This window comes from Tinamus guttatus, unplaced genomic scaffold, assembly GCF_059628265.1.
Source record: "Tinamus guttatus ecotype Peru unplaced genomic scaffold, ASM5962826v1 Tinamus_guttatus_pri_ptg000314l, whole genome shotgun sequence".
In the NCBI taxonomy this organism is placed as follows: domain Eukaryota; kingdom Metazoa; phylum Chordata; class Aves; order Tinamiformes; family Tinamidae; genus Tinamus; species Tinamus guttatus.
This window is the reverse complement of record NW_028288848.1, coordinates 8121862-8258351: the sequence shown is the minus strand read 5'-3', so window position 1 is coordinate 8258351 and position 136490 is coordinate 8121862. Positions and strand designations below refer to the sequence as shown.

The following is a 136490-nucleotide window of genomic DNA, read 5'->3' as shown; positions in this document are numbered from 1 at the left end:
CTTATGATTCAGGTGCATCCCAAGTATCTCAAGTATGATTCAGTATGATGAGACTTTTCCCTGTTTTTCTTGCATGCAATGGTGCATTACTGGGCTTTGCAAAATATTAAACAGAGCAGCAGTGGAAATAGAAGATTTCCAGTTTGGTTAAGTGGTAAATGTTTCACTTCTCTAATACCTAGACCATATATATAAAAAAAAAAAAAAAAAAAAAAGCATAAAGCTTTAGACTTTGGCATCTGTAAGTGCTTATTCCATGTTTTTGAAGTTGTCTCTAAAGCAGCCCTACCTTTGAAGTCCGTGCCCATTTCCAAAAATTGAGTGGTTGTATGATGCGAATGAGACTTGGATAATGTTATCTGCAGTCCTGATAAATCAACACTGTCATATTTCAAGTATTTCATGAAAAAAGTGAGAGTTGTTTATGCAAAGCCTTCCTGTTGTCATTCCTTTATCCTTCAAAAAAAGAAAGGAACTTTAATATCAGGGGAAACTTTCCCCAATAAATGTCAGGCTGAAAAAAACCTTAATGCTGACCTTCAGAAGAGTAAGTTTTGGCTTTGATAATCCTTCAAGGTTGTAAGTTACAAATCAGATGAAGCACTAATAGCTTTCGTCCTCTGCAACCTATATGTTCTGCATAACACCCCATGCTTCATTTGCCCTATCTTTTCTGCTACCCTGCTATTTCTCTCTGATTTCATCCCTCTTAATTACTGCTGGACTGCAGCAGGTAATGGATGTTCTAGTGATGCTCACCTTCTGGTGCATGGTGCCCTGGTTTGTAACCAAAGCACTTCATCTCCTGTGCATGTGACCAGCAGACTGGGTGTGTGGCAGCCCTCATCTACCTGTATCAGCAAAGTGGAATGGGCCAGATGACAGTGGATTTACTTTAATTGTCACTATAAAATAATTACTACTTAATTGCCCCTTCCCCATGGGGGCCTCATCTCCTCTTGTCACCATCGCAGTCATCTGGCTTTGGTTTAGTTTTAGAAGCACAGAAATGACTTTGTCAGAGTTAACAGTGAACTGGTGTGTGCTAGAGGTGCAGTCCAGTGTTTCCCCATCATATCTGGCTGGTATTAATGTTACGTGTCTGCTAGTCCTGTTCTTGGATTTTTTCTGACAGTTTTCCAAGAGTTTGTAGATCTCCTGTTTTCTTACATATTTAAGAGCTTTCTTTATAACTATGGGAAACAAGCCTACTATATAGTTGAGATTACAGCCAGAAAGCAATACAATCCCATGCTCACTGGATAATTTCCTTCCTTACTGGGGTTCTCATACATATATACACACAGAGCATTAAACAAATCATATAGCACAAACACCCTGCCTGCAAAGCCTAAGTTGTAGCAATAACCAAGAAGAATACACTTTTACTATTAATTTCAATTATAGAGTTTTCTGGGGATAGAGAAAGAATTCCAGGACTGTGCATCCTGCAAATGTTGAGTGCTTAAATATAAGGGAGCTTAGGAAGGACAAAGTTGAAATGTAGTGTTATGTGTACAACTAATACTTGATAGTTTTGTACCAGTAGAAGAATTGAAAGGTGTTTGGAAAGATGAAATAAGAGAAAAGACCCCATGAGAAAAAATCTCTACTCTATAAAACAGCATTCTTTAAGAAGATCTATTTGTGAATTTTTACTTAATAAAAGAACCTGAATTGCAAGCATGACCTTTTTCAGAAATTGAGGAAGCAAAATCAAGTCAACTTCTTGAACGGAGATGACCCTCTAAATGTCAGAGCAGACCCCAAAGCACTCATTCCTGTGCATCCTTTAATCCATGTGTACAGAGTGTCTTTAGATTTTTCCCTTGTGCCCCCAGAAGAGATTAAAATAATATTAAGCTCTCTTTTTCAAACTGCATGTGGGAATAATCTGTATTGAGACTCAGTTTCTGGTGAGGAGATTTTAGTGAGCTTTTGCAGAGTTCCCCAAAGTAATGTTAATCGTAGGGCTGTTTACATTTTTGGATATCTTACTGTTCTAAATCATTTTTTTTCCTCATTTAAAACACACTGCAGATAACTGTTAAACTGCCTATTTTATTTAGACAAACTGCAAATCCATTGTGGATAAACCCACTCATTTTATAAACTGAGTAAGCAAAGATAAAAGTACTCTCAGAAAGGATACCTTTAGTAAGCTGTTATACTGAAATGACTCCAGAACTACCCAGTTAAAGTTCAAGGGGGTAAAAACTTGATTCAAATGAATGGGTATTTATTTCCAGAGTGGGTGTGTAATCTCTCCTGTGCTTTGCTTGATGCTGTGGAACCTGGGAGATTTTATTGCTTGCCTTTTTTCTGGAGGTACTGGCTGAATTTTGGAGTCTTCTTGAGAGGCCTGAGAACTTTAGACTAATATATCCAAACCACGTTGCTCTTGAATATTTTTTGGTAAAGAGGAATTTCTGAATGTAGAAAGACATTTTATGTTGAAGGCCTTTTAAAGTTCAGCTGTTTTATGAAGGATCTAAAGAGCAAAATTCTAGATATGTGCAGTACAAGGAAGTTGAAAATATGCTCTATGTTTTGAAATTAATATTTTAAAATAGGTTTCTTGAAATAGGATACTGAGATGGGCTTACATATTCAGTGCTTGTATAATTACAGGTTATTCTCATCAGCAAGCTCATTCCTTTATGGAACAGAATAAAAATGTTGCTGACCATATATACATATGGCATGTTTTGCTGCTTTTATAGGAACATTTATTAAGTACTGTTTTAATGACATCTCACTTCACTATGCTAAATTTGTTTCTTACAGATATTAGCAATGCATTTCAAGTAATTAACTTCTATAACAAATCTCCTGTTAACAATGTCTTTCTATAGGTAGAATCTGGAGTAAAATCCAGACAAAGCAGGAGTAGTTGACCAGGCAAGTGTTAATGGATTTTTTCTAGATATTCTATGTATTTGTTACTGAAATTTTATAATGATGATAAATTTCGAAACAAAACAATGAAGGATCATGTACTTTTCAGGTAATTTGCAGTGGCTTATATAATGCCGTGCTGTAGCGGACCATGAGGGGGAGTGCTTAACAACATCAAATTGTCACAGCTTGGAAGTAGAGACATCAAATGCAGGAGTTTAATGCACAGCTCTTGAGGATGGCTAATCTTTAACTCTGTCAAAGAAAATTGATTTACTACAAGATGTTTTCAGATCTTTAGACTCAAAATGAGGTTGTCTCATAGCTTTGAGATTAAGAAAAATTATTGAGCTAGAGCTATTAGTTTTCAAAATTGGAATGGTGAATTTGGGTCACTTGGAAAAGGAGCTTGATAATTTCTTTCTTTGACTGTATTCTTGATTCATTGACTCCATAAATGGAAACTTCACACACACAGAATTACTGTTTCCTTTCTTTTTGCCCTAGATAGATACGTACTTGTTTTAAAAAGGATCTTGTTTACTAAGAGAGCTTTTCTTGTTATCAGTGTAGCCGAGATAGGTATCTAGCCCGCAGCACACTTCTGTGCAGGAGATATTCACAGCTGCCAGGGAGCTGTCAGTTCACTGGCTTGTCTGGAGATCTGGGGATAGAAACCACTGCAGATTGAAGCCAAGATACAGTATAGGGGCGTTTTTTGTTTGCTTTCTAACTGGCACTGGGTATCAAGAGGATTTAAATGCTAGTTTAGTGCTAGTTTATTTTGGCAAATTTTTTGTCGAAGACATGGGTAGAATAATGGTTGCATAATGATTAGCATTGGCATCCCTGTACCAGATGCTTTCTAAAGAGATTTTTACATTTTGTCTCTTGCTTGAGAATCTTCTTAAATATTATTCAGAAAACTTAAACAGGAATTACTGAAGTTATAATTGTGGCTTTTTAATATTCCCCAGTTATCCCTATTGGAAATAGGAGCAGCAAGTAGAAAAGCTTCACTTTGTTGTGGTCTGTGATAGTCTCTCACTGCACCTAGGTAAGCAAAAGACTATGGTAACTCTCTGAAAAAAAAAAAAAAATCAGTGTAAAATATCAAACTCTCTGAAAACAGCCATGAACTTAAAATAAGTTTATGTAGTGGCCAGTGAGTCAAAAACAGTTGTTGCACTTCATGAGCCTTTCATGGGAAGCTAAATCATCTTGAATGAAGTTGCTAGAATGTATTTAAGTGGATTTGTTCCTAACGCACTTCAGAATCCCGGATGTTCTGAGAAGTTTTCTCCTAAAGAATCCAAATAAATTTTAATATCTTGTCCGGAAAAATTGTAGGGGCACTTTTTCCCTTAAAAGTGCTGTTCATTAAAATGTCTGAGCTTAGCAAAATTGTGTTTGTTTTTCTGATATCTTGAAAATGGAAGGAACAACAAAAAATCGTCTTTACTGAACAACACATTCTGTGTTTTTTCCTATTTTCCTTGAAAAATTACTTTGGATTATTTTATCTGTTATACCACGAAATTGGAATTCCAAAGCCAAAGAGGAACTTCTGGGAGCCCAGTTCTTCTGGAGTGAGCTTTCCTGGGGGGCTTTTGGGATGTGGGGATTTCACAAAATTGATTTTTCTCTTACCCATCATTTGAAAGTAGAAGTTGGGCTCCTTAGACACTGAGGGTTTTGGGAAAGGATTACTTTTGCTTGCTGGCAAGTTTACCTTTTGTGGAAATGAGTTCTGAGCCAAAGGTGTCTACCCTTTTCAAATGAACCTTTTGTGAAATTGCCATTTCTTTCTTTTCCCACTAAAGATACAGATCCTGAAAATGTGGGAGTTTAGCTGAGCTATTTTTGACATGGATTTTTTCTTACGTTTCTATTTATCCCTTTTTGTTTAAGCAATTCATCTGAATCATTGAACAATTCTTTATTCCTTTTTGTTTATTTTTCAAGCATTTTCTAGGTGAAATTCTTAAATATAACAGTGAAATATGCCTTAAAATAAATCTTTTCCCTGCTTCTTTCCATTTTATGGACAGAATTAATAGGATTATAAGCCTCAATTAAAAAGTGAGATTAGTTCCAGAAGAATTTATCTAGAGCAAATCCCTTAAAGCAATGAAACATATGAATATCAACATTGCTGTAATGTAAATAATGCTCATATTAGTAATCAGTCTGGAATTTAATCAGACTGGAATTTAATTGTCTTGTCTTAGAAGAGCTTGGAATGTGTTCAGCCATCGTGCAAGAAATTAGGGGATGCTGATCTTGCCTGAGTAGTGTGGTGATAAATCTTTGGCTCGAAAGCGCAATGTGCCTAGATTAACATGCTCTGGCCCTCTCAGGGTCCCTCAGGAAAAGTTACTGAACTGAATCCTCTGCTTTACAGGGCTGCTGTCTCCTATGAAGCAGAACCAGAAGCACCATAAATGTTGGCAGCTTCAAGCAGTCGATCTGCCCCACCAGGCAGGATGATTAACCACATGTTCATAGGAGAAATGCACTCTGCATACTCACCAGTATGTAGATACAAAGCACTTGTTTTCTGCACCAGTTGCAGAGCAGAATGGCAGCACTCTTGACAGTCTCTTATTAAGCTCTTGTTTACTTATTTAGACCCTTACGGAACTTAAATGAACCCCCTATGGAAATATGAGGCGCTTTGTCTATGTATTCAGGACACAGTTGTATCTGCTGAAGCAGAAATAATCCAGGAGCTGCCCCTAAGCCAGGAATGCATTTGGTAACTGCTCAGTGTAGAAATCTCAGCACCCAACTTAGTTTTCTTTTGCCCAAAATGTGGAAATAAGGGTTTTGGAATTCATAGGTTAAGGTTGCCAGTAATTTATAGTGATTATAGTGGGACACCTAATCCCATAATGGGACCTTCTGCATAACAGCTCAAGCTAAGGAAAATTCTGCTTTGTCTTTTAACTGCAATTGGACTAAAGCATATAATTTGGTAAAATATATACTTCTGATTAAAAAAGAATTGTCAGTGTTTGAAAACTTCTTGCAACCCACCTGCACGGAAGCCTCTGAGCTTGTGAGATTGTAATTTTTTTCCTGACAGCTACATGTAACTCCACATTGGTCTAAACCTTCATGGCTCAAATCCAAATATGATATTCTGCTATCTGATCCTATCAATGACCTAGTTAGCTGAGCAGTTGGGTTAGTCATCATGAGAGTCTGTCTTCTTCTTAACCCAAAATGAAATAGTTCATATCACCAAGACATAGTGAATAGCTTGAAAAATGAATATAGGCTGTGTGCAGATGCAGCCACAAACAAAGCCAACCCAGGTGGCTCCTATGGAGTCAGGTCTGTCTCCAGAATGTAAGATAGTGTTAACCCAGACACAACTGTTACCTCCTAACATTTATTTAAAAAAAAAAAAAAGTATTTGCAAAAGTGTAGGCACAAGAATTAGTGCTAAACCCCCTTGGCGATGTGGATCAATGACTACAGCTGTCCTGACACCTCATACTCTTCTTTGCAAGCCCCCAACTGCTCATCCAGTGCTGTTCTGGTTAGACAAATGTGCTAATCTTGAAATGTGCAGAATAGGGACTGAAAATGTTATTGTATCCCTTATACTGGGTATCTGCACAGTGAGACTGCCTGGCTAAGGGATAGGGAGGAAATGTCATGAGTTACTGGTACAGCCATAAGTGAGAAATAAATGGCACAATAATGGTGTCAGTTCTAAACTGGCATAATTTAGTTCTTGTGCATTAATGAGAAGGTACCCATGAAAAATGCTCAGGGAGCTGGGGTGGCAAGAGTGCTGAGGCAGCCCCAGGCCAGTGTACAGGACCAGGGCACTCTGAATGCAGGGGCTGTGTTGCAATAGCTGCAGTGATGAAGTGATGGGGTCTTGGGAAAGAAAGAAGTACATGTCTTCAGTCACTGCTGTAATGAGGAAAGTCTGAAATATTGACAAGACAAGGAACTGAGCAATTAGTCTTTTAATGTATTGCTGAATTTTTTCTTGCCTCCTCCACAGAGGAATGAGGAAACTGGTTAGCTTTTTTAATGAGCAGCTGGCTCTACTACCCTAATGATGGAAGTGCTTTTCAGGTGGTTCTTCTAACCTGAGGTTGCTCAGAGCAAAGTTTCTCAAGTTTTCCTGTGTGGTTTACAGCCAGGTGTGGTGGTTTCCTTTGACTCAGGCATTTTACAGTGAGGCTCAGCTGGATGTTTTCAGAGTGGCACAAACACTGTCAAGTGTGCTGTGGGTGACAAGGCCATAACAAAATGGCTGCTATTGTGTCGGATATACTTTCATATATACTGCATAGTTAGAGTTCTTGAGGAGTTTAATTTTAACAATGTTGTTTAATGTTGCTTTATTATCCTATTTTTTAATATAATGAATCTGCTAAATAGCTGTGTCAAGCCATGAAAAATAGCCTTGCTATTTTGAAGTACTTGTTGTACTGTCAAATCACTCTTTCCTTGTTAGTCCTTTGAACTGAGCATTTTCTCATTTTCTGGCCCTCATGCTTGTCCTGTTGCATTGCACTGCCTTCTGCTCCTGTGGGTTTTTGTGCTGTTGTGTCCCTTTGGCAGCCCTGCAGATATTTTGGAGTAGTTTTGCTACCATTCAATTTCTATTTGACAATGTCTACTGGAGAACAGTTATTTAAGATGATTTGTTAATGGCCTGTTTGAAATATTTGCCCTTGATGCATGCCTGTGTCCTTGCCACTGTCAAATCCTTCCTACTCGGAAACCTTTCTCCTAGGCACCACCGTCTTCTTCACTTTGCTAAAATGAGGAGAAAAATATACATATATGTTCTCCCTTAGCCCATGAACTTATCCCTTCTCAGAAACAAGGCAACTCCTTTAGCTTTCTTCTCTCAGTATCCTTCAAGGAAAAATTATCCTTTCAGGATACTAATCAACATTGTAAAGGCTACTGCAAAGTTGGTCTGAAAACTTCCTTGCACTGCTGAGCTGATACCTATCACCCTTCTCTGTTCCCCCTGCTTGAGCACTCAGCACCTGCACCCAAGTGGAAAGGATCAAGAAGACATTTTAACCCTCATAACCCACATGATAGTGGAAAAAGTCACCAAGAAGCTGTCAAGCCTGCACAAAGGGAAGATATAAAAAATGCATAGTTACTCGTGACAGAAATTTTTGCCTTTACTGATACATGCAGACCTTCCCCTTAGAAGGTGATGCCATATGACATTTTATAGCTTGTTAGACTCCTGCATAATGGACTGATTGACCAAATACTCTGTAGACACAAATCATGTTGCTTCAGCAAATCATAATTTTATTGATGTTAACTGAATGGTTCCGTGATTACACCCTGCCTTGATTAAAGAATTATGCTTTCTATGGTTCCCTACTGTTCTAATTCACTCTCAGCCCAGTTCTTAACACAGCTTTTAACTGTCAAAACTGCCATCTATGAATGTTGTTACTTTGTGAACATTACTACTATGAATGTAGGTTACTTGTAGATGTTTGTGCAATCTGAGCAAAGATTCAGTGAAAACTTGGAGAGAGAAAGGTGTCATCTTTCTCCCCTCAATGTATCACAGTGTATTTCATTTACATAGGCTACCTATGCATTCATCTTCCTGCGTTGGGCAGGAAGCTTTCCTCAAATCCTCCCATTTCTCTTGCTTGTGGTGGTCAAGTGAAAGCTGGGTGAGTGCTGGGTATCACTTCCAGGGTGCTTGTGTCAAGACTATTGAAGAGCAGCCTAGAAAAAAGTGAACCAATTTGGTTTAGAAAATATGTATGTAACAATATTGTCCAAAACACTCTTCTAGGGTGTATATGATGGATGTTGAGTCTAATGGCTCTTCATAACCATTAATGCAGTCTCAGATTTTAGGTCTTTAGTTTAGCATGACTTTTATATCTTTATAATCCCACGTTTTTTGACATAGTTAAGCAATGGAGGCTAAAATTACCTGTATATTGTGCTTGTATTGATCATATGTTGAGTTTCTATGTATTGTAAGCTTTGTAATGATTTGTTTTCTGCAATGAAAAATCATGATATTGAATTACTTGTCTCTAATATCCTGACAACCATGTTGTACAAGTGACTGGATCAAAATATCTTTAAATAGTGTCAAGTATTTTTAGTAAATTTAAGTGAACTACTGTAACAGAACAACATTCACAAATAGATTTACCAGTTTTGTATCCTTTCTGCTGTTACGTTTCATGATAGATAGTAATAATTTAACCATAGGAATCTATAAGCCTGGAGGAGTCTGACGTGTTTGTTGTTGTTGGTTTTAAGCCTTTTGCTTTGTTTTACAATCAACAACAGACCTTTGTAACATTACAATCAGTTGCCAAATTGTAGGTGAGGTTAGTATGAAACAGAAGCTTTTGTGAAAGCTGACAGAAGTGGCTTTGGTTAAAAAAGAAACCCAGCTGGATAAAGCAAGCTTTCCTGCTTAGGAGTTAATCACTCAGCTAGGTTAGTTCTGCTGTAATTAGTTCTGTATTAATGAAGATCAGCACCTCAATAAATCAAAGGAGTGAGAACTGTGTGCTGTTCCGCTGTGCTTTCCGCCTTTCTTCAGCTTATGTTTGCTGAATAAAAAAGGCAACTAATTGATTCTTTATTTCACCTGCAAAATTCACATGTCCCTCAGCTGAACATGTTTTCTCTCCAGAGGTATCTTCTCCACGTCTTGCAGCTCCTTGGGTGCTGCCCTGGATTCTGTTCTGCAGCTTATCCTAGTGAAGGGTGCGGGACCAGCACTGTCAGAACTCACTAGGGTGGGAACCGTTGCCTATTGATTTGGCTTGATAACTAGGAAGTGAGAAACTTCCTTATTTTTGTGATATGTGTAAACGTCTGAGGGAAATCAGGGTGGGCTACTGCCCAGTATTATTCAGAAGTTTTTCTTCCCTTTGCAACAATCTTGTCAATTGTACTTATTTACTGATCTCTTTTCTATTAGCTGATCTGATTATATCCTTAGTTTAATGATATAGGAGCTGTAGCCCAAATAAGCATTGCTATACTACAGAAAACTGAGTATAACTGCAAGCATTTTATGAAACATGGAACTAGTCTCTTTTGTTCCTTCATTATTTTTGTTAAAGTGTATTTATCTTTATTGACAGCCCCCCATGTTACTGTCTGTAGTACAGAGAGCATTAACCTCACAGATACCACAGTGTGTGCTTTGACAGGTAAATTGTTCTAGGCCTGGAAAACTTACAGTGCTACTGTGAGATGCACCGGTGGTACCACTGGCACCTGGTGTGCCAGCCAGCTCAGTGGGGATCAGTGCTGCACCACTAGGGTCAACAGCCCAGGCAGGGTGTGAAATTTTTTGAAAGTGTTTTTCTAGTGTTACCTTTTTATGTAAGAAGTTTCAGAAATGACCCCAGGAGTGCTGTTTGTTTACCACTGAGAGCAATGATCTTTCTGATCGTTGTGTGGGTTGAGTGTAGCCCATGCCACACTGAAGCCTGTCATCTCTGAAGGCTAGCTGTGTGTTTGTAGACTAACAACATGTCCTTAATGTGAGAATCCAAATAAAGTGCTCACCCTCCAGAGTCATTTGCCTTTGCAAACTCTTGGGAAGAGAGGCACCTGCCTGATGCTGTGTGTTGGTGGGGTTAGGCTCCTGCTGGGCCTCAGGAAGCTGCTGTGTTAAAACAAGGCACTGATGCCACGGTGCAGCCGTTAATGGCTAGTGCAGTGCCAACCATGGCAAGAAGCAGCGCTGCTGTTAGAGGAACCATAGGATGCACTTGAAAATCTTCCTGTGTGTGCAGCAGCAGGACTGAAGGCACAGGGAAAACACCTGCTTGCAGGGAACACAAATGTGTTAATGTGGGTGGGCAGTAACTCCTGCTGGCTTTTGTCACTGGCCGTTTTTGTCCATGCTGTAAGCAGGGGTCCTGTTGTGCTCTTCTCTGATACAGCTCTGTTGTATTAATCTTTGCCCATTCCCAGAGAAGGGGCTTAGAGCAGGGGCTTAGTCTTGTGTAGTGTGTAGAACCAGCTAAGAGAGCTTGGATGAGTTCTGCATGGGTAAGAGCTCTGCATTCTGAGAGATGTTGGGAGAAACTTATTCTTCTCATTAGACTTTCATTTCCAATCAAAGCAAAAAAATCAAGCAACAACTCTGACCATATACAGAGATGCTATGCATCTGATGATAGCAGCTACTTGATTTCTTCTTTCTAAGCCAGTTTTATCTTGATGCTGAGTAGCTGGCACAGCCAAGTAAGTGTGTTCAAAGCATGCTAGCAGTGTCGGGTCCTCACTGTCCTTCAGCAGCTCAGTGTTTTATGGAGCTTATTGCTTCTAATGTGAAGAACTCAAGCATGTATGCTTCAAAGATGCCTCCTGAAATTCCTACGAGTAATTCAAGGAATATAAACACTGAAAGGGGTGAAGGAGAATTGTTTTTAATTGTATGTGAAAACTTCCAGAATATCCTTTGTAGTGTAATCTTATCTATGATATTAATGTATTTGTTCTAAAATATTGCAATCAAATGCAACAGCATGATGTTCTGCTTGTTTTTTCTTAAGGCCAGCCGTGTTGATTTACTATGCTTCTTTTGTAAGAATTTAATATAAATTTGGGGAAAAAGGGGGGAAAATTGAAGAAACATGCAATGTATGTTTTAAAAGATTTGATGCAGGTAGCAGTGTCCTGCACCTTGTTGATTTCAATGATAATGTCAACTAATTAACAATCTTTCCACCTCCTGCTGAATTACAGATGAGCTCAAGTCTTTAATGAGTTTCTATAGCTCCTTTGGGAGAAGGGAAGCAGATGAGTGAAATAAGAGATGTAAGAAAACTAAACAAAGCTGGTACTATTTTTTTTTTTTAAGAGATAAAGGTTAACAAAAATGTTTCTGAAATGTTTCATATTTTGGTATATGTATGTCCTCAAGTTTGTGCATTAGGTAAGACAAGGTGGTGCAAGTATAGAAAAGTTCTGTGTAACAAGTTCATTTTAAAATATAATTGAATTCCCCAAAGATTTTAGGAAAAACAGGAAAAATACCCTGACACATTACTCTCAAACTTTGAGAGATGGGAAAGGTTACTTATTGACAGCAGTTGGGATCCTTAGTCCCAAAGGCCAGAATTCAGACAAAGAAGTCACAGCAATATCTAGTCGAAAAGATAATTATCAGGAGACTTGTAAAAGGTTCATAAAAAAATCAGTGTTTTTCAGTGAATATTATCAAAGACTTAAACTAAGAAAAATAAATCTTTACCTAACAGTGCTATCTGAGATGATGTTAGGCCTGTGTTAAACTAAAAAGAAAGAGGAAAGCAAACAATCATTTCTGTTTTTTATTGCAGGTGCTTAAGAGGTGCTTTTGCTGAAGGTTACTTCACTGCAGCTACCTATTAAATCATCTGTCATCTTTCTCCCCAAGAAAGCTATATAAAAATGGGTGAGTAGCATGTTATAAAATATTTAGTGTAGTTCATATGAAAGCAGAACACTAAAAGAATATCTGAAAGCAGGAGGTGCCCTGTTGGTTTTTGCCAGGCCTGGGACGCCGGGAGCTGAGCGGTGCCCTGTCACAGCTGGGTCCTGGGCTCTGCCCCAGGAAGGCCCTTAGAGGTGGCCGAGCCTGGCTTGCTTGGGACTCGCTGCTGTTGGTATAGGCATCATGATTGAGGAAAGATGGATGTGTCAACACTCATGCACATTAAGATGTTTATGTACATCTCAATCCCTACGCTGGGTTGTCTGTGGCATTGCTGTACAGCAGTGAGGGCAAAATTTGCTCTAGGTTTCCCCTGGGAGCCTTTCTGAAGGCCCAGGAGCAGCGACCTGCTTGGCACCTGCCAACCTGGACACCGGTGGTTGAAAGGGCCCTCAAGGTTTCTGTGGCTTCAGGCCACTAAGCGTGATGAAGAGCAAGGCAAGTGCGGTGCCGTGGCTTGGGGAATGAGACTCGTTCTCTTCATTCTGAGCAACAGAGCCTCTTTGCTGCCATGTTTGTGCTCTCCTGTGCATGTTCTGCTTTCTGTGTCAAAGATGTTGTAGTATGATGTTGTAGGAGCATGTTCTTTTTGTTGGGAGGGAGAAATCCAGTTAATTTTAGAAGGCATTTTTAATAAAACTGTGTTGTTGGCAGAGACCTTTTCATGGCACTGTGCTGCCTTTATTGGGCAAAGCAAATCTCTCTGTGTTAGGTTCAAAGTCAGAAGTAGAGCTGGGTGTCTAACTTGCTTAGATAATTTTGAAAATCCTGCTAGGCCTGTGTTTGCGTCTTTTTGGCACTGAAATGCACTTGAAAATCTGGCTCGAGTTATTAGAATAACACAAAGGACTAATAACTTATGTTTTTCATGCCAGAAGGGTTTTACTGGCACCAAGCATCTTGATGTTACACTGGGGGAAATTATATTTGCATGTTTGAGAGCACTGAATTAATTATAACATGAAATAAGGCTTTGTTTAACATATGTAAAGAATCTGTTCTCAAATACATTATTCCTTGTAGGGCTTGAGATAAGTAAAGTGTCCTACCAAGCCCAGGAAGGTGGCAAGCAGGGAGATGGCTGGTGTTCAATGGTTGATTAGTAGTCTGGAAAATGGACACAGAGCAGCCACAACAGGTTGCTCAGTCTTATTGCTATTAATTTTATTTTCTTCTTTGCTGCTATTCTTTTGTTTAAGCCTCTTAAAGTCTGCTTGTCCATTTTCTAGTTCCCTTGAAAATGTCTCATAATAGCCTTGAAATAATTTATTTTGATAAACTCGATGTTACAAATTGGAAGGAGAAATGGATATTTTGGCTTCTAGGCAAGCCTGAGGCAATGGAGGAAACAATTTGAGTTTAGTGTACGTACTGAACTCTGTGTGTGTGTGTATATACTTTTTCACAGCCTCAGGAAGGACCCCAGAGCTGAAAGCTCTATATTAATTTTTGATGGTTAGCCTCTATTTTGGTCAGAGCTATTTCTTTGTACTTCTGAAAGTATACAGCTGAAGAAGCAAGAGCTTGTAGGGCTTGGAAAAATGTCAGTAATACTTTTATGGCTTAATTTTAAATTTATAGCCATTCTGGAGAAATAGTTTTTGAGTCACTTCTCCATAGCTCATGTATTATCTACGTCTATGATGAAATGACTGAAATTAAAAAAGATTAGACAGGATTTTCCAGGTTGTTTCCTCTCAGACATGAGCACTGAGAAGTGCAAATTATAATGTTTTTGAGCCATCCTGGAGCACTGACAAACTCCAAATGTGCTACTAAAAACAATCTAAAAAACCCAATCTGATGGAGGAGTGGGGGATATTCAGCACCAACTCATGTTTTTTCTGCTAAAATAAGCACATGTGCTATAGGCGGGGTTGTTTGCACTCATGCTCTTTCTCTGTATTCTTTATTGCCTTAACAGGTGTTTTATTGTAAAACTCATTTTAAATTTTTATTCTTTTCTTATTCTTTGTTAAATAAAGTATCCGCTTTTAATCAACATGTTATTAAATGACAGAACTAATGGGAAAATTATGAAATATTATGTAAAGGAATACAAGCCTTCAGACTTAGTTACACAGAAGTGCACAGAATAGTCTAAAACAGATATATACAATCAATGCAGCAGTAGAAGAATAATTTTCTTCTCTTTTTAAAATCTACTGAAAATGATTATGCTCCACAATACAGTGAGATCTGAAAACAGAGGGGTCTATGCCATTAAACCAACTAGAGACGTGGCTCGATATGCTGAGTTAATTTTGCTTTCTCAATGTTACTTGGAAAAGCCTTTATAGGCAATGATTGTTTTAAGGAAATAGGTGCAGATATGTTCTCTCTGGAGAAGTTTTCTGCAAGGAGTGCTGCCTGCAAGGGGTGTTAGCTGGCAGACAGTGTTGCATCTGGTTTTGATTTCAGAAGAGAGGCAGAGGAAAATGACTTCAATGGGTGGCGACATTAAGTACAGCTGTTGCCTGGCAGAAGGCATGAGAGCTCCCTTTCACCCAACCTAAAATTCTCCTGCCTTGCATCATGGAGAGGATCAGAGCTCCAGCTGCGGCCTCCCAGAGGAAGAGGCAGAGAGAAATGCAGTCCCCAAATGCTCCCTGCACCTATGAGATCAAGTTCAATAAATTTGTCATTTTTATTATGCAGAGGAAGATGGGGAAGACCAGAAGGGCATTTCTGATGGAGCTGGCAAGAAGAAAAGGTTTCAGAGTCGAAAGTGAGTTAAGGTAGGAAAACCTTCGTATGTGTAAAAGTTAATAGTCACAATGCTTGAAAATTTCCAATTTAACAAATGCAGTTGTACAAGTGATTGCAGTGGAAGCCTTTGTGTCTTTGGATATACATTGCTCTTCCCACTGTAACAATGTTTCACGGTTTTAGCATGTGTTCTTGAAGTGCCGCTCATTCCTGTTATCTTCTGGGAAGAAAGCAGAGAACAGGCAGAACACTCATTAGCAAAAATGCTAACTTTTACCTTTAAAATCTGTGTTTCTAATTTATCTTAATCTGTCAATTTTAATGTGTTTGCACTTCTCCATGTGCTGCTTCTCACATGGAAAATCAAATGTAAGGTCTGACCTTGCGAACGCTTCTCCCACAATTTGTTTCTGCATTAGTGTAGTCTCACTGGCATCAATGAATCATGTCTTCAGCTGATGTAGATCAGTCATTGTTTATTTCCTGCTGAAGTCGGGTTGGAATTGATCCAAATTTAATGACCAATTCCTGAAATGAAAAAAAATATATACTGGCATGGAAAATCCAATGAGCTGACAGGGATATATTTCTCTACAACATTTCTGGCATACTAATACCCTTCCTTTGAATTACGCAATTTGTTGAGTTTCAACATAGTGACTTTTTAAAGAATTGCTGTCATGCTTTGCTCATATAGAAAAGCTCTGTAGAAAAGGCCAAGTAAGTAAATTCCTCAGAAGTTGCATTTCAGGATGAAGGTGTACTCCAGCTGCAGGTTCATATGGTGGTGCTTGGGTAACATCAACCTGGTTGATAGCCAGGTTTCCTCCAATTAGCCCTCTTCATGAACGCAAGTTGTACCATTAAGTAGTGTTTGATAAACTTCCTGAAAAGTTGGAAGAAACACAAATATTGATTATTTCTCTGTATCTGTATGGATACTGGGTCTTCCATGTAAATCCTCATTTTCCACAGATTTTTTCAACCCCAGGAACATTGAAAGGCTGAGGAAGGAAGAAAGTTCTTGGATAGAAATAATTTGTATAACAAGATTCAAGGAGGTGTTGTATAAAGTTAGGCTGTTAGTCTAATACAAAACAAATTGAATTTGAAGAAAAAAATGAATGGTGCTGTACTGAATCCTGCATTAACCATCCACTGAGGACTGAGAATATCTGGGCTGCTTCCGTGGTGGTATTTATTGCTGCTATTTCAGCCCTCCTTTAAGGTTGAATTTCTATAATGTGAAACAGACAGGTGTATGTTTAATCCTAACTGCTACTTGATAAAGCAGACCTATTTAACTGTTAATTTTTTGGTTTTGAGAATTCTGGGGGAAACGTTAAATTTGTTATGTTCTGTGCCAAGAAAAAACACAGCTGTACAGGTACCAGAGGAAACTGGTACACAGCAACTAAACTGCTGCTGTGAGCATAGTGATGGCAGAGTTCCCAGATCTACAGCATACATTAAATATGAATAATTTATATAAAGTAAAATAAACCACAGGAAGCAGAAGTTCTGTTTGTCTGTTTTTTTACCCAAGTGGTGACAGTTTAATTAAAGTAGAGCCTAGTGGAGTTAATTTAAAAAAAAAAAAAAGGAGATTGACCTAACCTAGATTTTTCATCTTTTAGATTATAAAAAAAAAAAGGCCATTTTTTCCAATGGTGTCTCTACAAGTTGAACAAGATAAAAGGACTGTTATACTGTGATATTTTTCTTATTTCTAAAATATAGGACCTAAGATGCCCTTTTTTTCCAGCTCTTCAAAATACAGTAGATTAAATGCTCTTGAGGGCTATGTTGTAACAGTTTTCTATGGATAACCCTGCAGTATTTGTTTTTGTGATTAGGCAATTCAGTGAAATCAGTGACTGTAGGTATGAATCAGGGCCACTGGGGTAGGTCAGGGTTTTGCTGATCTCTTAAAATGTAGCTTGCTTTGAAAGGTTACGTGTGATCCATATTCTCCAACATTTAGCACAGCTCTTCTGAAAGTCCATATTAGCCAGTCATCTTCACCAGAGGGGCCCTGTTAAAAACAGGGTAAAATCACATTAGATGTGTATGCATTTTCTGCAGTAAGTTTAGAAATATAGTGATTTATCTCAGTTAATTTGGTCATAAATTTTGGAGATATTGAGGTCCTACATATTTCATGAAAATTAGTTAGGTAAAGACAGAAATGCAGCACATGACACAGATAAAGGAGAACCAAATAGGTCTGTGAGAACAGCCTTGTGCTTTATTTGCTTATAGAGACCTCACATGGGTGAGAACCTTTATAAATGCTCTTGATGCTGGAGTACCATCAACTGGAGATTGCTTTTGCTTAGATCCCAAAGCCCATCAACCTTGAAACACAGGTCCTTAGCAAATCTGTTTGGGGGATGACTTGATCTACTGTCTATTTGAATGGGGTCCTTAGTTTCCTCTTCGGTCAGTTATTAGCTCTGTAGGTGACTCTATAAAACTGATACTGTGGAGACATGCTAGACAGTTCACACTCAAAATTTCTTACTGTGTTGGTAGTCTTTTAAACTTCCTGAAGAATATCAACAGGCCAGGAAATTTACAGGCTCTGACAAATACGTATGTAGTTTCTTGAAATGTAAATGTTCTCCCTGTCTCCTCTTTACTAGATAAGATGCAAACCAGTCATTCTATTTAGAAATGAAGTCTCAGGTGATTCTTTCTCATGTTATTCTAATATATCAAGCTGACTTTAGCATAGTAAACCTTGTGCTACCATATTTTTCAGCAAAGCAATTTTTCAACGACTGTATTATCTGTTTAACTCTAAGCTATTTTGAGTCAGCTAAACCAGGTTTTCTAAGGCTGGTGACTTACTAGCAAGGAAGGAGGTCTGTAGGAGGAGTGTATAATTCATAAGAGTTGCTCACAAATGTTTGGCAATACTGTAAATAATAAAGAAATGAAAAAAAAAGAGCTTATTTTTGTGTGTTTCTTGACAGTGAGTCTGTCACCCACATTGTAGCAGAGAACAATTCCTACCTGGAGGTATTGGACTGGCTGAGGGGGCAGGCAGTGCAGGACAGCTCCAGGTTTGAGCTACTGGATATTTCCTGGTTCACAGCCTGCATGGAAGCTGGAAGGCCAATTGAGTTGGAAATGAAATATCGGCTCGTGGTAAGTCAGATACTTCAAAGTGAATACAATGTCATGCAAAAGGAACGACTGTGACCTTACCCTCCCAGCCCCAAATATATAAAAATTCTATACAAATATGTTGCAAATAATTTTTTTTCAATTTAATTTTTTTCTGAAGCTTATATTACTAATTCAATCAGTTGCAAGAAATTAAGGATACCTTCCAAACCTTTTCTTATATTGGCAGATACCCATATGATCTGTAAATTATCACACTCTTGCAATTTAGAAACTGAATAATATCTGTTCTTTATGCATGCTTAGTGCCATTAAAGGGGAAACTTCATTCAGTGAAGCATTTGATTTTATTGTGGGATTTGTGATATTTCCACAAACACTTAACAATCATGGTAAAAATACTACTGAGAGGAATGCATTTAAGTGAGCTCTTGGAGGAATACTTGCTCTTCAAGGCAATACATGTTAAAATACTTTTCTTTATAGAAGTGACCAGCTGACTGGAAGACATTGATTTTTGTCAGGATCACTTTACTATAAAGTGCAGGGCACCTCCTGGGCTTGGTGGCCTGGAGCCTTGGGGGTTCTGTATGAACGATGCCACTGCTGCCAAATGGCATGTGGGAAACCCATGAACACTAGGATCACAGCCCTATGCATCTCCCTGGCAGGTAGAGCATGTCTGAAAATTAAACAGCAGGAGGAGAACAGCGTTCTCATTGTAATCTTGATTTTTAGGATACAAGGAATGATTCTGCAATAAAACCTGCTTGTGATTCACTTTTCAGTCATCTTTCACTGCCAGAAACTATTTTCCCAGATTTTACACATAAAAATTGCTGTTTAATAACAATTTAAAAAGCAATGAATACACCAGATGGAGCTGTCGCTCCCAGACTCAGCATAATGCTGTGACAGAATGGGTGTTTATATTTGCAGTGCTCCCAGGAAATATTTCTACAGTATTTTTGCAATATTTCCAGTGAACCTGCTGAAAGGAGAATATGCTAAAATGTAAAAGATAAAGAGAAATAAAAGTAGTCACAAGATTTTTTTACTATTATATAATCTTAAAGACAAACAGGTCATTAAAGTGTGTAAGTCCTGGGATTTTAAAAAAAAGTCCAAACAACAGGAATCACAAACAAGATGAGCAAATCTATAAACCCCAATATACTATGCTGATTTTCACCAGGTTTAAAAGTGAACGAGATTATCCATTGTGCAGCTTCCACTTAATTTCCTCAGTGCTGAAAAGCCTGTGGCTTCAGATGGCTCAGGAAGTATCTTTTCATGCATTGATATTTTTCTTTTCAAAGCGAGAAATACCTTCACTTCTCTCCAATATCTCTAAATAGGCTGAAGCTTGCACTTTATCTGTGAGAAGGCTACTGAAAATTGAGCTGCCTTAGGTTTCTTTTATATAAAATAAGTAGATCTTTTTGGAATAATACTAGGGCAGAAATTTCTGGAAAAAAAATGCTAGCAGCACTGTCGTGGGATCATTACTATATCTCAAGGCTGGCTCTGTAAGCAAGAGTTTCTATATTTATTGAGGCATAGAGGCTTCATGCTAATAACTGTAGAGCACAGCACACAAGCCTGCAACAGCTGTACTATTAGCTTTAAAACTTGTAGTTAAGACCACTCTTAATTGTATTGCAGTCTCCAAGTACTAAGCATTTTTGTGATGCAAGGAAGCAAAAGGATTCTAGAAAGTCAGCAAAATTAAAACAATTTTGTTACTAAATATATCCTTGGAACCTTTTCTTGCCTTGATAAGTGAGGAAGGACTGGATTAAATGGTCATTTTCTCTTTAAATATTGGGTCTTGTAAATAAGGTAGGAGAACTGGTGCTTTACTGAAGACAAATTTGGTCCATTATGTCAGCCTTATGAAATGAAAGTGATTTAACAAACCTTGAACTCAGGCTGTATCTAAGAGTTTTGGGAGTAAAAAATGGATGGCAGTGTGCAAATATTTGTATTAAAAACCCATCTACAGTGGGCTCTGATGACAATCCTAATTTCAGTAGTGCCAAGGTTTCACCTTTTAGGTCCCTCGGTAATCTGGAAGCCTAAGGTTTCTTGAGGGCACTTGTTTTAATGTGTTGTGGAAAGGAAATGTCCTTCATAATGCAAAACAAGGGGAATAAGTTAGAGTTACAGACCGTTAGGCAATGCACTAATTAAAATTGTCATTAAAGTGCAGACTGCTCTGCAAGATGCTCTGGTGTTGGAATGATTTATGTAGTGTAGAAGGTTGGGTGAGCAGGCCCAAGCTCGTCTGAACTTGCAGAGATTCATTCAGTGATAGTTGACTTTTATACTTAACCATGATTTAATTCTACCAAAGCAAGGCAGCTAAGCAGCAAATCTAAAGGGAAATGCAGATGTTTCTGTGCTTTTCCAACCTCCTTTGTCCCACTGCCACCCCCAAGCAGAGGAGCACCCACTTTGCCCCCAGCCTGGGGGTTTGAGGGGTGCTGGTGTTGCACAAATGTGCAAATCCCCTTCCTCTGGAGCCCTGACAGGAGTGTGGCATGTGTCAGGCAGCTCATATTTAACATTTTCCTCAGTGTCTCACTCTATTGCCTCATGAAAGAGGGAGGCTTTAACTAACGGAAGAAATCTTTCACATAGACAGAGTTCCCCAGAAATAAAATGAAACTTAGACTAGCCTTCCTCTGTTCATAAAATGCTGGCTATCAGCAGATGTTATGATTTGATCAGTGCTGTCTGGACTTTGCAAAGCTGCTGGCTGTGAGGGGCTGTGTCAAACCACATTATGTAGTAGCTACCTAGGTTCCTCTTTCACCACTGTGGCTCTCATGCTCTCTTTTTTCCCTATGCTGTGATATCACTTTGCACATTCAAATATAAATGTGACCCAATGAGAAAGGTATTAAACTGAAAGCTCTAGTCACCAAAGTGTTCTCACATGCATACACTAATGCAATACCAATTACAGCCATTTTGCAGGTTTTCTGTAGCAACTCATCAGAATTAAGGTGTGGGTTTTATCAGAAGCAAGCAACCAGCCTGTGCTTTTGGAAATTTGCAGTGCCAAACCCTGTGTAGTCTGCTATAATTTGGTCTGAATGTAGTGGAGATGTCTGCAAAAGAGATTTAAATGCTTATATTTTGCTCATGTTTGTAGCTGTTTCCTCCCAAAACAATAAATTATTCTGAGGTTGTGAGAGTTTTGCAGCATTGCTTGTACTGCACTAATTGCCACTGGACAGGATGTTTTGTCCCATAATCTGTGCAAATTATATTCTTCCATCTGCTCTTCCCACCAAAAAGCAATAGAAATTCTGCTCTTGTCTTTTGCTGATGACAGGAAAAGATAATTTCTGTAGCTCTCATGCAGGCATCATAATATTCCCTACAAATCAGAAGGAAGCAATTAGAGTTGCAAGACACTTTTGCTATTGATTTCTAGCCCAATTTTGTTCTGTTATTTGTACAACTAAGTCAGGCTAATTAAGAGTGTAACCATGTGGATGCTGATTGAGGAAAAATGCTCAAATTTTGCTAAGGCGCAATGGGATTTTTATGTGCCAGTCTATCACCCTTCTAAGCGTGCTGAGGTTCTGCATTAATTTTACCCTCATTAGATGCCAGGTAGGGCTGTGCAGGGGGCTTTTTTCCTATGTGTCAGGTCTATGTTCTAATGTAGCTAATGGCTTACTGTGTTTTCTTCAGTAACACTATTCTTGTTCACAGCTCTCTCATCTGGCACCAGTATTTCAAGCAGTATATTAGCTATAATCAATCATAGTTTGTGATTTGAAATCACTTTTAAAGTATAATTCATGAATGTGCTCAAGAGTGGATGAGTAGAGCTGTTTATCCTGACTGAAGCCCATTTTGGTTATTCCCAAGAGTGGACTTAGGCATGAAATAACTTCCTTCATTGCAGCATATACTATGCAGACTGCCATATAACTCTCTCCTTTCAGCTGTATAAGCAAATGCCTTTTTTTGTGAATACTATTATGTAACTACTCTGAATCAAATACAAAGGCATTTTAGTATGAAATATCTTATATGTGAGCATGTCACACACACACATAGGTTGCCTAGCATAGCTGCTATCTATATACCTTTAATTTGAGAAAGGGACCGTTATTCTGTTATTGGGATGAAAATTTTCGTAGTGTATATGTGTGATCTATTTAATCATTTCCTGTGGCTTTTGGATAGTGGATGTAATTTGTTCTTGACAGATCTGCCAAATGCTTTCAGGAAAAATGATAAATGGGGAAAAAATAACACAAATACTGAGAATCCTGGAAACACCCACAGAGTATTTCAGATTTGGGCACTTTGAGTGAAAGCAGAAGAACTCAAGGGATGGGTGTGTAAAGCAGTAGCAAAGCTGGTGCCAGCTACTCTGTTCCTGCTTGCTCACTGGTAAGGGCACTGATACATGAAGGATACAGACTGGGGACTCCCTTCTGCCATTTTGGGATATGAATTAACATATCCCACCTTGTAGGTGAATTCCCTCCTCACTAGGCTAAAGATACTCCTGAGGTTTGAGGTTGACCTCCGAATTTCTTGTCAGACTGGTCAGTGCCTTTTGCATGACACACAATGAGAAAAAAAAAAAAAGCAGGATCAGCTATGATAGTTTGTAGGTTCTTAGGATGTTCTTGCTTAAGGTTAGGCACCTGGCTCCTTTTCCTTCCTCCAGCGAACATTTAAAAGTAATGTGATGTGAATGAGCATGTCTGTCACCACATTATCAGGTGAGTGCTGTGGCTGCATGAGTGGATAGAGATGATGGTTTTTATGGCTGTTTGTAAATATTCTGCTCACTTCATAATGACCCCAAAATAGAACATTTTCAGCTGCATTCATTCAATTAAAGCTGAGACTGTTTTCTTTCATTTTGCCTAGAAGACAAAAGGAGGCAAGATTGCTGTAGCCATATAGACTTTTTTCTTCAGTACTACATTCAGTTACAAACTCAGTCAGTAATGTGAGTGCTACTATTTTTTCCTTCTCCATTTCACATTCCTGTTCTATTGAATCAGCTAGTGTTTTCTGGGCTGCAAAAAGCTGTCTGTTCTTTAAACTTTATCTGCTTTTAAGGCTTTGTAGTTTTGGAGCCTTTCTGCAATAACAGCAAAAGCAATATTTACCAGGTAAAAACTCCCTGATTTAAAATAACAACACACCTGAAATCTCCAGGCAAGAACTTTATTCACAAAATGAATACTCCTGTTAGTCACCTGGCTTATCAATGGTGCTGAAAGAAAATCAATTGATTTTCCTAGGTAGATAGGAAAGGCACTATTAATCTCTTGTTACATTTAAAGGAAGGTATTTTGGGCTCAAGAAGTAGATTTTTAGTATTTTAAACTAGTTGATATATGCAACACTACTTTATCCCTATCCCCCCTGCTTTTGTTTTTCTAGGAGCAAGATGAGTTTCCAGCTGTGAATACATGTGAACCAGAAGTGCCATCATTTACTGTAAGCAAAGTATCTCAATATTCATGTCAAAGGAAGACAACTTTAAATAACTTGAACAAGAAATTCACGGTAATATATATTCCATTCATGAGCTAGAACAAATAAAATAATACAATACTGGGGTCAGTGCTATCCATGGTACCCTCAGTAAATTGATGAGTTAAACATTCAGCACAACTATAACGATAAAAAAACTGCTATACTTAAAAGAAAACAGTGTACACCTAATTACATCTTTTATGTATTTCTGCTGAAAGCCTATCTTTAAATATGCTAATAGCTTAAAAGCACATGAGTTTTTTGGAAAACAATTGATAGAATGATGCTCTGAATGTCTTTTACTCTTTCATTACAGTCCTATTTGACAAGATGAAGGTGGTAGTAATAACCAGTTTGGTATTGTTCGGTTGAAGACACTGTGTGATTGTGTGTTGTACTCTAGTCTTTTCCCCAGGTGCTCAGATCCTCAAAATGAGGCTGGAAGCTTTGTATTTTCACATTTGCTTAATTATAAAGACAGATTGTGTGATCAAGGTAATCGCTTAACATGATGAACCCTCCTTAAACTGTCCAATTAAATAGGTATCTCAGAAATTGTCACATTCCATTTAAATTCTTAACATTAGACTTCAGTAGACATGAAAAGACCAAGTCATCTGATCTAAATTCTATGTAGTCTTGTGCCTTATGTCCCCTCTTGGCTGGCTCTGGGCAGTTGACATCAACTGGTAATAGGAAACATTTGAAACATGCTCTAATGTAATTTGGTCTGAATTGGTCTGGCCTAGATATGTTCCTACATTTTCAACTATGTGAAACAACTCTGTGTCTTCCTGAAGGTTTTTTGTTTATTTTATTATTATATATTTTATTAGCTTTTACTTTTGGGCTGTGTGTAAGCATCTGTAGTCGCAAATCTTAGAATATTATTGTGAGATCTATATGAAAAGAAAATGCTATTTAGAGTAAGAATAGATACTAGTATTTTGAAAATAAAAAAATACAATAATCTGAATATTAAAAACCCTGGAAGTTCAAAATCAAAGCTAAACCTGACAAACTTTCAAGTGTTTTGGTTTGGAAACAGACAAAACAGTTAAAAGTCAAACACAGCAGGTCTTGCCTTGTAGTAATGCTCTGAATTGAATCATTGGTCACAATGGACAACTATTAGTGTTTATAGTACTCAAGTAGATGAATGTGGCTGTTTAGAAATTTTCCCTTTGTTACATAGCTGAGGAGAATTAAATTTAATCCATAATTTTTTTCTTCACAGCCAAGGCTTGTACTTGGATAGGAATTGAGCAGTGTGTTACTGCTCACATTGGATGGCGGCTGCAGGGCTGCGATGATGAAGGGCTGAGATTGAACTGATGGAGGGCACCTGAGAAACTGGCTTTTAGTATGAAAAAGGGAATGCTTTATTGGTGCTAAACAGAAGATGGACTGGGCAGATGGAGCTGGGCTCTTTGCTGAGGTGCAGGATTAGGGAATGAGAACCAGAGGTCATGAACTGAAGCAGGAATGCTTCAAAGGGGGAGAAAAAAAATTCACTATGAAAATAATTTAGCTTTGGAACAGGTTGTCCAGCGATGTTGTGCGGTCTCCATCCTTAGAGATTTTCAAAATATGATGGCATGAAACCCTCTTTTGAACTTGCTTTGAGCCTGAGGTTTGGTCTTCTGAGCTCCTTTCCCTCCTGAATGATTACATCACTCTAGACTGCTGCTTTCAAAATCTCTAGTGTCCAACTTCCTTCTAGAGAAGCAAAGCTACATACTATGTTTTCATTTAACCTATTAAAAATAATCATTGTTTTTCCTGGTTCTTAAATAACGAATTTAAGTTGCTGTAAATAACATGTCAGACTCAAAACAGTATGACCAAAAGGTTCTGGAAAATATTGACCTTCATGAAGAGGTTTTAAATAAGTATCATAACTTCATATTTGCTGAAAACAAACCAATATTGTAGATATTTTGAAAGTAAAAAGGGAAAAGAAAAGGGAAAGCACAGGAAGTGTAATGGAAAATGGAAAAAATATAATGGCTACTCTTAGAAGGCATGGTGTTGCCATGATTTTTAATTATTGATAAAATAATGAGCATAGAAAGATCCAAAATAAGAGTTTGCTGATTTTAATGATACATTAAAAACTTTAAATTTCTCTTCTATGTAAATTTTCACCTTATTTTTCTATTTTCAAATACTATAGTACATAATACTATAATTCTGGGGAATATATAGTTCCTCTTCAAGTTGTTGAATTGCTGAATTTAGTCAAAATTCAATTCAAACTTTACTGTGGAACTATGTTAGCAGCAACATATTATTTATTGAGTGGTCTCAGTTGTACCTGCTTTTCATAGAGAGGCAGTCCCTAAATTATTTCCAGGTTTTTCACTGCAGTAGCTTTAATGTCAAACTACAACTTGTACTTGATAAATTAGCTGAAAATGTTAGAAGGAATATACTTCAGTGATGGAGTACTGGGGCTATGTTCAGTTATCCCATATATCAAACAATTCTAAGTCTGTGCAGAAATTAGGTTTAGTGGCAACGAAAGGGGCCATTTTTCATCCTTCTGTCTTGAGAGAAACCCTTCCAGGATCATGTTGTATTTTATTTCTGGAGGTGATACAGGACAAATTGATAATGCTTATGAGTCTGTCCAGCATTTGTATCTTGAAATTTATGATGTAGCTCCTCAGGGCTCTTTTTCCTCCTATCCAAAAATCTTCAATGACAATTGAAGACTTAGGTGTTTATGGACTGCAAGTGTTAACCCATTTTCTGGCAGACTGCCAGTCAGTCTGCCCAATGCCACAGGGGCTTGGTTTTAAGTTTTGTTGTTTTGTGGATCTTGTATTAAACCTATAATTCATGTTTGTGAATAAAAGTGTTCCAACAGATTTTTCAGTGCAGGCATTTAGCAAATGTAATGAAGTAGTTATAATTTGTCTGTGTGTGCTGTGGGCAGCCAACCATTAAATGATAGATTTTCCCTAGCTCAATGCTGTGCATCCCAAAATTAGGTCTAAACCATCCTGAATAATGGGCTGATGATAGAATTTTGTTATAACATCTTCATTCTATGAGGCAGAGTTATTCCTTTTTCTTACAGATATTCACCTTTCTTCAATTACCTTGAAAATATTGAGTTTTGGTCTTGCCTGTTACAGAGTCACAGAACTTTTATTTGCTTTTATATTTTGGATGAACTTAGGGGTCTTTGATTTTCCTAATGGATCTAGATGCCTTAATATCCTGTGTCAAATTCCTCCCTGGAATAAATAGAAATTGTATTTGAGAGGGAGTAACATGTATATTTGAGATCTTTTAGTCTGTCCACAATAGCATGAAAACAGTCACTGACAGGGCAGTGATGTGAGTATACCGAGGCTTTGAATCTCCTGCCTCCTAGAGAGAGATGCTGTTGGAGACTTATTGTATGAAGATAACATAACTGTAGTCATCAGTTTTCATGGTGAATTGTTCAGTATATGTTTTACAACTGAAAGACTGTTTATTACAAGTAAAGGGCAGAGAGATTTCATGAGGGATCATGAAGACAATGTGAAGGAGGTCTAGTATGTGCAAGATGCAATTTCTTAGCGCTCATGTTCCCTTTATCGAGGAGGATTCAGGAAATCATTTAGGTACAGCAAATCAGTTTTACATTGTGGGAGATGATTGAGAAGTAAAGTTTTCATGCCTATGTTCAATACGATGCAAATTATTAAAATATCACTTTGTGAGCCATTGAGTAGTAGCAGGACCTGTTGTTTATATGGAGAATAAACTTGGTATTTCCAGTCATGTGCCAAGGGAAAAATAGTGGCAATGTGTGGCAGCTTACATAAGAGAAATAAACCCCTTTAGATCTGTGGGGCTTTCTGCAATCTTTGGGACATGCCACAGGCAATCCTACTGAGCAATTGCAACTGCTCAAATGAGTAAAGATGCAAAACAAAAGGCCAGATGATTACACCAGAGGCTTTGCTTAAACATCTTTCCTTTGTTTGTCTTAAACATTAATGTTATGATAGAATATGCTATTACAGTATTGTTTTCTGATTTATTTGGAAATAGCTAGCCATTCTCCCCCTCCCATCAAAAATAGACACTTGGGGGCTGCTTTGGGTTTTCATGTGGTAAAATAAATGGAGTCATTCTGCTTTGCCCAAGAGGGATTGCTGGATCTGAATATTAATACCAGACCTCAGTAAAATTCAGAGAGACATTCTTGTTTGAGAACAATTTAATTCCTACAGAAGAAACTAATTAAGTCAGTGGCAAATTGTCCTTTGATTCTGAGGCTTACTGCTAATTCTACTGACTGGTACTCTGACTTGGCAGAGTAACTCATGGTCATGAGAATATGAATGTCTAGCCTGGAAAAGATGGCTGATGTTCCTCCCATTCTCTAAGTGGAAAAAAAATTAGTTTGCTTTTTATTTTCTGTTCTTTTTGTACCGAGAAAAATATTCAGCCATTATGTGACTCAAGCAATTTTTATTATTCCAATTCTATTTTATTGTTTTTAAAATTTTATTATTATTTTAGAACCAGATCTCAGGAGTCCCTCACTTTTAATTTTATAATCTTGAAGACTCTATAAAAGAAAATGGCTAGCTGAATACATGTTCTGAGTATATGCATACTGTGTTACTGATATAACTTATTTGAGTAAAATTCTCCAGACAGTACATCAAAATGGCAATGTGAAGTATGTTTCTGCCTGGAATGAACTGGCAGTTTGGTCTTAGGAGAAAATAATTCTTCACATTTTACAGACAACTGACAGGATGTGCCCTGAAACACAGGTACAGCACAGAACACATGCACCCTTCAGCAGCTAAGGTGTTCTCATGTATCCGTCACGGCTGTTTTCTTTAGGCTGTTTTCTTTAGGCTGTTTTCTTTAAGCATATTAATACATGGAGTATCTCTTTAACATTTTATATTTCTCTTTTCCCTGTCCATTTTGATCTGCTCAGGGGCAGCATTACAGAATTGATATTCCTTACTTGTTCTCACAATTGATGTCTCATGTTATGCAGAAAAAAATGGGAACTCTCAAATATTTTACTTTTCTGCTAAGAAAATAATCTGTCACAATTAATATGGGAAGCAGTTTGAGTTAACAAATACCCCTAAAAAATATACATCTGTAAGAGCCTTGAGATGGTGCATATCAAACTACTGCTGTTATTCTCTCAGCTTCTTTGTTTCTCAATCTGTCTTCAGGTGATATGATAAAGCCTTTAGAGTTAGGCAAGGACTGGGCTTTTCAGTTCAGATTAGGAAAAAAAAAAAAACATCAAATTGAATCAAAATGGATATTTTTTCACTTGAAAACCACTTCAGTGAATACTACAAGTTGACTCAACATGCTTAATTATCTTGAATTAAATACTTGGAAGTATATATTTTTATTTGTGTGCATTTGGGGGTGTGTGTGCATATGTAACTATGTATTATGCATATTAAGGTGTATACATGCATGATGTCTCGTTGACTTGTGAAATTACTTGGAATTTACACTGGGAAAGGGAGAAGAAAATTAAGCCTGTTGTATTTGATTCAATTGGTCATTTTGAATCTCTGAATTCCCTTTAGTCAGTTTTGAATGGACACTGAACCTTGGCAACAGCAAAATGATGAGAACTAAGCCCCCTTTAGATGTACATCTTACCAAATAAACTTCAAGTGTAAAAAAGATTGAGAGGAAAAGCAATTTAACTCAAATTGCTATTCTTAGTGAAATAGTCATTCAGAGTCCTTCAACCAGGTATCATGTGGCTTGGTTTCTTTCTCTTTTTTCCCTTTTTCTTTCATTTTACTTGTTTAGCATCCTTCAATATTTAGCTTTTTGACTGATTGGGTTCCTCTTTACAAAGATATAGTATTGTTTTTTGTATTGCCTTAGCATTTGAGGGCCCAAGATAGAGACCTTTTTCCTAATGAGAGATGCTGTACAAACACATCAGAAAAGACAATCCATTCCCTGGAGAGCTCAAAGCCCTGACTGGCAGCAGAGGAACGTGGTGACAGAGCTGAAGTAACTCTCTAAGGTCATAGCAGCAAAAACAACAACAACAAAACCCCAAAACAGTGGATGTGGGCATGGAACTAAGACAAGTGTCCTGTCTGTGAGGATATAATTCTTTTTCTTGTGACACTGTCCTTTGCAAAATAGAATAAGCTTAAAATATTTTCTTAACATGGTATTTGCAATATCTATCCTTATGGAATTTTAAACTAATCTTATTAAAGACTATTTTGCAAGTAGCAGTGGAATTTTGTTGACTATCTTATGAATCATATTCTTCTTGAATCAGATTTTTGTTGAATTCCAGGCTGGAAGCCTCTTTTTCCTGTTCTGAGTGTGAGCAGTATTGCACTCTGGTGTTAGTGTCCCATATCATGGGGTTAGTTCTTCAGCAGGTGTAGACTGACATAGCACCATTGATTTATTCATTTTTTCAAAAATCATTCTGAATACGTATTAGCTGAGGACCTTGTCCTTTGTGTTAACTTCAGTGTTGTGGTTTTTAGCAACTAAAGTCTTCTAATATTTTAGTGTTCGTATCTACACATGGAAAAAATCTTGTTCTAGTGGTTTTGCTTTGATGTTTAATTTCATAAGACTTCATTGCCAAATATTAGATTAGCTTTGAAACTTTTGTCAGGAATTCATGCAATTCCCTGTTCTTAATACATTTCAGTAAAATCTGTGTGCCTCATGTCTAAGAAGATGGGATAGGGAAGCCCTAGAATTTCTCCACAGCCCAGGTCTTGCCAAAGTGCATTCCACAGTTTTGGGTACAGTTAGAAAATAAAAAATGAAAACATTTCAAAAAGCAAACTGAAATGTAGCCCGGCTATCTTTTGCATTTAATTGGAGCATCCTCTGGAGAATACTCTGGTGATTATGAAAATCCTGCATATGGAGGATGGAAACTCTAGAAATTTAGTTCCCTGTTAAATTACTATCTTTTTAACAGGCAACCTGAGTATTGATCTCAATGTTAAAGATGATGGTAAGAAATTTAATGGAAGGAACACCAAGATTTAGAATAAAAGGGAGGTCAGCATTTGTTCTTCTTAGACCACCATAAATAGATTTCACCAGAGATCTACTAGACTGCAGGCTTTTTCTGAGTTAATATTGGAGTTTCATGTGCTTTTCCCCTCTGGAATATTATCCAATAAGGACTGTGATATTGAATAGATAGCAAGTCCACTTGGCGATTAGTTTCTTTCTTTTCTTAAAGCAGAAAGACTTTATCAGAAAGAATGCCAAAAGCAGTTTTATGTAAAGAGACAGATCTGTAATTAATTGCAGCATTTGCAGGCACTGTTTTCTATTGGGAATAATGCATATTCAATACTAGTTTAATTGTTTATTTAAAGTAGCTTAATGAGCTCTGCAGAGGCAGGAAAACACTGAATAATGCAAACTAGAATGATAAAAATGCTTTGATATTATTTTCTCATTGCCTGTCAACAGACTCTGCGTAAAATGCTGCATATGACTGTCTTCAAAAATGGTGGCGATGCAGCTTTTCTGACAACTGTCCACCCGCTAGCAAAAACCGGCTCACGCCTTGCTAAAATAGCACTGGCACTTGTACATACACATACATTTGTCATGAGGGCTGATTCTGCTGTCTAGAATACATTTATTTAAATACCAATGCGAGAGGCCTCCTACTGGGATTGAGAAGAAATCTTAAATTTTTCTGCTGCTTTATCAAAACAAGGATGATTTTCCTGGTATATGTCATTACTACATACTGCCAAGTAGGTACTTGCAAGAACCATTTTCTATATGTCTGTCTTTTAATAAGAGCACTTGCACATTTTTTGTTTGCAACCTCTGATGAATTTTGTTGGTGTTAACCAGCAATGAGTGAGAAATTTCTTACCAAACAACCCTTTCTATGAGAATTGTCTGCATGGATTATAAAGGTGAAACAGAGGGGAAAGGGTGGGTAATCCTAATCTTGTGAGAGGAACTCCAAACTCCATTTGAAACAAGAAATGGCATCTCTTATTTAGTATAAAATAATAAAGAATCGTTGAAGCTGATAATGAGGGTGAAGAGGAAGGTCTTGGCAGAACAAGCTTTGCATCTTATCCACCCTGTGCTCCTTAGGCACTGTGTCTATCCAGGAACGAGGGCTATCATAGTCCCAGACCTGCCAGGGCACTGCTGAATCAGAGCAGTCCTTCAATCGCTTGAAGCAGGGACTTAAGCAGCTCCCAGCAAAATTTTCTACTACATTAAATAAACAAAAATAGTAGAGGAAACATCTGACTTAAAATACCCCAGCTGCAAAATGCTTTTGCCCATTGGCTTTGCATACTGTACATACTCAGTTCCTTCTTCCAGAAGGAAGCTGGGATATTCATCCCACGTTACTCTGACGGTTTCCCCCTTGGACATTAGTTTTCTTTCTAAAAGAATGTTACAATGTGCACTCAATTACATATATTTCACTTAAAGTTAGGTAGTGCATAAGGGCATATGTCAAGCAAATAACATTTTTTTTTCTTAGAAAAGAATAAATCCAATAACGAGCCACTGCAAGAGCTTTAAAGACAGCATTAAAGAGGCTGTGTTTTTTGCACTATTTTTAGAATTTCTGCTTTCTTTCAAAAGAGCACACACTTTCGCTTCTTATACCTGGGGGTTGGTTGAACATAAGTAGCATTTTCTTAAGCAGCTCTCTCGCAAGAGATTTTTCATTAAATGTTCTGAAAGCAGAGTGGTACATCACTTACAAATTTGGCATAAGCTGATAAATAAATATGCAGCTAAGGGTAGTATTTCTCTAGTGAGATGGGCTACAAATGACAGATCCTAAGAGAAAGGAGGGAGTAAGGTGGTGCTAGGAATATAGAACAAACCAAATTCTCTGTGACCAGCCCAGAATCAATTAGTGTTATAAGAAATTTACTTTTGATTAATCATGCATTTTTGCCAGGGTGGTTAATTCATCACCCAATGACTATTTATTTGAAGATCCTAGTAATTGATACTTTGTATTTATTCAGAATGCAAAATTTTGTCCATTTCTGGGAGGTTTGTGAGATAACTGATCCAACTGAACAGATCTGAATGTCTGAGCTGTTCTTTGAAGATAAAGATTGGGATCCCAAACCAACCAGCTTATCTCGAGAAGGAAGAAAGGGAAGCACAATTTCAGTAGTTTTTCTGGATCAGATAGTTTTCTCTATTAATACCTGAAAAACAAATCAGACAGATGTGCTGATAAATTGTGTAAACAGGTGTTGCAAGTAAACTACGTCTTAACTCTAAGTACAGAAAAACCTAGAGAACAGCAAATGAAACTTCCTAAATGACAACACAGAACAGAACATCTGCTTCTCTATGCTGTTAGCAATGTATGGAGGTGTGAAGAGAAAGATGCCAAACTCTGCAACATGGCACTTCAAATTGAAGTGCATTGGTCACATGAGGTGCCTGTTCCTTGTAAAGGGGATGTGTCAAGCCTGTTCAGCTTGCATATTTGGGTTTTGTTAACATGAAAGTTTTGCAAATTCCGGGGTCAATAGAGACAATATTTTCTCGATTTTGCTTCAATGAAACTATAATCTTTATAATCTGAACACAACATACCAGATGGTCTATTCTTCTAGAACTCACCAAAATGAAATTTAAAATGTGAATGTCTACATTCTATGTGAAAGGAATATTTAAGTTTTAAGTCTTTCTATGTTTTAATAGTTTAAAGGGTTGATGCTCAAAAAAGGTGTGTGTGTAAATCAGGCTGTTTCACCAATGCAGGGTGACAGATGCTGTCCTTGATTCACTCAGTGTAAGAAATGACTGATTTAACTGCATTTGCAGTCATGTTAGTTCTTGGATTGGAATCAAGTCGAGTGCATCTGGAAATATCAAACATACAGCTACTTAAAGTAGCTTAATGAGCTCTGCAGAGGCTGCTGTTTTTTATTTGGCTTTTCCAGTACAGAACATGTTAATATAGTGATAAAACTGAAAGCTAGCTAGTTTTTTAGGGTTTAATTGTTTAATTGTTTAATTGTACATTTAATTGTAAATGATAGAAAATTTCACCTCTACATGCAAAGACTGATTCCCTTAATACGAAGGACAAGAAAAAGCTATTTAATTTTATTCTCTTGATTCTCTCTGATTTGCTGGATGTCACTGTTCTGCTAAGTCACTTCCTAGGTCTTTGATATCTGCATTATCCCTACTCTAATGAATGAGTAGAGATAGTATCTCTAACTCTCTGCACACAGGGTAACGTATAGGTAGGTTAAAGTGAGGAGCCAAGTGCAGTGGAAGGATGGATATGATAATGTGAGTAGGAAGTTACTGGATAATGTGTTTTTTCTTTTTCCTAAAAGACTTCCTGAACAGCCACAGGATTAGACCTTGGGGAAGTGTCACTGCAGGCAGATAGATGCCAGTTCTTCGGTGTTTCTAATAGTCTGTGGGTCAAGGCAGAAAGAGGAACAAGCTGGAAGACAGGCAGGATAAGCAATAGCTGATAAATGCAGCAAAATTGACTAAACAGGATACCTGTCTGAGATCAAAGCTTGATATCTACTCTCAAGAGACTGCCTCGAATAGTAAGAAATTGGAAGAAAACGCTTACCTTTGAGGACTTAGTAAATGTTGAGCTTTGTGTAAGGTTTTACTTCACTGAGTAAAGTTTTCCCCTCACAGGATGCCTTTGAAATAATGGCTGAAAATTATGAGTTCAAAGAAAATGAAATATTCTCCCTGGAATTTCAGAGAGCAGCTTCTGTGCTGAAATTTCTTCCATTTCCAGTGGTCAGAATGAAAGACATACAGGGCTTGCCCTGCATGGGAGATCAAGTCAGAGACATCATCGAGGTACCTTCTGTAAAACTTTAATTTCTGTGCTTTTCTTAAATCTGTGCAGAAAAATACCTGTCACAGAAAGGCCCCTTATGGATAAAGATAATTTATGTATAGAAATAAGTAATGTGGGGTGATCTGCATGTATCATTTTAGTAGTCTAATTTGTATGTGACAGGTTAACTGATAATAGCTCTACTCATGAGATTTATTCTGCCCTTGGCACTGTACTTCTCAGTTGAATGCTTTATTGCAAATACTGTTTCTGCAAAACTGGTAAATATTTTAGTACTTTAATGTTAAATCCTACCTTGTTATGAGTTATAACAGGCCCTTTTATCTAGGTGATGGATAAACTTTAAATTCTTGTAGGAGCTTTGAATATCCCCTATTCTTTTCTTTAGTTCTTGGCCTTTTCAAGACCCCGTGTCTTAGTGTTATTCCAATAGGCAGTTGGTAGTAGCATCTTAGCTGTCTGGAGAGGTGATTACTGAGTGCTGTGGATCACTCCATCTCCTCCTCTGCCTTGCTCCACCTGTTAAAAAAGCAGCTGTGTAACTGCTACCTGGGGACTACAAATTCAATTATGGTGCGTCAGACGATAGGATGGAGCTTTTTGTTTCCTTATCAAAAAGACTACAGGGAGCATAACTTAATAGTAAAAAAACCTCTACTCTTACAGAACTCCCTATTTTTAAGAGAAGTAAACTAAAATAATGAAACTTAGTTTCCAGGGCAACTTATTGATAACTTAGTTACTTTTCAACTGTCAGCTTATGAGTAAATAAATACTTCAAAATATAGTCTATGATCCTGATCTCTCTTCATCCTTGAGTAAATGGGAGTTCTGGGTGGAGAAGCGTTTCACAATTGATCCTGATGCAAAATGTAAGGAGACTCTTCATGTTTGTGCAGGTTGATGACATGATTATTTTATTACTGCTTTCTGTGGTTTTTAATTTAAAAAGGAGTATGTTTTCCTCTGTTTAGGAGATTATTGAAGAAGGAGAGAGTTCTAGAGCTAAAGATGTGTTAAATGATGAACGATATAAATCATTTAAGGTAAGTCGTTCTTACCATAACCATGTGCTACTGCTACTTAAAACTGCATGTAATTCTCCATTTAGTAGATTCGAGGCATAATGTTCAATTTTATTTTAAGGTAACATTATACATGAAAAATAAAGAAAGAGTAGCTTGAATGAAGAGGAAGAGGGAAAGACAGTGGTAGAAGAAAGAAATGACTTTGACATCAGTTATCTTCTTAATTAGTGTGGTACTTGCACAGGGACTGCTAAGCTCGAACTAAGCAGTCTTTTTTCTGAAAACTTATGAAGTTATAGTAGTCCATCTTCTTATTCTGATGACTCAGAACTATTTTAGTTTTGTTCTCCCTGAAGAAAAATGAGAAAGACTGGAACCATGCAGTTTGTTTTTAGATGTAGGGTATGTGAATGGCATGGTCAGTTAAATCTTAAATATGGATGTAGTTGCTGCAGAGGAGGAGTTCATGCTGTTCACTTTCACCAGCTGAAGCCCAGCAATGCTTGAATATGCAAGCAAAAAAAAAGCCTGTGTGTTCCTCAGAACACTCTTGGCAGTGTCTCAGAATTGATGTTTCTAAATCTACTGAGTAATAATGGATTGTAGTATGGGAGTAATAACACTTTTTCTCCCTAGAAATTCAGATAGTAGCACGGATTCTACTTTCTTTACTTCTCTGGACGCATTACACAATTAAACAATGAAGTTTGCTGGAATAGTTGTGAACTGAGAAATAGACTCTTTTGAAAATGCAGCGCTAGCAAGCATTAAAAGATAACAATCTAAATGATTAGAAAAATCACATTCTTTCACAAACTCCCATGTCTCAGACAAAGAGTATGCAATTTTATGCATTATGTATAAAATGTTGGGTAATTCTTAGTTAATATTATCCAAGATTATCATCCTTCTGTTTCTTTATCATAATTATTTTCAAGGAATTAATCTCATTAGAAAAACACAAGATAAAACTAACAGGTTGGGAATTTAAAGGTGATAGGTTTGAGGGAAAAGGACAGTTGTGTGTTGTACATAATTATTTGTTGAATTCAATAATAGCACAAGGAAACTGTTGAGAGCTTCAATATTGACAAAGTAAAGACAGAATATGCTTTTGGAAGAGCCTGAAGGTTTTGTTCCCTGCTTTCATATCATTATTTATCTGTGATATTGATCCAATGAATAATGCTTACATCTGTGACATCTGCTTTGAGGGAATAAGTTAATATGCAAAATGACTGGTAAGGAATGGAATATCACTGTAGAAAAACTTCAGAGTGATTTCTTTTGAGGGGGAATGGCATTTTTTTCTAGTGGCCAAAATAGTGAACTCTATTCCAGGTGAGACTGAAAGGAATTTAGGTTGGCTCACATAAGGATTGTAAAACTGCTTATAATAAGGAAGCAAATAAATTACCTCTCATTTGAAATGGAATTCTATTTTGGAAAATAATATTTGATATGTCTTTTGAACACGTATATTTTGCAAGATATAGTACAGATTAGGACTACAGGATTAGATGCCTTTATGTTCTTATCTCTAGCCATGCATGACTGAGACTCATTGCCCTTCACGTAGAATATGAAGAGCCACATGTTGCCACTGATTGCATCTCTTGGGAGTGCAGTGGTACCAACATCATGAGATGCTGCTAGTATGTAAAATACAAAATCATTTTGCTAGTCAAATTACATTACTGAGAGATTTCTTTGTCAGTTTGAGGTGACACACCTTTGCTGTTTGTTTGTGTCTCCTAATCACTTTGTTCACTAGAAATAAAAACCACTTTCCTTTTTTCCAATATTTGTTGATTTAGCTAAATTAGACAAAGATGCTGGGGATAATACTGTACTATTTTTTAGATCTCATTTTAGTGAGAACTGGCCATGTACGAAGACTACTGTCTGCTGGAGGCCACTGTGCAGAGAAGAAGCTATATCTGTATGTCTGTATTACACATTTTCCAATAGAGTGAATTTTTTCCTAGTAGCTTTGTTAAGCCTGTTTGTTAACAGCTTATTGGCTTGTTAACTACTTATGGGTAACTCTTTTAGAAAAACTGAAATGTATACTGTTTCCCTGAACTTAGCAATTTACTTCAGTCTTTGGAGTGGGAGTGAAGACATCTGAGAAGTGGTACAGGATGGGTTTACGGACTCTGGAAGAAGTAAAAGCTGAGAAGACCCTGAAGCTATCAAAAATGCAGAGAGTAGGTAAGATCCCAACAAAAGACTTGCTGAAAATTCATCATCACTGAGCTCTGAGAACTTGAAAAGAGAATTGGCATAGAGACAAAGGTTTATTTATGCATCTATTTTATTGTTGAGGTATCTTTGGAATATTATGTTTAAAAATAGTAGTTAGGATATCAGGAACCTCACTTAAATGTCTTTCCAAAAATACGAATATGCATTTTTGTATTACTTATATAGATGCCAAAAATATGCTCTTATACACAAAACTATTAATGGGATATTACACAGGTTGTGGAAAACCTCAAAATTAACACTATTTTTCAGAGGAGACTTGTCTCCAAGACAGTCCTCCTCTGGAGCTGAATCCAGTTCTAAAAGTAAGTTATGGACACTTATAGAATAACACCACAATTTTGGTTTATCTTACTCTTTGCTAAAGACAATGAATTATTAAACATCATGAAATGAATAATGTTCCTTCACTTTTCTGTGCCGCTTCCTTAAGTAAAAGAACCCATTTAAACAAAAGAATCCACTACATCAAAAGAAGAGATTCTATAATGTGGTGTTAGAATCACATAACTTTATTTTTGCATCCATGTGTTTGGGACTATCTTAGAATTCTTTTCCTTAGAATCCTATTCAAATGAGTTGAAGCAAGTTGCAAGACTGCGTTCTTTTAATAATAAAGACAGCTGTGATACTTTGCATATCCAGTAATCTTGAGACCTGTACTTGGATACAATTCTGCCATTTCAGGAAAAGTACCTTTCAAAGCTGTATACCCAGAAAGGCCACTAGTAAGAACTGGTAGGAAGATTTATAAATACACAGTCAAGTTCTCAAAGAGCAGAAACAGGTAATACTATTACTCTGACTGACACCTTGATACTGATAAATTATAGCTGCTCTATAAGGAAGTGTGTACTGCTTCCCCAGATGAAAAACCCTGACATTTTGTCAGCTTGAGCTGGTCTTTCTGAAGATTTGGATGTTGGCGGGACCCCTGGTAGATCTAGGTCATTCCTCCACTTGGCTCATATGAGTTGAAGAGAGAGTTCTATAGTAAGATGAGAAAATGTTGTTTGCTTTGGTCAGAAAGGGAGAAGTAGGATTGATTGGGACAACAGGTAGTGCTGCTGGTGTTTTCTGAAGGAGATCCTATCATCTGCTCTGTGGAGGTTTCTGCTCTATTGGGCAATATAAGCATAAGTCAGAAGGGAGCACTGTGATTCTCTACGTACAAAGTGGTTTGGTTTCTTGGTGGCTCCTTATTTCACATCTGGCTTACGTATTGCAACAGGATTTTCGTAATTTCATATTGGTCACTGTTCTACCTTTGATGCTTAGGGCTCCTCTACTATGAAGACCTGGTTAGCCGTGTATCTGAGGCAGAAGTAGAGGCAGTAGACTTGATTGTCAAGAAGGCTGTGCATATGTTTCTACCGGATGCTTTAGTTACCGTAACTGGTGGTTTCAGAAGGTAAGTGAAAACTCACAAGGTGACTTAACATTTTTATTCATGCAACCTCAATGATTTTCTTGCAGAAATCTAAGAAACTAAGTGGAAAAATATAAAAGTTTATTTTTAATAATTCCTTTAAATAGGAGAGCCATCTTGGGGCCATGTGATACTTCTGTGACATTCCAGGTTGCTTTTCTGTTTGGTTAGTTTTTCTAAAGTTTTCATTTTTTTTCCTCTGTAAAACCGAAACCAAAAATGTAACTCAAGATCTGCACGATGAATTCTTCCAGTATCTGAGCATTTTCCTGAGGCCACAAAGTGAAGGATTAAGACTGAGAATAGTCTTCTGGAGTACTAGGCTCCCTGCTACATATTCAATACACTTACGTCACTACTTAACATGTCATGCTCAATAAAACAAAACAGGCTAGCATTTTAGTTAATTCTGATGCTAAATTGTTTTTTCTTTGTGAAACTTTGTATTTTATACTAAAAAGATTTTTTCAAGAATAGCTAAAATATTCTCTTAGTCTTCAGAAGTGCAGTTCTGTCAATCTTTATGTAACTCAGTATGAGAGGGAAAGAGAAGAATAAAACATTAATAATTAGCATCTCAATTGTGTGATTAATATGGTGTACTTGAATAGGATTTCACAGACTCACTCCCATGACATCAGTACTAAAATTAAGACCTTGTATGCTTTGTAATTGCAACTGTAATTGCAGAGCATTTGTGATGAATGCATTTCATCCCCTTTGTGCCACCTGATATTTCTTTACAATTATTCTTTGTGATCCATAATTACTCCAAAGATATTTGCAGCCGCTATCCATGTATTTTTTACGAATGTGTGAGATCAATGACAATCATAAGGCTGAAATGAGCCCTGAGCCCCTAATACAGGAACAGTATGAGAGTTTGTATTTAGGAAGCTCACATGCTGTTATGCTGCCCCTGTGGATGCGAACTAGCCAGGGGCCTTGTGGTTGTACTAGCTTGGCTATAACTGATTCATATGTGCCTGGGGAGGTCAGAGGGTTGCAGGGACTTAACTGTCACCCCACTCAACTCCTGGCTTCTCCTGATACAATGTGTGCATGAGACTTGTTGGCAGCGTAGCTGCATGCAATGTGTGAGTGTCAGAGGTTCACATATAAACCTGCTGCTAGCTTATTTTGGGGAGACGTGGTAGCTAGCTGTTCTTTTTTATACTAAAAATAAGGCTTTGTATTTGGCCATGGCAAAGCAGAAGTGAAAGTACTTAACTATTTAATTATGACTTTAGTGAGTTATCCTGTGTATTAATTACATGCCTTTAAATACGCAGGGAGTATTAAATCCTAAAATATGCTTAGTGTACTCAACATACTCAATCTCAGGCAAAATTTTACCAGGCCATGAAAAAGAAATGCTGCAGTTGTGGGATCTGTAGAAAACTTTATTTGTAAGTGGACTGAAGTAACTTTATTAAGCACATATATATTAATTACTGAATTACAATAGGGGGATGTATGACTGTTCTTTTACCTGTATCGTATGGTAGCATTGCTCAAATGAGATTATAGTCTGTTCTATGTTATCTCACTAGTTCAGTTTAGCAAATCACTGCTTGTTTCTTTGATTTTCTAGTGTGTATATATAAATAAGCAGGCAAATTTTATTAATCAAACATGGCTGGCATCCCTAAATAAGCTCATGATTATTCTGAGTATTATTATTGCTCCCCAGGTCCCTGGCTTTGTTTTTCATATTTGGTTTATAATTTTGGAAAAAGAAGCACAGATTGTTTTGCTCTAAGTATGATCACAGAGAGGGAAATCAAGAGTCTCAATTTGCTTTGAGTGATGGATACGTCTGGAGACTGTGCTAGGGCCTGGCTTGCTTTTAGTTTCAAGAAGCATCTTTGTAGGATTAAGCCAGTAGTTTTTCGTTGTTGTGGTGTTGCTTTTTTTTATGGCATATGTAATATTGGAAGTTATTACTTGTGTATTTCTAATTCAAAATGATAGCTGCAGGGAAAAAGACCACAGACAAAAAAAAAAAAAAAAAAAAATCAAATTACTCCTTTGGGTCTATGTGGTCTCTCCAAACTGCAGAACATTAAAGTTGTTCTGATAAGGCATGAAAAATGGAAAATATGTTTCTGTGATGCTTGCTGAGAATATACCAAGGCCTGTTTCTCTGACCGGTTACAGCTAATTTCTTTCTTCTTCCACTCTAATAGCTTTTAGTCACAGCTCAGCCACCAAATTCTCCCTTTTGCCTCTCTTCAGAGGTCGTATTACAGGACTCTAGTATCTGCAACTTCCTTGCCACCTTTTCTTTCCACTGCTTTCATCCTTCTGCTGCTCCTCACAAGACAATGTCTCGTGTGAAACATCTTTATTGAGAAGCACTTTCCTTGCCTTTCTTTGCTTGGGAGTGGTGATAATACTATGTTTGGTTGAAGGCTACTCTTTTCAGCTGTCTCAATCCATATAGGAACATAACTTTTAAAAAGTTCCTGAAACAGAGGGTTGTGATGGCAACTCTTCACAGCTCCCAGCAAACTTGTAAAACTTCCTAATTTTAAATCATTCAGGAGCAGAAAAAAAAAAAATGGAATAAACTGTTGAAGTTTGGATAAGTTTATTCTTTGTTAGTCTCCAACACTTAAGTATCTGTAAAACATTCCTTGAGGGTTTGAGTTGGAGTTGTTTTTTATGACAGACTGGAGAAGTTGGTGGATTTTTTTTCCCTCTTTTGCTAACACTGATCTTGGGTCATTCTGAAAGAGAAATTGCAATGCTGAAATGCAGAAGTGGAACAATTGCCTTTACAAAATCACTCACCTACTTCCATTGTCCGTTTTACTGCCTCTAGTGAGGCCTAACAGCTCCAATGTGGAGAAGGAGGCCCAGAAGGTGCTGATGATGCACTTAACAGTGTCCATAGGACACTTAACCTATCAGACTTGAATTCATTACGTGGTCTGTCTGATTCAAGAACTGTCACAGCACAATTTTCACTGGTCAACATCTCTTATATCATGTTGCAGAGATTTAAGACTATTTTCTTCATAACTTAATGGGACAAATACTGTGAGGTAAAGAATAGGATCCCTTAGTACAGATTGCTAAAGCCATTGAGACCAAAGCTTCTCTTTCAACTTAAAGACTTATAGAGTTAATATAAGTCTTTGGATGGGGAGATTTTTTTTTTTTTAACAGCAGACTTCTGGTTAGTACAGTATTTGTGTCAAGTAACTCCAGTGAGGGAGTATAGGATTATGACTTTCAAATGAGAGCTAAATTGAGGGCCTGATCATCTCTTCTGGTTATTAAAAATCATATCCTATGAAGAGAATTATGAGCTTTTTCAGTGGTATTAGCATTATCTTGTATATGTTATTGTTTTGCATAAAATATTACTCCTATTAGCAGTAATGCTAATGCTGATTAATGCAGTTAATGCTTAGTAATTTTACCTTTATTGCAGTATTGCTAGTAATGAGAAGCACACAGAAAACGTCATACTAACTTTCCTGGAAGTGAAAACTCCCATAGCTTTTTTCTTAGGCCCATGTCAGGATGTGGCTCCACAGTGACTTCAGGCAAAGGTTGTCATGGGCAGAATATGTATCACCACATTTTACTAACTTGATTTAGCTGCTGAAGTTTGATTTTACTACCGGAAGTGATCTGGATTGAAGGCTTGCTAAGACTAAAAATGCTTAGAGAAAATTCTAAGATATTTTTATATAAAAAATCATATCAAATATAGTTTGTGGCTTTAGTCTCCAGGCTAGTGATTTATATCCCAACACACACCGCTATTTTTCTGGAGATTTTGAAGAAACAAGATCTGTATATAAAACTATTTGTCTCGATAACAGTAGCTGTGCTATGACTTTGTGAGCTTTTTCCATATGAATTCCCTATGACTTAACTTTTAAGTTTGCGTTTTCAAGTATTCCACGCAACATACTCTGTGGCGGATAAATCTGCAGTGGCAGAATGTTTATACGTGTTTTGTAGACATTCAACTGAAGAGTGTCCTGAAGAAAATAAAATAGCCATTTAATGTAGTTTGTTCATAAAACTTCTATCAGTACAGACTACACTGGCTTCATAGTCAGGGCTTATGGCTTTTTTTCCTTTTTAGCAAAAAAGGAACCTGTGAAAAGCAGCAGAAAAAAACCCTATTTCAAGATTTCTTGTCTTCATTTAAAGTCAAATTCTGAACTTGACTTGATTCTTTATCTTTATTTTTAACAACCTGAGTTAAGGGCTTTTTGTGTTGAGTAATTCAGTGTTCTTTTTAAAGGACATCTGAATGCTATTAGTCTCTGTTCTCTATCTATATCCTTTATATCCAGTAACCATTAAGAAGATCCATGGTACTGGAAGAGCTTTGTGGACTCCATTGACTATCTACCTGCTCACTCTTAATTAGACTAGAGAATGAAATCTGTGTCTAAATGATTCTCAATTTCCATCTAACTGCACAGCTGTGCTAAAGCTCCAGAGCATACAGCAAGAATTAGTCTACAACTGGAAGACAGTAGAAGATTTATGCATTTGTGGCATGCACGGAGCTATCAGGAAGACTTGCTATTTTAGCCAGCAGATGTCCGTTAGCCCCAACCAACCTCTGTGAAAGGTGTGCACCAATATCAAAGAATATTTTAGTTTATTTTGTTTCATTGTGATATTGAGCGACTGTGTCTCCAGAAATATTTCTGAACTTTATTTTTTTATAGTGATATTTTAAAGTAATGCTGTGACATGAACACCTACTGCCCAATGATGCTATGTTAACTTATTTTTGATCCCAAACATCCTATCATTATTATTGTTTCAGTTCTGAATTTCCTAAATATATTTTGCTCCCATAAGTTTCTATTAGCTTCTCCTGATGCTTGCCTGTAGATAAAGGTTATTAAATTTTGATATCACAGTCATAGAATCATAGAATCATAGAATGCTTAGGGTTGGAAGGGACCTCTAGAGATCATCTAGTCCAACCCCCCTGCATACGCAGGGACACCTAAAGCACGTGGCACAGGACTGCATCCAAGCGGGTTTTGAAGATCTCCAGAGAAGGAGACTCCACAACCTCTCTGGGCAGCCTGTTCGAGTGCTCTGTCACCCTCACTGTTAAGAAATTTTTCCTTAAGTTCCTATGGAATTTTTGATGTTTCAGTTTCCGGCCATTTCCTCTAGTCCTATCAGTGGCCACCACTGAAAAGAGACCATCCCCGTCCTCTGCACTCCCTCCCTTGAGGTATTTATATACACTGATTAGATCCCCTCTCAGCCTTCTCTTCTCCAGGCTGAACAGGCCCAGCTCTCTCAGTCTTTCCTCATAGGGCAGATGTTCCAGGCCCCTGATCATCCTGATCAGGATCATCCTGATCCCCTGATCATCAGTCCCTACCAAGATGTTCAAGTGCCACTGGCAATGTATCAATCAGAATAGCTATCATGTTTATCATGTATTATTTGTCTGGTGGGAGGGCCTGGACTAGTCTTCAGGGAAGTTATGTCTTAGATTCCCTTATTACTGAATTCTGCTCTAACAAGTCTGTGGATCACTGTTGTCTTTGAATTTTACGTCAACATATGAAAATCAGGATTTGAGGCATTTGAAGATGAGACTTGTATGTAGCAGAGCAATAAAGACAGCAAAGGAAAGGGTCAGGGTGTTCATCAGATATCACTGCAGGGGAATGGGCTGCTGTACTGTGTAATGCAAAAGTTTCCTCCTTCTGTGCAATGAAGCTTCCTATGAGCTAAAGAAATATGGCACAGGCACAGGTGGTGTTACTGTGTGTATCAGGAGAACAGCTTAGGTATTTTTTCTTCCCAGAAAATAAAGTAAAATCTAATAGCTGGGTCGAAGAAACTTCCAGGCTCACACACTGAGGAATAACTGGTGTTACTGTGCAACTCTAATTTCTGAAGTGGGATGTCTGTAAGGATTCTGGAATCGTAGTTATTGCATGTTTTTGACATAGTTTTGTAGATGGAAGAATGTGGGACAACGTATGAAGCTGCCACAGTTCCCAAACGCTTAAAATATACTCAGGACTTCATGATCTATTTAACAAATCTAGTCATGTGGCCTTTAAGTGAATTCCTTGGTTAAGTCCTGAGAAAAACCTTCGTTTCACCTTGTCATATTGGGTTACTCCTAATGAAGTATTTGTTAGGAGGATATCTCCTTTACAGAGGCTTTACAGTGAGGCTAGAACACTTGAGATGACTCAATCTGTTAAGTTTTACTATACAAATTATTTGCTTTTTGCTCAGATCTAGGGTTCAAATAGTACCAGACTTTAAACCAGTACTTATTTTTATTAAGTTTAGACAAACTCACTGTCAGAAGTTCCTTATTGTTTTCACACCTTGACATTTTAAGTAAGTTTTGGAATTTACACTAGTCCTAAGGTGTAGTTATTTCTTTACCTTTTTACTCCAAAATCTTAACTGCAATAAGAGAATATGTAACTTGTGTCCAAATACTTAAGTCCAAATAGTTTCCACTAGTTTTTTTCCACTGCTATTACAGGAAATAACAGTAACCTGTTTTTTTCAGGGGGAAAACAGCTGTAAGGGAACTGTAAGGCAGGTCTCATGCTGAACGTTTGAGCTAATAGGATAGATTGCACACTCTAAGCAGATCCCAGAAGAATCTGATGGTTCTGTTGGCCACACAGTGAAGAGACAAGTTGGATGTTGTTCATGAGTACAGATTTGCCTCTGATAAGTGATATCCTGTGTAGCTACATTCTGATGCTTCAAATCCAGAGCCTTCTGAAAGGGTTTGTTGTGAAACAGTAAACCATCTTCGCCTCACATTGCTCCCTAAGATTAGAAGTATTTAATGTTGTGCAACTGGGATATTCAGAATAAAAATATCTTGTGACAGGAGGTTAGAGGTAGTACAGCTGAGCTAGACCAGAGGTCATCACTTTTCTGTTTCAAATTTTCTATAACCATTACAAAACACCTTAAGGAAGGAGAAAAGAGTTTTCATCTAACTTAATGACTAGCTAAGTCAATTTAGAAGATAATCTATTGGACTAATTTAGACACTTCCTTTGGCCATTAGTATTTTGATTATTTTTCCCACTCATTTCCTCTCCTATTACCCATGATGAACCATGAGGTAGAAGCTGATGGAAAAGATACTTGGAGGTCATGGACTAAATCAATTGCATATGAATCCATGAGACACTTGAGATGTCAGCATATTTCCTCAGAGCTTTTCAGAAACTTGTTCTAGGATTTTTGTTTACTCTGTATGTCCTTAATATGAAAGGATTCAAAATCTTCAAACCTTTACCAATTTCACAGGTTTGTCAGCTCATAAGGAGGATGACATTTAACTATAAATTTCTCCTCTCTAAAGATATTTCAAGTGTTGGGTGCAGAGTGGAGATGGTAATGTCTCTGACCTCTGTAAAGTCAGAAGTCTTATGCTGTATGTGCAGAGCCAGAAACTCCCTAAAAGTCTTATAGCTTTCATGATAACCTTAATATTTGCTGTTTTCTGTTTGATGTTGATTCTGAGTTAACTCAGATGGAGTAATAAAAGCACTAGGTACACAGCAACATATGAGACTGCAGAGTATATTCTAGGATCATTGCAATAGTCTTCTGTACTATCATACTGGTATTTAAATATATAATGTGTAATTGAAAAAATAAGAGTATAAGCCAAAGCAAGGAAAATATACATTTCCTTGTCAGGAAGTGAATCTGAAATCTTATCTTTTTGCTGATACATGAACAGATTTATTTGCAGTCTAATTCTAGACTGTGTTTTATAGGCACCTTCTGGCTAAAATCTTTAAAATTTGTCCTCTGATAATGCTCTGTATATTTGCAGTATTTTCTGTTATACATAAAGTATGAGGAATACTGGCAGTAATATTTTCAAATCACAGAGGCAAGCTTGTAGAGGCAAAGCAGTGTATCACACTAAGGAGTAAAAGTAGGTATTGTCTTTAAAGGAGTTTACTACTTTAGAGTTCCCATAAAAGTAGCATGCTGTCACTTGATATCCAAAGCTGACATTCCATGTTAAAAATGAAAAGCAAAATGTGCAGTTAATATAAAAAGTTCTAGAGTTAATAGTGAGGATGTCATGAGTTTTCATATAATAACAGGACCAAAATTCACAGCACACTATTTTTGAGGACTCCAACTGCTTTTGATCACAAATAGCAAGTAGGTTGCTTTTTCATATAGGAAGCTATTTTAAAATTGTGTATAAAAGAAAGATTCCATTTGAGCTTCGGTTTTTAAGTTAACTATATAGATCAAGCTGGCCATTATCAGAGGCAGAAATGCCCTGTTACCAGCAGAGAATTCTGCTGATAGTTATGGTAAGATGCAGGAGGAATAAAAGTGTGTCAAAATGTGAGAGCTTGACTGTAAGCAAGTAATTAGCATATGCAAGTGTATGTGTTTGTATGGTAACAGTACACTTACAGATATAAAACTATTAAAAAAAAGGCAGAATGACATATAAACATAGTTTGCAAATATTTTTTCTGCCTTTGCTTTTTTATTATTTGTCCTTTAAGGACACTTTCAATCATTTTTGCTGTGTAAGGGTGAGACACTTGACAATCCAGGTTTCTGAATTATACGAAAATATTTTTTGAATGCTTGCCACTGCATAAAAGCAAAATGTTAATGGCCTCAGTAAGTCAAATTAAATTTTAATGGTCATGGTTTAATTTTTCTTTCAGCCTGGTCTCATCCTTTAAATAGCATTAAATGTGTTTCTGTTGTCTTCTAACATCCCAGCTGACCTGAATAGCCTTTTCAATTAGCCCTTTAGATGAAGCAAATCTGGTACATTTTAAATGAATGAAGATCTCTATTGGCTAGATGCTGATATTCACTGCTCATTTAGTCTATTAAGATGCAATGTCAAAAGAACAACACTTTATTTGGGTAGTGTAGAAGTATGTGTAGAGATGGGACAAAAAACAGCTTTTTGCTTTGTAAATGAATACAATTTAAGAAAAAGGAGCCCTGATAGGTCTATTTAAGATATTAAGATGCATGATTAAGAAATTAGACAATTTCTCAGAGGAAAAAAAAAAATCTTGAATTAAAACATTTTAGGAAATGGCAAGTGGGAAAAGTAATAAGTTAACAATATTTGCTCAGAAGTTTATTTTACCATCTTAAATCTAATCCAAAACAGTATATGGACATCTTGTGTTCAAGTCCACTTTATATTAATGTTATATGATGAATCTTTTCATGAGTATTTTTAACATTTACAATGTGATATGCCTATTACACAAAAATAACAGGAATTTTTTAGAAAGGTACTATGACTCCTTGTGAAGCATTGCTACTGTTCTACTATTGCTAATACGGAAGCATGCTTCCGTCATTGCTTGATGTTTGGTCTTTATGGACAACAGTTTCTCAATATCTTCCCCCCCAGAGAAGTTGGCTGACTGATAAAAACCTTCAGTGCTCATGAGGGCACAAGCGAGAAGAATTTCTTCTAGGTTGAATGCTTGGTATGGGATACCTCAGCCATCTGAGGCATATAAGAGCTGGGAGGAGAAGGATACACTACCTACATGTATCACGGAGTCGCTTTGGTCATCACAGCGCAAGGGAATGGCTTTGCCATTAGCTAGCAAAGAGATTTCAGCCCTGCCTTCAGCTTTCAGGGGTGTGAGATTATAAGCATGCCCTCGAGGAACATGCTTCCTCCTGGGGTAAAGCCCTGGCTCTGAAACAGACACTAATTTATCCTGGTGGTTGTCACCAAGCCGCAAGGTGCTGTGACAGGCATCTGGCCCTATGAGTCACCGTGCTGTGAGAGCTGAGCTCTGGCTGCTTGTGCAGGGGGCTCTCCCACATTAGAGATAATCAGAATTCAAAAAATGTTGAGAAAAAATGAGTCATTTGTGCGATTAACCAAAGTGAATGTTTTGTAAAACAATAAAGGAGGATTATAACACAGCTGCTTCTTATCCTAATACATCAGTGAAATGATATACTTAGTGGCCTCTATTCTAATGACCATTCCCTTTCTTATGTGATGAGATATAAGGATTTTAATTAGTCTTATTATGTTAGCTTTACCTCAGAACTATTCATTCAGTGTTTTAGAACAGATGATAAATACAGTACGGGTGGTAACATTCTGAAAAAGAAATATATAAATGACTAAGCTCTGGACTAGCTTACAGTGGAAATACTTCTCTGTTTCCTTGGGAGGGGAAATCCTTTGTCTTTTCTTTAAACAGATTCTCCCAAATTGTCTTTTTTTTGTTTTTTTTTTTTGAATAAGTAGAAAAGGTATGTGTTCCCTTTAAAAAAAAGTTTGTTGCATGGAGATAGTGTATTTTGTGCAGGAAAGTGTTTCATTAAAAATAAATAAATAAATAAATCTTTTGCACTAGGTTGAAGTCCAATTGACCCAGGTATTAGAAAATAGTCTGAGGGCGATGAAGGTTGTGTGACAGAGCTTGCCAGTTGTCTAAAGATTGATTCCCCAGTATAATTTATAAAATGGAAAATCTGCTCTCTACATTAAGGATGAAATCTATTGCTCTTCAAATGTCTCTGTAATTTGGGAGTACGTTAGTATCATGTGTCATGGGGGAATAAAAGCTGTTCCGATTAAAAGAAAATTGTACAGATAATTGGTACTTTACATTAACATGTAAGGAAAAGTATTCACACTGAATAAGCTTTTTGTTCAAAATCTGTGGAGAATGGCAAGTAACTCTTTACAAGAGTATCTCAGGCAAGATCAATAATAATATTCTTACAACCCTTCTGTGACAGTTGTTATATGTGTTGCAGGTGATTGGAAGGGCATAAAACAGTGTTCAACTACAACTGTTTGCAGACTGATTCTTCTTCATGCTACTGATATCTGATGTATTAGTTAATGGTAGGAATATATTAAATGGGGAATGTGAGCATCTTCCTCTAATTTTCAGTATGTTTTGGACTTTATCACATGCCTCACCACGTGTAAAAATAAATAAATAAATAAAATGAAATCTAAATTCACCAAAGATCTGAACTCTTTTTGAAATGTTACTTTAGTTGACAATTTGACAATTGTCAAATTGACAATTTTTTTGAGTTTGTGAGGGACAGTGGATTGCTATTTGTAGATTACGGCTTAGGAAGAGGTTTGATGAGAAGGAATGGTAGCAATACGAAAATTGCAAGCCAAAATCAGGGGTGTTATAAAACAGTTCATATACAGAAAAGATTTTGAGTAAACTAGGTTTTATATCTATGGCTAGTTGGAAAGTAATTGTCTGTTTTCTGTGAAAGTCTTTTTTTTTTTTTTTTTCTTTAGAAAACAGGGCTGAAATGCCATTCTATTTCTTGGTAGATGCTATAATTCACAAGTGTACTCCTTTTGTGAAAGTTCTTTGGCCAGAATTTCTCTTTTATGAAAAGCCTCAGCTGCAGAAATTATCTCCTTTCACCTCAAGAAAAGTTTGCGTATTATGGAAAGTGTGGTCGGAGGCACAGAAACCTTTGAGAAGTGTTGCAAGAGCTTTTCAAAATCAATGCAAAATTTTGATTGAGTCTTTGGCCAAGAAATGAAGCAACAACTTGAATTAAATGCTTCTTCCTCATTTATATTGACTGCTACATGCAAATCCTTCTGCTGTCCTATGTTTTTCTGAGCAACCCTACTAAATCTTCATTGTTAGTAATAAATTCAGTGATTAGTGAGAGAGAGAGAGAGAGAATAAACTGTCAGCTATCACTAAGAGTTTGTAGTAAAATCAAGCACAAGGAAATATTTTCCGGTCATTAGTGATTTTTTTTCGTGGTTGGGTTTTTGGTATTCTGCATGGATATTCCTGTGAGGCCTTAGACTTTCAAGTACTGCTTTGAACACCATCAATAATCTAGGTGTCTTATAAACATTTAGCATGAAGGCAGCTTATATCATAGAATTGATTTTGAAATGCTCAGCCACTGAATTTTAAGACTTGGGCCAGGAAGTTTGTCAAAGTGAATGTTTAAAAAACACTGCCTGAAACAATTTAAAGTCTTTGCTGTGAATGTGTGCTCAGGATATAATGGATTATCTAACCATAAATAGCCATGGAGTAAAATATATTCATGATGGCACATAAAACTGGTAAGTATAATCTTTTCTAAAACTTATAGAGTATTAGCTACAAGTATTAGCATAGGGGAATATGTAGATGGAAAGATGAAGTAATGAGTTAAAAATAGAATAGAAAGGAGATTTGAGATCAAGTGACAAGATTAAAAAAAAAATCAAGAAGAGCGGGTAAATGAAAAGTTATGCGGTTTTGAATGGAGGGACTGCTTTGTTAGATTGTTCTCCTGTTTAGATTTTTTTCAATAAATTAGATTTATTGAAAAGAGGATGTTCTAAAAAGAGGACGTTTTGCACAATTCCAGTAGCTCAAAGTGGGAATGGAATAAAAAGAGACATATAATAGCCAAAAAAAAAAAAAAAAGAGCAATTGTATTTTTCTGGCCTCTTTCAAGAGCTGCTTGTGGTGCTTGGAGAAAATACAGCGCACACTTAGTCCTTAATGAGCTCTTCCTTGCACCAAAGGTGAGGGAGAAGTCTCTATCTGACCTTGTTATTGTCTCTGAGCTTTGCCCCCAGTAAGTTTTGGAAGGTCAAAGTGCAGGCAAAACTTAAAAGTTGTGTTTCCTCATGTAGAAGCATCAAGCTTTCTTTGAGATTTCTCATTTGTCTTGCAGAATATCCTTTCTTGACTTCTATGGTTATGAAGTTTGGCACAGATTTCTGCTCAGCAGGTTCTTCTGTGACCATTTTCTTTTATAACAGTCCCTAGATTCCTCTCTATTTGCATCTCCAAGGATGTGGGTTACTGAGTTAGGTGGAAAAGTAAAGTTTGCCACAGTACTTTTGGTGTCCCCACACCAAAGTGCAACACAGAGCCTTTGAGGAAGGCTGGCATGTCATTCAAATGCTGATCACATTTTTCTCCTCCTGGCTTCATTAAATCTGTACTTACTGCCCGGGTTATGCTTCAATGTTCCTGTGAAAATCTGTCAGCAGCTATAAGGATTCCTTTGAATTTTTTCTCCTCTCTATTTGTGGAGCGTGGATCTTTGTAATGCTGAGAATACTGTAAAAGAAATTGGTCCTTTTGTTTAAGGCAAATCTAGCCAAAACTTTGCAAGCAGTCCTAAACTAAATTTTCAGAAGTGGGATTAGTTGTAGCATCAATGAGCCAAGGTTAGTGCCCAGTCCTGATTAGGAGTTACAATTAATATGTCAAGAAAGAACAACATTAATGACTCCTAAGCAGCTCTCAGATGTGTCCAGAAGTACCAGCAAACAAACAGCTATTCCTTAGTTTTGTTCATCCAGTTGCACTTAAGCACCTCTTTAGCTTACAAAACTGTTGTCTGGATCAAACAAAGAACTGGTGGGTGTTCAGGATGAAAGACTAAAACACAATTCTAAACATAGTATGTACCACACTGGATTGCTTTTGCTATTTCTGGAAAACTGGCTTGAAAGCAAGATATTAATAGCAGAGCACTCGCTGCTGCTGTTTACACTAGCAGAAGTCAACATTTCTCGCAGGCTGCCTGTAAGTACGGGTGACAGCACAAACAAAGAATGGGGTTTTCTTGGCAGGTAGTTGTGAGGAAAGTTGCAAGACCCAGTGACCTTGGACTGTGCTTAGAGCAACCACAGTTTGGTTGAGGATGTGTTGCAGATCTCTGTGAGCAAGAGCAGCCATAACATTTTAATTGACATACACATGCTAGTCATGTGCAGAAGTAATAAAAAGGAGGTGACTGCTAGCTGATTTTTGTAGATTTATGACAGGCCTGCCTATGCTTAAAAGGGTTTTCTGATATGCTTATACCCTACTTGCAGTAGGGAGACGCAAGCATAGTTATGGAAAGTGCAAGTGTAATCTTCATAAAATTTTTTGCTCTTTGCAAAAATTCAATTGAGCACCATCACTGAAGCTAAAGGGATGGTACACAACCTGTACATATTTTTTTTCAGAAGCACTTTAGAAAAGCTTTAATTTTTCAAGGCTAGCCTCAAACTCACCAACCCAGGGCTATGTGCTAGCAACCATATGACAATTTAAATTCCAAATTAGCAGATATGGCACTCTATTACATGGAATAGATTACTAAAATATCCTTGGGTAGTTATAACTGAAGTAGAATTATATGTAGGGTGCTCCCTTTCCCCACAAAATGCCGGAAAGGCCAACTCCATAACTCAGTGTCTCACGTCTTTGTGACTGACCCCTATTGCCTCAGCAACTATCTGCTCCCCTCAGCTGGCACCCCATCAGCTCAGGCAGAAGTCTCACTGTTATTCTATGTTAGAAATTGGGATGATTTTTTTTGTTGTTGTCCCCCCCCCCCCTTTTTTTTTTCCTCACATATGCAAGTAATCTATTTTTCAGTTCAAGGAATTTTAATAGAAAAACTGTCATGTTTACATAACTTCCAGTACAGTTGAACAAGAAGCAAATAGAAACCTTTCTATGGTAGGTTGATCCTGCATGTTGTCCCATCACTGCCAAGTAAGTGAAACCCAGGCCAGGAAGCTAATATCATTCCGACATTCTGAAAATGTGCATGTTTCTTTCCTCGCATGAGCATTGATGGTGTCTTTTGAATTGCATAAAGGGAATATTTTGATTTTTGGAAATGCCAATGTAGTCACACATGAAAAAAACATTTTGATGGAAGTTTCCATGGTAAATGCGACAAAGGATTAATCCATTTGCAACTCTCAAAGGAGTTAGCCAGAAAAAAATAAAATGGGCTTGGTTTAAATGCACATTTTAACTCTGCCACCAGAAAGGTTCAGCACAGCAAATACTGTAGCTATTAGGCTATTTGTTAATTTTATTATAGTGTCAGCATGGAAAAATACTTTAATTCAAAATAAAATATAATCTCCTAAGTATTAGTTTATATACAAACAAGATTCTGTGTAAGTAGAGTAGAAGTATAATTCCAAACCAAACAATTCTCTTCTGGGCAATAAAAATATAAACTAGTAAATGGAAACTGCCTTAGCTGCAAAATCTCCTTTTTTCCAGACATTAAAAAAAATGCAAGAGCAATGAATAGCTTGATTAAAGCATTTTTTAAATATACAGCTTTTGTAATTAATAATGCAGACTGTTGTCTACTTATTTCAGTAAATAATTTGAATGCAGTTGACCTTTCTATTTTCACTGCATTATTAATGATACTGGAGAGATCACTGCGTTATTGTTCTTGTAACTATATCCTGCTTAGCTGAGGATCAGTTTTACCACTGAATGCTGTTTAAAATGAGTCATCTGAATAGGTTATGTACAAGCTGAGGCAGAAGCAATAAGCTCAGAATACTGTTGCACTTCAACAGTTCATTTCCCATGTCAGAGAGCTCTTAATTACCAACATCTAAACACATCATGATGACAAACTTTGCTTTTTTGCAGAATATCAGCAGAGAGTGGAAACAGAACCTCAATTTGCCTTGATTCAAAACAAGGTCTATCTATAATGGCTAATCCAGATCCGGAATGATCTCTCCCAGTTTGCAGGAACCTGTCCTGAAAAGTGCTAATCACTAGGTACCTCCAAAGAAACCAGGCAGTGTAAATGTTCACCTCAGTCCATTGGAGATTCTCTTGGAGGAACATCAGGTCAAATCCTGGAAATGAAACCTTCTCTTTACTAGCTCGTACACGTTTCTCATTGGAGGAATGTATTTCTTACATTTTTTTTTTTTTTTTTTTTACTTATTCTGCTTACATTTTTGCTTACAGTTGCTTACATTTTGCTTACATTTTCTGCTTGCATTTTTCTTTACATATTCTTACATATTCCCTTATTTCTTACATATTTATTACATCTTTTCTTACAAATTGCTAATCCTTATGAATTTCATCATAATCTCTTAGATATTTGTCATTTTGGAGTGAACTGATCTTTGTTGCATGTTATAATCAGAGGCTGTTGAATTTCCTTGTCTTTCACTTTGAATAATTCTAATGTCTTTTTTAGGCATGTGAATTAGGGACTAGGGATTGCAGGATGTCCAAGTAGGTTTAGTCTGAGAATATTTCCCTTATTATTAATAGTTCGTACCTTTTCTCCAGTAGCTCTGATTTTCCAAAATTTGCTAAATACTGGACATGTTCTTTTTGTCCCTGCAGATTTCAGAAGATTAAAATTTGAAAATTGGCAACCAAATGTAGTGTATATAATGTATAGTTTTTTTTTAAGAGTGTGAAAGTCTGCTGCATGTTAGGGTGTATAGTATGCTGACAGTAGAGCTTGCACATGCAAAACGAGATAGATGTTTTAAGACTATGTATCATCTTCATACTCCTATATTTTAGCTGCATACATGAGATGCCAGAGCCACTTCAATACTCATTGGAGTGTATTTCTTTTTAAAACAGCATTGAAGGATTTTTCCTGCAGCATTGGTGGCACTCAGCAAAATTTGTGAATACAGGAAGTTTCTATGATGTCATTTGAAATGCTTGATTGTAGTGGAGTGTAATTTAAAGGATTTGCCAAGACAGCAAAAGCAAAACTTCCGCAATGTATTTTATAACTTTGAATAAAATTGTGACAGATTGGTATGGTAAATTTCATAAGCTTTAAAAGCCTGAAATTATATGGACAGCTTCCAGGTACACTTGCATTATTTACACGAAACTGAGACAGCCCTCACAGTGATTCAAAGCTTATATGTGGTTTTGTTTTGTATGGTAGGAGAATGGTTTTACTTCAAACACAGGATTCTGAGAGTCTATAGCTGTTTGCAGTAAAAAGCGCTATTATGCCAAAGTGGGATAAATCTTCAACATTAGGACATAATTGATGACAGCTATGTTTATGTGCCTGAAAGCTAGGAGACAAAGGCATGTAGGCGATGCAACTGTTATAATATGCATAGGTAGACATACTTTCTGGTTAAGAAGTAGTTGTCTAAATTCTTGTATGACTATCATCTTTTTCTCAGTAGAAACTCATTTGGTAAAGACTAGTTTTAGAAACAATTTTGAAATTGTCTTATAAAAATCATTGAAATTTCTTTTTATTTATTTATATTTATCATAGAAAACAATAGATTTCTATAAGCTTAGTACACTTCAGATTTTATTTTCCTTGGCTAAATCCACCTCGACAGTCAATAGTTTTATTTGCTAAGGAAACTTTCTTCATTACTTACAGATATATTGTCACTACACATTTTAAAGGTATGGAATGTTAATTTTGCCTTTGGTAACAAAAATGTGTATTGAGTGAAGTAGTTGAGGAAAGATTCTTAATTTAACCTTTATATTCTAATACCTCCCAGAAGTTAAGGCAGAAGGAAGTTGATTTCAGCATGTGAGTAAATATATGGTCCTCCTAAAGATAATCAAACACAATAAGTTAACAAGATGGTTTAAATGTATATGTGGTTTTTATCTGGACAGGTCTTCCAATCTTGACGTCTGTGGTTGTGGGTTTTTTTCTTTTTTCAGAAAGCTCCACAACATAATATTGTTCTTATATATCCACGTTTGAAAGAATCCTCACACAGATTTTTTTTTTTAATTGAATATGCTATGAAATAAGCATTTGGCCGAGAGTCTAAGGAAGCCACTACACAAATCATAGAATCATAGAATCATAGAATCATAGAATGCTTAGGGTTGGAAGGGACCTCTAGAGATCATCTAGTCCAACCCCCCTGCATACGCAGGGACACCTAGAGCACGTGGCACAGGACTGCATCCAAGCGGGTTTTGAAGATCTCCAGAGAAGGAGACTCCACAACCTCTCTGGGCAGCCTGTTCCAGTGCTCTGTCACCCTCACTGTTAAGAAATTTTTCCTTAAGTTCCTATGGAATTTTTGATGTTTCAGTTTCCGGCCATTTCCTCTAGTCCTATCAGTGGCCACCACTGAAAAGAGACCATGACCGTCCTCTGCACTCCCTCCCTTGAGGTATTTATATACACTGATTAGATCCCCTCTCAGCCTTCTCTTCTCCAGGCTGAACAGGCCCAGCTCCCTCAGCCTCTCCTCATAGGGCAGATGTTCCAGGCCCCTGATCATCCTTGTAGCCCTGCGCTGGACTCTCTCCAGCAGCTCCACATCCCTCTTGTACTGTGGAGCCCAGAACTGGACACAATACTCCAGAGTATCACGCACTTGGCAGTCATTCCTTTTGAAAAGTAGGGAAATAAATGTTTTCAGGTTTTGCATTATGATGTTTTCAAACTCTGAAATAAATTTTAATGAAGATAGTATGATAGAGCTTTACAGATTAGTGGATATATGTACTTTTTAATTTAACCATGCTGCCAGTCCTTTAAATTCTTTAGCGAATAACTATTTTCTGATGCATCTTTCTTCTCAGTGCATGAAAGAAACATCAAATGTCTGCTAAAGAAAAACTTGAAAAAAGACATCAGCATGATATGAAGGTGTCTTGTACTCAGAGAAACGGTGTCTAACTTTCATTTGGGTCATACAAGTTAGACATGCATACAGTCAAGCATAGCATACACTTGGTGTTTGAAAGTGCATTTAATGAGAGACTAGGTGAACGACATGCACTACTATCCTTTTTTGAAGGGATGCAGTCACTGAGGGTGAAATTAGCTTTTAAGTAAGATTTAAGTACTAATGCGCAGGTCTCGCACTGGTTCTCACACTTCAGTGATTTTCAACCTCAGAGCATAATTCACATACATATTCAGAGATGTGATCTTCTCTACTGCAGCAGGTGACACTTTTATCCTGACTCGATAAAATCTTTCAAAAGCTAAGTGTTCTATTAGGTCTGTTCCTAAAATTCTCCTTGGATAGCAGCTATTGATGCTCTATAGTGCTGCTGTCCTGCCAAATAAGTCGGAATGCAGAAGTGCTTGTTTTGTGTATCCCCTATTAAAGCCAAATTCCCATATGCTGTATAAGTTCCTTCTCCTAAAGGGAAAGGGATTTTTCCATTGCTACTTCAGCACACACTTGGATTAGTTTCAAAAATAAAATAAATAGCTTCCACAGCTATGGAAAATGAGTTCTGCCTTTAGTGAATTAGAATTAGTGCTCCACTGGGCAACAAAGGTAGGATTTTAATGAAGTTTCCACCTTCAAGCACCTCTCTGGGGAAGACACCAGTGAATTGTAGCCAAATACTTATGTGGCTCAGCTGAGTTGATGTTGAATAACTTGACTGGTTAAAGAAGCTGCTATAGACTATCTTTGGTAACAAAAGCCTTGTTAGAACAGAAGCCTAATTTATAGCTACCCAGGACAAGACTGGCTCACTTCTACTTTATTTTCATTTCACAGACAGCCCAAGCTAAAGCTATTTTGTTCTTATATCAGTCAGAAGAAGTAATTCTGTAGACAAATCTACAAGAGGCATGCTTTTCATCCACAAATTGCCTCAATGTCAGTCAGAATATCTCTCATAACTGTATGTTATTTTTTCCAATTAAATATATCATGAAGTCAATTTTGATCATCTTAACTGAAATAAGTTCTGCCACCAGCAAATTTGATTAGCATTTCAGACATCAATCAGCATCTTATTAAACCATCACACAAATATTAATTATGTGCCCCAAAAGCCCCATGATATACAATTAGGAAAGTATAACAAAAAACAAAAAATCCAGAATTTCCTTTAATAGTGAGTAATTCTTTATTAAGTTTGGGTTTAGATTTCCAGAAGCACTGAATCTAATTTTCTGGGGGGTCCCATCCTTGTGCAAGCAAAGTCCAGTAGTATGACTTAAATGCTGGGCATGTGAGTCCAATTTGAATATATTTGCACAGATACCTGTCCTCTCTCCCCAGCCCTTCTCATATCAAGAGACATTTTGGGTGGCTTGCCATCTATCCCCCGTTAGAAGGAAAATGAAGTCCACTGGCTGTGGACCCGACCATCAAAGGCAGCTAGGACCAGATTTCCCATAGAAAAGCATGAGAGCAGAAATTAGACAAGGAAGCCACCAAGCATCATACTCCTCCTCTTCCATGAAGATGCTCCATTATTGTTTTTCTCATTACTTCAGGTACCTTAATCTTGAAAAGTAGGGGCTGACTATATGTGTGCAGTGTATTGGGATTCATTTATGGTGACTCCAAATGTCTCCTGTTCTAGGTAATCACAACATCAAGTGGATACATTTCTTCAGTAATTCAATTTTTTAATATCCTTGAGCAAAACTATGATCTTGGATCATAATGGATAATTATAATTATTCATTGCATTAAATTAGCCGTCGATTTCTGCAGTTCTTTTTTGCTATTTACCATCCTACTTCCTAGGAAGGAAGGCTTTGCAGCACTACAGTTGTAGAATTAGCTCAATTTATAATGCTGAGAACTACAAAACTCGAGCAGTTTATCTTTGCCATGACAAATGGTATGAATGAGCTTCTGACTATGATGTAATTAGATGAATTATAAAATGAAATCTTGCCTCTGAGTCACTATCACTCAAACTAAAGTTTCCAAAGAGAAAAGCTGTCGTGTATGGTGGACGTGAGCTGTTTATAGAGAGCAGGAGAAGGTGGTGGTAGAGTGTTGTATCTTCAAGTGTCCTAGCATTTTATAGCTGAGCATTCCTTTTCCATTCTCTGTGCTGAGAAAGGAAACAAAGTTCCCAGTTTAAGTCACACTTGAGCTGTTTTGTTCTGCATTTGGCTATCTCGATTTTTCTCTCTGTCAGTGTTTTTCGAACTGTTAACTTTGTTGAGCTACTTTTACAGCTCAGTAGGCTTTTATTTTCTCAATACTTAATTTCCTGTGTTTGTGAACCAACACTGGATTGACACCGTTAAATCAAAATGCTGTTTCAAAAATTTGGAACTGGCTTGAATATTAAGGACAACTGCTAAGCTAAAGCTGGCAGTGGTTTAAGAGCAGCTCATATGTCGGGCCTGGGGTTTAACGGGTCATTTGTGATAGAAATGGACTGGTGTAATGTTTCTGCTGCTACTCAGGCTGTTAATATTCTTTATAGTATTGTTCAGGTTATATAACTGATAGTTACTGATGAAATTACCTCAAATAAATGCCTTAGTATTTTATTGTAATTTTGAGGCCTTTTTTCTCACTTGCAAGGTAATTTTCCAAATTCTGTTTTTTACGTATATTACCTGCTCACTTTGTTTTAAATGCTGAGGAACATACTTATTCCTTTCATTCAAAACAGCCACTCAGCATGTAGTCACCATGACAGATGCCCTTTTACACATCTGGTTCTGCTCATTTCCTTGGACAGTGCCTTGTTCCTTGCTATCACTAAGGAGTTCTGTGCCTTGTTGCCCCTAGGAAATGAAAGTGCTTTGGAGTCAGTAAAGGTTAAATTTTTAGATCCAAAAAAGAACACTGAAGGAAGTGAGCTGAAATATTTTTTGATCATGTTTTGAATCAAGTAAATTCACTCAGGCAAAATTTTTTGGAAGTTGACTTACGTGAAGTTATGGCATCAGTAGAGTATCAGAATAGTCAGAAAAAAAATCTTGGAACTATATGTATGTTTATATTTTATGTCCATGTTTCATTGTAAGTGTAGTTATATTTGACTATGTATGTTCATTGAGGCTACCAAAATTTTCCCTTAGGAACATGCATTATATAGTACCTATAAATTATTTGTTTGCTGTTTTTAAAATGAATGATCTTCCTGCTTATTTTAGCTTTCTGCTGTTTTTTTTTTTTTTTTTTTTTTTTTTTTTTAAAAAGCTCATTGTACTATATCTCAATCTGTCCATTTCTTCAGCTATGTTTAATGTTCTGCAACGTTTAATCCCTTTTCCATTGCCACACAATCATCACTTTAGCAATTGCGTTTGGTCTTTCTAGATGTTTATGCATGCAGCTCATCTATTTTCAAGGAAATATTCAAATGGCCTCACGTGTTTTCAGATCACTTGGGGATATATGTCTAGAAGTCATCTTCCTTGTATTACCCAAAAGAAGAATGCCTGGAAGATGGCACTTCATTTAGCATATATTTGAATTACCGTATTTTATTCCCCTGTTGAAGGACTTGTCTTTTTAGTTAGTGTTAGCTATTAATTTAGCCAGTGTCCAATCAACTTTCAGCTGGGTTCCATTTTTATCTAAGCTCTTAGGAAGGAAGGGAGGGTTATATCCTGTGATATTTTGTTCACACTCTCCATATGCTAACTAAATCCCTGCTCCATGTAGTTCTGGTCTGGGTTTCTTTAACTGATTATCCTAGCCCTCTGTAGCAAAAAATGATTGAATAATAAAATAGCGGAGAAAGGGAGAGTTTATAAAAATCTTACCACTTTTATGGTGAATATTCGTTGCATAGCAGTTCCTGATAGCCTGATTTTTTTCACTGTCTTTACTGATAATAATCATTCTCTGGCAGCTATTCCACAGCTGTGGCTTTTTTTTCTTGATGTAAAGACTACAAATAATATGGGTAAAACACCCATTAACATTTCTAATACTATTTGAATCTGCTAAATCTGGATATTAATGTAAGCATAAATGTACTCTTTTAGTAAATACAATCTAGTTTCATCAGATTAACTCAGAACACTTGCCAGTATCCAGTCTTTAGTTCATGTCCCTTCCTCCACAATCAATATTTTTCCATAGTTTTAGTGAGAGTTAAAAAAAAAAAAATTATGGACAAGAGCAGGTATTGCAGCTGCCATGAGAAGTCTGAAAATAAATTGGATTCCTACTAGCAATTTCTAGACAATGACCAAAGTTCACTTTGCATTTCTAATCGGAAATCAGACAAACTCCTTTTCATTTATCAGGCAAGGACATAGGTGAGGTGAATCACTCAACTGTCTTCATGTACAAGAGTCTGTTTTTGTTGAGAAGGATTTGTAATAATGATATGGATGAAGTGTGAGCTTCTGAAAACACCAAAAATGTAGCCTGCAAAGGAAAATACAAAAATCCATTACTAAATAACCTAAACAAAGCAAAGACCTACCTAATACAGTATTCAAGGTTTTAAAGTCAGAAAGGATTGTGATCATCTGGTACTGCAGGTAGATCACTAGATTAATCATGTAAGTGTTTTGAAGGACTGCATCAAAGACTTTTATCTGAGGCCAGAGGAGGATTTATGCTGCTTGTTCTGGTTTATTCCACTACATTGCAACAGTTTGTCAGACAAGAGAAAACCTTTATGTCTACCAGAATACTTTTGCCTTCTAGGAACACAAAAACTAACAGGTACATTTGAAGAGTTGTCAGGGAGAAAGAACAAGAATGCACCTAAAAATGCACCAGAAAAATCTAATGTTACAGAGACAGCGAACTTAAGCTAGGAAAGAATTCCAGGGCAATAAAAAGACACTCAGATCTGACTGTTCCTCTTTATCATTCCCCAGTTGCTGAATGCTGCACAGACAGGCTGGAGGAGACTGTCACAGCAGTACAGCATAAAATATTTAAAAAATAAGTGATTATTCAGGAAAGTATTGTGGGGAAAAAAAAGTGAGGAATCATATTCTAGGCCAAAGTCATAAAGGCTTAAAAGAAAACTGTAGACAGAGGATGCCAGTAATGCAATACCATAGTACTCCAAGGTTAGTTGCATAGTACAGGACTGTGTGAAGAAATCTAAGTTTCAGACTGAAACGATTCTAAGAAACTAATTTTCCTTAGTTTGCAGGCACTGCGTGGCAACACTGAGAACTGAGCAATTTTTCTATTCACAGTGCAATATCATTAGTAAAGGTAATAAATCAGTGTTATGACAGATCTATCCAAAGGTATTATGCTGTCTCAGATTTTACTTTGATGTTTATATTTCTTTGCCATAGCTTGAGCATGAGATGCAGTTATTAAAAGCATGGGCTGCTGCTGTTCATTTTGCATTTCTCATGCTACAAGGAACTGGGAGGTTAAGAAAAGCTTACAGTTTCACTTAATGTAAGCACACACATGGAATTACAGTATCTTCTTCCATATCCACTTGAACTCTGTCTAAGCACAAAGATTGCTAAATGGTTTTGAGGCTTTTTATACATAACTCATCTTTGCAAAAAAGTAGTTCAAGCTACTCCATTACTGAACCTTTGTAAATGGTACAGAAATGTCACTCCATCTTTCCTTGACTAAATTCAATTTTATGCATTATTCATGAAATCACATCTTGAGGTTTCAAAATACTGTCAGTATGGTGCAATACCCAATCTTGCATATGCTGCCCTACAAGGTAATCAATGTGATTTCCTTGGCAGTCATTTGTTCCATATATTTAAGTCTCAGTTATAACACTGGTTGATGTTTAATGACTTAGAATCTAGATTTTATATTAAAACAATAAGAGTAGAAAACTGCAACAACTTTAGAGTTGATTAATTGACTACTTGGAGACACTCATCAGCTTTGCACAAGTTTAGTCTGCCAAGGCTGCAGCCCAGTTAATTAGCAGTGCTGTGTCTTTTTTAGTCTTCAGACTTGAATAGATTATTATGACAAAATTAAGCTGCAAATTTTGTTCTGCAAGGTGCTAGTTTTATTTTAGCTCCAGCTCAAGAAGCACTTCAGGTTAGATTTAAAGGAACATAAAAGAAGTTGTAAATAGATCTGAATAGCTAAACTAAAATTTAAATCCATAGCTTTCCTGTTCTTAGTCTCAGAAGCCAAAATGCCCTGGTTGTGTGATGGGACTGAGCCTAGGAAAACATCAGCTTTTGCTTCTTTACAGCTTTTCCCTGATGTTGTTTGTGCCCACCTGAAATCTGGGCACTTGGTTGAATGTCACTGTCATCTCCTAGAAAGCCTTGAAAATATAACAAGTTCTAAGCTGGTTTCATATGCATTAACAGGGTTTATATAATTCTTTTTCAAAAATGTGATTACAGCTGTTTCTATTTTAAAATAGTATTCAATTTTTACATAAAAGCCTTGTGATCATTTGACTTTGGCAGTGGCATGCCAGAATTGCATCCCTGCATCTCCTACAACCCATTAGCATGCTAGTACCACTACCCTGCGTGGTGGATTTATGGCACTCCCCAGTATAAAATGCAGACTTTGTAAAGTGTGTGATGCAGTGTAACAGTTGGCTTTTAATTTTCCAGTGAACTGCTGATCCTGTGCTGAATAATTCTTGAACAGGAGACAGAGCACCTTGGCACTGTCAGATCTGATATATCCTTAATTTGAATTTATGAATAACCATGATTGCTATTTTATATATGTATAAACCATATATATACATATACAGACATATGCATGCATATATGTGGTCATGTCTGTAGAAATATATGTATGTTCTGTGAAGAAAAACCCTAGTCTGCTGAAATCAATGAGCACACTCCTATTAACTTGAAAGGAATGAGGATTCAAACCAACATGTGTACTTTCCTCTATCTTTCTGTATGATATATAAGCTTTGAGCACAGTGTATTATATAGCTTTTGAGTTTACTAGATTTTTGCTAGATTATTTTCCTCATTTGAGAGAGGCAATAAACTCATCTAGAAATTATTTAGTAAGTACTACTAGTGGAAGTTGGACTAAATGTGCGAGTAACAGCCTCACAAATTCAGACAATTAAATCTGGTGAGAATTAGCTCATAGAGAAGTCAAAATGTAACTTTGTAGATAAGTATAATTTATATCAGATCTTAGATTTCTGATTTTGTACATAAATAGCATTTCAATAAATACTCTCTCTCAGGAAACAGCCAGCCAGTGAAAATCCCTGAATTTCATGAGATTTTATGGCATGACAGAGGCAGAATGGTGTTCATAATATTAGCTTAAGTATATATATGTGTTGAGTACTGGAGTAAGAATAGGGAATCGACTCCTGATTCCATCAACTTCCAAGTTCTTCCTCTGCTTAATTTTTTAATAATTTCAGGCAAGTTTTCTTATGCCATGTTCTGCATCTCTAAGGTAGGAATAGTAAATTCTTTACCTTTGAAAAAATATTTTGAGACATGTAAGTAAAAAGTGCTAAGCAAGAGCTTTGCATTATTATGGTAATTTTAAAGATAATGATTGTCATCTTAGGAAATAAGTTAAACTGTTATGTGGAACATTAAATGTTTTTTAACTTCTTGAGTTTGAACTACTATTCAGATTCTAAGCCTAGACTGATGCTTTGTTTGAAACTTCTTTTGAAATCATTTCCACCTGTTTAAGCAGTTTTGACTTTGCTGCAGACATAGTACAATAGTTGCATTATATGAAGTTAGACTGCTTGTCAAGGATAAAACCTTGGTTTTCCTTGCCTTATATCTCTCTGCTAACTCTATTCCACTATCCGTCTGTTACATGATTTTGTCGCACAAATGGCAGTTGACGTATCTGCCAGCCAGATCTATTCCTATAAATTTCCAGGTTTAAGAAATCAGTTTTGCTGTTGTAAGAGAATGGAATATTTCATTAAATACTAAAAGCAAACAAACAAGCAAAACCTTTTGTTTTGGACAATTTTTGTGTAACAATTTCTAAGTTCTCTGAACATTGGGCACAGGCACATATCCTTGTGACCATCACAAGGGTAGCTGTGCTGTGTGCAGTGTGACTTATGTAGCATGACTACTAGGGTGCTAAGAGAAAAGTACACGTCCCCTCTACGTGGATAGAAGGGTTTCTGTGAAAGATATGCAGGGAGATTAGACTTTTCTCACCCACACAGGAGAAAGACTTGAACATGTGCTCCACATCTTAGGTATCTACTGCATGTGCTGCACAGCACATGAACAACGTTTGGGATAGGGGACTGCAGAAATATCTCCTCTGCTCCCTTGCACTCAGGCTTTCCTCTCAGACACAGGTTGCCCAGCTTAGAGCCAAGACAGATGCATGTGCGGTCCCCATGGCAGTGCCTAGACCTAAATGAAAACGTTGGTTCTGCAATCCTCACGTGAGTTGCCTGCTGAGGTACTATTATATCTCCTTGAACATTTTATAATTCAGGAGAGTAACATTCCAGGTAGCTTGCTTTTGCAATTTATTCTAACAATAGCTATATCTTAATCTGATTTAGGTTTAACACTTTTGGCAAGTGAATGAAAAGCAGATTGACTGCTTAGATTTAAATGAACAGCATTTCATTTATGACAGCATTTTCTTCAAGAATATTTACAATTAAGCTTTGTGTGTGTAAGTTTATTTGTGCATTCCCTAGTGAGCATAATAAACAAGCTTTAGTCACATTAAGGCTGAACTGTTCTCAAAAAGCTTAAAGCTCAGTCTCTGCAGAAAACACATTTTAAAAGAAATACATACTATTCAGAGATTTTATGTCTGCCATAAAAAGGAACAATAAAATAGTCTATAATCACACTTTTGTTCATTAAAATGTCCATCAAAAGCTAAAGAATGGTTAAGCCTGCAGTAGTTAGACTGGCAAGTTTATCTGCAATGGATTCCTAATATATGCTATGGTATTTTGATTATGTTTTTTTTTTCCCAGAAATGACTGAAACCTTCTTTTTCTGAGACTTAAAGGGAAGAAAGAGATTTAATATCATCAAATGGATTTGCACTATCTAGTTGAACAACAGAGAAAATACATTAAAAACTTTATATTATTGCTTAACAAAGAACACTGAAAGACCTGATAAAAGAAATAGAAGATTTCATTCCGATTATGTTTCAAGAAACATTACTATCACTTTATCCTGCAATTTTTTTTTATAATGTAGCAAAAATATGTTCTTTTGAAAGTAGTGTAAAATTCATCGGGAACTTAATTCTTTTAGTCTCTTTCTTATTTATTGCTTGTAGGGGTAAGAAGATTGGGCATGATATAGATTTTTTGATCACCAATCCAGGACCAAGAGATGATGATGATCTTCTGCATAAAGTTGTTGACTTATGGAAAAAGCAGGTATGAAGTAAATAATATTTGTCTAAAGAAGACGTATTCTGACAGCATTGAACAAAGCCTGTGTAGTGTCAAAAGGATGCCAAGTCCTTTTCATAGATGGTGTTAAGATTTTGAAATCAGATATCTTTCCATTTCATTTGCATCCTCCAGCTCTGAACACTGATGTTGAAGGTTCTATCAGGGAAGAGTAACCTTATACACACACTGTTATATGTTCCCCTAAGAATCATCTTCTGCTCAAAGGCAGGAAGCCAAGATAGATGGAATTTGAGTGACCCACTATAGCTGTTAGAGAGGAATATTTCATTTAAGATTTTCTTGCTGCTCAGCTTTCTTCAGTTCCAACCAGCTTTAAAGTTTGAAGTTTCTAAATTATAACAGGTGCAAGTACCTCATACTCTAAGTCAGAAAGACAGTATATTGGGACTAACAGGCCCTTTGTTTCTTTTTCTGCCTTATTGGCCAGCTAAGATATCTTTCAACATTTAAGACTTGTGCTGTTCAAAGGAAATGACTACATTTCAACCTGTAAAAAGGCTGCTCTCTCTCTAAGGTGAATCATCAAATATTCCACTGCCAAACCAGATCAGCTTTCAACTGAGATAGCCTAGAGAGACTGCCTTTGAGTTGCTTCTTAACGATGTGATTAATGTGTACTGGGTTAACATGCAGAAGGTATTAAAAAGTTCCAAACAGATAAAAGATTTCTGACTGTAAAACAAAGCGATCTGCTGTAGATGTGGTCAAAACGTTGTTCTTTCCTGGTAAAATATTACCGTAGCTGCATGTCTCTTTCTCTGGGTGACTTTTAGTCTTTACAGCGTTAAAAGGTTATTACTAATTTCTCAGATTTCTGTGGCTTCCATCTAATTCTGTACAGTAAATGTGTGTATTGAAGTAGATTGGTAGCAGATACAATTTAACAAACTCCACTGAGGAGCTATGGCCACTAAGGAGTGCTGAGGAACTTTCGTATTTTTTTTATTGTTTATTTTTTATTATATTACATAAAGCTTCTTTCTCAGTGATTCTACTCACTTTATGCTGAGCAAAGTCTTTCTTCTGGGTAGCCATCCTTTTGCTTTCTAAAGACTCAAACCTCAGGGAAGCCATGTACAGGTCCTCCAAAAATCCTGTTTATTCTCATGCTGCAGGAAGAAAAAATGAGGATGAGTTGAAAGCAGGAGCCTGCTCCTGAATGCAGCCTTTCCTTCCTTCTCCCATGGCCTCACTCTCCACTTACATTAGTATGAGCACAGTGGCTGTGATCTGAGAAGCCTGGTGACTGCTGTAGGTTTGCAGCTCACTCCGTGTTGCTTTCATTAAATTGAATTGAAAGGAAAGAAATAGAAAATAAATTGTTCTTGATGACTTTTTTAAGGATAAAATTTGGCGAAAGTGAGTGCAGAGAGAGTGAGGTAGGTCAAGGGTGGCCAAAGATTTGATGAAAAATTAAGATTCCTCTAGAGATGTCAGAATGAAGAAAATGCCCGAAAGGGAAATAAACACCAGCACTGGGAACCAAACCTAAATAGGATGGGAATTACTTAAGCTGCTAGGCAAAGTTTTTTCTGTGTTTTTTTGGAGTGCTTGTGGCTTATAATATTAGTTATGGCTTATAATGCTAGTTGGCCTCTTAACTGTGGCAGCTGTAATATATTGGCTTTTACTGTCGCTACTTAAAAATTAGCTGCCAGCAAAACCAAAATGCAAAAACAAAGACAGGAATTATACTCCTCTTGCCTTCTTATTACCTTTGATTTCTAAGAGGAGAAAAGGAAAAAAAGACCAAACCTAAGGCACTTTTATACTTTTTGACAGTACACCTGTCGGCTGCTTCACAGCTTTCCACTTTTGTGCTACTGCTTCAAAGCCCAGATTCATCAAAGAATGTCACTGAGGTCAGGATGTTGACTGCCTTTCAGCAGCTCTTAGTGAAGGATTCTGCAGCATTTAACTTGTAAACTATGGGAAAAATAATAATCTAAATAGTTTAAAAGGCTTTATTCTTAGCTGAAAATTTTAATGTAACAAGATTCTTCCACTGAAAGTTGTTGAAAACTAAGTGGTTAAATCCTGCTCTTTGAAGCGGCACCATCAGGGATAAATGGGCTGAGCAGCTGAGAACAGTCTCCACTGAGCTTCAAAGTGGAATGGAAAAGGGAAAAGCTGCAATGCAGTACACAGGTTATAGTCTTAATGGTTCCAAGAAGCTTAATAAAGAAAGAAATTACATCCTCTGTGGGTTAGAGCTTGCAAGTCTGCATGCTAGCAGGCTGAGACATCTGTGTTAATGCAGTCTCTGCACACACTCCGCAAAGAGATTTTTATTCTTTGCTGCAAACCTATTTAACATTGTTCATCAAAAGGGAAAGAGAAACCACTGCTGAAGGCATTCCAGCACTCTTCAGTTTTTGGCTCTGTATTTGTGCAAGTATAATGTTGCATTAGCCCATACTGCCATTCCATTTTTCTTCAGCTTTTAAGAAAATGGAGAATTTGGACAGGGCTAACTCATTTTAGTGTCTAAACAGTCCAGTTTAGAGTCTGTCATTCATCCTTGCCAAGGTGTATGGATCAGGAATGAGAAGTGTTCATGTTCTATTAAGGTGGACAGTAAGGAGCAAGTAACTGGAATGACTTTTCCGTTGCTAAAACCCATTTATTTTTGTAAAGAGGGTTCAAAGGATAGCAGCACATTCATTACCCAGTGACAGCTGGAGTTTAGCAGTAACAAAACCTGTTCCAAAGACAAGATAGAGAAACAGTTATGAGGCTGAAACAAAGAGCTTGTTTCTCTCTGATGACTGCCTTGCCCATAAGACTGTGGAGATGTGTTCACCTAGATTTTTCTCTCCTTTTGACTCAGCAAATTCTGAATTCTTTATTGCGTTTTGGCCCAACTCCAGCAGGGGCCTTACCTAGAGGTAAGGATGGTACCTTAGCAATAGACTCTTGCGTTGTGGTTAGGGCACTAAAGTTGGAGACAAGCAGAGGAGGGGGCAACAAACAGGGACCTGTATAAGACAGGGAGCAATGTTCCACTTCCTGACATGTTTTAAGTGATGCTTCTGACAGTTCTGGGATTTCATGTGAAGTTTCAGCTTGCTGGGGTGTATTATATATCTGTATATATGTCCCTATCTGTCTATCTGTCTTGCAAATGCTCATGGCGTGGAGACAGGGAAACATCTTCATTCCAGGACCTCAGTATTGGTTGCGCATTCCTGTCAAAACTATTTTTTTCAGGACATGATCAGAATTAGACCATTCTGACACACTGACACACATCAAGATGAGAAACTGTCATTAAAGGAAGCAAGACGGACACAGTTAGGCAGCAGCTATGAGGTTTTGTAGGGCTGACCAAGCCTGAGACACCATTAGCTAATGATTCCTCACTCCTGCAGGCTGAATTTCACCCAGGCATCAGTTTCTTGACCTGCTCCACTTTATAAAATTCCATTTGCCTTACCTAGGTAAGGATTATTTTGGATTGAAATCTTGAACTATATCTACATCCTATTTTGGATTGGTTAGAGATATTTCACTGAAAAAAAAAATCACTTCTGTATGCCACCTTAAAAGAAAATTAAGAACAGCATATGGACATTTCAGAAGAACATACCGCAGTATATTTTCAAATAGGATAAAATGGTCTTACTTAACAGAATTAATTTGGCCACCAATATTTAGAAATAACAACTACCAGTAACATACACATAGGGTAGGATTTTATTTATTTTAAGTGTAAGTGACCCTATTTGGAATGATTCTTCAGCTACTGATTACATAGTTCCCTAAAACTTCACCTCTCTCTTTCAGTTTCATTGTGGATTTACTCTTAATACCAACACCACTGGCATGTGCATGCTGTACCAGTATTCAATCTATTTAAAGAAAAGTGCAGAACTATTTTAAAAGGGGCAAATTGTTGTATTAACATATTTACCCTATAGAAATACATTTGGTTTTGATAGTATTGTAAGTGTGAGAAGTGATAATGCCCATGGTTTAAAACTTGATTTTTTTAAGGTCTACAGCAATGTGTAGCTCAAAATGATACTCGCAAAGAGATGCAGATTTACTGACAAAGAGTAATATGAAGGCCTCTGAATTGGAAGAATGTCAGTGCTTCAATTCATAAATTAATAGCCAATGACTAATGTGATTAAGAGCATTTTATCATTAAAGGCAACAAAAATAACCAGAAGACAAGCATTGTTTCATCACTAGAAGTGAAATTATAAGCAGTTACACATTAACATTCAATACCTATATTTGGAAACAGCAAGCACCAGTGTCTTATGATGCTGGGGTGAAATAAATTAAAAAAATACTGTCTATTTTGAGGCTGAATGTGATAGAGTTAAAATGTAAAGTTAAGCATTTCCAAATCAGCAGACCTAGAAACTAATAAGAAAAGAAGCTAAGTAAGGAGTTTTATCATCTTAGTTTAAAATCAATAATAAAAATCAAGAAAAAGTCCATAGAACTTAAGGATTGTCAGTGCAAGTCAAATAGTTATCATTAGTAGGACTGGCCCAGTCACTCATACAACAGCCTTTGACTGATGCCTAGTAAAATAATGGGATGGTTAATTTGGAACTACCATCGACAAAAAGCTTGAAGCTAAAAGGAAAACAGTACTTATGTGTCACTTCATGGAATCATATTTTGTGAAGGGTTTCTGTTATGTGTTTTTTTTTTTTTTTTTGCCAGAATTATAGCTCTGACTAACAAAAATAATTTTATTTGTTTAAGGTATTCTCTGAAGTATATGATACATTTCTATATTTGCTCTACTTTAAAGAAACAATCACAACAACATTTCAAAATTTGGTGCTTCTTGAGGAGACAACCTTCCAAAAATTAGGTAATTGCCCCTTGTGTTCAGAAGAGGTCTGACTTAGGAACCATCATAGTTCAAAGAAAAATGCTTCCACATATTTTCACTTCAACATAGCAAATTTTTAAAACAGTATTTGTCATATATTAAGGGTTATATTAACGAAAAAGGAAACTTTCTTGACTTTGCTTTTTATGATGAGACTTGGTAAGAATTGCTAGTCTGGTGGAAGAAGGTTATGTAAACATTTGAAGGACTTCAAAGGATAAACTTTGGAGCACTTCAAAATTGATCCAAGACCTAAAACAATCCTTATGATAGAAATTTTAAGACTCATTCTATTTATCTCATCCCAGAGAAATATGAGAGGTGGGTTTGATCAATGTGATGTTTTAAAGAAATGTAAAAAGATATGGAAAGACATCTGACAGCTGGCAGGCTTGTTGGTCTTGAAGATTAAAACAAAACAAGCTCTTCTAACTGGAGGATGAAGTTAGTAAATTTAGCTTAGTAATAAGTTGTATTTTTCCTGCTAGAAATAATAATCGAATGCTTGATAGCCTGCGAGCGGTTAATGCACTAGTTCTTTCTAGTGTTTAAGACAAATTTAAATTTATTTTGCAAAGCCAAATCTTGGAGAGCTCTGATTTCCGTTTAATTAGGAGCTCAAAGGAGGCAGTCACTCTGGACTCCTATATTCTATCAATTTATAAAAGCCAAGAGTTATTTATAAGCCTGAGAGTATCAGGACTTAGCACCTCAGTATTTTCATTATGCGACAGTCTTTTTGCCAGCTGAGCCTTCCTGCTAGAGATGGCTTCAGTGATAGTGAACATCCTTATATTACTGTATGTCAAGTTCTATTTCTATTTTGAAGACCCAAGGATGACTGAAGGAAGTAGCATGATAGTATCTGCTTTATTTCTCTTTTTATTGTGTAGGTGATGTTTTGTTCTTTAAAAAGGCAGTGCTGGGCGGCAGACAGGAGATTGCTCCTTGTCTTTTTCCTTGTTGTTGCTGTGCTTTTAGTGGTGAGAAGTCTTCTGGCAGGTGGGGGAAAACTGCTTTACTGAGGGCAACTGAACACGCTCAGGTGCAAGAATCATTGGGAGAAAAGGGCAAGGCTGATACCCAGAAAGCCAGTGGCTGTGGAAATTGCTTAGAAAGGCAAAGCACAGGCATATAGACAGGCTTGAGGAATGACAGAAAGGTATTTTTGCTAGGAAACTAGATGGGATAGTGAAGAGCTTATGGCAGCCCCAGGAACCATTGAAGATTGCTGGATATAGAGCAAGGCTGGTAGAAGGTATTGCCCCTTTCCAATCAGACCTCCCTGCTCTGCTATAAGGGATTTGTTTCATTCTAAATTTCCTATTTTTATAAAAAGAAAATAAAATCTATTTTAAAAAAATAATAAAAATTTGCCTGTGGACTTTTCAAAAGCCTTTTGGTACACATAGTTCAAAGAAAAAGTGTGGGTAAGGGCATGCCATACTCTGGTGAGTGCAAGCCTTGCTACAAGGAAATCTCCCACAACAGACAGTGTCTGAATTCTCTGCTTGGAAGCTGTCAGCAAGATTATGCTCTGGACTAATCTATTTCTCTAAATATCTGCCATGTGAGAAAGGATCAATCTGTACTCAGAAATTTCTGGTGACTGTTGACATCCACAGCAAAAAGCCTAAAGGAAAAGATGGGGAAGAAGAGTTGCGAATATTGTCCTCTGTGTACAGAGGAGGACATTGCCACTCTCAGATAACTACAACTTCGTATTTCCCTCTCAGGTTGCTAATATTTTTCTAAAGGCTGCAGGTATTTCATGTCTGAAATGAGCCATCTATAGCCTTGCTGTGATGTTCTGTGTTTACTGAAACTGTACTTTACACAGATTTTTAAGACAATTGTCTAGAAACGCTGAAATTACAATAAATCCACACCAGTCACTCAACATGACTAATGTTTTCTCTTTAGGGCTTACTCCTATATTGTGATATCATTGAATCAACATTTGTAAAAGAGCAGCGACCAAGCAGACATATTGATGCCATGGATAATTTTCAGAAGTGTTTTGCAATTTTAAAGTTGTATCAGCCACGAGCAGACAGCAGGAGTTACAACACATCAGAGGAATTTGATACAGCAGAAGTCAAAGACTGGAAGGCAATCCGTGTGGATCTGGTTATAAGCCCCTTTGAGCAATACGCATATGCTCTGTTAGGCTGGACAGGCTCCAAGGTAAGTAATCACAACAGTCTACTTTTCCTTAGCACTGCTGTTTTTGCTCTTGCAGGACAGATCAGAGTTCATGGAACTTGTAAAAATGTTCCTTCTCCCCTCATGCCACATTTTATACTGTCATCAGCCCATAATCAGAGCTGAGAAGTTGGGGAACTCATCAGTGACTCTTCTGTATTGTGTCTAAGAGAATTTGTTCTTCCTGAAGATTTGTGTTTAGATACATACAAAGAATTATAAGCTAGATTTTGAGTCTGCCTTGGCTTTTCTATATCATCCTAGTGCTAACACGCAACTTAAACGATGCTGAGTAGAGGGGTGTTTTGAAAAGATGAAAGAATTATCCCAATGATATTATCGGAAAATAAACATTTCTTGAAGAAATGCTATGAATTGTAATTCAATTGAAAATAATTTGAATTTTTTCTTTTTGCATTAATGAAATATTTTGTTGTGATTTTATTTTACTTGAATATTGTGTTTCTTCATTAGTTCTGAATTGAAGAAAATCTTTTGAGAGGTAAAGATAATTTTAAATGTGAGTTGCTTTGGTATTAGATGTTATTGTTTGTGAATAATTGCTGATTTGGTGTGTATTATATAGATTTTTTGTGGGCATAATATTTCCACAATAGAAAGTTTTATCTAAATGTACACTCAATTCAAATTATTAATATTTTTCCAGATAATTATTTTAAAATCTATTCTACATTCTATAGAGGGCAACCTCTGAGGTTAAGTGTTTGTTTAGGGAATGATTACATGGTATAACAGAGTGCTCCTTAAAATTTTCTAAGCTCCCTTTGAATGAGCTTTTTGATGTGCTGGATGCAGTGCAGGGGCATGTCTAGTCTAGTTAGGTTAATTAGAAGCAGGATGTTTTAGACAAGGCAGAATCCTGCAATTGATGTGTTCTCCTGCTGTGCTGCTGAGTTACTTCAGATATTTTTCTGTTTTGAGATAATAAAATGTATTTGTGGGGACCTTGGAATAAGTACTTGAGACTTTAGAGTCCTTTTTACCCTGGAAGTGTCTGACTACTGAAAGGTCCATGTCTCCTCTGACCCCTGTAAGTGGTGGCCTCACTTTGTGAGGCCCTTTGAGGTAGGTGGGTAAGGACTTCACCTTACTGTGCTTGGCTCAGCTGCTGCTCTCTGCAATGAGTCACCTGCCAGGGTGGGTGCCCATAACAGGCCATAGTTCAGTCTTGCTTTCTCTTGGAAGAGCCAAGAATAGCCTATTCTCAGGATGGCTGTAAGTGATGCACTATCAATACAGTGCCTCTTGGCTTACCCATATGTTCAGACTATCATCTTTTAAAGAGGTTAGCTTTTTCATGTATTCATTTGTTGTGTGATTTGGTGTTTGACTCTTAGGAGAAGGTTAACCCTGTCTGTCTGTTACTCTCACTCACATTCGTTACATCTTTTATAGCAATTTGGGCGTGATTTGCGCAGGTATGCCAATCATGAGAAGAAGATGATGCTGGATAATCATGCCTTGTATGATAAGAGAAAGGTACTGTTTATTCTTTTAAATAAAATTATCTTATATTTATTTATATTTGTGTATAGTTTTTCAGTTTATTTTTGAATATTCAGGTAGATAGTATATTTTGCCTTCAATATCTATTTGTTATATGGCAAACCAGTCCCATCTTCACAAAATATAATTTCATTGGCAAAGCCAGATTCAATCTGAATAAATAAATCTAAAAATCTTCTTTGTCATTGCTGGGGTAATTTCTGGAGTTTGAGGTGTGTGTTGGACAGTGGTATTTGGAATGAACTGTGAAACAGTCACAAAAATCAGAATACTTCATCCACAGACATTTGTAATAAGTATTTTACTCTTCTGTTCTAGAATGGAATGTCCTTTCTGTTGCACAGCCATGATTTCAGGTGGGACTGTGCTGACATTTCAAAGAAGAAAAAAGGGGATCTTTACTGGTACTGACTCAACTAAATGCCTGAGGAAATTTCTTTTGGATAAGATACTAAGTGGAGATAAGGGAAATTCCTTTTTTTAAAGCCTTGGATTAGGAAGTCAGTCTACATGAAATTCTGTTAAGCCAGTTACTAGTCATGGTCAAGCAGTAGTAATTCTGGTTTAAATGCTTTTGGCTGCAGGTACACTGATCTTTGCATTCATCTCGCTTAATGTCTACTTTCATATCAGGCTGTTTTAATAAGAAGCAAAATCAATACTGAATATTTATACTGATGTCATTGTAGGCAAAAGTACCAAGATTTTACATTAATCTTTCCTGTAGGCTCTTTATAGAATGGGAAGTGCTTTTAGCCCCCCTTCTTACATGTGGCATTTTCTCATTGCGAGAATGAGCTGTGATCTAATCCCTCACTCTGCTCAGCTCTCTCTGTATGCGCTTGTCAGGCTTAGGTGCTGTGGAAACTGCAGGCCACATAGAGAGAGAAATTATCAGACTAATAATTCATTCAGTGTCCTGTCTCTAGCCAGCAACTGATGCAATATCTGATGCTTAAAATATATATATAAATAAATTTTACATAAATTGTGTGCTTATAATGTATTTATATAAAATAGATAAATGTATAATTGAATGTTTTTCCATGACTTCAGGTATAATAACACTGCCTTTCCTTCCATCTTTCTTTTGAGAGGCATATTAACTACCATTTTCCACAAAGAGAAGAAAAATCCTGCTTGAGATACCCAGTATGCAGAATTTCAGAAAAGGCAGCACTAAGTCATAATCTGCTTTAAACAGTGTCTTCTGTGAAGAAGTGTTATTCTAATGGAAGGCAGGGAGAGCACCTCTACTGCCAGTATTCTTCTACTATTATGGTCTAATGTGTTAAATTCAAATGACTTTTTTCTTATTTTTAACCTTGCAACATGAAACTACTCGCAGAAAGGGCATTTTGAACAAAAAGACTTCCACACTGCCACCCAGCATGTAATAGTCTGGCGCGTGCATGATACAGCCCTTGGTGTCTGTAATTGTGAAGATTGAGATGATAAACCATGGTAGAGGAGGAGAAATTTGCGGTAAATTTTGTGATCTGGATGCATATCTGCTCAGGCTCATTCATTTATAAAGTCACCAGTTTAGCAAGTCAAAGATGAGCTTCAAATCCATGATGAAAAAATAATTAATAACTCGAGAGTTCATTCAGGGAGCACATGCTCAAATCAAGAAATAGTCTTTTTATTATTTTTTTTATTTAATTATAGAGACTGGAAAATATTTCCTTTTTTACTTTTAGTACATCTATTTCAAAATCCTTTGACAAGGATAGATACTCAAGTGTGGAGGTTTTATTTGTACTTTTTTAGTGTAATTTAAACCAGAATATGAACATATGTGTTTTATATAGGCACTTTTTACTGTTAAGGGATCTTACTCTGAGCAAAAAAAAAAAAAAAAAAAAAAAAAAAAAACAAAAAACTGAGAAACATCTGAAATTTGTGCAGACTGTTCAAGATCCCACAGCACTAAATCAAGGTTTATTAGAGAGCACAGCTGAAAAGTGAATCGCATAATTTCCATATTCACAGAAGAAACATTATCTGATGTCACTGGTTCTGTCCAGGCAGACTGACTTTCATATGCAGCTTTGTAATGGTCAGTGGGATACAGCTGAAGAGCTGGGTGAATCCCTTTTGCTTCCTCCTTTTTCTTTTTATTATATTAATTATTATTACTGCATGTGTGTGTTTGTGCGGGCACATGTAAAGCAAAAGGGATAGAAAGGATGGGAAGAGTCAGGCTGATTTCTTTATTTTAATAGCTGCCTGTGTTCATTTAAAACTTTGCAAGTTGGTATAAGAATAAGAAATCATGAAACCATCCCAAAGCAAATAGTTTTTTTTTTTTTTTTTTTTTGATAGAATGCGACAGTGCCTAGAAGAGAGTGAGATTTTCTAAATATTTTTTTTCATAAAAAACCAACAGTTTACTGGTTTACTCTACATTCTAATAAAATTTGGCATATTTTATTTTTCTTCTATATCAGTATTTATCATCCCGTTGGCACTGGAGCTTCCACAAAGTCACACTGAAATTATTCCTCTGCCTCTCTTAAAATTTTTCTTTCTTTATCCTTGTGTGTATCACTTTTGTATACCTGAAGCTTTAGGAAAATACTGGGCAACTCTCAAATTTTTAACAGAACTGAAAACAAAATCTTATTAAAAGGATGTTTCATATATCTTCCTTTGCTATGACAATTGCCACAATGGAAACTGAAAATCTATTACCAGTTAACTGACAGCTTTCCTTTTCATAAAGATTACTGGCAGTTCAAATCTGCATCTCTGTAGAGCTGCATACTGAAGTTATGGAAATCGGCATATTTCAGTTGACTAGTATGTACCAACTCAAAATACAAAGTCTCTGTGATATACATCAGCTGGCATTTAAATCTTATGAAGATTCCCACATTTGGGCAGGAAAGGAGGTAATTGATCAGTTACCAGGAAGAAAAAGAAATGGCAAGTTCCCCTTGTCTTACAATGTTACTGCTACTGTTGCGTTAGTGACAAATGGTACGATAGATTTATGAACTACTCTGAGAAAATTCTCAGTGTAATTTTTTTCTGATTTATGAATGATTCCTATACTACATAAAATAGGTCAAAACTTATTTTTCTGTGTAAATCATAGATCAGCTATAGGATGTACTTTAGCAAAATTCAGATGCTTAAGGAGAAAACCATGGATCTTTAGTTGCTATGAAGTACCTTCCTGACATTCATACCTAAAGGCACTATAAAGAATATTTGACTATTACCTGCCTTACGTCCAGACTTAACCAGAACCTAATAGGAGTATATACTGGTCTCCACTAGGTATTTATGTGGATATCATTTCAGCATGTGAAATGGAGTTTTCAATGAAGGTGCATGTATGTATAATTTGCCAGATATTACTAATACCCCTGCAAATACCAGAGAATGACTGTAGATGTCAGCACCTTAGAGCTGTAAAAGGTCGGGTCATAAAGCTCTTTTTCTTGCCCCAGAGGATCTGTCTGGCCTTGTGAGCTAGCAAGAGGGCTGCTGTAGCTCTGGAAGCTCTCATAGCTTGATGAAATTAAAATTAAACAGTTTTAAATATAGTTGAGTCACATTCCAATCTATAAGCATTAAACTGAAATTCAGGACTTCCTCATCAAGAAAAGCTTTTTTTTTTTTTTTAAAAGCTGATTTTGTTTCAACTTCTGATACTCTTAAAAAAAAAAAAAAAAGCTGACACATGGTTTCTTTTTTATTTTTGATCATATGCTTGTCATTGGTATCTCATGGGTTTATGCTGATGACTGAAGACAGTTGTCCCACAAACTTTCATTCCTGCATGAGGAAACATGGCATTTAAAGGAAAGCTCACATGAGCAAGTTGAAAATAGTGTGGGGCTTTAACAGTTTGAGTCCTCAGTTCTGTGCACTGCCCAAGCTCTGAAATGCCCAAGACGCAGAAATGTCATAAATTTCAAAGCGGTTTGGCTGTGCATTTTATGTGTAAAACCTTATGCATACTGCTGGTATTTTTGGCTCAAGAAAGAAAGCATTCAAGAATAGCTCTGAATCTGTGGGGAAAGCATTTATATGCAAATTGAAAATAATGTCTTGAGATGATCTACATGATTTTTGCCTTTTCTTACTCTGCAGTAAATCCCCTCTTGGCCAGAGGGGACCTGCCTTTTCTCAGATCTGTTTGTAAGAGTGCACTGTGTCAGGTTGGTTGGCTGCCGTGATCATAGCTAGCCAAAAGATCACGTATCTGTTTCAGATATGTGACATCCGAGGGCATATTTGAAATATGTGACATTGGAGGGCATATTCAAACGATTCTCAGGTTTTCCTGTTCCTTGTAGGTTTTCTGATCCACCTTTTAAGCCTGATATAGCTTTCAAAAAAAGCAACGTGAGAAGGAAAAAGCATTTTGACACATGGTGACAGCTGTGTGAGCTAAAGAGGGCATAAACAGTTGTAGTAAGGCAGAAGGCAGTAGGAAGCTCCAGAGCTTTGAGTGTTAGCCTGCAGCTTTAGTCCCAGATACACCATTTTTTTCTCTCTAGTTTTAATAGAACCACTTAACCTTCTCTGATCCCACTTCTCAACAGAAAATCTAATTCCCACAATGCACATGTTTGGTAAGGATAAGTCAATATCCACTCTGACAAAAACTAGTTGAGTTTAATGAAGGTTTTGGGCATTTTGCCTTTCCCTCTAAGTAGGAGACAGAGCAAATGCTTAATGAAGAATTCTGATAATTCAAAATTCACTTTTTTTCTTCTTTGCTTGTCATAGAGAAAGTCCAAATGATGATATTTTCTGTAAGAGGAAATGCTCTTGGAATCTTGGTGCTAGAAACAATTCACATGCCAAACTGTTACAAATCTTCAAAGATCAGACAGCTCTTGGGGCCTCAGGCTATCGGGCAGTCAGCTTGCCTGGTTGCTCCAGGATTATGGAGCTAATAAACTTGGGGAGGTAGGCTTTGATGTAATTAAAAGGACTTATTTGATCTCAGGCTCCCAGTAGTCTCTCAGGTAGGTTGGTGAGAAGAAAGGCATCCAGCAGAAGCCCAAATAGACTTACGTTTTTAAAACCTTAAAAAGCTTGGTAAGCTTAATTCTACGGGAATACTTTTTCTTTCTTTCTTTTTCTTTTTTTTCCCTGCAGGGCAGCATTTTGATAATTGAACCAATTTCAAGGAACACTCATGTTCGAGTAGGAAGATACTAAAAAAGCCCACAAAAACAGATTTTTTGAGTTTTACTGTTTTGCTGAGCAGTTTGGTTCACAAAGCACTGGCACATTCTTTGTGGGGTTGTACTCATCTTAAGTAGAAATATTGTTCCTTAGAATTGTCTTTCTAGGAATCCTAAGAACTTGCAATCCAGTTGTTCTTCAGCCAGCAGAAACCACATTTCCTATTTTTGTGTAGAGATGAGCATGAGGAATAAATTTTTCCACAAACTTCACAAGTACAAAAGAATTTTTTGAAAGATCTCTGTTGTGCAAACTCCCAAACCCCACCACTTTCACCCTTGATAAATTGGCTTTTATGAAAGACAGTATTTCTCAACTATTTTAACTACTGCTTCATAGTTAACCTCCCTTACCAAAACTGGTCGAAAAATACTATCATTGCTAAAGACTTCAGAACCCACTCTCAGAAAGTAAACTGCTTTTTGTCTGTTCCGGATTTTTGCTGGAAGCTATTCCTTGCAACTATAGAAAAGAATAATGTTTACTATTTCTCCTCTGTACTTCTCACATTTGCCCAATTGCAGCTGTGATGCAATTTTTTATGGCTCTCATATTCAAGGTGTATTTAATGTTCTTGACATTACTTGCTGTACAGCGGTTTCTCAGAGTGACTTCTCAGCCTGGCAGAAGTCTGCAATCATTTTCCATTTCATGAGACAGTCTCTACATAGTAGGGTTTTGATTGTTGGTGACAGAAGTTCTTAATGATACATGTCCTCAAATCGTTATCTTTTGAGTACACCAGGGATGATGTGGAGATGTGGGGTAAGAGGAAGGATGGGATAGAAGAAATAAGATGCTACAGGTAGTTCTCTATCTGTTCTGTTTTGTGAAGGGAGAATTTGGGGAATGATGTGTAGAACAACTCCTCAGATGGATCATGGCCTTGTAGGGAGTATCTCTTTACTTCAGCTTGCTAACCACTAGCTGACCTTCACTGCCAGATTATGGGAGCTGAGGACTAGGTTTATGTTGTAGTATTTTTTTTTTTTTGCATAAATACATATATTTTTCACAATAATGTTTCCAAAAATCACTTTTAACTGCAATTATTACTTTCATCCATTCAAGATAGTGAAATAAAGTGATGTAAATAATTAGCATTACTTTTCTGTAATAAAAAAAAAAAGCAGCTGGTGTTCCTAGTGTATAATAAATTGATTAAATTATTAGCATATGAATGTTCTTACACTAGCATTGTAGCTTGCTGAGTTTTTGTAAAGATAAAGTTACAAGCTCAAAGTTATTTTGAAAAGTCACTGGAGTAGAAAGCAGTTATTAGTCTTTTGTCCTATGAAAATTTAAGATGTGAAATAGCTGCAATAATGTTTTCTATTGTTAGAGAAATATTGGAAAAAATATGATACTATATGCAGAAGACTGTATATGATTGATGACAGTTTTGCATTTAAAAACCTTTGTGTGAACTTGAATGGAATTAAATGCCTTTTTTTTTGTTATTGTTCAATAGCTTGAGAGGAGGTTTACATAACTATTGTCAATAGCAAATTCAAAAGATCCCCTGAAAATTTCTTAAAAGGATCCAGCTTTGCAAAATATTAATAGCCCTGCAGTTGCAACAAAGCCAGTAAAATCCTACCCTGACAACATTTTTTTGAGTATATTTAGTTTTCTTACAGAAATTACCATAAATATGAGAGGTAAAAGTCTTGAAGAAAGGCTTGCCCTGTTTTAATTTTCATATATCTGCAAAGCCAAATGTAGATGTGATTGTAGCCTAGATAAACATTTTGAAGTTTGCTTCAAGCTAACTAGCCCAAATAAAACTTAGCAAAAACTAAAAACTGGAGAATACATTAAGGTCCCCAGAGGGCCCATACTGGCCCAGGATTTGTTACTACTGTTTTTGGCTGGCTTTCTGTACAACCGAGCTATTCTTACTGTTTGTGACAGGACAAAACTAGTTTGGGAAGAATGTTTTCACCTTAAAGATCTGTTTGAATTTGTTGCATAAATGCACACTTTATCCTAATCTGCTGGTAGAGGTTTAAAGGTTGTCTTAGCCACAAAAATGCAATGAGTATAATCCATCTACATATAAAAGATGTCCAAAGAAGACAAAAGACGGTGTAGTTCTAATAGAATAAATTCTGAAAGAGTGTAAAGAGCAGAAGTAACCAGAAAGTATTTGATCAAACAGATTATTTACTTATTCCTGCAAGCAATCACTCTGTAATGAGACCTGGAGCAGAGAGAAGCTAGAAGAGCTGGGATGTGATAAATTCTCTGTCTTTTCTCCCTGCGTGCTGCACTGCCACAGTTTCAAGCTCTACTACCAGGCAGCATCGCCCTGGTCTGCTGGACTGGGGAGGATTTATCTCTTGTGGAGTGAGTTAATGAAGGTAGAGCTTAGATACAGTTATAGAGCAAGAACTATGCGCGCTGCTTTCCCTGTTATTGAGCTAGTGGGTAGAATCAGAAGCGACCACAAAACTGGAGAAGTTGTGCTCCAGTGCCCAAAGAGTGGAAAACTTAATATAAATGCAGTCCGTACTTTTTACAATATTCTCTGGTGCCCTATGTTTAACTTTTTCATTTTGTTTTTCTTTTTAAACAAAAACTGGAAAACTAAGTGCTTGAAAATACATGGTAAATCAGCCTGTTATTTTAGTTCTTCATTTTCCATTCTATGGAAAAGTTGGAACACAGTTGTCCTCTTTGAACAGCAGGCCGTGAGTCCCTGTAATGAGGGACCTGCCTGTCAGGAGGTGAGGGCACTGCAGCAGAGCAGAAGAATGGGCTCTGTGTAGGTGCTGTCAACACAAATCCAAGCCAAATCAAGTAGGCAACTATAGTGATGAGGAAGTAAAAACTGAAAAGGAAAAAATCCTCACTATTTGGAATAAAAGGCAACCAATCTGTTGTAGTCAGGTACAAGTTATATGACAAGAATGGGAATGAAACAAAAGCAAAGACTCACTAATACGATTTTTGAAATGTAGTGGATTTAGGGAAAAGGAGTGTAGGCAGCAAGTCATCAATAAAATATAGACAAGGACAACAAAATATGGTGCAGTATAGTAGCAGTCTAGATAGATTGAATAACTTCAGGGACTAATAGGCTGTAATGATAGCGACTGTGCTGCTGGGAAAAGTTAGTTCTTGTGTTGGATTTGTTAGTACATTCATACACAAAGGTGTAATCCACAGTTAATGTAACTGCAAGGAAAGCCATAGCTGTGCAGGACTTGGGATAGTACAGGAGAGAAGCTGCCCTGAGGAAGCCAGGGAGATTGCAGTTGGCTGGGTTGTCACCTGCCCTCCCTCCTCCTTTGCGAACAGGTCCCGTGATAAAAAGCCAGTTTTGTTTTCCATGCATCGTGTCTTTACCCAATATGTGACTTCTCAAAAACACACATCCCAGGGAAGAAGAGCTGGCTATGACTCCATGCCTTCATTTTATTACATAAAGACGTGTAGTATTCCTATGTGTGTTTAACCGTGTGTTTAATAGCTATAGTCTCAAAATTACGTTTTTTGTATCATCTGAGCATGTTTATTCCAGAGTCATTCACTGAAAGATGATAACTGCAGAAATTTACTTTGCAGAGTAAAGGAGACAGTTTTAAAGATTCTTTAAAAACTGTAGTCCTCTTTAAAAACTATAGTCCTATTTTGGCAGATGCTGCTCTAAAATTATGAAGTTATAACAGTGAGACAGCCTTGAACATCTTGATGAATTAAACATGCTGCAGCTGCAGAGTTTGCTTTAGATGGCTGCAATAATGACTCGATTAAAACTAAAGTAAACATAAAGATCCAAAGTTTATGATATTGATTTCCTATGTGATCAGAGTTCTTCACATAATCATTACTCCAGCTAAATACTGAGTCACTGTAAACAGATGAACACGCTTTCATTTTCTTTCCAGTTCTTTTATCTCTCTCAGCAAAGTGGCAATTGAATATGGGATTTGGGGGATTTGTTCTTTTTGCACCTGGTCTGTTTTTAATAATTAAGAATTAAACTAATCTACTTTTTACCCTTGATAAATAAAAAATGATTGTGCATTTTCTTCCAAAGTGTGCTTCTCCCTAGTGTTCTCTTAGTAGTTTAAATGTCTTACAAATCACTTATGATAGGTCATTTTTACAAAGCCTGTAATTCATGTATATATTTATCTAAATTTAATCCCTTTGTAATAGCAACCTGAACACCTAACGCAAAGATAAATATGCCTGAATGCTGTTTCCTTTGCATGGTGTATTCAGTGAAACCTAGATTGCTAGTGAAAAGAGAAAGCTCTTAAAATGTATAAATATGTGCAGATGGAAGATATTTTGACTACTTTAGTTTCCAGAGTAGCACTGAGCAAAACATTTTCAAGTTATTAATTTCACCTGTTTCCAGGAATGTTATTGCATGTGGGGCAATGTAACCTCACATTTTCTGTTCAAAGAGAGGAACCAAGTAAGAAGAAGCTGGGTAGAGAGAAAGCTGGAAAATGTAGGTGTGAAGGGGCAGAGAGAGAAATGGGATATAGAGTGGGAGTGAGAATGGAAGTTGGGCTGGAGGAGGGAGAGCAGAGCTCAGGAGAGGCTGCACAAAGCAGTGGGGAATGAGGAGCAGTTGCAGGGCGGAGAACAAACTGGGTTCATTCAGCAAGGAGTGATGTGAAGAGAGGCAGGCAAAAGACTATGGTAGTCCTACACGGTAGCATAGGAAGCTTGGTAGTCTAAAAAAATTGAATTCATCAGGCTAATGCTCTAAGCTGGGAGCAAAGATTGGGTAAACTTTTGATTAACCCAAATTAACCAAGTAAACTGAGTTTATCTTGGTTTGATCTGGATGTGGCCTGGTAGATCCTGAAGTTGCATGAGGAAATCTGAGGTGAGACCATGGCTAGAGTCAATACCAAAATGCAAAGAAGAGAGGGTTGGTCCCACATTAATCAGCAGCCCAAGATTCCCAGGAATAATTGTGACACAATATATTGCCTGCCTAGTAAAAAGATTAAATATGTTACAAAAAGTGAAGACAGCAGGATTCCTTTGGAGAACAAGAACTCTGTGTCTCAATGCATATACGTTAGAAAACTGTGTTAAGGTTAAAATGCAATCAACCACATAGAATCATAGAATCATAGAATGCTTAAGGTTGGAAGGGACCTCTGGAGGTCATCTAGTCCAACCTCCCTGCACACGCAGGGTCACCACATTCTGGGATTTCTTAAATTGCAAGCCTTTCACTTTGCAATTTTAATAATGTTCTTTTGAAGAAATTGTTTATATTTTGTTTATAATAACCCTATATGAGTTACGCTCAACTGTGCTTCATAAGATCTGGGGTGCTGTGCATTTTTCTTGTTTCAGTCATTCCTTTGAAGCTTTATAAGGACAAATACAATGAGCCAGAAAAATAGTATTTAACAAGGTAAAGCCACTGTAAATATCATAGTTTTCAAGCAAAACAGAAATGTAGCTAACCTTGAAAAGCAAGTAGTCCAGTTAATCATTTCAGTGTCTTCATGATAGGATGCAGACTGTCAGAGAACTACAGGGGCAAAAAAACCCAGTATTTGCAAGGAAGCTCTGTTCTTTGTGTACATGGCTTTGTTACTTAATATGTTGAAACTTAGCCTTGCTGTCAGATACGAAGTTCCAGGTTCCACTTCCCTTTGTGCTCCCAAACCTAAAAACATTTTCTTGTATTCTGAATGGTAACATACTATTATCTTTATTTACTGCAGAATATATGTAATTGTTAAAATTGTGAGGGGAGATAGATATATAGCTATTTTAATGTCTTGTGATAAAGCAACTATGCATCACTCATTTTATATGGAGAACTGTTCTATTTTGGATTTACAGATTAACTTTATCAAATGAAAAGAAAATGTCTTCAGTTAACGCAAAAAATAATATTGATGTTATTTAATGTTTTATTTTCCAAAGTACCAAATGACAGGTCTTCAGCACTGGTCCCTCTGTTTCTCCTTCATCAAAGCTACTTGGAAAAAAACTTTGATTTTATGTAGGAAGGCAAAGGATTGCCTTAACCATGAAGATGTTTTGTTAGGATAGATGCCTAGGATATTCTCATATGATAAATCTGTTTTACTCAGTGAATCAATTTGGGGTTATTCAGAAATTTAAAATGAAAAATAACTAAAGTTTATAGAATTGTTACAGAGTGAAATATTCAACTGTGGCAGTTTTGATTAAAAGCACAGGACATGTCAGTCGTAAAATGGAATGAGAATTTATGATTCTGGTTTCTATTACATTCAAAATTTATTCATGCCCAGAATTACTAGAATAAATTCCACTGCACTATTTTGCATCAATATCATTACACGTGATTTTGCCTGGGGGTATTGAGTCAATGTCTAATGCTTGTAATACTGTTTTTCAATCACAGTTTGTTATAATGTCATTTCAAAGACTCGTTTTTTCCTCTGACTTATTTGTCATCTTATTTGTAGCTGGATTAGGGCCTGATTAAAGCAGGCATGGTAATGTGCATATTACTACAGAAAATACCAGTTAAACATAAAATTTACATTTGGAGCATAGTTAAATGTCAGAGGCACTTCAAATTATTTGCTGCTGAAAGCCCATATGATATCATCAGAGAGAAGGTGCACAGCGTATACACAGTGTCATGGAACATTATTGTTGAACTTGATGAAATCCTTCACATTGCCAGCCCAATTAATACTTCAAGATTTATGGTCTATAATTATCATGAAATTGTACTGTTGATAGTCCCATTCATAAACACAGCATAAATATTTAGAAAAATGCCTAATTATAAGCAAAGCAAAAATAGCCAACACTCAGTCTCTGAACAAAACCTCTCCAAAAACAAATAGGAAAGGATTGGAAAAAAAGATGAAAGGAAAAACACCTGATGGTTGTTAGTTATATTGCCTAGGGAAGTAATGGAAGATGCTCAGATGTAAAGAAAATGTAAAAAATGTGTTGATCACAATAAAGATAAATACTATTCAGTGTAAAAGATATTAGTGTGTAATTATTGAATGATTCCTTAGGGTCTGATTCTGTCTCCTCTTCTCATTAAGCAGTACCTTAATCTGAGAATAATGTCTCCCTTACTACTGATGGAGTAAGACAGCTGGTTAGTTGCAGGAATATCAGGAGCAATGAGAAGCTTGATTTTTTTTTTCCATTTTACTTCCTGACAAGGTTCATACTATACAGCATAATCACTGAATATGATGATTTAATACCCCTTATGCAATGAGAGAATGGTGCACATTTTTCTCTGGAAATTGTTTTGCTTATGTTTTGTTTTCTTTTCTTGATGTTGTCTTCTGTAATGGGAAAATCATTTAGCTAGCTGTGAAAGTTACTAATTACCATGCTCCTTGTTACCATCCTGTCTACCTTAATGAATGAGCTAATGATTTCAAAGAAGTAACCACCATTTTATGGATTGATAATACACTGTATTCTTGTACTTTCCTTGTAGATTGAAGGTGTTCAGGCTCATACTGCTCAGCGTGTTGCAGGAACTTACGGGTCTGCTGTAATTCTTTCTCTACAGTTGTGTTATATAATTCTGGGGCTATAACTGGAGTAAATCTGTATTTGCTAAATATTTGCCTATCTGAGCACTGTGCAAAGTTTACCTTCATCTGGGGTAATACCTGTCAGTAAAACAGGAGGGGAGTTGGTGATGATGCTATCGGTAGGCTGTGTCCCAGAGCACGATGGTTTCGCACGGCTGAGGGAGATGCTCCTGCAGGGGCATCACCCTTTCCTGCAAGTGCATAAACATGCAGACCTTGAGCAGGCTCACAGAGCTCTGCCACTATGGTCAAACAGCCAAATTTCCAAATTCAGCTACTGAAGTCAAGAATTTTTAAGTATCAATAATAGGATTGGGCTCTGGTTAGTGATTTTTTTGTAAAAAAAAAAAAAATGCATGTGGTACCATACGGATTGTTTTTGGCATATAAACTAAAATTGTAGTTTCTGGTTGGGGTGATACTCAATGATTATGCATAGGAGGGTATAGAAAATGGGAGGGAGATGGATATTCAGGCGAGACTGGAAAAAGATATGCTTGAGAGAGGCTAGCTTTCACTAACATCTGTTGTATTAAAGATCAGATTAATCAAGTACTGCTCACCATTAGCCTAGAAAATTCCTGATGCAAGCACATGGCAACCTGAACAAAATGTTTCTTTTCTTTGAAAGCTGTTGCTTCTCATGCTAGATTTATTTTAACCGTGTGGATAATATCCTGCAGGGCCACTGGCTGGATCAGTTAGCGATGCACAAGCTAATGTGCAGGCAGCCATCACTTCCGCTGTGGGGAAGGTGGGGTGCAGAGCTTACCAGCAAAAAGAGATTTCCTATTTTTGAACAGAAAGCGATTGAAATACTGTAGATTTGCAACATCCTTCCTCACCTTTTCTGCAGCAGCTATTTTTGCCAAGTCAGCAGGTCACCATCTGCACCTTACTCTTGGAAAGGTTTTTGCAGAAATCCATTAAGATGAAACAAAAATCAGGTAGCTTTTTAAAGTATTCTTATCCAATGAATTTCAAGACTTTATTAAGATTTGAAAAAAAAGTTTAGCTAGATATAGCTTCCTCCCCATCCCTTCTTTTTATTAAATTCTGTTCTAGGCACACTTTTTGGCTGGTGACTGGAGTATTTTTTGTTGTTGTTTTATCTTGATATGGTAACAAAAGTTATCCTGGAGAAGCAGGTGGGACTAAAGCTGCTAGCAAGGCAGTGATGCTGTAGCCAGCCTTCAGGGCTTTTTTAGGACACTGATTTATTCCAAATAAGGACTCTGCTTCTGTTCAAACAGCACCACTGCTTTTATATGAGAATTGTAGATAATGATAAAATCATTTGCAGCTATTTGTATCTTTCCATAAGCTTCAGATATTTGGAGAAACAGCATCTTTTCACTTTTAATGTAATAAACCTCTGTCAGCATATTCAGTAAGCTGGTGTGTGTACACTGCTCCACTGGCTTTTCATATCTAGAGATGTGATTTCACATCTTGGAAGATACTGCAAGCAACATAAGTAGCATCATCTCTGCATTATTCCTAAAAAGATTTTTTTAAAAAAAAATCTTTAATGCACTGGGCACTTCTATCTTACACAAATAGATGTGTAAGATAACATTTAAATGCACTGTAGTATCTTTAACTGTGGTTTATTAAGCAAATGCTGCTGTTACCAGCTTTCATCTAGACTTGACTTTACTGACAAAACAGATTTTTAAAATGGACTGTGGCCAAGCACAATGGACAGTTACGTTCCAGTTTTTCAAATGACAGTCTGTCCTCTTTTCTTCCTTTGTTTATTTGTCATTGTCATGCTTACCGCCACTGTGATAATTCCAGACATGTAAAGGGATGGGGGTTTAATCTGCTTCATATTTATCATTCAGTATAGTGAATATATTACAAATTATCATCCTGCTACTTATAGCTCCATTTTAATAATTTATGAATGAGAAGCAAATAGTAAGGTGATTAAGCTAATGCAGATAGATGTCACATGCCGTAGTTCACATAAAAAATAGTGAGAGCAGACCACATTTAAATGAGAAAATCACAAACTATCCTATGTAAGAGGCTGGCATTTTAAACTATGTAACATTACTGGCATAAAAATGAAAAGTTACAGTAAATTATATGGCATATATGGTAAATTAATGGCATGCCCCAAAACCTGTCCAGAGGCCAAGCCTTATCAAAAACTGCCTTTCTAATTTGTTAAGAAAATATTGTTGGCAATACTCTGTATATATTTCTCTCACTCCTGTTTTATTTGATGAAACAGTATGCCAGAAAGATTCCAGAGGGACCTTAATGATTACGGCCTTCAGGGTTTCTTGCAAAAGGAGGAGGTTTGCCTCGTCCACCATGCCATAGGTTTCCAAAGGATAATGAAATCCACTGGGGTATGACTGCATCCTCTCTGAGTTCCTGTTCTACAGAAACAAAGATATTTGCTCTATGAAAAGGGTATGAAAAGTAGAATGAAATCTTTTGGACTTTGAAAGGGCTTGATTTTCTATGACTTATTCAAAAATGAACTCTCAAATAATGTAAGTGTGTGTGTGTGTATGTAAAAAATTAAGTAGAGTTAAACCAGCAATGACAGAGGAAACTCCATAGATAGAGTTGGCTTCTTGGCTAATACAAAGGACAACAAGGGTTTAAATAAAGAATTGAATGACTGAAATTTCCACCATATGTCGCACCTTCAAAATTGAGGAGTGCACACATAATACTGCTGATACCTTGTACCAACTTGGGGTTTGCTTTCCAGCAGATGCTGGTTCAGAAGCACTAAATTCACTTTCCTCACTAATGTTGTGTACATGGTCCTGCTGATTACTATTTTGGGTTACCTGCTTTCAAAGGCTAATTTCATAAACGCAAGCTGAGATGGGGAAATATAGGTAATAAAATGCCACAGCGGCTGAGTCTTATTTAAACTATTGGTCAGTTGCAATATGTTACTCAGCAGTGGAAAGCGAGATGGATGGCCCCAACAGGGGCAAGTGTGGGCTGAGTGTGTAAGCTGCACAATTTCATTTTAGCGGCTTAAAGAATTGTCTAGGTGCACGGAAAATACAGGTGGTTCAATCAACTGGACGATCCTGTGGCCTAAATTTTCATAGAATGGGAGGATCTGTTGTTTCATGTGAAAATTAAGAATTTCTACACAGGTATTTCCAGTAATCTCATATTTTGGAGGGATGTCTTCCATATCTTTATATGACAAATTGATAACCAAATATTAAGGGAATACTAAAGTTTCCTGTCTTGATGTGTAAGTTTAACCTATGTAAGTTAAAGAGGCTCTATCAAAATGGAGGAAGGGTAGAGGTTCGGGAAATTCCTCAGTGCTTTCAATTTTTCATTTAAATTATATATATAGATATATATACATACATACAGACACACATATATCTATATACAAAATCATTAAAGTCAGTATTTGGCCCTCAAAAGAAAGATGCACTCTTAGCCTATCTCGATCTATACATCTAAAAGTTGAAATCTACTCTCTTGATCAAGTAGTTTTCTTTAGCTGGTTTCTCTGCAGTAAAATGTGAAGGGAAACCAAACAACAGAAGCAGTGCCCCAGCTGTTTGACCTTTGGCAGCGCTAGTTATGAGAAGCTCACCTAGTGCTAGCTCTGTGTCTTCTCTCTCTGGTTCCGTATTATCAAAAGAACAATCAAATATTGATTGTTAACATACGAATGAAAATAAGAGGTAGCAGTTCACATCGGAAAAGATTTGGATGGCAGCTATTCTACGTTGTGTAGTTCATGGTCATGTTTATAACCACAAATATACTATTTTAACCCATTGAAACAGTAGAATTAATTAAATGGGAAAAGAGTAGAGTGACACCAGCTGCTTCAGAGTATTTTTTTTAAAGTTTGCTTGATATTGATTGGGCATGTCTTAACTCTTTGAATATCAGTAAGAAGCTGCAAAAATTTCACACCTGGGCAGGCAGTTCATTATTTACTTCTCCTGAGCAAAAGAAAAAACAAAGAGGAAAAGGAAGAAAGAACAGTACTGAAAGCAATAATCAAATTCACATCACTGTATAAGCTCTGCATAGATTGACAAAGAGGCAAAATAATAGGTTACGATTAACATTAATAACACTTAACATTACCAAAGCAGTTGGCAGATATCAGCTACAGATTCATTTAGAAATGTGGTTTGTAGATATTGAATGGTATTCAGCATCAGCTACTTTGTATTAGAAATTTTCCCTGTCAAGCAAATGAAATAAGTTTTGCTTGCAGAAACATATAAAGTGACAGAACCAAAAATATGGGATGCAATTTAGAGATATGAAGTGCTTCTGTTAAATAGCATCTATAACATACATCTACAGGCGTAAGATCTTTTTTCCTGTTCTAGTTCTTTTTTCTTTTCCTGCGCTAATTTATGTATGGATTGCCTGCCTTTTTCATAATAATAGTTTTAAACCAATTAAAAATAAATAATAAAAAATAAAATCCTGTCTTCCCAGAACATGCTTTAGGGAAGAAATATGTCTGGTAATGTCACTTAAAGGACAGTGTTATTTTTTATTTATTTTTTTCTCTCCCCTTTTTGGCCCCTTTTTTGCCTTTTGCTTTTTCTTTTTTTGCTTTTTGCCCTGTTTGATTTTTCTCTTCTACCAATTTTCTCATCCTTTCTATATGACAAAGGATTTGTAATTTCCTCTAGTGAGTTTTCTGTAGGTAATTTTTATTCCTTAGTTTGTCATTTAAGCTTCCTAGAAATAAAAAGTGTAATTTTTTATGCTTTAACAGTAAGTTTACAAACAATATTTTGAACCAGAAATTCATTATGGCTATATGATTATTTTCAGTTTTTCATGCTCTAGCAGTATGTGGTAGGCTAAACATTGATACACTGAGAACTTCACGCAGAAGGACAAAATATCTTTAAAAAAAAAAAAAAGGGGGGGGGGGGCAAAAAAACCCCAAAACAACTTCTACTCTGCAGTTATGGAAGTCAAAAGCCTCATCATGTTTGTCCCTTAAACAATGCACCAGATATTTTCCCTCATATTTCTGATATAACATGTTTACATATGGAAATGATTTTATTCAGGGTTTGTGGAAAGAACTTCATATACCTTGCTAAGCACTTTTACTACACACTCTAGTGAAAAACATCTAATCCAAACGATGTTCATCAGTACTTGGAATTCTTGACTTTTTTGTGGGTCTTAATGCAATGCCATTGACCACAGTGTGAAAGACTCAGTTTCATGGGGGGAGCTTCTCGTGGAGTACAGTTGACGCACAACCGTTGTAAATCCCCGTTATTTCAGGGACAGAAGTGATTTTCTAAGACAGAGAAAAACTTACTTAAGATGCATTCCAGATGCATACACCTACTGTAACCCTGGAATCATCTTGAATGCATCTATAGAGAACATTACTATGGTAATTTTGGTAAAACCAATTATCTTAAGAAGGTCAAACTTTTTACCCCCTTGGCAGGGAAATGTAAGTTTTATTTCAGTTCTTATGAACATAGAGTTGAAAAAGTAAATCAAAATAGCTGTAAGCTAGTCATTAGTAGCAAAAGGATCTGTGATATTAGAACTATTTTTTAACTTTTTTTCACACTTCAAGGTCTTCCTTGAGCATAGCAATGAAACGAATGTATTTGGTTGAGGATAGTAAGGGTAGAACTGTCAGAATTTAACCTCATTTTTAAACAGCAGAAACATCAATTGAAATTTTCTTCTAACACCCTTATTGATGACTATTTTTTTTTTTTAATTCTTTCACAGGGGATCTTTCTCAAAGCTGGAAGTGAGGAAGAAATCTTTGCCCATCTTGGCTTGGATTATGTTGAACCATGGGAAAGGAATGCATAAAGGAATTTGCCAGACTACATTCATCAGTAGACACCAACGATCTTTTTGCCTATTTCTCAGTCTGCATTAGAAATATAACCTATATGTATATCTATGGCAGCTACATTTTTTTAAAAATACATTAGTTACTGTTACTAGAACATACCGATATTCCTAAAAAAAAAAAAAATAGTTTAAATTCTTAAAAATCTCTTTCAATTTTTTCAGTCTGAGTCACTTAAGTTTCATAAACTGGGGTAAAACTTGAAGATTTTTTTTTTCAGGGATAACTTGAGACTATGAGAGTTTTTTCCTTGGAGTAGGAATATACAATTATTGTAAATAATGCTTCATTGTTAAATATTGTCAGTTATGACAATATTTAAATAATGCAAGATACTTGGGATAAAATTCAGAAAATTACTGAAATACAGGCTTAGCTTTAACTGAATTTCTTAAGTTTTTTGCTGAATCCGTATATAAAATTGCTACTGCACATAAAACTTAAAGATCCAGGAAGTAATTATTCTGGCATTCTCAGCAAGATGAGGCCTCAGCTGTAATACTTGTCTAGGCTGAGGCATCCTGCTACAAAAATTATAAACAATTTGGAGGGAACTCTGAGAACATTAGAAAACATGACATCTGCAAGGATTTGGGAAAAGAAAAGTAGACAAAGTAAGTAGCAGTTTGCAACTGCGAGGAAAGTTTTTTATAAACTTGGGTACTATTTGGACTAAAAATGATTCATGTTGTCATGTCCTTTGAGTAAGGATTTGAATCATGACCTATATCAAAACAACTGCTTTAACTGTGAAGCTGCTCTGTGGTCAATGCTTTTAACCATCTGCACTCAAAATAGACTACTGGAAATTTAATTATTTATTAATAGCTAAACATGCATTGGAATGGGAAGTTTCACTGAGATATTTGGCTGTTCTAGAATAGTATTTCCTCTTTTTGATCAGAAATTAATCTTGGATGTGAGACAATTTTTCTGATGAGAGTACTCCAATGAGATATTTTGGTTTCAAAAAATTTCCAAGTAGCTCTTGTGATAGAGATGATAAAGACCAATTTGTAATACATTTATCCTTTAATGAACAAGAGCATTTATTGTTTTAATACACAGTTATTTACTAGCCATTCACTTGTTATTTGTAGAATAAAGGTGATTAGGAATACCATGGCCGGCCAGCTACTTTTGTTCTTAAGTGACTGTTTTTTGCTGTTAAGGTTGATTTCACATCTTGGCCTGAGAGGGAGAGAAGAGCAGAATGACAAGTCCACGCACAGCAATTACAACTGACAGTGATGGCCTCCCATCTTCAAACAAGGGCAATTTTCCCCTGAAGGTTCCACATATGTATAAAATATGCCAAGGTTTAGAAATGCAGCTCTCACCTGCGGGATGAATAACATGAAATAGGAAGTTCTGTTGTGTTGTTAGAGCAGTAGATAATACAGTACAAGAATTATTAAAAATTCCAGTGTACATTCTTACATGCAATCTCTCCCTTTCTGTTTATTAAAATAGGTACTAGCTGTATTTCTAATAAATGAGTACATTACTATGGACTTTGGACTATGAAAAATGCTTTATAAAAAACATAAAACGCATGTGAACATATCAAATTCTATATACTTTGTGCTTAAATTTTACAGGATACAGTCTAGACATCCTGCATGCTATCTCCTCTCTTTATTAAAGTAGCCTCATTCAACTTAAAGGAATTATTCATCTGAGTAAAGCGTTATAGGGTTACAGGGTCAGGCCCAAAAATGACTGTAGAAAACTGAAGGCTATTTCCAAACAAAGGATCAGTTTTGAAGCAAGAGTTTTGCACTGCTCAGTAGACACCACCACCTTGGTCACAGGGAGAGCAAGGGAGATTGTAGGGAGATTTTCAATGGAAAAAACTCTTTGGGAGAAAAAAAAAGAAAGAAATGAAAGCTAAACAAAAATGGCTCTACCATGCTTACAGCAAGAAATTCATGCTATGGTATGAATCCATTCTATAATTTTATATATTATTTTATATGCAATTCAAATTCTTTAGGCATAATATGATGTTTGTAGTAAAATAGGTAGGACTCTTTTTACAAATATAGTTACATGGAAATTTTGAATTCAAGAAAAAAATGTGATTTTTTTTTCTTTCTTTTTAATGGGTCCTATTCAACTGGGGAATGGATATTTAAAAGGACTGAATTATAAACCATCCTAAAAACTAAGCCAGGGAAGTAGAAAGATGTGATAACAGCATGGAGTTTTATTCCTGCCTGTGCCAATAAACTCATCCTTTTTAAGCACAGCTTTGCTAACTGAGCTGGAAATATAACACTGCTTTCTAAATTGCTCTAACTAGAAAGCACTGGCACTGCTTCCTGCTTTATCATGCTGATGCATGAAGCACCTTCCCTATGTTTTGCATCAGGATGCTGACGCTTAAGCAGTGATTTTTCAGTCCCAATGCAAGAGAACAAAAGCTATGGTACTTTATCTAAAAACACTCTTTGCTTGGCAAAAGGACTATTAAACTATCTGATTTTCATATAAAGAAATATTTGAAATGTGCAACTTGCATCTTGCCTGCCTATGCGTTATTTATAACTGCAAAGAAGATTTTGTCAGCTCCTTTACATTTGGGGAAAAAACCCCACAACATACTAGTTATTCTTTTCTTTCCTTCCTTTTTTCTTTGAATTTTCTTTAGAACATATTTTACAGAGAATGAAAAACTGGATTACTAAATGGATCAAGAATGAGCAAGAATTGTCATTATTATTAAGCAAAGGTTTAGACAGGAGGTCAAATTAGATGATCAGGATGGTCTGATGCTGGAGATGTCAGCTTCTGTTATGAGCATCCTGACCCATCCTGATCCACAAAAGTCCTGAAATCTTGCACTGTAGTAGACCTGTTGGATGGTCTATGGTGATGATGCCCCTGAACTCCAGGAGCACAGGTGAGGCGGGGGGAGAAGGTTGAAAAAGTGAAATATTTGTGATGTCTGTGAAGGGAGGAGGGAAAGAGAATTTCAGATCAATACACCTAATACCTATTAAATTGCTAGAATGATTAATAGACTTTATTTTTTAAGCACCTAGAGGAAAATAAATAATAAAATGATAAATTATGGATAACATGGATTCATCAGAAACAAATCAGACCAAACTAACACAGTGCTAAAGTCCCTAGAGGTTAATTTATAAAACATTTGTCTCTTCTCCCCTGCTTCTATGCAAAGGCAATTTGGCAAGCAGTAAGAAGAGAAGGATCATTGGTTTTATAAGCATCTACATACTAACTCTCTAAAAGTTTATCAGTGACTTCACATCTAGAAAAAAAATGTAAAAGTTAAAAATAAAAAAATTAAATTTCTTTCATCATTTACAGATTTTTCCATTTTAAATTTCTGAACAACCACAAGCAGACCGCTGACTAAAATAGATTAATCAGGTCCTGGGGATAATATGTTAACTGAAGAAAGTGAAGAGTCACCCAGACAAATGAAGACAAGGAGCCCTGAAACCCTTACATTGAGGTAAGCTTCAGCTTGAAAGGGTGTCAGTCCAGGTAGGAGCCAATTGCCAGAGGTTTTGCCTTTAAGGGGCAAATAGGAGCCCTTAAGTGTCATGTATATGCATCATGTATATGCAGAATCAGAGCTTAAGAGCTCTCCACTTCTAAATTCAGCTAATTAGCTGGGGGTGTGTGCATGTGTATGCACATGCACTTGAAACTTTTTTTTTCCCCTTTCTTTCTAATGTGTAATTTTACTAAAAGGACCAAACAGTCTTTACTCCTGCTGTGTAGCTACGCCAAGTGCCTTTTACTTTAATCAGGATGCACCAGCTGTAATTTGTTTTAGCTGATGATGTTTCCTTAGAAAAAAAAGATCAGTGCATTCCTACAAGGAAGAAGTCAAGAAAGGGGGAGGCAGGAGACTTGTGTGGATGAGCAAGGAGTTCTTGGGAAATTTAAAGGGAGAAAGAGACACACAATGTGGAAGAAGGATCAGGCCACATAGGAACAATAGAGGAACATTGTCAGAGAATGCAGGGATGCAAAAAGGAAGGCCAAGGCCCATTTGGAATTCGAGTGAGCAAGAGACACTAGGGATAACAGGAAGGGCTTCTACAAGTACCTCAGCAGCAAGAGGAAGACTATGAAAAGTGTGGGCCTGCTGCTGAATGGGACAGGTGCCTTGGTGAGAGGATTCAGAGAAGGCAGAGCTACTAAATGCCTTCTTTGCTTCAGTCTTTACTGCTAAGGCTAGTCCTCATGAACTACAGAACCCAGACATGAAAGAAAATTGTGAGAGAGGAAGATTTTCTGCTTATTGCAGAGGATTGGGTTAGCAATTATTTAGGCAAAGTGGACACCCATAAACCTATGGGCCCAGATGGGATGCACCTGTGGATGCTGAGGGAATTGGCAGGCATTATTGCTAAGTCACTCTCCATCATCTTTGAAAGATCAAGGAGAGTGAGGGAGGTGCTGGAGGACTCCCACATGAAGAAAGGCAGTTTCATAAATCAGTCCTTGTTGGCCTGTAGAAATTTGTTTGCTCATTGATTTTCATACCTGCATACCTGGCAATTGCTCACACCTGCCTCTTTAGAGGAAACAGGAACCTTCTCCTCTCCTTCCCTCAAAAATTTTACAGCTGTGGCAATGTAAGTAGTAAGAAGCTAACATTTACCAACCCTGTGGATGTGCAGTGGTTAACAAAATAGTGAAAACTATTATTATTTTGAAATTTAAAATAACAAAAAGGACAAAGTTTGTCCTCTCAGCTCAAGCTCAAGGGACTTTTCTCATCATTCAAAATGCAGATAAATTTATAGTGCTTTCTGGCTGAAGGCATTTTGCTAAAGCTAAATATACCCTGTCTCAGTATCACTTCACACAAAGTCAAATCATAACTACAACAGGGTTCTTCCAACCAACCCTTTTTGAACCTCATTCAAATCCTTGAACGTACTGGAATGATTTAAATCCTTGAATATATTTAAAGGATTTGGTCAATGTGTGCTACAGGCAGCCCATAAAACCCAACCTATTTTCTAATACCCATCCCTAACACAGATGAGCTCCTGGGTTGCATTGGGGTGGCTCCTGAACACGTATCCCAAGAAGCCCAGGGCCATAGCTAAAAGTGGGAGCACCTGGTTTAGCCAGGTCCCTTCTCCTGCTGATGGACTCTGAGGAGTGTGGCACGTGCTGCGTAAGTGTTGAGGTGCTGCCTCGTTTGCTGTTTTTTTTTTTTTTTTTAATATTGTTCAAGGCATTACAGTGCTCTGTGTTATATTGTTTTTTGTGGTCCATTCTCTCCCAACTGAGTGCTCTAGTTCAGAGGGGTTTCCAGAAATAGCTAAGCTTCAAGGTGCCTTTGTCGTTAATGTTGAAGTTATAAAGGAAAAATGTTAATATGAAACCAGCTCAGAAGCATTTCTATTAAATGAACAAAGACTTATTTACTGTAGTAAAGTTATTTCAGATATTTTTTAGTTTATGTACATACAATACATTCAAAATTTCCTAAGTTTCTGGTCTGCTTCAATGTGTTTTCCTCTCCAGGAGGCTATTCATTAACACCTAATAGAAAAAGAGCAAGGAAGGTCATTTTGAATGAATGCATGACTTGTCTGCCAGAGGGACTGTGGGCTATATTCCAGAAATTGGTAGCTGCTACCTCTTAAAAAGGGAATTGGGGAGGTGGAGAGAAGGGATAATTTACCTTACCCAGTACTCTGAAGATTAAAAATAGTAACCTTTGTATTTTTTTTTTATCACCAAAATCAAATGAACTGTCTTCACAGCTGGGTATAGAGAGTGAGAGAAGTTTGCAGTTTCAAAAATGAGTTTTGACAAGATTATATAATGTTTGAGTGGGGAGGAGTGATTCTGCAGTTGGAAGATATTGCTCGTGACACAAGTCTGAAAGTGTTCAGTTTTTGGTAGTCTATGTGGATGAGATGCAAGACCCATCATGTAGCATCCAGGTCTGTATTTTGTGAATCCCTCAGTAGAGAGCGCCCAGCGATCACAGGCATTGCCCAGGAAATGTTGCTTTTGCAAAGAGACAGCATTGAGTGGAATGTGCTAGGGCTGCCAGGGACCCTGAAATCCCTCTGCTTCTGGGTTAAACTGTACATGGCATCCGAGATTCCTCCTGCAGCTTTATTGGTGGGTCAGGTGTTACTCTGTTCCACAGTGATTAGTGTGATCTTCCTAAAATCACCTGGGTGTCTCTATCTAACAAATCCCATCTCTTGTAACTTAATATACTGGTGGTGCATTTGATCTTTTATCTCTTTGTGGAAAATTATAAATTCTGAGCCTTTTGGTCTTGTACCGAGCTCCTAAGCGCATTAACGGCTGCTAGAAAGTGTTTTGTGTGTTGGTGGTATGAGAGGGGGAAGCAGTTGTTCTGAAAACCCTTCCAATCTAGTCACCTGACTGTAGCTGTTGCAGAGGGGCTGACAAATGATGGATGATATCATTTGAGTCTTTCAGGATGCCAATATAAAAAAAGGGATCCAAATACCACAGATACCTGTATTTAGGTGGACAAGGCACCTGGATTAGTGAGGGAAGTATGCCATTCCTTCCTATGCTAATTCTGCTCCATCCCTTGCCCCTAGTTTGATCTTTCCTCATTAGGAGGCCAGGGCAGGTGTCTGGGGAAATCTGCTGACAGCTACAGCAGCTCAAGCTCTCTCCTCTCCTGCCCTCTGATAAATGGGACTTGCAACCCTTTTCACTCTACTTACTTGCCCCAAGGACCCAGAAGATCCCTTTGGCATCATAAGAATAAAATGTGGGATATCATTAAGCAAATTTTTGTCAGGTGCAAATAATGAGGCCCTAATAAATTGGATATTTTAAACATAATGCTGCCAGCTACTCCGGTACACGTCTGTGTACAGGGAAAGACTTTCAAAAGCACCCAAGTGAGAAAGAAAGCGTAGATGAGTGGGCCACTCCACTGCAAATGTTAGCGACAGATGGCTGCCTTGACAATCCTGACTAGATCATAAAGATATGTTTTAATGCTTACAAACCACAAATAAACACCCAAAAGTGCCTCTAAGAAGCACTGGACTCGATTGATCAAACAAAATTATTAGCAAATCAGGAAAAACAATTTCTTATAGAAAGGATGAACCTTGGATAAATACTCTACTAACTTGAGTGTGGGGAGAAAGAATGAGGACTAGTGAGAACTATTAGTGGTAACCTTAATATTGCTGAGATTCCTGCAACCCTGATGAGATGTGGAAAGCACCCTAAAGGCAAACACTTCTCATGCCTGCTAACATGGGCACAGAGGAAATGCTGCAAACCCCAACTGACTGTGATGTTTAGGGAGGGAGAAGTTGGCCACAGACAGTGAAAAGAATAATGAAAGAATAGTGAAAATGAGCTGTTATGAGTTGCAAATTGTAAGATAAATAAAACAATAATTAAGGTCTACTTCAGAGCTGAAGTGAATTATTTTATATTAGTAGAGTTCAAGAAAAATAAATGGTGTAAAAACTCATAGTGTGATAAACAGCTATCTCAAAGGGCTGGTTGTGACAAATCACTATTATGGCTAATTATTTTACTGGCAGATAAAGGGAATACTTGCTTCAGAAGCATCTAGATTCCAGGTTCTAGAAACCTGGCAATAGCTTATAAAACTAGCAAGTAACATTGACAGTTAAAATTATTCTTTCTGCAACAATTGAACTTCATAGGAAAGTCTATGTTGTAATAAGTTACATAAAAAGATGATGAATTTTGCAAGAGAAGAGCATAGAGAATAATCTCTGAAGTAGAGGATATAGGCAGAATTTTACTGTATAAAAAAAGAATAATGTTACAGATAATTCCTTCCTGTGACAAGCGCTTCCACCTCCACCAGAACCCTCTTTGCCTTCCAACTAACTGCTGGTCCTAAAGCCTAGAGAGCTGACAACTGATAAGTATGGAGAGATTTTGATTGAAATAGCAGAGCAAGTACATTGTATATTTACTTTAGAAGACATTAGATCAGTATCAGCAGAGAAATGTGTTCAACAATTTGTATGGAAGGCCATGCTAAGTGTGATTCAGATTGAATGAAGAAGAAAATTATGTCACCGTATTAAACTACCCACCCATGACATCTTTATTTTTTGTTTGTTAGTTTTTCCTAAACATTTTTCTCTGAATTTCTTCCTGGTGGAGGGGAAAATATGCTAATTTTCCCACTTCATCAGATCAAACATCCTTACAATGTTCAGTATTAGACAAATTTCATTGCAAATAGCAGGTTATTTAAAAACAAAAGGAAGAGGCAACGTAACTGCAAGTCATTACATTGGTATATCAGTCACTAGACTAGATTATTTGAATACCATCAGGTTCCACATGAGAATAGAAATTTATGCCTCTAATTGTTATCCTTCTATATGTGTGCTTCATGCTGTTGCTGTTTGATCATAGGTGATGGATTCATAGGTATGGGAAGATTTCTGCTCCCATCCAGCACAAACTAGACTTTAGGTTTCTGAATGAGAAAACCTGATGCTGCTTCTGTTGTGCTGATTTTAAACTGATATAGGGTTGTTGCCTTTAGAGGAGGCTGCATTTATGTACACCAGTGAAAGAGCTGGTTTGTACTCCAAAGGTCTACATGGGATGAAATTGATGGAAGAAAAAAACTCTGACGGTAAGAAATTTGTTTGAATCGAGAAAAATCTGTAGTAATATTCATAAAGACAGCAAGCAGAGCTCAATTATATGAAAATATAACTTGCATACTGTCGAAACAGAATACTGCTGACACCTGCACAGTCTATTCAGTATATGCCCCTTCAGAAAGTTACTTACTAGGGTAAGCAACCACATACTTCTTAGAGGCAATCTAGACTGTAGGATCTCAAAATAATGAAAACATTAACATGGCTTAAAAATAAAATCCCAAAGCTTATGGATATTTTTTATGTTCAAACAGACCTATCATCATGCCCACAAAAGTCTTACTTCGAAAGTTACTGGTATTATCTAGCCGCATTACTCAGTTGCACTTATTTTTGCCTATGTGGAATGCATGAAGTAAAGTGATTAAACATTTTTTTTCCAGGAAGTTATTTTTCAGAAATAGTTCATAGCTTAGAAAATTAGAAAGTCTTACAAAAGTACTTCCATTTTGGAAGTTGAATATTTAACCACCACAGATGGGATAAATATGCATGTATGATATGAAACAAAGGTAATAATTGTCTGGTTATGGTTGTTTTGTGTGTGTGTGTGTGTTTTTGATAAATCTTACCCTTAGGTGTGCCTCTGCAACTGAGAAAAGAATTGGTTCACTGATTCTATTATCGAGCTGAATGATTTTTTACAAAGATGCCATGGCTATTAAAAATGTCTTAGCAAAACGCAAAGCTCTGTTTATGGAATGCATTAGCATTCATGACTGATAATGCAAATGTGAATTATGTCACCGTGCACTCAATATACCATCTGCTCCAAAAAGAAAAACAGCTGTTGGTAAATGTAAACTGCAGAGCTTACATGGTATGCAATATGTTCGGATACTGTATGGAATAAATAAATTGGATGTTGACAATCTATTGTATAAGAAGCATTCAACTACTTTCTTAAGTTAGAAGAAAGAAGAGTTCAGCTGCAAATACTTTTGAGATGGTAGAGGAAATTACTGTGCAATGTCCCATCCAGATGGCTTTTGCTGAGGCCAACCACTGCCAAGCTGCTGTAGTTATCATCTGCAGTTAAGGAGATGCTTTAACACAGCATGGTAGAAGTTTCTGTGCTTGAGTTTTCGTGACAGTGATGATGCTGCAATTTGTGATGTTGTTCAAAATGGCTGGGATGGGATGTATTTTCTTGCTTAAAGGGTAAGAGTCCGGAGTAAGAAATGCTCATGAGTATGAATGAACGTACTTTTCAACACAACTTTTGAGAGCGAATGAACACAACTTTTAATAGTGATAAATTGCATCAGCACACATATACAGACTTGTATGTCTTCCGAGAGATGTACAAATATGTAAAATATATATAAGTACATAAAATACTCGTGAAAAATGGGCAGTTGTGTTAGAATAAATAGGGCCATGCCAACTTGTTTGTTCTTAAGGATGGTGGTTGAAGCACGACTCTCAAATTTTTGTACCATCGTGAGTTGTTAGTAGATTTAATCACCTTCAGCAGAGCTGATTGATCAAATGTGGGATGAGAAGCCTTACTACAAAACATTAGAACAAAAATGCAAATTGTTTTCTTAAAAACTGTGTGTTAGATGTTTATTTCCAAATATTGCTAGGTTCTAAGAAATACATCCCCAGGATTTATTGAATTGTTTATTTGCAGTAGTAATTGGGATACGTGTGTGGACAAAATTATTCGCTACCTATGGTTGCTCAGCTGTGCTTCCTGTATCTATGAAGAGTCCGTTCTTTTAGTCCATTGTCTGTGACACAATTATGGTGATTCCAGCTTTAATTATGATTTCTGAGGTGATTTCCTGGGGTTTATTCTGCATGATGCTTCCCTTTAAAAATGAAATAAATAGGCCCAGTTTTATTTCAGGTCTCCTGTGTGCAAGCAGAGATTAACTGGGGAACATAAATGGTTTACAAAATGTGTAAGCAAACACTGGCAGCAGTGTCTTTGATAAACTGGAATTTGTTGGCAAATAGACCAGGAAATATGGCTAGGGTTACGGCTCTCTTTCTGGAAAGAATAAAAGCATAGACTAGAATACCAATATCCGGATAACAAGAGTGGTCTTTCTTAGGTGAAATAATGTGAAGTTTATAGAATGGACACAAGCCTTAAATATCAATCACCAGACTGAAGTTCTCTTTTCTTTTCTATGCTTGGACTGAATGTTACATATAGGTACTAAAGCGAAAAATAACTGTTAAAAACTGTCAGCAAGTAAGAATAGCCGTGTTTTTGTCGTTGTTGGTTTTTTTTTTTTTTTTTTTTTTTTTGTCAAATTCAGATGCAAAATGTTACAAGACATTCAACAGCAGAGATCAGGCAAACAGTGTAAGAACAATAAAAATGCCTGAGGGACAGAAGGTGTTGAAGAAAGATATAGCTGAGAATCAGCATCCATTTAGGAATGAGCACATACATTGCCAAAGAATTTGGCCTCTAAGTGCCAGCATACAGATTAGGAATGGTGCTGGGCCAAAGATGAAATGCTCCGAGGGATGTCAGAGCTGAGCTTATACTCTGTAAAAAAAGAAAGAAAATTCCCCAACAGCCCAAGGTCAGCAAATGATCACCAGTCTGCAAACTGCAGTTAGACAAGACTAATATAGGCACTGCAGGAGAAAGGCAGCACTTGAAATCTCATTAGAGTCCTATGGTGCACTGATGACTGAAGGAACACAAGTGCATAAGGGATTGAAAGTATTTTTAAATTTTTATATGTATGTTCAGTTGAATAATTCCTAAATAATTGACAACAGATTTGGTTACAAAAGAGAACTAGTTAAGAAATCTCATTTATCTCATAAGACTTTAACTGGACAATTGTGTCTCCAGCAAATCAAAGCAAAATGTCAGTCAGTCAAAATCTGAAGAGACAAATACTAGAAATGTATAGAAGTGCTCAGCAATTTTTTTTTTTTGTAATTACTGTATTACAATAATCAATTGTAATTACTGTAATATTTTAACTTGAAAAAAAAATTTAAAAAATTACTGCAACGGTAAGAACAATAGTTTTTATACCCCTTTATGTGTGTTGTGTTCTGTAAATCTAGGAATCTCTCAGCCAGGTGTTTGGTGGCAAACGTGGAAGTGTGTGTAGCAGCTGCTGGTGACTGCACTGGAGATGCAAACTGGAACCTGATCATTGTGAATTTGTAGAATCTGTTAGTAATCTTATTTGGCAGCCTTCAAAATAAAGGAGAATAGCCTGAGAAAACAGACAGGGCAGTGAAATGTAAGCAGCTGAGGGCACTGGGGCAGTGAGGCAGGGCTGGCAGTGAGGAGAAGCTGGTCCCTCCTGGGAGGGACTGCAGGTGCTGGCAGTTGACAGGGCTGTCTCACATGCCTGAGGGCAATGGAAAAAGGACATGGAGGAAGTGAAGGAACACGAGTTTGAAAAATAATGCCTGAAAAGAGCAAGTCACTATAAAGTTAAATACATAGGGAAAAAAATGTTAAGTAAATGAAAGGGGTGTAAGGAATCAAAGCAGTGGCTGTGGTTCTCCAGCTCTCACTGCACCGAGGGGGCAGCCTGCCCTTGTGGTAGGCATGACAATAGGGAGGTTATATATAACCTATAACCCCTACATACCCCTCTCATAGCGTCAGATTTGGGTATGTCTCGGATAGTTAAGCTCCTCCTGCGTTGTCACAAAAATCATTCTGTTTTCCTTTTTTAAATTTTTTTTAAGATAAAAATGCCACACAGTGTGGACTCAAAATAGATCTGAGGCTCCTAAGAGGCCTCCATTGTAAATACCAGTTTCAGTGGTTAAAATACGATCAGAAAAATAAAGAAGTAAGTATTATGCAATTTGTCTCTACTTCTGATGAATGATTTTCTGTAGATTTCATATTAGTTACATCTGCAAATGAAAAAATCCTGCATTAATTATGGTATGTAGAAAACCTGTTTCTTAAAGATTTGTAAAGAGCTTTTTTCTTTATAAAAATGATCTTGGCAGCATGTTGTGTTTCTTAATATTACACCATCAGCAAACACAAGACAAAGCAGATAGTGGATTTTTGTATCAAGAGCTTATCTAGGATTTATGGTGATTTTTCAGAGGATCATAGTTTTAATGGACTATTGGATATTTAAAACGTGGAAGATGGCGGGATGATTAGTTTTTGTTTGTAAAGCCTTTAAAGCTAAGAATGTAACATAAATAATGCAATGTCATTTTCCAGCTAGTGGAAAAACAGAGCACCAGCAGTTGCAGCTGTTGCATCAACCCCTGTTATATACACTCCCAGGTATTTTGGAGAAACTCTTTTACTGTGTTGAAAACAATCATGTGGCATAGATTCAAACAGGACGTTTGATATACCCAGTAAAAATTACCTAATTATGAGTTATTTGACATTCTAAATATAGGAAATAACTGTTTCCTAAAAGCCAGTTTCCTAAAACCAGGAACCTATAATGTGGGTCCTAAAAAGCATAGGTCTTGCAGTGTGGTAAACTCCAATTTTGTAGCTGGTGTCCACAAGACATGGTAGCACTGTCCTGTTCACCCTGCTATTACATCCACGTTGGCTCTGCTTTCCTCTCATTTTATGTTGCGCTTCTTTCTACTCATCTATCAAGTAAAGGCATTCTTAGGTCAACCCTCTCTTTGTTTTCTTAAACATTGCCATTTTCAAATAAGTATTTAATATGAAACTGTTTGGTTTTCTTACTGTTAGAACTCCAAAAGATGGCTCGTTTATGGGTTAGATGCTGGTTAGAGCCTCCCGCCTCACCCTGGTATCTCAAAGCTGCAAGATCCTTTCACTCAATATGCACTGCTGATCCTAGAGCGGGTCTAATGCAGGGATAGAGATGAGAGGCCGTTATCAGTAAGATGATAGAGATTGCCTGGAAACAGCTGATGAAAAGGTCTGGAAAGAGGAATAAGAGGTTGATTGTACGGTGTATGGGGAGGTTAAAATAGGAAACTGAGAGAAATGGAGGTAACATTGCAATTTGTGTTATGTTTGTCAAATTCTGTTCATCTTCTGTATACTAGTCCTAGTTGTGTTGCTTTCCTCTGCCCCGTAGTGGCTCCCTAAAAGTCCATGTGATCCGATCAGCTAAAAGACGTAGAAGCTTCTGACCTATGTCTTTCTAATGATTTACAGCTTTTTGTTCTGTGTGACCAATCTTTGTTCCCCTCTTCAAAGGTTTTGCTACCGTGATGGCTTTGTGTTCCTAATAGTTCTACAGAGGCACTTTCTCTGTTAAACTGATTCCACTGAGGACGGTAGAGAATGCGGCCCCAAGAGCAACCTGTGTTACACAATTTGTGAGTAGTTAAAATCCATCATATTGGCTTTTTCAAAGGACCTTTCTGTCAGTACTCTGTAACAACTGCTGCAAGAACAAAAAGCCAAGGGTCACCCTCGTGAAAAGTTCCAAATTCACTGATCCTTTTACTGTAAGATTAAGGGATTTGTTCTCTTACACTTTTAATGGGTTAAAAGATCAAAGTTATGAGTGAGCGTGAGCCCCCAGAATCTGTTTTGTTCTTGTAGAAAGGCCTCCAGAGAGGTGACTAGATTACACCTATGGAAGTCAGATGAAAGTCTAACTGGGATTTACATGGGGCTAACGCAGGTGAAGAATGTTAACTAACATATTATCCTAAAAGGTTGAGCAGTCTTGGAGAGTGATGTCTCAAACACCTGAATCACCATGTGTTAACTCCTACACTGGAGTTTTTGATGAGACAAAAGATTTCTGTCTTTTCCCCCTCGAAAATGATTTTGATGCCCAGAGGACAAATACACACACGCAATGAAGACAGCTTTGCCCACACTGTGTGTTCTCGGTTCATGAATCCCTCTCCATTGGGATGTGCATGGCCATATCCAACCCCTGAGTAGCTTCAAAATGCTGACACTTCTTTAAAACTTTCCACACTGATGTTCCTCCCTAACCTCCTCCTAGGTCCATTTTCTGAAACTAGTGAGCTAGATTTTTAGTGCTGAGATAGGGAATTATTCTTCATCTGTTACTGAACATCCTTCTTTCTGTGATACTTTGCCACAGCCAATTCTACATGAGTAAATGCCTTCCTGGCAAGGCAATACCTGGCCGTGCCAATCTGCTACTTAGTCGTTCCTAGTATTTAAAACCTTTTTAGAAAGAGCAGTGCATGTCAAGAACACTAGGCACATCTGTTATTTTACCATTCATATGGTATGAGAAATAGGACTATGAGAATCATATTGGGGACATGGCAACAACGTATGCTAGAATCTTCTGGGTAGGCAGGTGGTATGAAGGACAAGAAATACACAGATTAGAAGGATCTTGATTACATTCTCTGGATTATTCTAGACCATGAAATTCCTGGGCCGTTAGAGAACAGCAACTACATTGTAATTTCATAGAAATTAGAGTAGAGCAGTTATTTCTTGGCTTTCTTATAGACTGTGCTTAGATACTGAGTAACATTACTGACACAATAATTTTATAATAATAAAAATAACAAAATAACAGACAGAATCACTTTAAGTACAGCACAAAATATGAAAAAGTAAATCACTGCCAACTGCACAAATATGTAAGAAGACTTATCTTTGTAAATATTGAAAAAACATTAACGTGATCTTTCCAGTTTGGTACAATAGTGCAAATTGGCAAGGATTATGGTTCTAAACCAGCTGCTCTCTCAATTCTGTAATCAATGCAGGGATAAATGGGCTTTATTTTTAAAGAGGATTCACCCAAGTGAATTGTGTGTTTACATGGTTCTGTAAGACATGACTTGGATTCCTTTTAATGCATTCTTAAGTATCTCTTTTTTTTTTTTTTTTTGCAGCCATATATCACTGGGAGCTAAATAAACCTGGGAATTTGATTTTTTTTAGGTTGGCAGCAAATAATTCTTGTTGAAAAGAATCGTGTATCACCACTCTCCCTTTCTCTTGAACCAATACACTGACCAGATAGTCAGCATCTGCAATAGACATTGACCCTTCTGAGAGGGGGCTTGTCCCTTGTTTGTAGCCAAGGTCATGCATCCCCACGCTTTGTGGCAGGCTGGTGACTGTGTCACTGTTTTCTCCTGTTCTTTTCTGCGTGAGCAAGATGAAATAATCCATGCCCACGCTGTGTGTCTATCCATGTTTCATTGCTATGAGGAGTAAAAGCATTGCAGAAACTGTGCCCTCACCACAAAGCTGTGAGACTGGGTCAAGCAACCAGGAGCTATCCTAGGCGTTTGGTAGGGGAGGAAATATCCCTGCACAGCTACTTTACGTAAATTCCCTGTTTGGCACACTTATTTGCTATGAAGTTTTTTTTTTCTTTTTTTTCTTTTTTTTTAAGCCTATTTTGGAAGTAAATTGGGCTTGAACACAAAAAGACAAACTTAGAAAAGCACTGGGTTGGTTTCATGTGCAGCCAATGAGAAAGAACCGTTGTTCTTTAAACTCACAGCAAACTTATTTTACATATAAATAAGTCCTAATACTAAAGCTTTCAAGTAGCATAATCATAATGCAAAATAATGAACAGCAGTTGAAAAGGATATAAATGAAATGATTAAATTTTATACTGTTTTACAAAAAAAATTGAATCCAGGTAAACAATTGCTAGAATGTTGTTGTGCTTTAAAAATGTATTTTTTACCGTTTGATTCATGTTTCATACCAGGTGTGGAAAGTGCTGTATGAGAGAACATAAATACGAGCAGTGCTGCAAGATGTGCTGGTTCTACCTTCAGTTCCTTCAACCCCTAACAATAGGCACAAATCTCATAAATCTCCCTGGTTTGTTGCCCTTTCTTTCCTACTCCGCCAAATGTCCGAATGAGAGCACGGAACGTGCCTAAACCATTAATATTAGGCATATAGTCAGTATAGGAATATATCATTTTCTTTTCTCTGCAAATAGCACTGGTTAATCCTGATGATGATGGAGAGTAGCAACTCATTGGAATACACTAAAATGAGAGGTGACAATGTACCAAGAGCTACCCCTGAGCTGCCACTCCTTGCTCACATTCCATTACAATGAAGCCTGGTAAAGCTTCACTTTACACATAAAACTGAGACTAATATTTTTATAGTCTCATTACTATCTAGTGTATTAGAGCATGGCAAAAACATAGCTTAATGGAAGATACATCTTTTTATAGTGAATGATCACTTGGCAGCTTTGATTATTTTAAAATTTAAGGCCATTAAGCTAAGCCTCACCATCTGTTCTACCTTCTAATTATAACTGCAGAATAACATAATTCACAAGTATATCATAAAAGAGGATAATGTAATTGATTAAATGATATTGCTGTATGTGTATGTGGTTATTCAGCCTGTTTTACTTTGTAGCTCATAAATCAGTCAAAAGCAATGAATAGTGACGTTTTACTGGCAGATACAAAAGAGTACATCACTTTTATTTCTGGGGAGTGGGGGCAACGGACTGAGGCTAGTGATGGATGGAAAGAGAATACCAGAAAGGTACAAATACTGCCCAACATTAAGTGCAACGCTACTAAGTGTGTGTTTTGATGCACACTGCGTGATCTACTAACTGTGCATAAAAGTGTACTGCAAAATAATGCATTTGGCTGAACGACAGAAAATAACCTGGCTGAAAGATGGTTAAGACTAAGCAGAAAAAAAAATCCAGTTATTTCCAGTACCAGTCGATGGATTAGATTCCATTTTTGCTGTAATTTCTGTGCTTCTCAAACATCTTTAGCATACTTCATCCTAAACAGCACTTCTCTATTATTACCTTTGTCCCTTGATTTAAGAGGAGAGGGTGACATTAATGTATATTTAATTGAGATCATTAGTTCTTCAGTTTCACCTCAATCAGGACCATAGAACACACACTAGTCATGTCTTGTCACTTTTGTGCTTTCTCTAATGTCTCCTTCCTGTCACCTCATTCTGACAGGTAATTTAGAAAGCTTGTCACACAGCTTTAGAAAGCTTTGTCTAAGTAAGTCTGCCGGATGGGAATGGATTGAAAGGTGGAATACAGTGGAATAAACCAATCTGTAGCATGTTTGACTGTTTTTATAAATCCTTAAGAACATTTGTTTTGACTTTACAAGGGGTTCCTGAGCATTGGTGATACAATCCAGGTAGAGGACAAACATGAGATAACACAAAACATAACACATGATTATTTCCTTAAGCATCTTTTTTCTTTTTTTCTGGTTTCCCTTTTTTCTGTTTTTTTTTCCCCTGGTTTTCTTTTTTCTTTTTCTTTTTCTGCTTTTTCTTTTTTCTTTTTCTGTTTTTTTTCCTTTTTTTTCTGTTTTTTTCTTTTTTCTTTTTCTGTTTTTTCATTTTTTCTGGTTTTTTCTTTTTTCTTTTTCTGTTTTTTTCCTTTTTTCTGGTTTTTTCTTTTTCTGTTTTTTTTTCTTTTTCTGTTTTTTTTTCTTTTTCTGTTTTTTTCTTTTTCTGTTTTTTTCTTTTTTCTTTTCTTTTCTTTTTTCTTTTTCTGCTTTTTCTTCTTTCTTTTTCTGTTTTTTCTTTTTTTTCTTTTTCTTTTTTCTTTCTTTTTACTTTTCTTTTTTCTTTTCTTTTTTCTTTTTCTTTTTTTCTTTTTCTGTTTTTTTCCTTTTTTTTCTTTTTTCTCTTTTCTGTTTTTTTCCTTTTTTTCTGGTTTTTCTTTTTCTGCTTTTTCTTTTTTTTCTGTTTTTTTCTTTTTCTGCTTTTTCTTTTTTCTTTTTGTTTTTTCCTTTTTTCTGCTTGTTTTTTCTTTTTCTGTTTTTTCCTTTTTTCTGCTTGTTTTTTCTTTTTCTGTTTTTTTCCTTTTTTCTGGTTTTTCTTTTTTTCTGTTTTTTTCCTTTTCTGCTTTTTTTCTTTTTGTTTTTTCTTTTTCTGCTTTTTCTTTTTTCTTTGTCTGTTTTTTCCTTTTTTCTGTTTTTTCTTTTTTCTTTTTGTTTTTTTTCTTTTTGTTTTTTTCCTTTTTTCTGTTTTTTTCTTTTTTCTTTTTCTGTTTTTTCCTTTTCTGCTTTTTTTCTTGTTTTTTTCTTTTTCTGCTTTTTCTTCTTTTTGTTTTTTTTCTTTTCTCCTTTTTCTTTTTTCTTTTTCTGTTTTTTTTTTCCTTTTTTTCTGGTTTTTTCTTTTTTCTTTTTCTGTTTTTCTTTTTCTGTTTTTTTTCCTTTTTTCTGGTTTTTTTCTTTTTTCTTTTTCTGTTTTTTCTTTTTTCTTTTTCTGTTTTTTCTTTTTTCTTTTTCTGTTTTTTCCTTTTTTCTGTTTTTTTTCTTTTTCTGGTTCTTTCTTTTTTCTTTTTCTGTTTTTTTTTCCTTTTTTCTGGTTTTTTCTTTTTTCTTTTTCTGTTTTTTCTTTTTTCTTTTTCTGTTTTTTTCCTTTTTTCTGTTTTTTTCTTTTTCTGGTTCTTTCTTTTTTCTTTTTCTGTTTTTTTTTTCCCTTTTTTCTGGTTTTTTCTTTTTTTTCTTTTTTCTTTTTCTGCTTTTTCTTTCTTCTTTTTCTGTTTTTTCTTTTTCTGTTTTTTCAATTTTCTTTCTTTTTTCTTTTTCTGTTTTTTCAATTTTCTTTCTTTTTTCTTTTTTTTTTCTTTTTTTCTGGTTTTTTCTTTCTCTTTTCTTCTTTTTTCTTTTCTTCTTTTTTCTTTTCTTTTTTTTTCTTTTCTTTTTTCTTTTCTTTTCTTTTCTTTTTTCCTTTTCCTTTTCTTTTTTCTTTTTTCTTTTTTCCTTTTCTTTTTTCTTTTTTCCTTTTTTCTTTTTTTCTTTTTTCCTTTTCTTTTTTCCTTTTCTTTTTTCTTTTTTTCTTTTTTCCTTTTCTTTTTTTGTGTTTTTTTTTCTGTTTTTTTCTGTTTCTTCATCAAACTATGTATGTGCAAAGGACTGAGTCACAGGACTGAGCCAAGGCACCTGCTGGTGGATTGGAGGTACAAGCACAGACAGGATTAGAGCCTTAGGAGTGCAGCCAAAGCCACTTGGATCAGTGGGAGTTTCTATGCCAACTTTCAGCACCCTGTTAATTGGCCCCTGAATCACTTATTCTGAAAGCTGAACAACCTGTTGTTCATGAATTTTTTTTTTTTTTTTTTTTTTTTTTTTTTTTTTTTTTTTTTTTTGTAACTAGGCAGTTCTTTGCCATTGGAATACTGGTACTTTGGTGCAAAATCACTCACAGACGACACACCTGAAATTGGAAAAATACCTAATTGTACCAACTCAGATTGTTCTTCTGGGGCTCAGGTTGCTGAAATGTTTATGGTTTGTTGCTAGAATGCTCATATTGTTTGAGAGGTAGCTGATGAGCAGGTCTCTAGCAAAATGGCAATTAATTACTCCACCTGAGAAGCAGACCTCTAAAAATCATCTACAGATCATTAGATCTGTAGGAAGTGACCACTAGCAGGTGATCTGTATAGGCAAGATCTAATTTTATCTTCTTTTTCCTCATTTTTTCCAACGTTCCATTCACCCTTGATGCCATCTCCGTTCTACCATTTCACTAGAATTAGTTTAATTTTCACATTCCCATTTTCCTCTTTGATTTGAAACTGGGCAAAGATTTTTTTCCTGGTTTACTACACCCAATATTCAAAAATTTGGAGGTAAAATAAGAAGAAAAAAAAAGGAAAGAAAATATTATTTCTTTTCTCTCTCTCTCTCTCTCTTTTATGCGATGGTTTAATATGGCAGATCTTTCTCACTCTTTCTTGCTTTTCCAGTAAGGCACTACTGCTGAGGCAAGGCAGTACTGACTGAGTCTGACAATATAGGCAGTAGGCACTTCTTGAGCTGCATTACAAATGATTTTGAGATATGAGGTCAGTCACAGGAAGGCAGTGGGAGACACTCTCAGCAGTGATGAGAAATTGTTCAATACATGACTTTATATATGGTTATCCATGGAACAGAACTGTTTTAGTCAGATGCCCAAATTTACTTAGTCATGTGCCTCACTTTATTTAGACTTCATAGACTGACAAATTATAAAGCTGAAATGGGGCTAGGGCCTGGCCTGACCTGCTCTGCAGCTCTAGAACTTTCCAGAAGAAATTCCCATTTTGAGTACAAATGTCTGTTTGGTATCGCTTTTTTGGTCATTGGTGGGCTTGTGTGGTGGCTTGTGGCTCAAACCAGAGGCTCCTGTGGCAGTTTGGAGTTGGAAGACACAGGTGGGATAGTTATTGAGGAGAAATAAATGTTCCTTCCTCCCATCCCTGTGCTCCAGCAGCTGCCTGGAGCCCACCTGAACCGCTGGCTGCCGCACGGGCCTGCTAGAAGGGATAGATATACCCGTATTTTTTTTTTCCATCGTCTCCCACAAAAATCCCTAATATCTCCTAAAATATTAGGGTTTTTAAAACCTAATTCCGCTCTGGAGCCGACTGCCAGCCTGGAGTTGTCAGGCTGCCTGAGGCAGTGTGCTGAGCTGGCTGAGAGGGCATTCCTGTCAGGTGCTGGTGGCCATGATAAACATAAACAAGATCAAGTTGTTCACATTAAAACAACTTTTTTTTTTCTCCTTCTCAGCATATAGTTTAGTATATAGGTCATTTCCCCCATCATTAACACAAAATTTCAGATGAGGAAATGCCAGGAATCACTTATAAAAAGCAGACTTGTTTCAGCCGTGAAGGCAACGAGGGCAGCTGCGTTACCGCCGCCACAGCGCAGCCGGTAACCGCCCCCTGCAGGCGGAGCTTTCCAGAACGCGAGGGCACTGCTCGTTTTAAAGGGGCTGACAAACAAGGAAACAACTCTGACTTTTGCCTAGAGCAAACAACAAAAAATCTGGACAACCAAAGGGATGCTGCTTATCAGGTCACCTGCTGATAGTCCCACTTGCCTTAGTTACAAAAAGGAAGGTCTCAAGTAGTGCATATAAATGATTAACTTCTAGCGGCACCCATTACATTCATTACTGTTACATTCAGCAGAAAATTGTACCATTGAGGCTTAAAAATGACTGTGGATGCAGCCTGTCCCATGGCTGTACTTGAACCTTATACACATTTACACTGTGCAGCTGAGGTTAGTAGGGCTTGGATGTTGCTTAGAGTTCGATGGGGTCATGCTGGCCAGATTTTGAGCCTGATAATATATGAATAACCTTCTTGGACTAATGCTAATTAATTTTGAACAGTTTCTCCTGTAAATTATTTTCAGAGCCTCTTAGGGTTGCTCTCAGCCAATTGCAGACTTGGCAAAAGGTTAATTGTTTGTGAAAGACAAAGAAAATGCCCTGCAGTGCCTCCCTGGAAAAATTAAAGAAATAATAAAGTCTTTCCCTGGGATTCACCTGTTTTGTATTTGATGCAGCAACTGCAAATTTTCTCTTGTCATATTCTAGTATATATCTTCAAGAGCAGTATTTGACAGAGTGATGATAAAATAATATGAGTGATGATACAAATGAGAAAAGAAACTTGCATGTGATGCCACACAATGATGTTATGTAGAGCTTATTAGAGCATATGTATGATGAAGAACCTATAGACAATCCTTTTTTTTAAATGGATTCAAAGCTTGTAATGCATTCTTTCTTTTTCTGACTTATTTTTAAAGAATCTCATCTACAGAGGGGTTGAGTGGAGAATTTTGAAAATCAAATAAAATTTATTCCAAACGTTGTGTGAGGGAGAAGTACAGAAATAATGCTAACTTGTCAAGAAAATATTCCTTCTGTTTCTTCCCACTTAAATTACTTTCCTTCTGCTCAAGGAAGAGGAAGGGTTTTTTTCCTCTCTGTCATGCTGCTGAATGGGTGCATATTTCCTCCACAGGTTGGTCTTCTACGGATGATTTTAGAACCTGATTTGATTCTAAAGCATCTTAATATAGGCATAATATTTCAGTTGGTGTTATCATCTCTGGTGTGCAGATGCAGAAAGTGAACTGTAGAGCAATGTGCTCTATTTAAAATTAATTAAAAATTAAAAACAACTTATTCAAAATAAGTTTTTCACATAGATCTTTTATACTGTTCTTTCTTGTTTGGAAGAAAATGAATCATTGATAAGTTAGAGTGGAGAGATGCTGCAAAAATAATGTTTTTTACTGAGAATTTGACAAGGAGCCATGTCATATCAGTCTGAATTGATCTGAATTGACACTGACTAAAGGATTAGTTTCTGGATAAAGTTTCAGTTGAAAAACTGATTGAGAGAGAAGGAGAACCAATGTGATGGAACCTTTTAGGATCTAGAGTGGGGTGATTTTGTGGACATTACCTACAGGCAGCAGTCTGAAAAGCAATTTTGTTCCTTCAGGTTACTGGTTATTTTCCATGCTGAAGCTCAAATAATGATGGTTTTATTGTTGTATGTTCTGTAGCTTGTTACTCACCGTATGAGAAAGCATAACATTTTCAGGAATGAGACATCTTCTGAATATTATTAAAGAATATTTAGAATTTTCTCACAAAAAGAAAAAAAATCTGTGGAAAAAAAATTCTTATTACCAAAATGATATCCACCAACCACTCATTGGGATCTTTGGTAATTTGGATTTGTGGAGTCACTAAATGGAGGGAAGATTGACCAGAGGATTGGTTTTGATCCTATATAAATAAAAAGAAAATATGTAGTAATAGTTGCAGTGGAATATCATGGAATATCATGATTGTTGTGCGCTTCTTTTACAGTCAATTTTTTGTAGAGATCGAAACCAAAATGGACCTCTGTGACATGTTACACATGAGACCGCATTTAAATTTTGCTAGGCCTCTGCTGAAATATTCAGGTTACACAGAAATAATGAATTTGGCAAACTGACAACACTGGGCCTTTTTGGCAAGTGGGTATCAATCAGTCAGTTTTTTACTTGTCTTCTGCAGACGTTGGGAGGTGTACTCAAAAATGACTCTTTTGAGATTTGGTGCCTCAGAAACATTAAACTTTGAAGTGGAATAGAGGTTGTACAATCACAGTGTTTAGATTCTTGGCATGTAAATTTGCACAGCTTGGCAGGGTCTTAAACTGAAGAAAAAGAAAAATGTGCATGTAAATACCTTGGAGAAAGAAGCCTTGTAGAAATCCACAAACGTGGATGTATAGTAATTTGCATGGTAAAGATGATTTCTGTAGTCAGAGGATGAATAATAAAAAATTAATGATAAAGGATTCCAGTATCCAGGTTTTACTACTCTTTTAAGATTAGGCAAACACAAATGTGTCAGTAAGAGCACTTTTTTTTTTAATCTAGATTCCTTTTTGTTGTTAAGGTTGGGTTGCTGGCATATTAAAGCTTTCAACTCTTTGCTTCATAGTTAGCTCTGAAAATTAGACCAGAAATACAATATATGAAGAGAAACTAAAGAAAATAGGCATTTTTCCTCTGCTGTTTAAGTATATGAAAAAGATTATATGAAGTAAAAAAAGCTATGTTAGACTCTCCTTAAAAACCTAGTGCATGGCAGAAAAGCAAGCGGTAATATACACAGGCCTTGATGATGGTGGTGAATTTCAGAATGTTTTAAGTTAATGACAAAAAGAATTAGAATGGAGATTGTCAATCCTGTAACTAACTAACATTTTATAGCATAAAATACTACTTATATTTGAGATAATTACAGTGTCATGTATCTACTTAAAAAACAACTTACGATAAGCCAGGTTTGTCCAAACCCAAACCTTCAGAGATTGCTCAGTTCTGCTAGAATGCTCAAACATTCTTTTTCAATTGTAACAACCCAACTGTCTTTTATGTTTGGAGATTACGTTGAATTTTACAGGGGCTAGATACATTATGGAATATCCACATTGGTGCAACCTGAATAACCTGTTAGTAAAATATTACTATTCTATAGAGGAAAATAAATTCATTGTAATAAAGAGAATATATAGTAGCAATGCAGAGTTTATAAACGGTGTTGTTCCCTATCGAGCATTGAGGACTTTGTTGGAAGCTTTATGACCATGTGTATGTATGCATGCATTTGGAATGGCTGCACAATAATCAACATGATAGTGTATTTATCTCTGCCATTGAATACTCATGCTCTGTATTTGATTCAGATACAGGAATTCCATCATTCTGAAACTAAAAGTACCCCAGAATGGTTTTGGCAGGTGCTTCAGATTTCTTTTGTAGATACTTGAAGATGTAAATGTGAAGAAAATCACTTTTAACTGATTTTCTTCCTCAAAGTTAGATGTCTGATGAGAAATCAGTTGGTATGGAGTACAGTAGTAGATATGACGTTTGTTTTCAAAGCAGGAAAAGTGCTGATATTCTTGGGAATTTGTTCATATGGCTGTTATAAATTTCTAGTAGTAAATACTTCTACTGTGGGCTCAAGCAGATGGGAGCATTGCTAATCATCCATTTAATTAGATGTATTTTATTCTTTGCAATTTGCAGGTATAAAATCCAAATTATTCAAAACCTCCAAGCATTAAGTCTTCTCACTGGAAACGGAAAATATAGTGGCAGAAATCATTTGTACTTGGCCAGATGTCTCAGAGTTCACTTATTGTTAATATTAGAAATCCTTTAGGTTATTTCTGTAATATCATGGATAGCAGAATGTTACAGACTTATTAAGTTTCAAAACAGAGCAATTTACTGCTGAGCATGCTGAATAAATCACAGCTTTGATCAAAAAATATGGGGAGACAAATGCTGCAATTTTCAGTAACACATTTAGAGTTTGTATTTGACTAGAGATTTTCACACATTTCACACAGCTTTTACATGTGCTTCCAACATTTTTCACTTGTGTTCCATATTTTAATCTTAACATAACTTTAACAATAAACAAGGTAATCCTAAATAGGAGTAGTGGTAGCATGTTTGTGTGGGTGTAAGAAAAACTTGTAATTCTGTACATTATTGAATATTCTGTATCACATGATATTAAATGATATGCAAAATCTCTTTTTTTTTAATGAAGTTTTGGCTTTTCTACTGAAGTTAAGACACTGAGGTTAGCAGTGTAAAAATAATGATTCTTTACAAACCCACATGAACTTTATTCCCAAAATGATGAGGTAGATTTGAGTTCATGTAAACGTTTGAAAGTAGTAACCCCATTGGTTTCTTCCACCGGTTTCCTGAGATTTCATTTCTAATGGCAAAGTTCAGCTGTGTTGTAATTTCTGGCTATGCTCAAAATAAAAATGAATGCTAGAATTTAAATTCTGAGTCTCTTACAGAAGCAACCTATAAGAGTAAATTTTGATTTGCAGCATAGTAATTGTGTAATCTTGAGTTGACAGCATAGGTTCAAGTTATGTATTAAGTGGCTTTAAATATTTTTATCTGTTATTAGTACATAAATTTGTGTATGTGAATAAGCTCAGGTTTACATATTTCTTTGTTTTCTTATATTTAGTGATCTCTTTTGTTCATATTCAGCTAAAGCAACTTATTATAGTGAAGTCCTTCTTGAAGGAAGATTATGTTTATATTGCACTTAAGCTTAATCATGTCTGTTATTTTTTCCTGCCTCCAAAACAGTCGTAGATTTTTTGCACAATTAATTGTACATTCATTGAGAAGTAAGTTGGTAACAGAAGAGAGGTGCTTGAAATTTGACAAGAGGCATTAAGAGGAAGACTAAAATACAGCATGAATTCGAGTATGATTTGCGAGCAAACTAGGATCTTTCAAAGATTACTCCTCACTGTATTTTTAGTATTTCCCACACAAAAACAGTTACTCCATGGAAGAAATGGTAGGCAGTACTCCCTAGGATCAGAAGTTATTGGTATGTGGCGTCATTACATTACAGAAACAAAAATGATAGGTATTTTTTGCAAGTTCAGAATACTTGAAGCAATGCTCTTTGTGCACTTTGTCTGAATCAGTGAATACTGGAGAGAAAGCTTTCCCTATGTAAAAGCAGAAATTGCTTATCTGGCTTCTGAGGAAAATCTGTGCCTCAAATATAAAAGAGTAAATAAATTGACGTCAAGAAAAAAAAACCCTTTTTAGCCAAGCCGAACATGGTGGAGTACAGTCATTTGCTACAAGCTTTTGAAGCATTCGCAAACCCTTTTCCCCCCTTCATTTAGAGTGCAGATGGTGCAAACATTTAATTTAGAAAGAATGTATTGTTAGAATAATCTAGAGAAGCTATGATCAAGAGACCACAAATGGGAACAATTTGGTTTTGAAAACTTTTTATCTGATTACAGGGATAATGACTTGAAAATCAACCTGACAATTTTGCATGATTAGGAATGTAACATTTATGTCGATTTCGTATCATGTTTCCAAATGAATCGAATTTCTACCACATAATGCATATCATTTATCTCATAAAATGACTTAGTGCCTCTCAGTTTCAGTGTCTGAACAGTCTCGGCTGCTGCATGCATGGAGCTGTTCTGCTTTGGCAGGCAGAAATGTATCCAAGTTGTGTATTAGCCACTTTTCCACACCACTGAGTCTGTATAAAGAGCTTTGGAGACTGGATACCGAGAATGATAAATAATTTTAAATTTTTCAAATTTTATCAAGATTGATGCTTATGCAAAAGTCAACTCTTTAGAGAGCATTTTTATATTACCCTCAAAATGCTTGTATCTTTCACACATCTGAATGACCATTTTTTGTTTTGAATCCTTTATACGAACGTTGTGCAATTGCATTTAAACTCATAGATGTGCTTCTGATGAAATAGGTAGAGACGTGCAGCTTATCTCTTTTCATCTCTTTGGCTGATCTTACAGAGCATTGTTGTTGTGACATCCGCATGACTCGGAATTTAATGTGGTACTTGCTTTTCCTACGGTCTCTGTTTATAATTCAGTTGGTGCTATTCTCACACATTTGGCTAAAACTTCATACCGTAGAGAAAATGGAGTTCATTGTCATCCAAGTGCTTATTTGTGGGTGAATGTCAGTCATTGGATTTGTTTCCATAACATTTACTTGTATCGTGGACTCAAGATGAATGGTGAATATAATAATTCTGTTTTTCCCCCTTTAGCATAAAGTAGTTGCTCAGATAACTTGCAATGAAACTGTGTCTTTGAAAATTAGAATGAAGCCTTGAGTGAGATAGCAAAGCTGACTGGTGATGACAAAGCTGACTGATGTGACAGACATATGGTGCGCTCTTAAAGTTCATCTCTTCTGCTTACAAATTTCAGCCGGGCTTCAGTCACTATCCAACTTAAAATTCCCTGAAAATAAAAAATAGTGAAACTACTTTACTGAAGATGTTTAGACGTTGAGGCAGGTCACTGCGGGAAGTCTTCAGGAATCTCCACTGGGATCAGTCATCTTCAAAATACTTGCAAATGACTTCATGAAAAGGGTTGAGCAGTGGGTGAATAAGTTTGGAGTTGGTTTCTGTCTTAGCTTACCGGTTATCCAAGGTAGTAAAAATGGTGAGCCATTAAATTTGGAAGGATATAACTAGACAGAAGACTGAACACTAAAAAGGCAGATGAAATTCAATGGAGATCAATGCAAAATTGTGCAAGAAAAACAAAATGTCACATGTGAAACAAGAGACTCTAAGCAGGTCATTACTGTGCAGATGTGAGAATTTGGGATTATGGTAGTTCCATGAAAATGACAACTCAATAGTGAGAAAAAAAATGCTATGAATTACTAGGAAAGGAATAAGGGCAAACAGCATAATGATGCTAAGGTATAAATCCATGGTTTACCTGAAGGTGGTCTGCTCCTTCTATTTCAAAAAGCTTCCCAACGAGTAAGGCTAGAGAATTTAAAAAGGGTAGATTTAGAAATTCAGAACTGATAAATGATCTCTCACTATCCTTTACACTTGGATTGTTCTCCACAGGATAAAGCTAATGTATTTCGTGGGGTACTGATCATCATATCTGCAAGAAGTTATCATAACTTGCTGAGAGATACTATTTCTTTTACTCTTGCATTTCATTTTCAGGTGTGTACAATCCTCAAATGTTTGAGGAAGATTATCATTCGTACTTGTTATTTCACTAGGGACGTATACTTATTTGTTTCAATTTCATTTTGTGTTTCTGCTGCTTTTAATTTTCCTTTACTGTATTACTTTTCTCTGTGGACGTGGAGAGTAATAACTTGTGCAGAGGAGAGGTAATGTTGTTACGGAACTGAAGGTTGCTGAATACACAAAAAGCATAAATTAGGAGGAAAACAGGGTTCAAGCAAATAGCATTTATCGAGTCAAGATGAAAGTGACTTCAAGTGAATAGCAACAATAAATTGACTCATTCATGTTATTTTTAGCTCTTAATTTTCTCTGATACTGAACTCTTCTGCTTCTGTGTTCCTTGTGTCCATAAATTTGTTGATCACTGGTGTGCAACACTGCCCCTTTTGACCAGTGTCTGAACTCTTTCAAAAAAACCTATAACTCATGTTCTCTTCTGGTTTCAGTTAAATTCACATCTAGGGCTACTTTCATCTTCTGGTTCTTGCTGTCCCAACACTTGGAAATTTTTGTAAATGTTTTGTATAAATCTCTGATTTTTGTGAGCCTCAGTTTAAATATTAAGCTGCTTGAGTTGTCTGCTTAGGGTTATTTGATCTACAATCTCATCACAGTGTCATAGAAGTCAAAAGGTCCAATTAGTTCATTTAGTCCAGATAATTATCACAAGACATTTCATTTTATCCACCTTTTCTTATTTTAAACCTGGACTAGTTTAACTATTGCTATCATTTGAAAATTGAATTGTTCCACACCAAGGTGTAAAGAGTAGGAAATGAGAGAAAGCCATAAAATTGACCTAGGTATTTCAGGAAGGAAATGTTGCAAATGTCATCGTGAAAGCAAAACTTTCAGTTTCCCTCTGTTCTCACATTAAAAATATATATATGTATTATTTTTTTTACAGTTCAGATCAGTCTTGAGCAATTTAACCTGGAATTTGTGGGCAAAATATGCCAGACAGCAGAGAAACTATCTATTTTGTTTTTAAGTGTATTTAAAAACTTGTTTTTAATGAGTCAATTCAAGACTTGTCTGCTACAGCAACAGAAATTTCTTCTCTATAGGCAGAAAGGGGTTTTTTTTTTGCACAGAATGAGCAAAATAACTTCTCCTTCCTCCAATTAAGTCTTAAATTTTATCTTTCATTTCTTGCCTATAGCTTTTAATTGTTCTCTCCCTCTGACTTCTACTGAATATTTGAAAACATTCATAACACAACAGGCTTCTTCCTTCTTGTTCTATAAATTGTGTCGCAAATTGCGTACTGTCTTCTTTTGTGGTGATTTCTAGGTACATCTTATAATTATCAGATTAAAAAAAAGTCAATCTGTGATTGGTGTTAGGTCTTTTTAATCAGTGAGATAGGAAATTCTTTTTCCTAAGGTTTTCCAGGTCAAACATGGTCTTATGTTCTATTCCATGAATTGTGGCTTTGAACTCCAATTCATAGGGGATTTTCATATTATTGAGTAAGATTATGATCTGTAAAAATCTAAAAATTTAGTGGAAAAAACTCTTCGGTCATTGAAAGAGGTATTCACTGCAGGAATCATATTTAATCTGAACTATACAAGTCACCAGAAAAGAGGTTGCCATTTTAGCATTTATCTGTTTTACTCCTGTCCCTGTTTCAATGGGATCAGTGCCTTTCAATGGTGTATTTCTCACTCCACTGTAAATATTATGTCTGAAAAAGTATGTTTGCCAAGTTATGATAGTTGTGCCATGAGGGTATTTTTATTTTCTTTTGTTTTTTTTTTCCCCCTGCCATTCTAATAAAGGTCACCACTAGGAGTGGTGAAGTCTAAAGACCTAGTGAATCAAAAGACTCCTTTGAATTATATTTTTACACAGCAGAGAGCATAGTGAGTTAAAAATACTGCTAGCGGTATCATTCAGTGGCAGAAAGTATTGATGGATTCACTAGATTCTGATGAAAGAAAGCAAAAGCTGCCAGGAATTTACAAAGAAAATATCAACATTTGTAGTTGTTTCTCTGACTTTGCCATTGGTGAAGAAGATGGTCAAGTACTTGAGTTTACTAAGAAATTGCCTTATAATTTCTCAACCATTGCAAACTGGAATAAAGGATCTGCAACTTCTGTCATAAAGAGTATGCTTGCCCTTTTCATTTGTTGCTTTGGCCAGTTTCAAAAATACCCTCAGAAGGATTTCAGTACGTGGGTCAAATATTTATTCTGTCTTTCATATCACTACTAATCCTTCTGCATCCAGCCAGCTTGCATGGCTGTATTATTAGTATGTATTTTCAGTTTTCCTTAGGGTACTTATTTGGAAATTGGTGTGTGCTTGTTATTAATCCCATTCTTGAAGTTTTATATATTCACTCCATAGCAATAATTCTCCCTTTCATGGTATTTGTCTTTTCCTTTAAATCAAGCCTCCCTTTACATAGAAAGCCAGTCTCTTATGTCTATTTGGGAAGGACTGCCAATCTGTTAGGTTATTTTTTATTTATTAGACTTTATTTTGGTACACCAGCTACTTTTTTTTAAAAAAAGTCTGTGAACAGTGACCGAGAAAATAAGACAAATTGTCAGTACCTTAAAATAGCTCTGCAAGAGTCTGCCTTTCCATTTGTGGGACAGAAAAAAAGGAAAGAGGGGCTACAAACTGAAAAAAAATTGATGAAAACCTTGGTTTAAAATCACAAATTTGTTTTAATTGTAAAAACTTGGTCTTTTTTTCCTGATCTCTTTTATGTCTAGAAAATAATTATATAGTTTTTCACTGCCTATGTTGAGCTGAGGATGAAGTAAAAAGCCTATATATTCTTTTTCCATCTTTTGAAAAATAATAATTTTACAGTTGTTAGAATCCATCTTCTTTCAAAGATATAATGACATGTTTTCCTCTTATCTGTCCTTAAAACATTAAATCTTTTATATGAATTGGTTGACAGTTTTTGAAGAATAACCTTTTCAACATCATAAAATAAATGAAAGTGGCGAAGGATTTAGATTCAAAATGCTTTACCAGAGCACTAATAATTTGATGAGCACTGCTATCATTTTTCTAAAATGGCATTAGATTAAATCTTCCAGAAAATTCTTTTGAAGAGACTCTCCTTTAAAAGTTGGTGACATAAAACAGTTTGAAAATGTGATTGTGGTGTTGAAATACTCTGTCTCCAGAGCCAGTTATTAATGATGCATAAGAAATATTTTGTATGTTTCTTTCCAAGATCTGTTACCTTAGTATTATTATTTTAAAAACTTAACTTACAAGTGATATAGTTCCCTTTCTATAGTAAGATCTTGTCTTTGATAACTTAGCCATTTTTCTGTGGGCATTCATGTCAGCTGCACATGACCATGATGTGAAAGGAAATTGCTTCCAATGCCTCCAAAATTGCTTGCTTGGCTTGAATTAATCTTAATCGAATTTCTGTCCGATGCATTTAAAAACCTTGGAGAATCTCCTTGTTTGAGCACAGCTTTGCTAATTTGATTCCACATTGCAGAGGGAGGACAGATTTGGAGGCCCTGCAGGGCTGCTGTTGCTGATAATGTTTCTGTGCGGGTGGCATGAACCACACTGTTCATTAATGTGACATACCTTGGTAATGAATGTCCTCATCTAATAGCTATGGATGCAAGTTCATTGTTTTCACACATTTGAATGTATTGCTTCCCTGTCTGAGGTGATAAACAGACATTCAGCCTTGAGAAAGAAATGGAAAGTAAGATGCAGGGTATTTATCCTTAGAAATCTTATATTAGGAAGAAATCCAAATTACTAACCTTAAAAATGTAATTAGTATTTAATCAAAATCATGTCAAAAAATAGAGGTGAAACACACTGGGTAGAGTGAATGATATGACAATATCCAGTGACTTGGAGGTAACTTTGAGCTTGTAACACTTCAAATAAGTTCCAGATATCTGATAAATTGAATTATTTTCTTTCTAAATGACGAAACACATCAGACTTTCCAGTTCTTGAGTTGAGTGATTTTTTTTTTAGGTATTTCTAAATTTAAAATGTTATTTAATTTTACAACATTTATTTTAACTTCATGTCCAGGATGTTCCTGAAAAAAATGAAAAAGAAAGCTTCTAATCTGTAAGAAAAATTTTTCCTATTGATATCGAGTTGGTCAGAACCAATTTGTTTTACAAACAAGTAACAAATGGCTAGAAGAGCAATCTCTCTGGCTATGGTTTGTGGGGAAAAAAAATCTCACTTAAAAAGTATGGTGTTAAGAAGAAGAGTTGCCTTGGTCAGCTTCCTAGCAGTAAAACATATTAAATTCTCCATAAAAGAGGAGGCTATATACTGAAAACTGAGGTTCCAGGTCTTTGTTTGGACAAGCTCTATTTTGCGCTTATTGCTTGTCCTAGGAGCAGTGGAAATTCTGTAGCCTGTTTGTGAACTAACTTCAACCTTCTGCCATATCTGACACCGAGCGAAGCTGGCAGGTAGTAGCATCTTTTCCTTGACTTTGTCTCAGTTTTTGTCACCTATGGTACATCCTCTCACAGATTAACAAGATTTATTGTAGGCGTACTCATGCAGTCAGGAAACCAGGCATGTAGTAGTAGTTGAAGACACATTTTATTTCTAATTCTAAGTGATTCTTACTGTATTTAGGCCTATCTCTTTTAAGCTATCCACATATAATGCATGAACTTTACGTCTTCACAGATTGAAACAAAACTGGTCATACTTTTCTTAGGGCGAACAAAGCTTATTTTTGTGGATTCTTTTTCTTTTAAATATCAGGCTCACCTGCAGTATGAAATTCCTCATTGTGTTTATATCATTTTGATGGTCATGTTGTAAATAACTATGCTTTTCGTTAGAAGAATCGATTTATGCTTTTACTATACTGTCAAAATATTGAACAGTGTCTTTTTCTTGTTCTGATGTTTTTATAATGGAATGGGCTTTGAATGAAGCAAATAAATGGGTTCCTTGTTCATATCTGTATGCACACTTTTTTTGTGTGTTTTAGGATCACAGAAGAAAGCTGTGCTATTTAGAGGCAGACTTACTGATGGCCATTACTCCCTGATGGATGTTTTCTCAGTGTAATCGCTGAGAGGCCTCACTGCATTCAACAATATTATAGGGATGAGAGTTCCTGAAGGATTAACACTTCCCATTTTCTCCAGTGGACTGGGTTCCTTCTGCGTTCAGCAACCAGCTCTCCACGTGCTGTACTACACTATATTGTGTTCTTCGCCACACATTGTTGCATTGAGATTTTCTTTGTAAAGCAATATCCAGTTTCCTCTTATTATGTGCTCCACAGGGATTTCCTTAATTTTGACTAGCCCATTATTTTGCTGTTATCTTCATTTGTTCAGTATGTTACTAAGCTGGCAATTTCTCTGAGTGGGTGAGAAAGATGCTGCTTATGTTTTATGACTTTATTACTTTTTATGTAATCTGTTCTGCACAATTTCTTTTTTAACTACATTCCTGTTGACCCTGCGAAGACAGATTTAGCACCATACAGTTTGATAGCTGTGGTATATACTGTATGGTAGTTTTTCAATAAGGTAGTTACTCTGTAGCCTGCAGTGACTTCAGTAACCTGCTTTGACCTCTGCATCTGCAGAAAATGAATTGAGGAGAAAATACGCAGTGAGTAAATCTCCACTTGGCTTATCACACTCAATTCTCAGACTGGAGAGAAATGTTTGGAAAGCTACGAAGTGATGTGTTGGGAAGAGGTGACCTTTGAGGACTTGGAAAGCAAAAGGCCAGGAAAATCTGTTTTTTTTTTTTTTATTTTTCTGTGCCCTGTAGATCCAACAGGGAGTTTGCACTGGTGCATGGTGATTGGTGGTACCAACTCCAGGGTGACAATCTTCTGTGCTTTAAAACCCAGTTACAAGTACCGTGAGAAGAGAGCAGTGGCTGCCAGCTGTGTGCTCTTCATGTGGATATGAATGACGGGGCATGGTAGGCCTCTCCTGGACCTCAAAAGAGCCATGCAGTCTGCCAGTTGGCACTGTTGAAATAATTTGTGGAAAACCCTAGTTTTCTCTTTCTTTGCTGATTTTGTCCCTTTAGAAGTGTCCTGGGAAGTGTCCCCTGCAGCTGGAAGAACAGATATCATCTATGAGAGCAAAGAAGTATTGTTCTGTTTGGTTTGAATTGTCCAACCTACCTAGGGCAAAATGATCTAGAGTAAAAGAAACCTAAACTACAGGAAGTTAGATATAGACGTTATTTGTTTTCTTTTTGAAACAAGCCTGTGTGATAGAGGTTCTCTGAAAAGATCAGTCCATCTTATGCCATGATGCTCAAAACAGGTGAACATTTGTTTAAACTCATTCACTAAATAAAAAGTTGAGTGAAGAGATGCAGTTGCAAAGCTTATTTCTAACTGCATTTGAAATCATTCTCCTGAAGTTAATTCTGTCCTTTTCACTCTACTTCTCCTTTGTTTTCTTATCTAGTACTTGTACTTTTGCTGGCCCTATAAAAAATAGGGAACAGAACAGACAAGAAAGCAGCCTAACAAAGTAGTAGTAATGGCTAGACATTTTCAATAGTACCACTGGTACTGTTGTGCACAGATATAAAACCCGACCTGATCTAAATATCGAGTGGGGCAGCCTGCACCTTCTCTCAGAAACAGTACAGCTGGGATTGTGCTGTTCCAGCTGATTCCAGGAATCCCATTCTCCTCCTCAGGAGCTAGTAAAGCTGCCAAGCGCTCCCTGTATTGTCCGTAAAATACAACCCATTGTCTTGGAGAAAGACCTCATTTCTTAAAACTCTTGATTGTACAAGACAACACCTTAGCGCAGTTGCACAAACAGTGCAATTTGGAGTAGTTTGCATGTGCATGAAGAAGGAGAGAGATTCAGAGTATTTTCTCAATCACAAGAATATTTTTGTACGCTTACTCCCGTAGTCCTTTGAATGTTTTTCTATACTTGATAGCAGTAAACCTACCACTCCTACCCCTTTGAATCAAAAAAAAAATTGGTTTGAAAGAGATGCATGGAGGTCATCTAATCCAAATCCCAGGCTGAAGGCAGTCCAACTTGCAAGATAGGTCAGATTGCCCAACCCTTTATTCTGTTTGAGTTTTTGAATGTAAACTACTCATTTCAGTTACTGAGTCAGTCTTTTTTTGGGAGACATTGTATTTCGTCCTCAAGAAGCTTCTGATTTAGCGACTGACCTTTCCAAATGCAAATGGGAGAGTGGAGAATCTTTGCTGTGGTATCTGAGCTAAGGATCATGTGTAACCAAGGGACTTTTGTAGTAGGTACTGTGTGCTCGTTTGATGGTTTGCTTCCCCTGTTTCTTTTTTTCTTTCTTTTTTTTTTTTTTAACTGTCCTTCCTCCTTTTCAAACTTTTTTTCTTGGTGTTAACTGGGAACTGATCACTTTTTGACTGATGAGATGCTTCGCCTGCATCAGATCTTAATTTCAGATAAGTGATGTGTGTGAGGTCTTTGGTTCTTCTTATTGATTTTCAAGTCTTGTACTTACTTTACTGCAGAGTTTGTGCCTGTCTTGGAATTCACTGTTTATAGATTAATTCCTATATGCAAGCTTTCACCTCAACCTTATGTTCAACAAAAAAAAGTTGTGTAGTTGAAAATCTCAAAAATCAAGTTGGGGAAAAAGCAGGGAAGTAATAGCCTAGGAACATCCTGAACATGTAACTGAGCGCATCTTATGACACAGAATAATATGTTAAAATGCACCTTTAAAAAATTGGGGATATGTTCAACTTGGCCAGATTAATTTTGGTTTTGAAACCTTCATGTTTGCACTGGTAAAAATGTGGGGATTGGTTTGTTTGTTCGTTTTGGTTTGTTTTCCCTTTCCCATTTATGGGAAATGGCTAAAGCCATTTATTTCAAAGAGTATTGAAGGAAAATATTATCCCCGAAGTTAATGCTTCTGAAATAGCTACAGCTGTCAAAACAGGCGTTGAGGAGGGGGACAGGATTTGTCATATTCTTACATACATAAATGTGTATAAGAGTATATCTATACCTATGTTTATGTGCTGTTTTCTCGAAGAGTTTCTTCAGATTAAATGAGATGAATCACACTGCTGAAATCTAATTCAGGATCATTCTAACAAACTTGTTCATGTCATGGGTCAGACTTGCTCTGTAAACGGCCATAATATTTATATATCCTGACTGTTTTGGGGCCATTTCTTTGGCTTGTTTTTTTCAGTCACGTTGTTCCAGAAGATGACAGTGATATACAAAATTAGAACAATCAGAATGTTTTTATTCACCTTTCAAGTTTTTGGAGTCTTTTTTGTTTTTCTCAGACTTATTCTTTCTATAAAGCTGTACAAATAACGTAACCCACATGAATGACACAATGTGGGTTTCCTTCCTGTGAAAACACAGAGTAATTGGCAGCTCAGCAGTTTCAATAATACTCAGAGAATTCACGATAAAGTAGATGCAAAAAATTCTTTTTGACTTTAAAGCTTACAGCACATTGATATTATTTGTTTCATCGTGATACATCCTTAATAGGGTCTTTCAGTTTGAAGTGTCTTTGCTCCTGTTTATATCTTTTATTTCATTCTTTGTTTTTACATATTTTTTCATCATACCCAGCAAATTTCCTACATTTATTGCTGTTTTCTAGGAATGATGGGAAATTTAAAAGCTCTGCATATGGTAACTCAGATAACCTTCCCCATCTACCTCACCTCTTGTTTACGTGCTTCAGCTATAAAAAATTATCTGCTGAACCACTGTGTTGATTCTTATTTATGGTATCTCTATATTTTCTTAAGATGACCATGGTCATGGAAGATCATAGACTGTAAGTGCTGAAGAAAGTTGATGCTTCTGAGAGATTCTTACTTCTGTGTTGTTGCTATTAATGGAGGCCAAGTTAATAGCAGCTAAAATTCGTAATAATCTGAGCATTGTCAAATATTCTCTTGCCGACAGAATATATGAAGGGCATAGGCCCTGATTTTTTTTCAATAAGGCAAATTGTATTTACAGTGTACTTTACAAAAACTTTCAGTTGATATTTCTGTTAACTTGCTGTAAGCAAAAATTAAATCATTTTGAAATACCTTAGTAACACAGGGAGAATTATTTAGGAGTAAGAGAAAAAACTTACTATACATATCGAAAGACCAAGTAAAAATCTGGCTATTTATTAGAGCACCAAAAAGCTGGGGTGAATGACAGTGATTAATGAAGATGGATTCTGAGGGATGGATGGATTCGTCTTGAGTAGCCTTGTAAAGGCCACGTGGCCGCCAGCCAGCATGGCCACAGTCACTCGTTGCTCAGGGAGGAAGCTGGGCGTCCCCACAAGTGATTAATCACGTCTGCGTTAGACCCCTCCAGATGATATGCATCCTTGTCTATAGATTTCTGTCTTGCACTAACTAGAAAGGGATCTCAGTAATGAACTTGAACTAGATGCCTACCTTTTGTGCAGCTAACCGTACAGCTAGTAATGACATTCAGCTAAGCACAATGGCATGAGGAGGCCAACATGATTGATGTGCCTATGTAGGACCTTTACACTTTGAGTTAGGGAACAAACTGTAAGAGCAATCTGTGTGAAAATGCATACGTGCGGACAATCTTTTTCCTTTAATTCTGATTGCAGAGTTGCTTTTCTCAAATTTTGACCAAAAGTACAGTTGCCATAGCAGCAAGTTTCTGCTTGTGAAGATAAAGAGAAGGCAGTGCACCACATAATAAACATAAATGTGTTTGGGTGGAGGCAAGGTACAAAATGAAAAGACCTCATGTATGATTGTGAATTGCCCTCTCTCATTCATCTTTTGCCAAAGACACTCGTTGCAGCGCTCAGAGTCTGGGTTTTCTGCTGAAGATGGAGCAAGGACTGGACAGGACAACTTTGGCCTGTCATACAGGAGAACGTGGGCGCTTGTGGAGAGCTCACCCTGCTCCTTGAGTAAGCACGATAGGTCCTGGAAAGAAGAGCTGAGTAAAATTGATTCCAGGGTTAGCACAGTGGAATAAAAGTTAAAATGCAACTCCATGCTTTGCTCCCTCTTGGCTTGTTCAAGGTGTTAATATTCCCACTCATCCTCTCCTGGGCTCTTATGTTCCTACCATCTGTCTCTTGTGCTGAATGACAGGTACAGAGGATTAAGTGGCTGTGTATTTGATTGGTGTAAAGGAAAAGGGACGTGAAAAATGGAAGATCATTTCCTGATCTAGAAGAAGAAATCTATTAAGGATTATCTGGATTTTATGGGAAAACGCAATTTTCTAAAATGGGGAATTCTGATGTGGGAGAAGTGTTGGGAATGGACTTTGGAACACCTTGAGGAAATGGAAGAGCAGATTGCCATAGGAAACACTTGGAAGCTGATAACTTGAAATTCAGGTGGTAGTTAAACACTTGCTGCACCTGTCACTGAATGCCTGTGTTAGCCTTAAAGATCTATCCTGTGCTTATTTGCTATTCTCCATATGTTGCAGTGATCATCAATTTTTGTAGTAAAGCTGCAGTAAATAAGAACAATTCTAAAATAAATCTCCAGAACAGTTTATATCCTGTCCTCAAAACCGTAAGTTTTTCAAAGCATTTTGTTCTTTTGAGCTTGTTAGTGTGTCTACCCTGTTAGTTCTTTCATCCAGTGAGCACATAGCTCTGTGTTGATTCTATCAATCATCCTTTAATTTCCTTTGAGGACTTGCTTACCTTGTTAATCTACAACCCAGTTTGCACCACGTGAAACTTAGAAAAGACAATAGGAGAACTACGACAGTCTGAACAAAAGCCTATCAGTGTTTTTTGAAGTATTCTCCTACTGCGTTTGATAGTAACTCTGCTTCTAAGTCATGTTCATCTTCCATCCCATAACGGTGAGAGATTAATGTGCAGGAGTGAGTAGAAGGTGTGGATGAGTGCCACAGCTAGAGAATGTCTGTTTCGGCTCCTGTCACCTTATGGTGTTTCTATAGAATTAAAACAATCCTATAATTTTTTGCTACAACAAACTTTCTATCTTTTCAAATTTATGCTGCTACTCAGCAGGAATCTTGGCAAATTCTCTCCAGCTGAAGCAAACATATTTAGGTACATTTGTGCAGATCTATAAATTGCCTTATTACCATCACAGAGTTTGGCTAATACTATTTATTTTCCCATTCAGAGTTGATTAGCTTTTCTTTAGAACATGCAAGAGAGAGAATGCATAATTAAATATGGGTAAATTGAATAACCCCCCAAAATGGTCTTTGTCTTAGGAGTGTTTTTTTTTTTTTTTTTTTTTTTTTTTTTAACCATTGAACCATACTTTCCTGCAGTAATTTCTCAGAGAACAGTATGGGTAACAATTCTGTTTATGTAATGAAACCTATGATTTTCCCTACACATAAACACAGTTCCACAAAACACAAATACGAAGACTAAATAGCAGATAAGTGGTCAATGACCTAAAATGGGAGTTGATGTAGTTTAATATATGCCTAATGGAGTATGCAGCTTTTAGAAAGAACCACAATAAGTTTTTCAGCAACTAATAACCTACTTGTTAGACTGCAAGAAATAAGACTAATAAAAAGAACTCTAGCCTTTGGTATTCTCTCCTAGTATTCTTCAAATAATAAAAGGTGATGGTTATAAAAATAATAATGGTGGATAGTAATAAAAGGTTAAAAATTAATTTTCAAATTCATTGGACATGAGCAAGAAAATATGTATCTAACAATACATTTAATTTTGGTATACTCCCGGTTCATTTTCATAACACAGTGTTTCAGGTAGGTGTCTGGAGTTGGATAGCAATATATGAATGAACGGGAAGGAACACCACAAGGAGGACTTCCCTGACCATTCTTTACTAATGATGTCTTACATTGCCAAGGTATTTGCTTTGGTTGATTTTCTCCTGTGTGTACAGCTTAGGGACTAGGACATGTACAATTATTTAAAATTTCGCTCCAGACTATACCTACCCAAAAGCATTTTGTGCATAATTGTAACTTTTGTGTCTATAATTTGAATAATGAAGAAGAATTTTGAGAATGCTTGCAGGACAATATTGATAGAGATTAAAATTAGTGATTTTCAGATAACTAATGAAATAAGTTATATGAATCTTAGAGTAAAAATAAACTATATAAAAATGTGTTATTAGCAAAATTTGTAGGTCCCATTAATTCCTGGTAATGGTGTATCTGTTGGAAGTACAAAGCATTTTCTAAAGCTATTCTTTCATATCTTCTAAAATAATGGACAGTTGTCTTCTATTCCTTATCATAAAATCTGGTATTTCTGATAATCTGAGAGACAGCTCTATCTAACATCCCTGCTCTTTGTAAGGTGTATATCTCTCTTGAGGCTTTCCACTTTTACATTTCTGCAAACCCTGAACTTATTGGTTTCCAGTTAAGAGGCAACTGCTGCAGAAGAATCTATATTTCTGCAAGGTTATTCCCATTCGCAGGTTGAAATATCAAGGTATCTTAAAACAGGCTATTCAGAGAAGAAAATAGTGTATTCAGGAGCAAAATATATATATATATATATTTGCAGTAGTAATTTTTATTTAAATGCTCCTCATTAATTTGAACTTTGATAATCCAATATTTTTGAGAATATAAGTTCACAAGGTCGTATCTGCTAGTTTCTTGGGTGGTAACTTTGCATATTGGGATGTCCAGCCTTCTATGAGACTTCCTAATTAGGAGTTTCTACTTAAGTGAAATATATACTGTGTGTATAGCTACTACTAGAACAAGACTTTTTTTTTTTTTTTCCTGTTGTCCACAAACTGGCAATCAGTATGAAACAAAATTATAACAGAGAAAATTATTGGGAAAAATGGAAGGTGTATAAAGTAAAAGGGTTATAAAATCATTGTATTTCTCTGGTGTATTGTGTGACTTTTTCCTTCCAATGCAGAGAATTTTCAACATACAGGGATCTGCTTGAGATCCTGAGGAAGTCAGAATAATTCCATGGTAAATGTTTAAAAATTCAACTTTTTCTTTTTTAATTGGCATGTCTCAGAAATAAATTCTTAGAATGATATCCTGCAAAAAGGTAGTGTTATCATCATATAAAAATTTGCAGAAAAGTTTCAGTTCCTACTGAACATCCTTGCTTCATTTTTTCCCTTTTTCTCTCCTTTTTATAGCTAACAAGAAACTATTCATCATCATAGACAAAAAATGACATTTTGTCCAAATACTTTGTATAACCATGGAGAAAATTCTCTTTTGCTTTATTGAATATGTCATAGAGGATTTTTCCTGTATCGTAAAGCATTTTAGTGCTATTTTTTTCTTTCTCAAAATGCTATTATATGGCTCACTGTTGCCAGCAATCTATGTGTGTGTAGACTATGTTTCAGGTATATTGTTTAAGTGTATTTTTGAAGATTCCCTTCATACTTTGCTCGCCTGAATCTGTACTGTGTATTCACTTCCTGAATGATTTTTAGACAGCTTTTATTAATTTGTAATTTCAACATGCTCCATGAGTAATACAATTTAATCGCCTTCTGCCTGGTATGAGGTATTCATTCATATTTTTTTCTCTTCATGTTGTATTGTGTTCTGTATACTG

At 36.5% G+C, this 136490-nt stretch overlaps 1 protein-coding gene across 1 annotated transcript; it reads left to right on the top strand.

The window, feature by feature from the left end:
* The first annotated feature begins 14914 nt into the window (after window positions 1-14914).
* DNTT (DNA nucleotidylexotransferase) lies at window positions 14915-94506 on the top strand. The gene is made up of 11 exons (XM_088528776.1): window positions 14915-15117; window positions 18067-18241; window positions 23651-23776; window positions 34436-34606; window positions 35582-35653; window positions 37726-37849; window positions 39182-39314; window positions 67063-67165; window positions 73986-74249; window positions 75684-75767; window positions 94313-94506. The coding sequence occupies exons 1-11, from the start codon at window positions 14915-14917 to the stop codon at window positions 94397-94399; spliced, it is 1542 nt and encodes a 513-aa protein (XP_088384902.1). The 3' UTR covers window positions 94400-94506.
* Window positions 94507-136490: the final 41984 nt, after the last annotated feature.

Coding starts and splice junctions, on each gene's coding strand:
- DNTT (XM_088528776.1), top strand. CDS start 14,915: ATGGAGAGGATCAGAGCTCCAGCTGCGGCCTCCCAGAGGAAGAGGCAG. Junction 15,118..18,066: donor AGAGTCGAAAGTGAGTTAAG/GTAGGAAAACCT, acceptor GTTTCTTGACAG/TGAGTCTGTCACCCACATTG. Junction 39,315..67,062: donor GTAACTGGTGGTTTCAGAAG/GTAAGTGAAAAC, acceptor TATTGCTTGTAG/GGGTAAGAAGATTGGGCATG.